At 39.5% G+C, this 109,147-nt stretch overlaps 4 protein-coding genes, 1 long non-coding RNA gene and 1 pseudogene across 6 annotated transcripts; 1 reads left to right on the top strand and 5 right to left on the bottom strand.

Annotated features, from left to right (window-relative positions):
- Positions 1 to 28,923: 28,923 nt before the first annotated feature.
- Positions 28,924 to 30,445, bottom strand: LOC121992772 (anthocyanin 5-aromatic acyltransferase-like). Its single transcript, XM_042547335.1, has one exon. It carries the CDS (start codon positions 30,389 to 30,391, stop codon positions 29,069 to 29,071), a length of 1,323 nt encoding a protein of 440 aa, XP_042403269.1. The 5' UTR covers positions 30,392 to 30,445; the 3' UTR covers positions 28,924 to 29,068.
- Positions 30,446 to 42,000: 11,555 nt separating this feature from the next.
- Positions 42,001 to 43,939, bottom strand: LOC121990320. The gene is made up of 6 exons (XR_006114547.1): positions 43,710 to 43,939; positions 43,278 to 43,635; positions 42,706 to 43,186; positions 42,551 to 42,641; positions 42,385 to 42,456; positions 42,001 to 42,270 (listed from the first exon to the last, which is right to left on the bottom strand). It is a non-coding gene; the product is annotated as an uncharacterized LOC121990320 (long non-coding RNA).
- A 1,457-nt stretch (positions 43,940 to 45,396) lies between these two features.
- On the bottom strand, positions 45,397 to 46,583 carry LOC121990319 (myb-related protein 2-like). Of its 2 annotated transcripts, none has more exons than XM_042544475.1 (6): positions 46,334 to 46,583; positions 46,057 to 46,261; positions 45,897 to 45,973; positions 45,747 to 45,804; positions 45,594 to 45,684; positions 45,397 to 45,516 (listed from the first exon to the last, which is right to left on the bottom strand). In XM_042544475.1, the coding sequence occupies exons 1-6, from the start codon at positions 46,373 to 46,375 to the stop codon at positions 45,405 to 45,407; spliced, it is 585 nt and encodes a 194-aa protein (XP_042400409.1). In that variant the 5' UTR covers positions 46,376 to 46,583; the 3' UTR covers positions 45,397 to 45,404. The 2 variants fall into 2 exon arrangements, with proteins under 2 accessions (XP_042400409.1, XP_042400410.1); XM_042544476.1 differs by having other exon boundaries at positions 45,397 to 45,506.
- Positions 46,584 to 46,631: 48 nt separating this feature from the next.
- LOC121990318 (uncharacterized protein At4g15970-like) lies at positions 46,632 to 47,497 on the bottom strand. The gene is made up of 2 exons (XM_042544474.1): positions 46,919 to 47,497; positions 46,632 to 46,773 (listed from the first exon to the last, which is right to left on the bottom strand). The coding sequence occupies exons 1-2, from the start codon at positions 47,288 to 47,290 to the stop codon at positions 46,708 to 46,710; spliced, it is 438 nt and encodes a 145-aa protein (XP_042400408.1). The 5' UTR covers positions 47,291 to 47,497; the 3' UTR covers positions 46,632 to 46,707.
- Positions 47,498 to 78,893: 31,396 nt separating this feature from the next.
- On the bottom strand, positions 78,894 to 78,965 carry LOC121993363 (annotated as a pseudogene).
- Positions 78,966 to 80,056: 1,091 nt separating this feature from the next.
- LOC121991140 lies at positions 80,057 to 80,683 on the top strand. The gene is made up of 2 exons (XM_042545160.1): positions 80,057 to 80,288; positions 80,376 to 80,683. The coding sequence occupies exons 1-2, from the start codon at positions 80,057 to 80,059 to the stop codon at positions 80,681 to 80,683; spliced, it is 540 nt and encodes a 179-aa protein (XP_042401094.1).
- The last annotated feature ends 28,464 nt before the right edge of the window (positions 80,684 to 109,147 follow it).

Raw genomic sequence — 109,147 nt, 5'->3', positions numbered from 1 at the left:
CAATTGATGGAGATAAAGTGATGAATGTTAACCATTAGGATAAGGAGAAATAATTGGATAGAAAGGAATGAAAAATTTAGTTAAAGAAGAAAAGAAAACAAAGAAAAAAGAGCAAGAGAAAACCAAGTTGTTTACCTTCCTTTCCCTCTTGGTTAAGAAAAGGAGCAAGCCAAAGAGGGATTGTCTACTTCCCTCCCTCTCTCTATTTTCGTGGGAATTAAAGGAGTGGGGGAAAAGAGGAGTTGAGGGAATGAATGAGGACATGTTTCATTTGGCAAAGGGATAAATAGGTTAGAGAAGAAAAACAAGGGATTAAATTCTTTTTCTTCTTCCTCCTTCTCCCTTCTTCATTCTTCACCGAACCAAGAAAACTTCCCTCTCCTCATTCCAATAGCTAAGTTAAGTTCTTCTCCAAGAAAGCTAATTCCCGAGAAGAAACCTTCAAGTTCTAGCCCTTACAAGCAAATTAAAGGAAACAAAAGGAGGTACAAGAAGAAGAAGCTTCCTCCTTCCTTGACACCTAGAACACTTTTCTCTCTAAGGAAAACCACAAGCAAAAGGAAGTAAGTTCCCCTCACCTGTGGTACAATAGCTCTTGTTGTTCTATGAAGATTCAGTTACATAAAAATCTAAGAAAACATCATGAAGAATTCCAACCAAGATAAAACCAAAGGAAGGACCTAAGGAATGAAAAGATCTAAATTTGATATGCTCGATATTCTTCTTGTGACATGTATTTTATGATAAGGATTTATATCATGTCTCTATGTTAAAATGTTTGGTAGAACTTAGATTCATGAGTATTCGGCCATGGTAGAACTAAGGGCCTAGGAGAGCTTTAATTTAAAACTAAGCATGCCATGATCTCCCTAAGATAAGATATGCAACTATTATGATATGCCCATGATTGTATGTTAAGTGGAACTCTATTTCATGTCCATGAAGGTTCGGCCATGTTTAGTTTTGAAGCTTAGGAGAATTTAAAACAAGTCTAAGATGCTCATGACCTCCTTAATGAAATGTTATGAAACTAACTTAATGTTCTTATGTTTGTTGTTGCATGGAAATTAAATTACATGCTCTATAACATTCGGCCACATCATGTTCAAGGGCTTAGGAAACTTAGAACCTAACTCAACTATGCTCATGTTATTCCTTGAAATATTTGCTATGAAAGTTGTTTAAGGTTCTCATGCTTTTAGGACACTTGAACCTTAGTTTTAAGTCCTATAACATTCGGCCACATCATGTTCAAGGGCTTAGGAAACTTAGAACCTAACTCAACTATGCTCATGTTGTTTCTTGAAATATTTGCTATGAAAGTTGTTTAAGGTTCTCATGATTTTAGGACACTTGAACCCTAGTTTTAAGCCCTACAAGTTTCGACCACTTCATGATTAAGGGTTTAGGAAACTTAGAACCTAACTCAACTATGCTCATGTTATTCCTTGAAATATTTGCTATGAAAGTTGTTTAAGGTTCTCATGCTTTTAGGACACTTGAACCTTAGTTTTAAGTCCTATAACATTCGGCCACATCATGTTCAAGGGCTTAGGAAACTTAGAACCTAACTCAACTATGCTCATGTTGTTTCTTGAAATATTTGCTATGAAAGTTGTTTAAGGTTCTCATGCTTTTAGGACACTTGAAGCCTAGTTTTAAGCCCTACAAGTTTCGGCCACTTCATGATTAAAGGCTTAGGAAACTTAGAACCTAACTCAACTATGCTCATGTTATTCCTTGAAATATTTGCTATGAAAGTTGTTTAAGGTTCTCATGCTTTTAGGACACTTGAACCTTAGTTTTAAGTCCTATAACTCTCGGCCACTTCATGTTTAAGGGTCTAGGAAACTTAGAACCTAACTCAACTATGCTCATGTTATTCCTTAATATATTTGCTATGGAAGTTGTTTAGGGTTCACAAGCTTGAATGATAGTTTTTAACCCAATGTATGTTTGACAAGTTTCGGTCATGATAAGTTGTAAGCTTAAGAATCCTAGAACTCTACCTAAACTTGCTCATGGTGTTTCTTATGGTATAAGAAATGATGCTTACTTAGGGTTCACATGTTGGTATGGAGTTTTTACCAAAAACCCAATCTATATGGTTCGGCCACTATAAGACATTAGGGTTAGAAACCTAATTATGTTTTCCATGTATATTATATGCCATGATTATGAGATTTCTATGCTTCTATGTTTAATTATGCACACTTATGATCTATACATGATGAAAACCCTTATGCTATGGTGTGTATTATTTATGATGAGTTATGTGCCAATTTATGCATGATATATGTGATGAGCAGTGTGCCCAATTTATGCATAAAATATATGATGTGCTGTGTGCCTAAATCTTTACATACATTATGATGAGCTGTGAGCCCAAAATTCTATATGGTATGATATGATAAGAGATACGATGTGCAAGAAATGATAAGAACCATGATATGTAAGACATGCTATTTTACTTTATGTATGGATTGTACCAAGGGTGGGCTCCATAAGCGCCCCGGGGTCGATGGACTAAGAAACGGGCCTCGTTAGGGATGTGCTCCTAAGTGCCCCTAGGTCGATGGACTAAGAAACGGGCCTAGTATGTATGCCTTGTAGGGTTCAAGACTTGCTACCTTGGACCTACATAAGATGCACGCATTTATGTAAGTGGTACAAGCCGGGGCCCTAACCATGTTATAATTATGTTTAAGTACGTATGAAATAAGTTTTCAAAGGACATGTTGCATACATATATTATTGCATGAATCATGTTTTTTAAAAATCATCTTGCATAACACATTATGATTATGTTACGATATACCATGATGCTTATGATTATGTTATGTTATGTTAGGATGAACCTTATGATTATGTTTTGATATGTTATGATCATGATCATGTTATGCTAGAATGCACTTTATGACTTTATGAGGATATGCCATGATACCATATGATTTTGTTATGATATGATACTTCTATACATGATATGATGAGTTGTCTTTATGCTTTATGCATTGAAGCTTTATTTATGCTATACGGTTTTTGTGAGTAGGAAAGGATCTTACTGAGCCTTGAGTGCTCACAGCTTACTTTCCTTGTACCACAGATAAGGGCAAAGAATGGATGTACTAAGGGAGCAGCAGGAGGGGGCAAGAAGGACGTGTGTAGTAGTGACTTGGCTAAAGAGGAAAAACCTGCTTTTAATTAATAAAGAATTATGTTCATGTTGTTTTCCTTTATAACTCTATGACACTTCATCATGCACTTTAGTATCATGGTCTAAGTTTATGTTAAGCATGTTATGTGACTCATATGATAGGTAGTTGATGATGATGTGTTAAAGAAAAAGAAAGGTTTAAAGAAAAGAAAAAAATAATAAATAAATTTATATGCTATAGATAAGACTTCCGCTGTGTTTTTAGAAGTAAGGATAGGTAACCCCCGTCAGCTAGAGCAGGAAGGGGCGGGGCGGTACAGGCTGAGCCAGGCTGGTCAGCGGGGAAAGGGGAGTGAAATAGACCAGGGTAAGGAAGTGAGTCTCGACCGGGGTCAGTGAAATAGGTCGGGGTAAGGGAGTGAGTCCCGATCAGGGGCAGATAACACTTGAATCAGAAGGTCGAAGTACACCCCCATACCGCCACGATTTATACCGGTCGGGAAATATACAAGACAAGGGATAAGAAACTAATGAGCTAAGAAAAGATCAAAAACAAGCAGTCACATCATAGCATAAGAAAGTTAAATAGGCTAAGGCAAAGACAAATATGAAATTACAAGCAAATAGTTTAAGAAACAGTTTGACAGTTTCATTTTTACACTATAGTTCAGCATCAGTACTAGGCTCTGGAAGAAGGAAGAGGTCGTCATCATCCTTAAAGGTAGGATATGACTCGGCGGGGAGCTCGTTCATCAAGCGAGCAGTGTCCAGGAAGTTTTTTGAAGGGGCGGAGTGAAGTAGACCCTGCTCAAACATTTGATGAGCCCCACCGGCCGCTCGGCTACATAGCATGAGGTTCATCAAACCTCCAATCTTCCTCAAGAAGAAAGGAGAGGTGGCGTACGATATTTTGTATGCTCTTAAACGACTGGCCTCCCCTGCCTGATAATTTACCAGCTCTGCCCGGGCCTTCTCAGCATCAGCTCGGGTCAAAGTCAAATCTTTTTGACTTTGGGAAGCATTCTCTTGAGCTTTCAAAAGATCGGCCTGCATTGATTGGAGGGTTGCTTGGCTGGCCCCCCGGCGACTTTGAATGGCCTTCTCCCGGTCGGCACTAGAAGTTAGCTGACCCTGGACATCTGTTAAACTTTTCTGAAGAGTCTCTTGGGTTTCTTGTAGACTCTTCAGATAAGAGGATAGGGCGGTCAACCGGGCGTCCTTCTCATCCAACTCAACCACTAGCGAGTGACGTCGTTCTGTCTTGGAAGCTAGTTTGGACTCGCTGGTCTTCAAAGCCACCTCCAGGGTCTTTATTTTGTCAAAATCTGCGTGGGAGATGTTCCGGGTCGACTCTGCAGACTCCCTAATTAACCGAAGATACCCTGCTAGATCACCGGGCGTGGGGTTGAGTGGATCGCGGGGAGTAAGCGACAGCTCCAACACCTGAAGACGAGCCTTCAACACTTCATTCTCCCTCTGCAAGTGGGCGGCGTGTTGAAATGCACTTAGGCTGGCAGAACAAGCCTGTATGTATCATAGAAGGAAGGATTATAAGAAATTCCCGAGGAGGTGCCCTGATAAGAGAAAACTCACAGAAACTATCTGGCGGGAAGCTTGGTCCATCCCTTCCATCGGCGGATTGTTCCAAAATTTCCGATTGCCTACCCTCCAGGATGTGGCTAACTCGCCCAGTAACTGAATCAGGCCGACAGCAGAAGGAGCATCTTCCGCAGATTCGTCGGCGTCATCAGGCTCGATGGAGGAGGGTAGGCGCCAGGAGGCGGTGAAGGCATATTTTTGGGAAATCTTCCCCTGGTTCGAGAAGTAGAGGCCGAAACGGCCACAGGGAGGGAGGCGGATAAAGTTGTAGAACTCCCGGGCTGGTCAATTACAGAAAAAGGGATCTGCCCGGGGGAGAAGGCCTGAGCAGGAAGAGAGGCCTGCTCGGGAGATAGATCCCGACCGGGTGTTGGGGCTGATATTCGTGGCGACAAGACGGGAACCTCTGGTCCAAGAGCAATCTCCCGATCGGGAGTAACAGTCTTAACCTCTGAAGATTGAGAGGCCGCGGATGAACGCCGGCCTGAAGGAAGATGAGGAGGAGATCCTGAACCGCAGGAATAACCTTCTTCCTTTTGCGTTGAAGGCGTAATCGTTTGGCAGGAGGGGGAGAAACGACCCGCTCTTCCTTGGCCTACTCCAGGGTGACAACCTGCTCCAAGGTGGCAAGATCTTCCGTAGGAGCAGCATCCAGGGGAAGAGCCGGGGAAGCTTCCTCTCGGGCTGACACAAGTGGGGCAGAGTGCTAGGCGGAAGGAGCAGACTGTGAGGCAGAAGGGGCAGATTGTGAGGAAGCTGCCAAGCCCTGTTTAAGCTGCAAGCTTATGGCTCTCAAAACGGCAAGAGATTGATGTTTTATATTTGAGGAATAAGCCCGGAGCATGGTAGCTTCTGCAAAGTGAAAGAGAGATACCTCAGTTAGGGAAGAATAGCAAGAAGGAAAACGGGGTCTTACCTAACGGAGCCCCTATCTCCGCCTGAACTGGGCTGAGCCCGAAAGAATACAAAAAGTCTTCCAACAGTAATATAGACAAACGAACGCTCACGCCTTGAAGTTTTTCTAAAGCGGCGTCGCAGGAAGACTGATGTTGGTGCACAGGGAGGTTGGAAGGAATGTTAGAGCGCCATTGGGTCGGCTCGACCAAGGGTAAGGGTGCAGGTAATCTAATAAAGAAGAAACGAGATTTCCACCCTTTATTGGAAGAGGGCATGTCAGAAAAGAACTTATAACCAGGTCTAGCCTTTACCATGAATGCCCCCGGTTCAGAGCGTTTGAAGGAATAAAAATGATGAAATATCTGAACGGTCAAGGGGATTTGATATATGCGACACAGAATGACGGTGCCACACACAGCTCTGAAGAAGTTGGGAGCAAATTGAGAGGGACAGATACCAAAGTAGCGACTCAGTGAGGAGATGAATGGATGTATAGGAAAACGAAGGCCTCCTAAAAGCTGGTCCTTAAAAATAGTCATGAAGCCTTCAGGAGGGTTTGCGGGATGTTCAGTGGGTGTGGGAACTCGAAATTCGTAAGCCTCACTAAGTCTCATGTCAGACCGAATCACGGACAGGTCATGGTCATCTATATCAGAAATGTAACATGAATACCAAAAGGAGGCCTTACCGTCCGCCATTATCAAGGTGAGGAAGGTTGAAGAAGAGGTCAGTTGAAAGGAGGGAGAGCACCAGGCGTAAGGAGTTGAGAAGGGGAAGGGCTGAAACACCAGAGACAGCAAAGCGACGAGGGGACGAAGGTAGTCGAAACGCTCAAGGCAACGACGACGGACTGCCTTTAGGGCTTATAAAGGGGGTTTTCCTAGGGAATATCGAAAGCTGAGTCGAGTATATTTTTGGGTAAAGCGCCCAAGGCCGTCCGATCACAGAACGACATGCTCTTATGGGAAGTCGTGTACAAAAAGGAGTGGAATCGGCGGCGTCATATGGCGTAAGCAATAAAAGCGTGGGACAGGTGTCGCCCCCCTAGGAAGCGTCTTAATGATGGACGTGATAAGGAAATCATGAGATGAAGCGAGGATACGGAAACATCCACCACGCGATTTTCTCAGGAGCGGCGAAGAAAAGTGGCGGGAAATAAATTCGAATGTTGCAAAGTCACAAGACATCCTTTTCTCAAGGGCTGAGTAAGATTTTAATATTTTTATCTTCACAATACATCTAATATTGTATATCTCTTGACTGCAGACAAGGTCAAAATGGTCCCTTCAAGCAATCCTTGGTCGGGAACTCAACCCCAGGTCGGTAACATCTGTCTTGGTCGGGAAATCACCCCCAGGTCGGCAACATATGATCCCAAACGGGTTTTCAAAAGACTTCCCGGTCGGCGGTCCCAGACTCTCGCCTCACTGCGAGTTATAAGTGAGCATACTCTCACGCCCAACGACTGTCCAGGTCGGGTCCCAGACTCTCGCCTCAGTATGAGTTATAAGTGAGCATGCTCTCACGTCCAACGACCGTCCAGGTCGGGTCCCAGACTCTCGGCCCAGTGCGAGTTATACGTGAGCATGCTCTCACGCCCAACGACCATCCAGGTCGGGTCCCAGACTCTCGCCCCAGTGCGAGTTGTAAGTGAGCATGCTCTCACGCCCAACGACCGTCCAGGTCGGGTCCCAGACTCTCGCCTCAGTACGACTTATAAGTGAGCATGCTCTCACGCCCAACGACCGTCCAGGTCGGGTCCCAGACTCTCGCCTTAGTACGAGTTATAAGTGAGCATGCTCTCATGCCCAACGACCGTCCAGGTCGGGTCCCAGACTCTCGCCTCAGTGCGAGTTATAAGTGAGCATGCTCTTACGCCCAACGACCATCCAGGTCGGGTCCCAGACTCTCGCTCCAGTGCGAGTTATAAGTGAGCATGCTCTCACGCCCGACGACCGTCCAGGTCGAGTCCCAGACTCTCGCCCCAGGGCGAGTTATAAGTGAACATGCTCCGTCCAAGTCGTGTCCCAGACTCTTGCCTCAGTGCGAGTTATAAGTGAGCATGCTCTCACGCCCAACGACTATCCAGGTCGGGTCCCAGACTCTCGCCCCACTGCGAGTTGTAAGTGAGCATGCTCTCACACCCAATGACCGTTCAGGTCGGGTCCCAGACTCTCGCCCCAGTGCGAGTTATAAGTGAGCATGCTCTCACGCCCAACGACCGTCCAGGTCGCGACCCAGACTCTCACCCTAGTGCGAGTTATAAGTGAGCATGCTCTCACACCCAATGACCGTCCAGGTCGGGTCCCAGACTCTCGTCTCAGTGCGAGTTATAAGTGAGCATGCTCTCACGCCTAATGACCGTTCCGGTCGGGTCCTAGACTCTCGCCTTAGTGCGAGTTAAAAGTGAGCATGCTCTCACGCTTAACGATCGTCCAGGTCGGGTCCCAGACTCTCTCCCCAGTGCCAGTTATAAGTGAGCATGCTCTCACGCCCAAAGACCGTCCAGGTCGGGTCCCAAGCTCTCGCTCCAGTGCAAGTTATAAGTGAGCATGCCCTCACGCCCAACGACCGTCCACGTCGGGTCCCAGACTCTCGCCCCAGTGCGAGTTATAAGTGAGCATACTCTCAGGCCCAACGACCGTCCAGGTCGGGTCCCAGACTCTCGCCCCAGTGCGAGTTATAAGTGAGCATGCTCTCACGCCCAACGACCTTTCTGGTCGGTGCAATGATTGTCTCGGCCAATACTCCTTATATTCGCCGAAGCAAAATGCAACAAACCAAGTCCTCGGGCCGGACTAGTTAGTAAGCCATATTTCAAGGGTTTTTTGCTAAATATGAAATTTCGCAGACACATTCTCAAGTCGTAGGCACATCCTCAAATGTCTCAATTGCCTTGGCCGGGGGCTCATACGTTATGAGGTAAAAAGAAGATGGGGTAAGCAAGTTAGCTTTGTTATTTTTACTAGAAATATTAGAGAAATGCAGGTGTTTTATAGAAATATAATGATACCCGAGCGATAGGGTGTGGGGATACACCAGGAGTGGCGCGCAAGAAATAGGTTTTATTCCGTTAATCAGGGGTACATTTTTTAAGGGTTTACATGGCTGTCAGATCCAGAGGCTTGATCCTTTCTAGCCAGATGAGCTTGAGCTTTAGTCAATCTTCCTTGATAAGATCGATGGCACACTTCAGTTGCCCAATAGTCTCGTCTTTGATCCGTCCTTCCTCTTTCAGGAGAGCCACCTCATCCTCATGTTTCATCTTCAAGTAAATAATATAGTGGACCTGGCTCTGGAAGTCCGATTGAGCTTTAAGCTTGAGAGCAATTTCGGCCCGGGTTCTGGATTTGGCGGCCAGCCAGAGGTTTTCCATTTCATGAATAAGGGACGCTTGAAGATCTTTGCTCGTAGTCATCTCTAGCAGGACTTCTTCTTTTTGAGCCAACAACTCTGTCAGGTGGGCTATTTGCTAAAGCGAGGTTTCCTCTTTCTGAGCCAATAACTCCATCAGATGGATAATTTGCTTAAGCAAAGGAGCAGGTTCGCTAGGTTCTGTTGTAGGTTCTATGGAGATGAGATACTTTATTAACAAGAGGATAGCTTGAGACATCAGATGCTCGGACCTTTTATAAGGAAGAAGAAGGTGAAGGGATTTCCTCAGAATTTGAGTTGATGCTTGGAGAATCGTGTGACATTTATGTGAAAAGAGTACGCTCGGAAGTTGAAGAGTCAACATAAGCATAGAAGGAGCCCGTTCATCTCCTAGGACGGCGGGAAATTCTGCAGAAGACAGATGGAAGACAGGTCGGCGAAGGACGCGAGAACCAGGTCAGGTAACAAAAGGACTTTGCTTTAGTCAGTCGGACTAGAGCCTCCTTCGACTGGACTTGAGGGGGAGGCTTGTGGTACAACGCATGTTCGTGGGGTCAGTAAGATGATGTGTTTAGGAGTCAAGATCACAAGATGATCAGAAGTCAAGATTGCGTGGAGGTCAGGATGGTCAGAAGTCAAGCTTACGTAGAGGTCAGGAGGGTCAGAAGTCAAGCTTACATGGAGGTCAGGGAGGTCAGAAGTCCAGCCTCCGTGGCTGGTCAGGTCAGAAGTCAAGCTTACGTGGAGGTCCGAAGTCAAGTTTGCATGGCCAGGGTCAAAGTCTCAGCTGACGAGGCGAGTCGGACAATAGCCAGCCTCGATAGCGATCAAGAATTAGGCCCATGGGCCAGGTACAGCTAAAAACTGAACCCACAGGCCGGGTACAGCTGAGAGCTGGACCCAAAGGCCAGGTATAGCTGAGGAGTGGGCCCACAGGCCAGATAAATGCGCAGAAGGAAAGGCCTCGGGCGAAACACAAAAGGTCGGGAAATAGACCTAGTGTACAGGTCGGGAAGTATAAATCAAGGATAACAACAGATATAGGTTAGGATACAGACCGGGCATACACAGGTCGGGACGTACAAGCCATGAATAACAATTGACAGATGCAGGTCGGGATACGGCTCTAACGTACAGGTCGAGACGTACAAGCCATGGATAATAGTTGACCGACGTAGGTCGGGAAACAGACCTGGCGTACAGGTCAAGAAGTATAAATCAAGGATAACGACAGATGTAGGTCGGGATATAGGGATAACGTACAGGTCGGAACGTACAGGCCATGAATAACAGCTGACAAAAGCAGGTCAGGATACAAGCCTGACGCACAGGTGCTCGTCTGAGTGTGCGCAGAGCCGTATTGTCATCACCCTAGTCAATTCGTCATCCGCCCGTGCAAACCTTTCCGAAGGGGTGCCAGGTAGATTAGATACCGCGGCGACTTTCCGTCAACTTCCAGTACATCGAGGCCCGCCTTCATTCGACTCAACTTCCGAATAGGATTATATATATATATATATATATATATATATATATATATATATATATAATCCAACTTATATCATTTAAATTAACCCACGTAATAATATTATTAATTCTCTATTTTAATCGACTGAAACTACTCTATACTACCTCATGCACGTTTAATGAAGCAAAAGTGATTTCTCTCACCCGAACATTCATGCCATTTAAATAAACCCACGTAATAATATTATTAATTCTCTATTTTAATCGATTGAAACTACTTATACTGCCTAATACATATGTTTAATGAAGCAAAAGTGATTTCTCTCACCCCGAACATTCCTCATCGCCGGCCCTACATACACATGTTTAACCTTTGATGGGAGGTGAATAAAGAGTTTCCTACATCTAGCTTTGTCAAGAATTGCTCCAGGTAAGAAAAGATGTGTCAGACCCATAAAGAGCTCGGCAGCATTTATATTGAGCTTGGCTATATTCAATAAAGAACTCGGTAACATTTATCGACAGCTTGACTATATACAATAAAGAGCTCGACAACATTTATGAAGGTCCTATATTTTTTATGAGGCCATCAAAATTCTTCTTTTTTTTTTTTAAATTTCTAGAATGTTTTAGTTTTCCTGCTTTGTCTCATCAAGGCATTTTCCAATTGGCTTCATTTGCTCACATTTTAGAATTGAAAGATACTAGAACAGACTGTGTTTTATCTGTTTGCCCTAGTAATCTTTGTCTTTACCAGTAATTCATTATATAGTTTGACTTGTACCCTCAATACCTTAATACTTAGAATATAGACTTCGTATATCATGGTGGTTCTTTTACTAGGCGCTGTAGGAGATTGATGTATAATTCAGTGCTCCAATATTTATGTTTATTGGATTCAATTATTGATGCTTCTCTAGGTTTTCTTTTTTAACCTTTTATTTATTCCTTTATTGCAGTTAAGTTTATTCCCATTTTTCTTGGTTTATCATATTTTTGCAGTTTACTGATAGGTTGTTCCGAGCTGCTCTGATTTTTTAGTTGAGTTTAAAGAAGATTAAACTTTATATTTTGGTTGCAATTGAAGTCCTTGAATACAAAGTTCCATTCAGGTAAAAGAGACCATGATAAAAGGGTACAAATTCACAACTTTTGCAGCTGAATCTAAACCCACAGATTAGTCTGAATTGCGAGACGATGCATCAGAAAACTGGAACATGAGAATTAGACATTTAAAATGTGGGTTTAGAAGGAAGAAGCACAATAAGATTTGGACACTCACAGAGGTGATGAAACTTATTGAAGGTGTTTCTCATTGCGGAGTCAGCAGATGGATTGAAATCAAGAAGTATTCATTTCCAGCATTTGCTTTCCGCAATTCTATTGATCTCAAGGTTCTTGATGCTTCTCATTTCAGCATGCTCAGTCAAATTTGACGCCTAAATTTATGTTGGTGTGCGCGTCTTTACAGGATAAATGGAGAAATCTGGTGAAAGCCAGCAAAGCTTGGCTACATGACAGGAGGCAGGTCAGGGTAGTTTGTCAACCATGATTGATAGTGCTTTGAGACTATTCGTTTCGTGATGCAAACTTGTGCAACACGATGCATGGATTTTTGTTGAAGCAAAATCGTTTTCGATGTCTAATTGCAGGTTGGGAGATGCAAGAGTTAGAAGGGGGACCACCAGTGGATCAAATAAAAAAAAAAATCTATTTGCCTATGTGATCAAATAATATTTCTCTATTTTATTTCTTTTCTTCCTCTATTATTTTCTATGTTTTCTTCTTCTATTATTTTCTACGTGATACCAGATTCATCTTCTCTTCCTTCTAATTTTTCTTTTCTAATTTTTATTGCAACAGCTACAAAAATTTATACATCTAAATTTGATAGCATTGTCGATAATGACAACTTCAACCGCTATAATTTTTGTTCTCCTTTTATTAATAACTCTTTTTCATTCACCATAACGTCAATCCTATTAAGATAAAATTATTATTTATTATATTATTTTTCTTTCCCTATTTCTTATTCTTTTCTTTTTTGTTCGGTTAAAAAAACAAGAGCATTCCGTTGGGAAAAACAATAAAGAAAAATAAAAACAAAAAAAACCAGAGAAAAAAAACGAGCAGGGAAAAAACAAGCAAAAAGATAAATAAAAATATAGAAAAATAAAAAATGAAAAATAAATGGTCGTCTATCAATTTTACTAAGATCCTTGTGTCATAACAAAATATATATTTTCCTTTTCATATAGTTCCTTCTTTTTTCGTTAAATTTGACTATGATAATTATTTACTTTGGAAATTATAATTTCTTCGTATTCATGACTTACTTGATTATGTTGATGGTATTTTATCCTCACCTCAAAAAAATGATCCATCTTATGCTATTTAGTTTAAGAAGGATCAATTAGTCTTGTCTTACTTAATCTCATCAATTACTGAGCATATACTTCCTATGCTCGTTGGCCTCAACACCTCTTGTCAAATTTGGGAAGCTCTTGATCATTCTTTTGCATCCCACTCTCAAACACGGGTTCTCCAACTTCGTATATAATTACAGTCTGTGCAACGAGGAGATGCCTCTATCAGTGACTATATGCAATCAGTCAAGACTATTGCCAACAACCTAGCTGCAATTGGATATTCGATCTCTGATCCAGAACTATTAATGTATATTCTTACAAGTTTGGGTCCTCAATATGATAGCTTTGTTCCTAGAGTGACGACTCGCATGGATCAAGTATCAATCGAAACTCTTCATGGTATGTTATCCTTTCATGAAAGACTTCTACAAATACAATCTCAAAAGATGTCAGATTTTATGTCTTTATCAACACACATGATTAGCAAAGCTCTACAACCTTATCAACATAATCAGTCTCCTCCCCAACATGATCATCAAAATTAGATTGGAAGTTTCAAAGGTCGGGGTCGAGGCTGAGGCCGCTATCAGATTTGCTTCAACTATGGTCATTATGCTCAAAATTATTATAATAGACATTATTCAAATTTTAGAGGAGGACCTGCATCATCAAATCGACCCCCTCCCTCATCTTGGCAATCTAGTACTCAATCATCTTATTCTAGAGCATTCTCACTCTCCATCCCTCCTAATGTAACGTCATCGGTTCTTGAAACCCCAGGATGACATCCGGATTTCGGAGCAACTTATCATGTTACACCGGAGTATGATATTCTTGCAGAAGCTTCGCCTTATCATGGACCTGACATGGTACAAATAAGCAATGACTCAGGTTTGCAAATTGTTCACATTGGAAATGCATCCTTTCATTCATGTGGTCGTACTTTTCACATGCACAACACTCTTCATATTCCTTCTATCACTAAAAATTTACTTTTCGTACGTCAATTTGCTCTTGATAATAATGTGTTTTTTGAATTTCATTCTCATCATTGTCTTGTGAAAGATCCCATGACAGGAATTATTCTACTCCAAGGGGACACTAAAAATGGTCTTTATCATCTTCAACCCACCTCTCTCAAAACCTTTGTTGGAGAACGCACGGGCAAATTCTCTTGGCATGCATGTCTTGATCATTCGTCTCTACGCCTTGTTCAGGACATTATTAATCGTTTTGGTTTACCAACTTCTTTAGTGTTATCATCTCATTTATGTGAACCTTGTATGAAAGTAAAATCTCATAAACTACCTTTCGTATCCTCTACTTGCAACTCTAGCTTTCCTTTGGAAATTATTCACTCTGATGTATAGAGTCCTCAGGGTTTTCTTTACTATGTTATTTTTATTGATAATTTTGGCAAGTTCAGTTATATTTTTCCTATGAAAAGAAAATATAATCTCTTTAATATTTTTTGTCATTTTCAAAGGCATGTTGAGCGTTATTTTGATCGTAAAATACTCTCCTTTCATTCTGATTGGGGTGAAGAGTATCAAGCGTTTCATAGTCATCTTACTTTCTCTGGCATCCTCCATCGAGTCTCTTGTCCCCACACTCCTGAACAAGATGGATCGGTCGAGAGAAAATATCGTCATGTAGTTGAAACTGCCTTAGTTCTTCTTAATCATGCCTCAGTTCCACTTAAATTTTGGGATGATATTGTCCAAACCGTAGTCTACCTTATCATTCGTCTACCTACTCCACTGCTTAAAAATATGTGTCCATTGGAAAGATTTTATAATCATCTTCCAGATTACTCTTTCTTTCATATCTTTGGTTGCGCATGTTATCCTTGGCTACGACCTTACTCTAAAACAAGGTAAACCGTCGCTCTCTACAATGCATTTTCCTTAGTTATAGTAATTTACATCATAGGTACCGTTGCCTCCATATTTCGACCGGATAGATATATATTTCTCAACATGTTACTTTTGATGAATCTCTTTTTTCGTTTATCGTTGCTACCTCGGATCCTCCTTCAGATAATCAAGGCACCTATCTAATGTCACCAAGTGTTATACTAGAATCTCCACATATTGATTCATTAAGATATATTGAAAGTACAAGGGAGATGGTATCTTGGGTCCTACTCCATCTCCACATATTCCTATAGACTCAGGGGCTAGTGGTGATCCACTCTCCAGTTTTGATTCTCATCTGTCTGACCACTCATCTCCGAGTAGCTCTGATGATGATACTCCTCAACGAATGCTTCCTTTAAGTGATATTTATGCACGATGTCAATCAGTTTCCACTCGTTATCCTCTTCCATGTGCTCTAATTGCTTCTTTAAATTTTGTTGAACCTTCTAGCTTTAAACAGGCAGTTAAATATCCAAATTGGCGTGCTGCAATGACTATAGAATTTGATGCTCTTCTTGGCAATGCAACCTAGATCTTAGTTCCTCGTACTCCATTTATGAATATTGTGGGCTCTAAATGTGTTTACCGAATTACGTATCATGCAGATGGATCTATTGAAAGTTACAAAGCTCGCCTTGTTGCTAAAGGGTTTAATCAACAAGCAAGTATTGACTTCAATGATACTTTTAGTCCAGTCATCAAAATTACAACTATCAGATTGCTACTATCTATAGCTGTTAGCTCTAATTGGCCGATATGACTATTAGATGTTTCCAATGCTTTACTTCATGGACACCTTGAAGAAACTGTTTATATGAAGCAACCACCTGGATTCATACACCCGCAACTTCCAACGTATGTGTGTCAACTTCGGAAATCTATATATGGTACTCGGTGTTGGGCAATTTCCCTAGGTCAAGTTTGACCAGTTTGACTAAGCTTGAGTTGAGTCAAGCTTGAGTTGAGATTTGAGTTTTGATGTTTGACAATATATGGAGATTGCTAGGGCAATCGTCCGGTTGTGGAGATGGTCAAAGGGTTGACTAGGGTGATGAGAATACAAGTCAAGTAGGTCAAGGTTGACAAGAGACTTGACTGGGAAAGTCCTAGCTGGATGTTAGGCGTATGGAAGTCCTAAATGGAGTTTAGGCAGTGGTGGAGGTCCTAACTAGAGTTTAGGCAGTGGTGGAAGTCCTAACTGGAGTTTAGGCAGTATGGAAGTCCTAACTGGAGTTTAGACAATGGTGGAAGTCCTAACTGGAGGTTAGGCAAATTGGAAAGTTCTAGTGAAGCTAGGTAGGAGAAAGTCCTGGTGAGGAGCCAAACAACGGGAAAGTCCAAGTGTGATCTTGGTAAAGGAGAAAGTCCTGGTGAGGAGGCAGGCAATTGGAAAGTCCAAGTGTGATCTTGGCAAAGGAGAAAGTCCTGGTGAGGAGCCAGGCAACAGGAAAGTCCAAGTGTGATCTTGGCAAAGGAGAAAGTCCTGCTGAGGAGCCAGGCAAGTGGAAAGTCCAAGTGTGATCTTAGCAAAGGTTGTAAGTCCAAGCATGTGGTCTTGGCAAGGTAAGTCCTAGTGTGACTTGGCAAGGAGAACTCGACAACTAGGATGAGGTCGAAGGAAGCTCCTGAAGGCAAGGCGTGAAGGATGGGAGATATCCGAGGGACGCAAGGCTGATGGAGGAGGCTAGAAGGCTAGTTCGATGTTGGTCGGGTGTGGCCAAATGCTAGGCATGGAGACCCAACAGGTCACGGTTGACCGGGAGTTGGGTTTGGGAATTTTGACTTGAGTTGAATCAAGTCTAGGCTGGTCAATCAATCGGGTGATCGATTGAACCAGAGTCCAATGGATCAGTGGATCGATTGGAGTGTGCTACGATTGTGGGAAGGCCCAATCGATCAATCGATTGATTGAGATGTGAAATCATGAGCACAGAAGCTTTCCTAATCGATCGTGCGATCGATTGGGAGCTGCCAATCGATCGGTCGATCGATTGGGCAGCAGGAGTTCTCGCGCGATCGCGAGAACACAGAAAGGCTCTGAATCGATCGGGCGATTGATTCAAGCAATCCCAATCGATCGGTCGATCGATTGGTAAGTGACCGTTGTGCAGGAAATGAGCGATGGACGGTTGGGATGGAGCGGTGTTGACGTGGCAATCGATTAAGGTTGATTTGGATCGATTGGGAGCATAGGATATAGCCGTTACGGAGTGTTTTCTCTGTAGTTCTTTGCGAGCTTTCTTCCTGCGATTTTGCTGCGATCTTCAACGACTTTCTCTGATCTTCACCGCCAGTTCTTGAAGGCTCTTGAGAGTGTTCTCTCAAGGTTCAAGAGGCAACAACAAGTACAAGTAAGCAAGAAGAGAGTGTATTCATTTGTATTTGTATTTCTCTTTCTTGTGTGAGTCTTGTACATTATTTTTGCTGCATATCATCATCAAGATGAAGCAAACCGACGCAAGTGCGACGAACCGCTATTCACCCCCCCTCTAACCGGCACAAATGTCTCAACACTCGGCAAGTACCTCATGCATGGTTTCATCGTCTATCTATCTGGCTTCATACTCAGGGATTTTCTGGCTCAAAAACTGACTCTTCACTATTCTACAAATATAATGAGGAGTTTTCAATATTTGTTTTAATTTATGTGGATGATATATTAATAACTGGTAGTGATCAAAATAACATTACTACTTTACTCCATCTTCTTGGTTAGGAGTTTCCTATTCGGGATTTTGGCAATGCTCAGTTTTTTCTTGGCATAGAGTTTCTCTCACATTCTAAAGATTATCTTCTCTCTCAGAGCAAATATATTACTGGACTTCTACAAAGAGCTAAAATAGATGGTGCACGTCCTATCTCCACACCGATCATTAAAGGTGGATCCACTGCACCTTCATCCTCCTCTTCAATGTCTGACCCCCAGATCTATCAAAGCATTATTGGTGTCCTACAATATGTCACCATTACACGATCCGATATTGCTTTCACTGTGAATCATGTCTGTTAATTTATTCATGCTCCTACTGAACATCATTGGAAAGGTGTTAAGAGAATTCTTTAATATCTCAAAGGCACTATTCTACATCCCCTTATTTTGTATTGTCAATCCTCACAAGAGTTGATTGCGTACAGTGACGTAGATTGGGCTGGATCTCCCGAAGATAGACATTGTATTAGTGGATATGCCATATTTTTTGGGTGAAATCTTATTTCTTGGCTTTCAAAGAAGCAACCTACAGTCTCTCGCTCAAGTATTGAAGCTGAATATAAAGTTATAGCTAACGCGGCATCAGAAATTATTTAGCTACAATCTCTTCTTTCGAAATTACACTTTTCCCCAACTGCTACGCCTAAAATCTGGTGTGATAATCTCGGAGCAACTTATCTTGGGGTAAATCTTATTTTTCATGCTCGTACCAAACATGTAGAACTTGATTTTCCTTTTGTTCGTGAGCGTATAACAACTCGACAACTTTCAATTTTTTACATTTCTACTGAAGATCATATTGCTGATATATTTACCAAGCCATTATCCAGACAACGATTCACCAAATTAGCACTCAAACTCGATGTTCAGGTATTCCCGTTGAGTTTGTCGGGAAGTAATGACAATAATGGAAAATGATCTCAAATTGATTTCAATCAATTGAGATTTATTATTGATACGGATATGAGAGGGGGGTAGAGAAGAAATAAGGGGAAAGAAGGAGGGTATTTAGGTCTTTTCGCTAACTAGGGCTTTAAGTGAGGATGCACTGTAGCATGCGAAGGGGGTTTGGGGGGTTTTTCCGCTTTAGCCGCTAGGAACTTCTCCTTCCTCTCACACTCCTCGCCGGCGCCGACACCGGCCGTCGGCCTCCACCTCGCCCCTTTCGTCTCCTCCTTGTAGAGCCGCCGCCGGACCGGATACCGCTCTTCTTCTCCTCCCCACTCTCCTCGCCGGAGCCGAGGTCGGCTGCCAACCCTCTTCCTTTCCTTCTCCTCTTTGCGACACCCCAGCTTCTCTCCCTCACGCTCACCTTCTCGCTGGCACTGAGGACAGCCAGCAACTGTTCTCCTCCTCATCAACCTCTGGCCACAGTATGACCTCTTCTTCTTCCTCATCACGACGCCGCCAGCCACGACTCTTTCTCTTCTCCTCGCGACGTTGACGCCGGCCACAGCCTTGCCTCATTTTCTCCTCCTTCTCCCTGCCCTGCTCCTCGCTACACCCCCGCTAGACTCTTCTCCTCGCGACGCCGCCAGTCTCCTCGCCGGCAGCAACCGCCAGCCGCCCCACCCCCTCTTTTCCACGCTGCCATGACCAAAGAGGTGGCCAACAACCTTCTCTCCTGGACTCGCGCCGCTACCGGAACAGGGCACACCCGCCCATATCCCCCTTCGCCGTGCCGGCACTATCGACCTATTCGTGTCGTAGCTGCTGCCCCCTCTACACGATGGATGAGTGTTGCCACCTTTGAGAATCCTCGTTGTCGTATGCTTCTGATCTGCGTGTCACTATGGTGTTCCCAACTTTCGTGTCGCTTGGTGTCCTGGTCTTCGTGCCGTTATTGTGCTCCGACTTAGTGCTGATCTGGCTTGTTCACCGTGTTCCGACCTATGTGCTACTCTTGTTGGTGTGTTGTTATCCCGGCCTGCGTGCCGATCTCGTTTCCCAGCCTGCGTGCCGGTCTTATTTCCCGGCCTGTGTGTCGCTCTCGTGTCCAGGCCTGCGTGCCTTAGTACCTCCCAGTCCGGTGCCGGTGCTTCATCTCGGCCTACGTACCGAGCTCGTTTCCCGGCCTGCGTGCCGGTCTCATTTCCCGGTGTGTGTGCTGATTTCATGTCCCGGCCTGCGTGCCGCTAGTACCTCCTGGCCTGCGTGCTGGTGTTTTTATCCCGACCTGCAACTCGTCTCCCGGTTCCGTGCCGCGTCCAGCTCCGCGTCGTCAGATCCAGCTCTACGGCCTGATCAGAGTCAGCTACTCTTCCGGGTCACGACAATTCTATCCGCGTCCCATCCGAGGGCGCCCCCCTGGGCCAGAGTACGTTCCTCGTTCATATTTCATATGCATTTTCATTATTTCATGACTTAGTCTTGTACTCATATATTCGTTGGATCTGCCTCGAGCATCGGGGTACCGGGGGCCGGGTTAACCCGGTCGCTGGCTGCAGGTAGCGTTGACCAGAGGACTTTTGAAGACTTGGTCAACACGGGAGCCATCTCAGCACACCCCCCTCCGGGACGCCGCGACTTCATCAACATCTCATCCACCTCATCCGACGGTCCGTCTGACTCAGCTTCCGGACCGGATCAATTTGGCGCCGTCTGTGGGAACACAACAGCCTGTTCTGGAACGTGAAGATGGACGACGTCGGGAGGTTCTCTGCTATTATCATAATCCCGGAGGATCTCGATGCACATATTATTTTCTATCCTCACTCCACCGGTATTCGGGAGTCGAGGGATCGAGTGGAGCTTCAGCTGGCTGACAGGTTAGTTTTTCCGTTATATTTTTTCCCTGACTCCATGGGTATTCGGGGGTTAAGGGACTGAGACCAACCCTTAGCCAGTTGGCATGGCTTCCCGATCAGGTACGATTACAAGCTCTGCTCTCTTTTTACGATTATAGGAACTGCTATATTTCCCTGATAAAAGAGTAAGAGCCTAGTTCCTTGATCAAAGACTAGAGCCTTCAATTTCTGATCGGACACTAGGGGTCCAGCTCCCCGCTCATACTCTAGGGGCACAGCTCCCCACTCATACACTTGGGACACAGCTCCTCGATCATAGACTTGCAGTACCACTTCCCAATCTGGATCTAGGGGCCATGCTCTTTGATTACAGGCTAGGGACCTTACTCTCCTATCAGGGGCCAGGGGCCCAGTTCCTCGATCATGTGTGCTACAGGCTCTGCACCCTTCACCACGAGGCTCTGCATCCTCTTACTGCTACAGGCTCTGCACCCTTTACCATGAGGCTCTGCATCCTCTTATTACTACAGGCTTTGCACCCTTCGCTAGGAGGCTCTGCATTCTCTTACTGCTATAGACACTCTATTATTATTATATGATCTGCATCCTTCACCTGTTTTGCAGTCTCTTACATCTACAGGGGCTACTACCTGCATCCACAGTGCTCTGCTTCTTTCTGTGGTTATTGTTAGCTAGAGCCCTAGAGCCAATCATTTGATGATTGTATTTTGGACTTATTGTATCATATTCTATATAAATAAAGGCATTTGGATTTTTGGTTATTATACTTACTTGTATTTGTGCCAAATAAACTAAGTATAATAATGTCTTTGAGTAGACGGTTCTCACCTATATCAATCGGTTAGTTGAACCGATAGTGAGATGATATAGGGAACACTACTCTTAATCATTCCTAGTCGAGTATTAGCATTCAGGGACAATGTTAATGCAATAAGACTAGCATGTAGGTCAACTCGATGACTTGATCCCACAAGTCATGGATATAGAGATATCAAGTTGACACATGGGTATGCATTAGAGAATGTATACTGAATGACCCGCCATGAGAAAGTATCATGGATCGTTATATGAGTGTCATATACTTTCTCATGTGGCTATTAGTATGACTACTAGTCCTTAGACCTGAAGTCACCATAGATCCCTACATAAGGAGTTATGTACTTTGGTTTAATCAAACGTCACCCGTAACTGGGTGGACTATAAAGGCGATTACTGGGTATATAACAAATTAGGCAGAGGGATGTGAGTGATGTAGATGGGATCTATCCCTCCTATATGACGGGAGAGACATCGATATTCTTGATAGAGTGAGACCACGAAGTGCATGGCCATGCCCAAATGAGTCAATATGGGATATTGAGCTCGTTTGATTTAGTGAGTCTACTTGGATTTCAAGATTTAGATTGATTAGAGGATGACACGGTCTATGCCTCATATTGATCAATCTAGATGTCTAGGATAGAAGGACACTTGTCATATATTGTGAGGAGTCACAATTAGTGGTCACAAGGTGATGTTGGATCTCAACATTCTTGTAACTTGGGTAGTAATGATGTGTTGCTAGATACCGCTCATTACTTATGCTCCTAAATGAGTTTAGGGCATTGCCAACGTTACAAGAACCTATAGGGTCACACACTAAGGACAATTAGATGGAGATTAGGTTCATATGATGAACCAAGAGGATTAGATTCATTTGATGAATCAAATTGGATTAAGAGTAATCCTAATTGGGCTAACTTGAGTTGGACTCAAGTGGATTCATGTATTCAATGAGTCTAATTTAGATTATGACTCATTGAATCAACTTTATTTAATGAATTAGATTCATTATATTAAGTTGGCTTGAATCAAATGGTTAGATTAGATCAACCATGGAAGAGATTTGGTCAAGTTTGACTTGACTTGAGAGGAAGATTAAAAGTCAAGTTTGACTTGACTTTATGCCACCTCATTGGTGAGTTGGCATTGATGTGGACCAATGATGTTACTCCACATCATCATGGGTGCCACCTCATGAAAGTTACAAAGTCATTCTCTTTAATGACTTCACATTAATTGCAATTAATGCAATTAATTTGGGGTTACACATGGAGAAGTGGCCGGCCACATTTTTGAATGAAATGAATTCATTTTTCATTCAAGTGGTATTATTCCATCTTCTTCCTCAAGAGCTCTCCATCTCCCCTCTCCTCCTCCTTGGCCGAATACCACATAGGTGCTAGCACACCTTGGTTTTGGTCTTCTCCATCTAGAGTTGTTTGTGTGGATACTTCTAGAGGAGTATCTATTTTGATACTCTAGAGATCCGGCATTTTGGACGAGCGGGATTCACGTCGGGCACGCATCAAGGGTATAAACATCTTAACCTTTGTAGATTTAGTGTAAATCGAAGTTTTCTAACTCGTACTCGAAATTTTCCGAATTTTTCCTTTGCACGGATCCGGTGGCATGGGTGATTCGGGGTTTCCGCGACGCGAAAAGCGGTTTTCGTGGCCCGAAAAACCCAACAGTTATGGACTCTACTCCCTTATATTGGCTTTACGCTCTTTATCTTTTCCCCTCGCTCCACGGGTATTTGAGAGTTGAGGGACCGAGATAGATCCTCAGTCGGCTGACACCAATCCACAATCAGGTATGATACGCAATCAGGTATGACAAAGGCTTTATTCCCTCATGTTGCTACAGGCTTCGCTTCTAGGGGCTTCAAGGCTTATCCTCCCCCGTTCGGGGTCGAGATATCACCACTGGTCTAGGATCGGAGTATCTCTAACGATCTCTTGGTCGGGCGGTCAGACCAATTCTAGGTCGGGCTTCTAGACCAATTCCCGGTCAGGCCTCTAGAGCAATTCCGGGTCAGGCCTTCAGATTGATTTTTTGTCAGGCCTTGAGATTATTTCCCGAGCAGGTCTCCAGATCGAGTTTGGGTCAGATCTCCCGATCAATTCCGGGTCGGGCCTTCAGATTACTTTTTTGTCAGGCCTTCTAGATCAATTCCGGGTCAGGCCTCTGGATTTCTTCTTTGTTAGGCATTCAGAATGTTTCCCGGTTGTCTCCAGATCAGATCTGGTCAGACCTTCAGATCAATTCTTGGCCAGGTCTCCAGATCACTTTGTTAGGCATTCAGAATGTTTCCCGGTTAGGTCTCCAGATTAGATCTGGTCAGACCTTCATATCAATTCTTGGCCAGGTCTCCAGATCAAGTACTGGTCAAGCCTCCATATCACCTCCCAGTCGGGATTCTAGACTCTTGCCCCAGTGCGAGTTATAAGTGAGCATTGCTCTCACGCGTAACCCCCCAACGACCGAGCTGCTCGGTCGGCTATCCCAGACTCTCGCCCTAGTGCGAGTTATAAGTGAGCTCTGCTCTCACGCCCAACGGCCGAGCTGCTCGGTCGGCTGTCCCAGACTCTCGCCCTAGTGCGAGTTATAAGTGAGCATGCTCTCACGCCCAACGACCGAGCTGCTCGGTCGGCTGTTCCAGACTCTCGCCCCAGTGCGAGTTATAAGTGAGCATGCTCTCACGCCCAACGACCGAGCTGCTCGGTCGGCTGTCCCAGACTCTCGCCCCAGTGCGAGTTATAAGTGAACATGCTCTCACGCCTAACGACCGAGCTGCTCGGTCGGCTGTCCCAGACTCTCGCCCCAGTGCGAGTTATAAGTGAGCTCTGCTTTCACGCCCAACGACCGAGCTGCTCGGTCGGTTGTCCCAGACTCTCGCCCCAGTGCGAGTTACAAGTGAGCATGCTCACACGCCCAACGACCTCTCGGTCGGCGCTCATCACTCACTCGCAGCTCTGCATGATACTCGTCATACTCGCTTTACTCGCCGCTCTGCCCGACACTCAGCTCCCACGTTCCGCTCACTGCTGTTGCTCGGTCGGCATTCATCATCCGCGTTTCACTCATCGCTATTGCCCGATCGGCGCTCACCGGTTCACTCGTCGCTCTGCTTAGCACTTATCATCCACGTTTCGCTCATCGCTATAGCCCGATCGGTGCTCACTGGTTCACTCGCCGCTCTGCTTAGCACTTATCATCCGCGATTCGCTCATTGCTATGGCCCGATCGGCGCTCACCGCTTCACTCGCCGCTCTGCTCGGCGCTTATTACTTGTGTTTCGCTGTTGCTCGGTCGGCATTCATCGCTTCATTCGCTGCTCTGCTCGACACTCATCGTGGACGCTTCGCCTCTCTGCTTGGCACTCATCGTGCACGCTTCGCCGCTCTGCCCGACACTCAGCTCCCACGTTCCGCTCACTGCTGTTGCTTGGTCGGCATTCATCGCTTCACTTGCCGCTCTGCTCGACACTCATCGTGCACGCTTCGCCGCTCTGCTTGGCACTCATCGTGCATGTTTCACCGCTCTGCTCGGCACTCGCTCGGTCGCGCGCTCGAATTTGCGCGTCTATCCTTCTCTTCATTGCCAGACCGCGATTTATTGTCGCTTGGTCGGCGCTCGCTCGGTCGGCACTAGCTCGGTCGGCACTAGCTCGGTCGACACTCGCTCGGTCGACACTCGCTCGGTCGGCACTCGCTCAGTCGACACTCGCTCATTCGGCGCTCGCTCGGTCGGCACTCACTCGATCGACACTTTCCCGGTCGCACTTACGATTTTTACTCGTCCTGGTCACGATTTATTTGGACGACATTTTCTCGGTCGTGCATTCAACATCGCTCGTCCATCGCCTCTCGCCTCGCTCAGTAATCGCTCGATCGCTCTGCTCGGCCTCGTCCGAGCATCTTCGCGATATCACTCGGTCTCCCTCAGCATTTGATCGATCGTTTGCTTGTCGTGCATTTCGAATTATTTCTCGTCGCTCGCTTGATTCTGTTTGAGTCACATGCTTAACATTGGCACAGCTACTCGTTCGACGTTATATGACAGACCTGCGATATGACTCTGCATTCAGTAGCGATTCTGTTTTTTGTTCGGATGGGTCTAGTCAGTCGGAATTGCGCCTCCTTCGACTAGACTTGAGGGGGAGGCTTGTGATACGGATATGAGAGGGGGGGGGGGGGGGGTAGAGAAGAAATAAGGGGAAAGAAGGAGGATATTTAGGTCTTTTCGCTAACTAGGGCTTTAAGCGAGGATGCACTGTAGCATGTGAAGGGGGTTCGGGGGTTTTTCCGCTTCAGCCGCTAGGAACATCTCCTTCCTCTCACACTCCTCGCCGGCGCCGACACCGGCCGTCGGTCTCCACCTCGCCCCTTTCGTCTCCTCCTTGTAGAGCCGTCGCCGGACTGGATACCGCTCTTCTTCTTCTCCCCACGCTCCTCGTCGGAGCCGAGGCCGGCTGCCAACCCTCTTCCTTTCCTTCTCCTCTTTACGACACCCCAGCTTCTCTCCCTCACGCTCACCTTCTCGCCGATGCTGAGGACAGCCAGCAGCTGTTCTCCTCCTCATCAACCTCTGGCCACAGTACGACCTCTTCTTCTTCCTCATCACGACGCCGCCAGCCACGACTCTTCCTCTTCTCCTCGTGACGTTGACGCCGGCCACAGCCTCGCCTCATTTTCTCCTCCTTCTCCCTGCCCTACTCCTCGCTACACCGCCGCTAGACTCTTCTCCTCGCGACGCCGCCAGTCTCCTCGCCGGCAGCAACTGCTAGCCGCCCCCACCCCCTCTTTTCCACGCTGCCATGACCAAAGAGGTGGCCAACAGTCTTCTCTCCTCTCCCCGGCCAACGACGCGGGACTCGCGCCACTACCGGCACAGGGCACGCCGGTCCATGTCCCCCTTCGCCGTGCCGGCACTATCGACCTGTTCGCGTCGTAGCCGCTGCCCCCTCTACACGATGGATGAGTGTTGCCACCTTTGAGAATCCTCGTCGTCGTATGCTTCTGATATGCGTGTCACTATGGTGTTCCCGACTTTCGTGCCGCTTGGTGTCCCGGTCTTCGTGCCGTTATTGTGCTCCGACTTAGTGCTGATCTGGCTTGTTCACCGCGTTCCGACCTATGTGCTACTCTTGTTGGTGTGTTGTTATCCCGGCCCGCGTGCCAATATCGTTTCCCAGCCTGCGTGCCGGTCTTATTTCCCGGCCTGTGTGTCGCTCTCGTGTCCAGGCCTGCATGCCTTAGTACCTCCCGGTCTGCGTGCCGGTGCTTCATCTCGGCCTACGTGCCGAGCTCGTTTCTCGGCCTACGTGCCGGTCTCATTTCCCAGTCTGTGTGCTGATTTCATGTCCCGGTCTGCGTGTCGCTAGTACCTCCCGACCTACGTGCTGGTGTTTTTATCCCGACCTGCAACTCGTCTCCTGGTTCCGTGCCGCGTCCAGCTCCGCGTCGTCAGATCCAGCTCTACGGCCTGATCAGAATCAGCTACTCTTCCGGGTCGTGACAATTCTATCCGCGTCCCATCCGAGGGCTCCCCCCTGGGCCAGGGTACATTCCTCGTTCATATTTCATATGCATTTTCATTATTTCATGACTTAGTCTTGTACTCATATATTCGTTGGATCTGTCTCGAGTATCGGGGTACCGGGGGCCGGGTTAACCCGGTCGCTGGCTGCAGGTAGCGTTGACCAGAGGACTTTTGAAGACTTGGTCAACACGGGAGCCATCTCAGCACACCCCCTCCGGGACACCGCGACTTCGTCAACATCTCATCCACCTCATCCGACGGTCCGTCTGACTCAGCTTCCGGACCGGATCAATTATATTTGATATTACAATCAAGATCGACATCACAATCTTCCAAATCTATTATATTTATTACTATACTTATAAATATGTCATATTTAATTTTTTTCTATTATTATTTAGATAATTTATATAAATAAATCTATTAAATAAAGATTAAATCATTATTTTTTATCTTATTTTTTTCTTCATCTAATGATTTTTACATGAATATTAGAGACAGGTGTCACAGACGGTGCCGGAGTGCCTCTTGCAACGTGTAAAGGAATTATCAATGATTCCGGCCAAGTCAGGGACCTCCGAGACTCGTTCTGATGCCCAACTCAGGAGCTCTAGATGATGGTAGATTGAAAAATTCTACTCTTTCAGATAATATAGTTTCTACTTTTCTTGTGGGGTTTGAAACTAATGCTGTTTCTGGCTAAGGCGGAAAAATAATGCATTGTCATCTTTTCTAACTTGAAAGATTGCATGTCCTCTCCACAGAGTTACCAACTTGTACAGATTTTGCCCCAGGTGTAGGCTGTAGAGCTAAAATAGCAACAGCCACTTGAGGCCTGGTAGCGATTCGGAAATAATTAGTTGTAATTTTTTTGTTTTGATTCATCTCCTTTTAAATTATAGTTTATATTAGGATAGGTGATTGAAAGTCGTCCGAAGGCTGATTCTACTCGGTACTTGACAATTTACCCACTTATCTACTGTCGATGGCTTTTGACCATCTATCCTGAGTCAAATTATAATCTTCAATAAACCTAGAAGAGGATCATAATCAAGTGGTTTATGGACACTTTGGTGTGTGTTGTTGTTCATGAGTAGTTAATAAAAAACATTTGAAAAGATGAAAATTACATAAAACTTTATCATTTCTTTTCTATAAAATACTTAGTGGTTGTCTTATTCCTATCCCCATCACTTCTTCTCTTGAATAGGCAAAACAACCAATTCTCTTCTACCAACTTTTTTAGTCGATCAATCAATATTTTAGTTTAAAAATGAATCATATCTTAGAGGATGACGTGGACGGTGGCCCGTTTTAGTTTTTAGAATTTGTAATAATCTCTTGCGTTGTTGGAAGATTACATGCTTGCTAATACAAATGATATTTAATATTTATTATTAATAATTTATATTAAAAATATCCGAACGGTACAGAGACGTGCGACGGTGAGGCTCGTCCTACAACCGTGCTGCATCTGCCTTCCTTTGTTTAATATATCTATGAGGAACAGAATTCGACTCGACTAATTATCCGCCTTTGTTTAATAATTTCGGAAGTATTTGATGCATGGATTGTTTTTTAGGGCATCTATAGTGGTAAGAATACATTGAAAACCTTTTTATTATCATATCTATATCATATCAAAAGTTAAAAATTTCATATATCTTTCCATTATCAAAAAACCTCTCAATAACTCCTTAATAGATCTTACACTTTTCACTATATATAATTTTTATTTCTCTTCCATATTTTATATTATACATCATTAAATTTTTATAAAATTTAAATTTATAAATTACTAACATGAAATTTCATGATCCCATATTTTTTAAATCTTCAAATCATATATATTTTTTTCCTAATTTAAAACTAAGTTCTAATTGAAAGAAAAAAAAAAAAATTGATGAAGAAGTGGTTCCATTATGGGACCACTTCTTGGCAATGGGGAAAAAGCTTCCTCCCAATTATTTAAAGAAGTCACTATATTTTTTCTTGTTCAAGCGAATTGCTTGTCAAAAAATATTAATGCCTAATGCATGTGTATGATGTATATTTGCCAGTTAAATTTGAACTCCAATTGTCAAGGAAATCAGTCCCACTTTTTACCATCATATTATAACTCTGACATTAAAACTGCTATTATTAAATTTTATTATTATAGTTTTAATGAAAATTACTACAGTTAAAATAATTTTGCCGTCAAAAAGTTATCTCTAAACTATCAAGTTCGAGAGAGTAATATCAAATATGAGAATAACTAAAAATTAGGTGGGCGCTGGGCAAAATTGCTAAGGTTCCATGGCACAAAGTACGATCCAGATAATAGACTATTTCAATAGAATTTTATTATATAGGTAGGATCTTAACGGAGAATTCGACGATACCTTTCAGACATCAAATCTGATAATTATTCCAGAATGTAGTTCGTTTTTTATATTGGAAGCTTAGAATTGACAGTTGAATTGCGTCTCGAACTGTTCCATGTTAGGCTTCGGCAGTACGACTCCGATCTCCACTCCGCCGTCCTCATCCCTGCTCTCCGCCACCGATACGGCTCCCGTCCTCGCGATCGAAGTTATCTCCACCTTCTTTGGCCGCCCCCAACCGAAGTCCGTGCCGTAGACATGAAACTTGGGTGACCCAGCGACGGAGAGGGGTTGCTCGTTTACTATAGATTCGACACTCGCCAGCCATGTCTCTGCTTCTCGCAGAGGATCTTCCACGAATACTTTTATGGCATCGGCGATCGCTCTCGCCGCCACCACCACTCCTTCTTCTCCGATGAGCTCGCTGACCTTCAGGTCCACGAAGCAGGGGGCGAGGCAGTTCCCGAAGTACGTCTCCGGCAGCGGCGGACGCAGCCTCGCCTTACAGTCGGCGGCGAACAATAAGTGGGCCACTCTGTCGCCGTCGGCGCCGCCTTTGTGGATTTCTAGTGATTTGGTGAGGCAGGACCAAATATAAGCGTAGGTCACCACGATCGTGGAGCAACGCGAGATGGAAACCAATTCCTTCAGGCGTTGGATTTGATCCTTTTTGAGCGTGAAGGAGGCGAGGACGGTGTCTGATAGAACAGGGTAATCCATCCACTTGTCGCTCTCGTCGTAGTTCCCGTAGAAAATTGAGTACAAGCCCCGGGGATCGGAGACCAAGCTCCGGTCAATGACCGGAGGCTCTCCGACCACCGTGTCCTCCGACAGCGCGTACGTGGAAGCCCACGACAACATGAATTGGGTGGAGCTGGATCCGCCGCAGGCGGCGTGGTGAATCGAGACACCGATGGCCACGCCTCTGTCCGGGAAGATGGTCACCTGCAGGGCCATAGCGGCGAATCCTTCGCCGGGGCCTCTGTTACGGAGCTGCGGAAGCAATGGAAGGATCCTGTTGAGGTCGCGTGCATGGTTGCCGGATACTTGGTCGAAGTCGTCGTCGGACTCCGCGACGTTGAGCGTGACACCGTCTCCCTCCGCGTAGTGGATCTCGTATTGGTTGCCGTCGGGATCTCTAGGGGACCGGCGGATATTTCCGGCGAGGGGGTAGAAGTGTCGGAGAACGAGGGAGAGGGAGGACTTGAGGTCGGGGAGGATGGAGGTGACGAAGTGGGAGGTGGAGTGGGGGAGGCAGTAGAAGAAGACTCGTTCCACGGATCCTCCGCGCAACCAGATGGAGTCGAAGAACGTGAGGGGTAGAGTGGTTTCGCCGACCGATCCCGGCGGCGGAGCGACGCGGGATCGCTCGAGAACTCGGAGCTCTGGTAGTTTGGCCATGGGTGGCGTTGCCTTGGGGCTGGCCGTTGGCGTGTGTGGACGGTCAGGTCTGGTCTGGTTATATATCATTTAATTTATCAATTAAAAAAATCGCATGGTCCTTAAAAAAATATCAAATTTAATTAATCTAAATGCCTTTTTCTCTTGTACAAATATCCACTTATAAATTTTAAATGGAAAAATCCCCAAAGATTTTTCTCTTATAACGATGGTTTGGTTAAAATTTCTTGATGGGCTAAAACCTTCTGGATTGATAATGTGAGGTCACAAATGAAGAATCTAGAATACTCACCAACTAGCTAATTTGGAGGCTTTTGAGTCATCAATATATTTTTGCCCAAAATACTTTAATGAGCTTAAATTGTCCATAGTGTTAATCAAAATCATCAATGAGTTAAAATATTACAAATAAAGCGTCCTTGGTTTTTTAGATGATCAATTTAGAATATTTTTAGAGCATTTAGGTGTTTTGCAACCTTGGTGGGCTGAAACTATCTAAAATGATTATGAAAGATGACTATTAAATTCAAAATACTTTAACATTTCATTCGTGAACTTAGATTCTCAATTTGGAGAGTTTTAGGTTTAAAATACTTTGTTAGGGTGAAAATTTTCAAATTTATGAAGTAAGGTAATTTTAAAATACTTTTAGGGTGTGTTAGATCAAAGATTATCGTTGATAACTTTGGTTATCCATCCAAGATTATCCATAAAATCTTAGTTGGTTCATGTGATGAATGATTCCCGAGAACTCTTCCATGTTCGACATCGTTAGCAAACATCATCAATCAGGGAGTTCAACCCGGAATTAGATTGTAACGTCCTTAGTTTTTCCTTTGTTTTTTTTTTCAATTCATAAATGTAACTACGGATGCCACTTGCTCATATTTCCATAGCGATTTCTTAGTTCAAATAAAATTACATAGACGGTTCAAAAAATAACATAGCTAAATGCGAAAATTAAACTAGAAGGTCTTCGGATTGTACTGCCATTGTTTCGAGCTGACTCACTGGTCAATGTCTCTTGTCTTATTTGTTTCATTATTCGAAAAAGAAAGGTTAAAATCTATGAGTCAAGAGATTAAGCATATTCAAAATCATGTCATGCAACAGTTAGCCCCTATAATCTAATGTACTAAGGGAAACCATGTTCTAGGTAACTAGGGACCTTCCTACTAACATACCACGAACGTATGCATAGGCATTGACATAAGTATGAGGCCATAAATATAAGCATACGAGCAGACATAATCATGAGCATATACATCAACATAACATAAGCATATGAACAGACATAATCATTAGTATGTATATAAGCATAAACATAAGCATATGAATAAATATAATTATGAGCATGTATATAAGAATAACATAAGCATAAACATAAGCATACGAACAGATATAATCATGAGCATATATATAAGCATAACATAAGCATAAACATAAGTATATGAATAACCATAATCATGAACATGTACATAAGTATAAACATAAGCATACGAACAGACATAATCATGAGCATATATATAAGCATAACATAAGCATAAACATAAGTATATGAATAACCATAATCATGAGCATGTACATAAGCATAAACATAAGCATACGAACAGACATAATCATGAGCATGTACATAAGCATAATTTATCATAAAATCTTTTTAAGGTAAGGATCGTTGAAAGTGACTAATTATCATCTTATGGTCAATTGATCAATCTCAGCTGTAAAATCATGATACCAGGCGACGGGACATCAACAACCACTTTTCTGTTACTGTGTCTTGGCCTATAGTTGGCGGGGTCTCTAGCAACCCTTTTGTTACTAGGTCATGACCTATAGAAATCTGGTGTTGGGCTCCCTCTGGGGCCTTGGCTCGTAAACAGGGTCCCTCTGGGGCCTTCTCCCTCACAGTATTCCCATAAATCATTATCATAATCATTTTGTCACAGTCAACTTACTCGATATTGGGCTCCCTTTGGAGCCTTATCTTATAAACGGGGTCCCTCTAGAGCATTTTCCCTCACAATATCCTTATTAAATCTTTATCATTATCACTTTAAGGTATGATAATCATACATACGAAGAACATGAACATAAACTTACGTGCAAATTCATAACATAAGCTTAAGCATAGACTTGTATATCAACATAGCATGAGCAGGCATAACAACTTAGACATGGCATCATCATAACATAAGCTTTATATGGATGCTTTCTTCAAGACTTCCATTAAGGAAAGCTGTCTTGACATCCACTTGCCAAATCTCATAATAGATAAAAGAATCTGGATTGACTTAAGCATGACTACCGGTGAAAAAGTTTCCTTTTTCAACAAGCCTTGCTTTGAAAGTTTCCACCTTCCCGTCTATCCTCTTTTCCTATTGTAGACCTATTTTCACTCAATGGCTTTTACACCATTTGGTGATTCTACAAGCTCCCAGACTTTATTAGAATACATATATTCTAATTCTGTATTCATTGCACTTTGCAAAGATGCTGCATCTTTATCTTGGAGTGCTTCGTCATATGTCCGGGAATCAGGTTCATGTTTACCCGGGATCAATACTCTCCCAAAAACATGAATCTCTCAGGTTGCCTCACAACCCTCCCACTATGACGAGGCACTGTCTGTGGTTGTGTATCATTTGTGATACGTGTTGCAGTTTCTTGTGATATTTCATCTTGTACAGTTGGTACTAGATTAGACGTGTCCTTTATTATTTTCTTAAGAACAAATTTACTTATGGGTTTGTAGTTTATTACATAGTCTGTTTCTAAAAAACGGGCATTGGTGCTTACAATGACCTTCTGATTTTTAAGGACTACAAACCGACTTTCGTTTCTCTAGGACAACCCACAAACAAGTGAACTCTTGTCCAACTTCTCAGTGTCTCCCTTCAGCACATGTGCTGGCCTATCCCAAATCTGAATATGCTTTAGATTAGGCTTTCGCCTATTCTGCAATTCTATGGGAGTAGAGAGTTTTGACTTAGAAGGTACTATGTTCACTCCCGTTTCCAGAGTATATCCTTAAAACGAATTTGGTAATTTTCTGAATAACTCATCATCGATCTACTCATTTCCATAAGAGTCCTATACCTTCTTTCTACTACACCATTCTGTTGGGGTGTACCAGGCGCAGTTAGTTGGGATTGAATCCTAACTTTTGATAAATGACTCCTAAACTCTCCTAAGAGGTGCTCGTTACTACGATCTCACCATAGTATCTTGATATTTTCACTTTTGACGTTTCACTGCATCAACCTCATACTCTTTGTACTAATCAAAGCACTTAGACTTGCGGCGTGTCAAGTAAATATATCCTTATCTCGAATAGTCATCTATAAAAGAAACGAAATATTCGAAACAACCTCTTGCCTGGATAGTCAAAGGTCTGCATAAATTAGAATGAACCAATTCCAACATATCTTTGGCTCCATACCCCTTAGACTTAAAATCTTCTTGGTTATTTTTCCTTCCAAGTAAGACTCGCAAGTTGGAAAGATTTTCACTACCAATGGACCCAAGAGTTCATTAGTTATAATCCTTTGAATCCTACTCAAGTTAATATAACCTAGCCTTAGATCCCAAAAATATGATTGGTTCATTTCCGAAGGTTGTTTTCTCTTAAAGTTAGAAGATGCGTTATTAATTTTCATTTATTGCATTGTGGGAGTTATTGGATTATAAATTGTCAACCAACATACCAGAACAGATAACTTCTCTATTTTTCTTGATAACAAGTTTGTTATCAAAATAGACAGAATATCTATTCTTTGATAGTTTAGAAATTGAAATCAAGTTCTTTCTAAACTTGGTATGTAAAGACAATTTTTCTCAAAATCCACTTTTTATTCCTATCATAGGATAAACATCTCCCACTGCAACAGCTGCTACTTTTGCAGTAGTGCCCATATAGACGGTGATTTCCCCTTCATATAGTTGTCGGGTTTCCTGGAACCCCTGCAATAAATTGCAGACATGATCAGTGGTTCCTGTATCTACACACCAGGTACTAGTAGATAACTCCACTAAACATGTAATAACTAATGAATAAAATACACCTTTATTGTTCTTAGTTCTAAGAAGACAATCCACCTTAATGTCCAAGTCTTATTTCTAATTATTATAATTGGGACCACTAAGTCTATCCTATAGTATAACAGCTAGGGGATTGACCAACATTTTAAATCCTAAGAATCATAAAAATATTTGGTCAAGACTAACACCTTAAAATCCCCATGAATTTTGTATGTCACGATAGTGTGGGCGTATACAAAATCAAAGAGGAGATTTTATCCATTAATTTTATTATCTCGTCAACTTGACTTTATGACAAATAAAATTAATAGTTGGTTTATCTCTGATCAAATATTTGGTCAAAACTTTGAATTTAAACTAATATTGATTCCTCAAAACAATATCATTTAAATTCACCAACAACTCAAACACCGTGAATTTTGCATGCCACGATAGTGTGGACGTATACAAAATTGAACATTTGTAAGAGGAGGGTTATACCCATTAATAACCTTGTCATCCTATCTTTATGACAAATAAAATTACCTCAAACACCATGAATATTGTATGTCACGATAGTGTGGACGTATACAAAATCTCAACATTTGTAAGAGGGGGGGTTTAATTTTATTATCTTGTCAACCTATCTTTATGACAAATTAATAGTTGGTTTTCCTTTGGTCATACAAATAATAGCAGTGACTCCGATGGGGAGGATACTATTAGACGTGCCTAAGTGTATACCATTACTTGACACTTAGTCCATTAATAAGATTGTGCCCCTTCCGATGGGGAAGATCACACGCTCTTGATTAATTTCCTATAGTCATCCAAAATGGAAGTTTGATCTAGTGATCCTCAAACAAACTCTTCCGATATGGAGGGAGGCACTCAGAGCCAACGCGTAAGTTAGTTTGCATCACTTACAAACCAGTAATGGAAACCGTGGGATTTATTTACTAATCCCTCTCCCACTTAGTTATTTAAGGTGATGAATTTTTAACCTATGCTAGCATACATCACATGCATATAAACATCCCAGTAAATAAAAGCAATAAATTTGGAAATTAATTTTCCAACTATTATGGCATTTTCTATTACTGTCTTCAGTATGCTTCAACCCTAGCTGCTGCCATCTTTAGTCACCACCATCGGGTCGAGTTGTCGCATCTATCTTGCTTCTTATTCCGCTGGTCCTCCAATAGCACCACGCCTCATAAAGATACGATCCGCGATAAATATAGAATTTTACATATATCGATCCTATATTCTATAAAGGAATGTACATATATTCTAGATCGAACAAAAAAGTAAAACTCTAAAAATAATACAGCTCCTGCTGTATTTAATACATACAATCATGCACACAAAATAATACCCTTGACATGTCCAAGGGTCCAATCACACACAATATCTAAATATCATAATAGTTAGAGTCTGCAACCACAAAGTTAGCACATCCTACTATTATCCTGCCTAAATTATGTATGATATGTACATAATTAATTTGAAAACCAAAACACACAGAGGCAAACCCTAGCTTTGATACCAATTATTGGTTAGTCCTAGGAAAATTATACTGGTTCCACTGTACAAAAATTTTGTACAAGTGTCGAACCTTTCCTTAAATAACCTATTGTGTTCTTTAGAAGTTAAATTCGGAATCACAGACGGAACTTAATATCATTGATTCCAATTTTAACTTATCTATTCTTAATGGTTTAGATTTGAATCGCAAGTGGAACTTAACAATGTTGATTCAAATCCACCTATGTTATTAATTCCATTAAATATTAATTTCCAAAATTGGCTTCTAGGACTGCATGACGAGACACATGGCCTTCTTGGATATTGGAGCAACCACCACCGCCTAGACAAAGCCTTTTAAGGAAAGCTAATATTTAATTTCCTTAAATAACTCTAGGTTAACCAAAAAGAACAATCGAATCACAAATTCAAAAAACAAAGAAAACACAAACTCGAAAAATAAATTCGAAAAACTAGATCTAATGTCTCTTGTGTTTGGAATTCTTACAAAAAGAAATAACTAGCATGATGCGGAAAATAATTGCTAATTATACCTTCTCTTTATATGCTAATGACCTCGAGATCTTCTGCCGTATTCCTCGCCTCGCCTTGGACGTCGTGTGAGCGACGATCCTCCAAGATGAACACCACCCAAAAGCTTTCTTCCTCTTCCTCTAAAATCCGGCCACCACCACCACCAAGGAGAAGAGAGCAAAGGGAAAGGGAGAAAAGAGAGGGTCGGCCACACCAAGAGAACCACCAAGCTAGAGAATAAGAATTGTGTCTCATGAGGCCTCCTCACCCCTTCTTTTATATTACTTGCCCAAGGCAAATAAGGGAAGAATTTTTACAAAAATTAAAATCTTCCTCTAGTTTTTCCTTTTTCCTTTTTATTTTTCATTTTCTTTCCTCTTGATCACAATCACCAAATCAATGGTTGATTTGATTTAATCTTGGCCGACCCCTTGCTTGGGCACCAAGCAAGGGTGGCCGACCACTTATAGGAAGAAATACTTTTTTTTTTATAAAATTTTACAAGAAGAAATTCTCTTATAAAATTTTACAAGCTCTCTTTCCTAAAGTGGATGTTAAAAAGGAAAGTTTTAAAAATTAAAACCATATTTTAAAATTTAAAATTTCTCTTCAAAAATTTTCTTTTTTAACATGAATAGAAAATTTTAATTTTTAAAACTTCTCTTCCTTTTTTTTTTCTAAAAACCATGAGGATGGTTAAAAAAGGAAGTTTTAAAACTTTTAAAACTCTCTATTAAACCATGTGACCTAATTCAAATAAGGAAAGTTTTTAAAATTAAAATCTCTCTTTTAAAATTTATAGTTTTCTATAAAGAGAAGATTTTAAAAAATTCAAAAACACCCCTCCTTGTTTGAATTATTGTGGCCGGCCCTTTAAGAGGAGATGTGGTCGGCCATTGCTTGGTCACCAAGCAATGGACCGGCCCCCTTCTTTGACACCAAGATGGGCCTTACATTTGGATGGACTTGAGGCTTTAATAAGGCTACGACAGGGACCTAGAGGAGAAATTGGTTTTGGCCTTCCGATGAGCTTAAGTATCTCGTGTTCGCCCCAAACACACAACTCAAGCTCATCGATAATAACTCATTCCACTAGAGAGTTATTATCGCACTACCGCACCAATCCCAAATTACATTATGGGCTCCTTCTTATCATGAGTGTGTTAGTCTCCCTGTGTTTAAGATAACGAATGCCCACTAATTAAGTAAGTTACTGACAACTCACTTAATTAATATGTAGCTCCAAGAGTAGTACCACTCAACTTCATTGTCATGTCGGACTAAGTCCACCTGCAGGGTTTAACATGACAATCCTTAAGAGGTCCTCTTGGGGACATTCTCAACTTAGATAACTAGGACACAGATTCCTTCTATAAACAACAACACACACTATAAGTAATATCATTTCCCAACTTATCGGGCCTATTGATTTATCGAGCTAAATCTCACCCTTTGATAAGTTAAAGAAATAAATATTAAATATATGTGCTTGTCTTTATATTAGGATTAAGAGCACACACTTCCATAATAACTAAGGTCTGGTTCTTTTATTTAGTCAGTACAAAAAGAACTTACCTAAAATGGTCCTACTCAATACACTTAGAGTGTACCAGTGAAATTTATTAGTCAAGATAAACTAATACTTAATTACACTACGACTATTCTAATGGTTTGTTCCTTTCCATCTTACGCGAACAACTGTTTATAATTTATAAAGAGCCGATGACATGATCTTCTGTGTGTGACACCACACACCATGTTATCTACTTTATAAATTAATTGAACAACTATATTTAACAAATAAATATAGACATTTGACCAATGTGATTCTTTTATTTCAAAAATAAATGTTTATAAAAGCTAGGATTTTAGTATACACTCTAACACTTATAGTAACCCTAGGTTTAACCATTAAGAACAATCGAATCACAAGATCAAAAAAAACAAAAGAAACACAAACTCGAATCATAAATTCGAAAACCTAGAATCATTAGCCTCTTGTATTTGGTATTTCAAGATCTAAACAAAAAGATGAACTAGTTGTGATACGGAAACTAATAACTAGTTATACCTTTTGTAGCTTATAGACCTCACGATCTTCTGTTGTATTCCTCTTCCTATCTCGGATGTCGTGTGGGCGATGATCTACCGAGACGAGAATCCACCCAAGCTTCCTTCTTCTCCAAGCAAGTTTTGGCCACCACCAATCTTCAAGAGATGAAGAACTTTTGGCCACCAACCAAGCTCCAAGGGATGTTAAGAAACAAAGTCTCCTTTCTCTACTTCTTCTTCAAGCAAAGTCCGGCCACCAACAAGCTCCTTGAGAGTTGATGACGTCGGCCACCGAAGAAGAAGAAAAGGAGGAGAGGAAGAAGATGAGGGTCGGCCACCACAAGGAAGAGAATAGTGGAATACTAAATCATATATTGTTATGAGGTGAGACACCTCTACCCTCTCTTTTATATTCCTTGGTCTTGGCAAATAAGGAAAGTTTTAATAAAAACTTCCTTATTTTCCTTGCCAATGGAAGGAAAATTTAATTGATAAAAATTTCCTTTTCTTCTATGGATGTGGCCGGCCATATCAAATTCTCCAAGGAAGGAAAGTTTTAAACACAAAATTAAAACTTTCTAATTTGTTTTCAAAAATTTTAAAATAAAAATTTCTCTTTTTAAAACTTCTCTTCATGGTTGGTTATAAAAGGAAACTTTTATAAATTAAAATATCTCTATTAAAACATGTGGATAATTTAAAAAAGGAATGTTTTATCTAAAATTAAAATCTTCCTTTTAACTACAAATAAGGAAAGATATCAAAGCTTTCTCTTAATCTTTTGGAGAAAGCTATAAAAGGAAAGATTTAATTTTAAAACTCTCTTTTAAAATCATGAGGATGGTTATAAAAAAAGAAAGTTTTATAAAAAATTAAAATCTTCCTTTTAACTACAAATAAGGAAAGATATCAAACATTTCTCTTAATCTTTTGTAGAAAACTATAAAAGGAAAGATTTAAATTTTAAACTCATTTTTAAAACCATGGCTTCCACATAAGAAAAGATTTTTAAAAAATAAAATCCTTTTAATTTATTGTGGTCGACCACCTAAGCTTGTGTTAAAGCTAGGCCGGCCACACTTTAACCCATCCAAGCCATGTCTTGGCCTGCCCTTGCTTGGGCTCCAAGCTTGGCTTGGCCGCCCACCTAAGGATGGGTAAGAAGGTGGGTATAGGTGGGTATAAGACTTTATAAATAAGAGGCTATGACAGGGACCGAGAGGAGAAATTGGTTTTGGTCTCCCGATGAACTTAAGTTTCCCGTGTTCGCCCCAAATACCCAACTCGAGTTCATCAATAATATCTCATTCCACTAAAGAGTTATTATTAAACTACCGCGCCAATCCCATATTACTATATGGGCTCCTTCTTATCATGAGTGTGTTAGTCTCCCTGTGTTTAAGATATAGAATGCCCACTAATTAAATGAGTTACTGACAACTCACTTAATTAATATCTAGCTTCAAGAGTAGTACCACTCATCTTCATTGTCATGTTGGACTAAGTCCACCTGCAGGGTTTACATGACAATCCTTATGAGCTCCTCAAGGGGACATCATCAACCTAGATTACTAGGGCACAATTTCATTCTATAATCAACAACACACCATATAAATAATATCATTTCCCAACTTATCGGGCATATTGATTTATCGAACTAAATCACACCCTTTGATAAATTAAAGAAATGAATATTGAGTATATATGCTTGTTATTATATCATGATTAAGAGCACACGCTTCCATAATAACAAAGGTATAAAAAGAACTTACCTTAAATGGTCCTACTCAATACACTCATAGTGTACTAGTATAATTTTATAGTCAAGATAAATTAATACCAAATTACACTATGACTATTCCAATGGTTTGTTTCTATCTATCTTAGTCGTGAGCTATTGTTTATAATTTATAAAGAATTGATAACATGATCTTCTATGTGTGACACCACACACCATGTTATCTACAATATAAATTAATTGAACAACTACACTTAGCATATAAATGTAGACATTAGACCAATGTGATTCTTTATTTCATAATAAAAGTTTACAAAAAGTTAGGCTTTTAGTATACACTCTAACAATCTCCCACTTATACTAAAAGACTATGCTGCCATAAATGCTGCCATACATCTGATTCTCATTCCTTCATCATGTCCATCAAAAGCTCTTGCCTTAAGGGCCTTAGTGAAAGAATCTTCCGGTTATCATTTGATAATCTAGGCGACAACAACTTCTCCTTGTTATACGATGTCTCGTATTGGGTGATACTTGCGCTCTATGTCTTTACTTGCCTTATGTGCTCGTGGTTCCTTCGAGTTTGCTACTGCACCACTTATTATTACAATACATTGTAATAATTTTGGGCAAACCAGGAATCACATCTAAGTCTATCATGAAGTCTCTGAGCCATACAACTTCTATGACTGCCTCAGAGGCTGCCGCATACTTAGCTTCCATGGTGGAGTCCGAAAAGCATCTATGTTTATCACTCCTCTATTGTAATGACTTTACCTCCTAAAGTAAACACAAAACCCGAGGTCAACTTACTATTGTTCCTATCAGATTGGAAGTCAGAATCCGTGTAACCCACAGGGAGCAGATCATCTGCTTGGTATACCAGCATATAATCTCTAGTCCTTCTCAGGTACTTTAATATATGTTTTACGACAGTTCAATGTCCCTCTCCTGGATTACTTTGATATCTGCTAACCATGCCCACGGTAAAACAAATATCTGGTCTCGTGCACATCATAGCATACATTAGGCTTCCTATAGCTGAAACATAAGGAACTGCCTTCATCTCTTCTATCTCTTTTGATGTCTTCGGTGACATCTCCTTAGATAAAGATACTCCATGCCTTAAGGGTACAAAACCTTTCTTGGAGTCTTGCATGCACTACAACAAAAATATTAAAAGACAACGGTTAAAAACCGTTGTTGTAGGCCTTTAAAACTGTTGTAATTGGCAGTGTTGTTAAAAGTGGGGGGCTGCGACAACGGTTTTAAACCATTGTCTTTGAATGAAAAGACAACAGTTTTGCAACGGTTTTAAACCGTTGTCTTTTAATGAAAAGACAACGGTTTAAAATCGTTGTAATTTAGAGCATTTTTATGCCAGTTACAACCGTTTTTGGGGCTACGACACGGTTTTTAACCGTTGTCTTTGAGGGTGATAGACAACAATAACGATTTTAAACCATTGTCTTTTAAATTATTATCTTTTAATACCAATATATCATATTTCAATTTAAAATATAATAAAGAATCATAATCAAGAAAGAATATTCCCCACATCAATATCATTCAAAATGTTAGTTATACAAGAATTACAATCACAAAAGAAGAAACATATCTCATCAAATAAAATTTATCCCAATACAAATAAATAAATAAACTTTATTTACAACTAATGAACAATAGCCAAAAGACTATTTCATGATGATTCAGTCACTGCCTATTTCATGATCTGAACTGCTGCAACAAAGTTCTTCTAGTTGAGCTGGATCTCTACCCTGCTGGCTACTGCAGCTACAGGATGCTGATCCCTTATCAAGTGCTACCTCAGTTTGAGTACGACTCATGGTAGCCTGGCTCGAAGATTCCTCTAATCTGAGAGTCTGCATGGGGTGAATGACTGAATCATCATGGTTCAATGTCAAGTGAGGCGTGGAACCATGACCATTTGGATTTTCCATCGAGGGCAGTAACCATCTCATCCAATCCTCTCGTCTTCTAATTTTCTCTGCTTGTAGATGATTGCAAGAACAGGTTTTGAAGAAAAATACCAAGATGAATTATTTAAGAAACATAACTGATAAGAGTAGAATCAAGAGGGGAAAAGATGGGGGTGAAGTACATGTATTTCAAGTTCTGTCGAATCTCTTAGAGCATTCAATATCACCGCTATGCTCGTTGTCACCCTTTTGACCTACATATTATTGTGATGTGTTAGGAAGTAGAGGCAGTTAAATTTTTTGAACATGGAATTACTCCTGATATCCATAATCACATGGATTACTCACCATGTTAAAGGTAGCAATCAATGAGATAGGAACCCAACCTTGATCATCCATCTTGCCACGAAGAAAAATGTCCTTACAGAGATTATCCATGCTACAGCAGAAACAATTTAAATTATTAACTACCTAAAAAAATTACCATACAGATATTAAGGTACCTAAAATAGTATTCAATATCTGCTGCTTCAATCTCAGTTTCTGATTGTCAACCAGAGAATGAATCTTGATTGTGGAAGGATAAAATCCGTTGTCTTTTAACAGTTTTTAACAGTGGGGAAATTAATAATACCTTAATCCAATGATAGGATTGCTGAACTAGTTTTTCACTTTTGTTCTAAACACCAAGAAAAGCTGGAGACTATAAATGCAAGAAGAATGAAGTTTTAAAATGAAAGATTTCATTTTGGTATTTTGTTTCTCTTCTTCCAAAATCATCGGATAGCATGAGCTGCTCCAATAGAAAAATCAAGCAGAAAACATTATGCCATGCAAGAGAAATCAAAAATAAAAACAAGAAATAAATTTCATACTTAAAACTAGAAGGCATTGTTTCCTTTATTACTTTCTACCAAAAATAAAAACAAGAAATAAAAGTCCAATCTTTCTACCCTTTTGATAAGGTACTAGGAGATCAACAACCTGTTGATATCAAAAGAAAGACACTATTATATATATGAAAAAACTTATTCTGAAAGAATAATAAACACATATATATTTTTACAACAATTACCTGAATAAGTACATCATACAAAAGGTATTAGTTGTGAGATGAGTTACTTGAATGTTGCATGGCTGCAAGTAGAAGTCAAATTCAGTAGGATGACATATCTTAGAATTGACAACAGTCCTTGGAATTTCAAGGATGGAAAGCTCCATTGAAAAAACAAGGTTTGAAAAAAATATAATAGAATTGTCCTAAAAATGATGCATTCATGCTATCAACTAAACTAACCAGACAATATGTTTCCACTCTTATCAACAAATTGGTGGTCACCGTGATTGTTAGCAAACAGTCTAGTGTGATGCCATTTTTGGACCACCATAAAAGTCACTGGAGGTTGATAGTTTGGTTCTAGAGAGGCACAGGTCTGAAACACAAATGGAGTGTTGAGTACAAAAACACTGAAACAAGAATCGTAGTACAAATGATTGAAAAATTTACTTTTCTGATCGCATCTAATTCATATAGTAGAACTTGATGGAATTGACCCTCGCTCACTCCATCCCTGAATGTATAACTTGCTATATTAATCTAAACAATCAAGTATTTTTTAAGTTTTCCAAAGATTCATAGCTGTAGAATATAATCCGTTGAGATTGGACGGTATGACTCTTTCAAATCTGACAGTTTCCTTATAGAACTGTTTCTTCCTAATGGCATTAGCTAGCAGTGACCTGTCAATAAAAACAAACATAAAATTACAAACAAAGCATAACAAACACATAAGATGAGTGAGAACTCCAATAGTTCAGAAACACGATTGATAAACCTATAATTTAGAATGTAGAATGCAATCAGAATAACAATCCATCAGAAAAAGGTTATATCTACTATATGATGAATGAAAGAAAAAAAAAATACAATGTGCACACACACATGGGAAAATGTCATGTTAGCATGTAATAAAATATAAGTTATCCAACAAGGAAACAAAGAAGATTTACTACACCTTTGCATATGAAAATGAAAAAAATATAGTCTACGCTGCAAATGAAAAAATATGAGAGTTATCAGAATTGAATCTGGCCAAAACTTTGAATCATTTCAAGCTCAGATAAGTAATGCTGATGCACTTACAGCACCTGAATAGCAAGCTTGATAGATGGAATCTTCAAACAAAAAGGTAGCTTTTGGGAGAAGTCCAATGCGATTATATCAACCTATTATAGAGTAATCAGGTAAAAAGGTAACCAACAACAATTTCACTGCATTATTTATTAGATTTCAATGTAAAAGGTATATATAAAAAGTCACAAACACAAAAATTATGAATTGGATTAAAAGAAGAGAAAAAAAGCTTTGTCAAGTTAAGAAAAAAAGGTATTTATTTAGATCTAAAGTTGCAGCAAATAATTCTTCATGTTAGGAGCTATTGTTGATCATAAATAACGCTCTAACTTATGTGCATGATGTTCCTTGAATTATGCACAAAGAGATCCAACCTGGTGTATCCTTTATAGATAAAGTGATTACTTGTCCTCTAATGTACATTATGTGGATTCATTCATAATGGACATTCCAATGGTGACAACTAAATTTCTCATCGAAAACAACTTTTGTAGCTCATTCCTACAAAGGAAAGGAATATTTTTTTTCTTCTAAAAGATAATGTGACATTATCAATAAGATGCTACTTTACATGCAAGGACAACTTTTGTAGCTCAGTCCTATGAGGCAAAGGATTTTTTTTTTCTTCTAAAAGACAATATGATATTATCTATAAGATGCAACTTTACATGCATGTTTTATAGTGGCTCTCCTACATGGAGATATCCATGTAAGACTACAGCTTGGAGCTAGATCCTCTTACAAATATTCACTAAAAAACAAGGTAACTAAGCTCAACCATTTATCATCCCAATTGCATCCCTGTTTCAAATCTAGAGTGCGCTCTAGGTAAGATTAAAAGGTAGCAAAGTCTAAGATCTGGTTCACTCTCCACTTGTCAATGAAAACTTAACGCATAAAAATGTTTTAACTTTAAAAAACACCTGAGTAACCACATAGTATATCAATTCTAAGATGCAAACCCAGTTTAATTCTTTTTTCTTTTTATTTTATAGAACATGAGTGAGACTCCATTTGTAATAGAACATTTCTTTTTTCTGTTAAATTCTTATCAACTCAAATAAGGTATCATGGATCTAATCTTAACACTACGTGTTGACTAAAATTTACCTCCAGTTGTTCTTGTAGCTGTCTTTGTACCTCAATTTGCATTTGAAGTGCTTCATTTATCTGAATAGGCTTGAAATGGCGCTCTTTTAGTTGTAGATTTTTTATTATTATTATGATCAGATTAAATGAGTGTTGATGTTCTCTTACTTGGGCTGGGGAACAATATTTGTATTGGTAACGGCTGATATATTATTATTACCTTCATCTGTCATTTCTGCTGCTAGCTGACAACCTACAACTGCAGCATTATGTATTAGCTTGCAAGCTCATTATGTTTGATAAATTTGGATTTGCTCTTACCACTCTTAGTACTTCCCATGTTTGCTTGAGGTTGAAGATTTTTGCTGAGTCTGTACTTCTGCAATTCAACAAGAGAAGCATAGTCTTCAAATATAAAAATGAATAAAGAAAAGTTAAGGAAGAAGAATTAAGGAATTAGTTAGTCAGGACCTGAAGATGGCTTTTTAGGTGATACACTGTCAGTCCAGGAACGCCCATGAGTCTCATGACTGCTTTTGGTGTTGCCTCTGCATTACACTTAAGCAAGTTAGTTTGCTATCATGCAAAGTATGTTGCCTTGGCTCTATATATATTTTTCTTGTATACTTACTGTCTGCTCCGCCAAGTTGATTAACTGCTTCTATGAATTTATCATGGAGTTCAGGTGTCCACTTCAACCTTGGCTTTGCATCAGTTGATAGCACTAGTCCCGATTCGTCTGGAATGCTCCCCCATTGTTGCAATAACAAATGCCTCTCTGGAGGAAATGCTTCCCTAGAAGAAACGACGTTGTTGTGGCCTTGATGATACACCTTCTGCTTGGTAAGAAATAGTATGCACATCAATCATCAAATAGAAGCAAAGATTTCCCTTTTCCTTTTTCTTACCTTATCTATTGTTGCCTTTGTTTCAGGTAATCCTATGCACATCAGATCTTTGAGTAGTTGAAACTTGTCGCTTTAGATTCATCTACTTCTTATTTCTGGAATGCCAGGACATGCACATCTATGATCTATCATTTTCCCAAAGGCTCATCTACTTCTCTTGCAGCTGAAGGATGGTACAAAACTCTTTATAAGCCAGCTGCAAAAGAGAATTTGGAATTATTTGAATAAAGCAGTTAAGTCGATCCGATCTTCAGAGAACAAAAAGAGATATTGTCCTTCCTTTAATATGGACCGTGTGCTGGAGCTTTAGTTTTCAATTCATGAAGTGAAAGTTTGCACTCATTCTGCAGAAGAAACTTTTTCATGGAACAACTTTAACTAGTTGCATCACATGTGCAGGAGAATAGATCCATAAATATCCATTCGCTTTCATAAAAGGCCTACTAAAGAAAAAAGAAGCATATACTTGTGAAGAGAATTTTTAAACTTGAAGAGAAAAATAATGGCCTTAGTAATCCATCAAATAATGTCTTCTTTTTTTGTTTCTTTGTTTTTGTTGTTTAATGGAGAGGTCGTCGAACTCACCGAGAAGACGAAGTCGAAGCCTTTCTCCAGCACCAGGCGCAGGAAATCAAGCCGCGCCCACATCATGTCTAAGTATTTGGGCGAGTTGAACACCTTCTCAGCGGAGAAGTCTACCCTCTCGACCTTGAAGTCTAAGCAGTGTCGGTGCACGACGACGCACCGCTCGTATGCCTTGTCGTCCATGGCGACGATGACCAGGTGGTTCAGCAGCTCTCTTGTCCCGTCCCGATGCGGAAGCTCTCCAGGAACACGTCCAGTACAGATCCGGGCGTGGACCAGAACACATTCAAGGAGGTTATTATCATCGCATTGTCCGCGGTAGCAGCTGCTTTCAGGACCCTCTCCAACCTCATTTCCTGGCTTTTCTGTCATCGCAGTATCACCATTTCGTCGGAACCCTAAAAAAGTATCTTTCTTTTCTGGGAGGGAAAAAAATAGAGGCAACACTCACTGTCACATCCCGCAGAACAGCAGGAGCAGAGCTCGCCGGTTCATACTGCAGCTCCGACGGGGGATATAAACTCGGAGGCGGAACGGAAGCCGCCAGCTGCTGCTTCGGGATGACAGGATAAGCATGGATGAAATAGACTCGGCGGGAGGTCGAGGAAATGAAAACCACAGGCGCGGTGGCACTGTAGAGGAGGGTGATCGAAAGGGCGACAACCCCCACAAAGAGCAAGGGAAAGAAATATGGCTAGGGTTCGGGAACGTGAAGGGGAAAACAGGGCGCCGAAAAGATATTCAAGGAGGGAAAGTAAAACTGCGCGCGAGGAGAAAAAAAGACCAAAGTCAAATTACAACAGTTTTATTTAAACTGTTGTCGTATCCCTTAAAAATGCGCATAAAGACAACGGTTTAGAAAACCGTTGTAAAAAGTGTTGTTGATTTAAAATGAAGCCGCTTAATGACAACAGTTTTCACAAAACCGTTGTCTTTTATATTTAATGGGGAGTTCAAAGACAACGGTTTTGTCAAAAACCGTTATCTTTGATCAAATTCGCAACAGTTTCTTTTAAAACCGTTGTCTTTCGGGTGTTGTCTTTTAACATTTTTGTTATAGTGATGCTAAAATGAGCTAGCATTGTATCAATATATGAAGCTCGGGATAAGCACAACATTCTTTTCTTGTGATCCTTTATTACTTTGATCCCGAGAATATGTGCGCATTCACCCAAGTCCTTCATATCAAATTGCTTAGACAACCATACCCTTGCTTCCGACAACACTTTGATATTGTTTCCAACTATCAAAAATGTCATCTACGTATAGTACAAGAAATACCACCACGTTTCCATCACACTTCTTGTATACATAAGACTCATCCGGACACTGAATAAATCCATATGACTGAATTACTTCATTAAACCGGATGTTCCAAGACCTTAAAGCTTGCTTCAGTGCATAAATAGACCGATTGAGCTTACATACTAGATGCTCTTTGCCCTTTGCAATAAACCCCTCTGGTTGCTTCATATGGATGTTTTCTTCAAGACTTCCGTTAAGGAAAGCTGTCTTGACATCCATTTTTCAAACCTCATAATCCATATGAGCAGCAATGGATAAGAGTATCCGGATAGACTTAAGCATAACTACCGGTGAAAAGGTCTCCTTATAATCGATTCCATCTTTCTGAGTGTACCCTTTCGCAACAAGCCTAGCTTTGAAGGTTTCCACCTTCCTGTCTATCCCTCTTATCCATTTACATCCAATAACTTTTACACTATTTGATGGTTCTACAAGCTCCCAGACCTTGTTAGAATACATAGATTCTATTTCAAAGTTCATCGCTCTTTGCCAAGATACTGCATCTTTATCTAGGAGTGCTTCGTCATATGTCCGGGGATCAGGTTCATGTTCACCAGGGACCAAGTCCGAAGACTCTCCCAAAAACATGAATCTCTCAGGTTGTCTAACAACCCTCCCACTACGATGAGGCACTGTCTATTATTGTGTATTATTTGTGATACGTGTTGCAGTTTCTTGTGATATTTCATCTTGCACTATTGGTACTAAAGTAGGCATGTCCTCTCGCATTTCTTCTAGAACAATTTCACTCATGGGCTTATGGTTCATTACATAATCTTCCTCTAAAAATTGAGCATTAGTGTTAACAATGATCTTTTGATTTTTATGATTATAAAACAAACCACCTTTCGTTCCCTTAGATATCCTACAAACAGACAAACTTCTGTACGTGATTCCAACTTGTCAGTATCTCCCTTCAGCACATGTGCTGGACTACCCCATATCCGAATATGACTCAGATTAGGCGTACGTCCATTCCATAATTCCATGGGAGTAAAGGGTACTGATTTAGAAGGTACCATTTTCAGAATGTACACTGTTATTTCCAGAGCATATCCCCAAAATGAATCTGGTAATTCTGAATAACTCATCATTGATCTAACCATTTTCATAAGAGTTCTATTCCTTCTTTCTGCCACACCATTCTGTTGGGGTGTACCAGGTGCAGACAATTGGGATTGAATCCCGACCTCTGATAAGTAATTCCTAAACTCTCCAAAGAGGTATTCACCACCATGATCAGATCGTAGTGTCTTGATACTTTTACCATGATGTTTCTCCACATCAGCCTTGTACTCTTTGAACTTATCAAAGCATTCAGACTTGCGGCGCATCAAGTAAATGTACTCATATCTCGAATAGTCATCTATAAAAGAGACAAAATATTCGAAATCACCTCTTGCCTGGATAGACATAGGACCACACAAATCAGAATGAATCAGTTCCAACACATCTTTGGCTCTATACCCCTTGGCCTTAAAAGGTTTCTTGGTCATTTTACCTTCCAAGCAAGATTCGCAAGTTGGAAAGTTTTCCAACACTAATAAACCCAAGAGTCCATTGACTATTAGCCTTTGAATCCTACTCAAATTAATATGACCAAGCCTTAGATGCCAAAGATATATTTGATTCATTTCTGAAGGTTCCTTTCTATTATTAGAATTAGAAGATGTGTTTTTAATTTCCATTTGTTGCTTTATGGGAGTTATTGGATTTAGAGTATACAAATTGTCAACAAATGTACCAGAATAGATAACTTCCCTATTTTCTTTGATAACACCTTTGCTATCATAAATAGACAGAATATCTATCCTTGTATTATTTAGAAACTGAAATCAAGTTCTTTCTAAAACTTGGTATGTAAAGATAATTTCTTAAAACCAATATTTTATTCCTATAAATATCTCCCACTGCAACAGCTGCTACTTCTGTAGCATTGGCCATGTAAACAGTGATTTCTCCTTCGTGTAGTTGTCAGGTTTCCTGGAACCCCTGCAATGATTTGTAGAGATGATCAATGGTTATCATATCTACACATCAGGTACCGGTAGATAACACCACTAAATATGTTTCAACTACTAGAGAATAAGATATACCTATATTGTTCTCTTCCTACGAGGACAGTCCACCTACAAATGTTCAGACTGCTTACAAATGAAGCACTTGTCTTTCGACTTCTTCATTCCTGCTTTTAGTCCAGTACCTAGAGGTCATATAGTCTTGCCTATCAACCCGATTCTAGTGTCCGAAGAGTTCCTTGAGATTGTACATCATGTCATAAGCAGTTGGTAAGTCCTGATGCTGATGTTGCAACACATTTGATATTGAAACCAAAATGTAACACCATGCCATCTCATCTGCCTTTACCCATTTCTTATGATACTCAATCTCCTCTTCACTAGAATCACTATTAAGCACATTAGGGCAGACCTCTAACAGTACAAACTTATAGCCTTCAGCAGTTATGACAATGTCCAGGTTTCTTTTCCAATCTATGTAGTTGGGACCAGTAAGTTTGTTCTCTTTCAGTATAATAGTCAATGGGTTGAAAGTCATCCTAAGAATCACAAAATAAACTATTGGTCAAGACTCTAAATTTAGAATAATATTGATTCCTCAAATAATACTATTTAAATTTACCAACACCTCAAAACACCATGAATTTTGTATGCCACGTTAGTGTGGACATATACAAATTCAAACATTTGTAAGAGGAGGTTTTACCCATAAATTTTATTCTTGTCATCCTAACTTTATGACAAATAAAATTAATAGTTGGTATTTCTTTGGTCACACAAATAATAGCAGTGACTCCGTTGGGGAGGATACTATTAAATGTGCCTAAGTGTGTACCATTACTTGATACTTAGTCCATTAAATAGGATTGTGCCCCTTCAGTTGGAGAAGATCACACGCTCCTAAATAATTTCCTATAACCATCCATAAAGGAAGTTTGATCTAGTGATCCGCAAATAAACTCATCCGTTGTGGAGGGAGGCACTCAGAGCCAACACGCAAGTTTGTTGCATCACTTACAAACCAGTAATGGAGACTGTGGAATTTATTTACTAATCCCTCTCCCACTTAGTTATTTAAGATGAGGATTTTATCATGCACACACACATCACAGTAAATAAAGTAATAAATATGGAAAAATAATTTTCCAACTATTATGACCTTTTTCATCACTGTCCTCTGTGTGTTGGCAACCCTAGCTGCTGTCATCTTTAGCCACAGCAATCGGGTCTATTCGCCGCATCTATCTTGCTTCTATTTCCGCTATGCCTCTGGTCCACAAATAGTACCACGTCTCGCAAGGATACGATCCGCGATAAAAATAGAATTTTACATATATCGATCCTATATTCTACAAAGGAATGTACATGTAATCTAGATCGAAATAAAAATGTAAAATCCTAAAACTAATACAGCACCTGCTGTATTTAATACATACAATCATGCACACACATAAAATGCCCTTGACATGTCCAAGGGTCCAATCACACACAATCACTATAAGCCATAATAGTTGGAGTCTGCAACCACAGAGTTAGCATATCCTACTATTATCCTGCCTAAATTATGTATGACATGTGGATAATTAAACTGAAAATCAAACACACAAAGGCAAACCCTAGCTCTGATACCAATTGTTGGTTGCTACTCAGAATATCGTACTGCTTCCCCTGTACAAAAATTTTGTACAAGTCCTGAACCATTCCTAACAACCTATTGTGTTCTTTAGAAATTAAATTTGGAATCGCAAACAGAACTTAACATTATTGATTCCAAATTCAATTTATCTGTTCTTAGAGGTTTAGACTTGGATCGCAAATGATGCTTAACATTATTAATCCAAATCCACCTATGTTATAAATTTGATTAAATATTTATTTTAGAGATCGGCTTCCAGGTTAAACATGGCGAGGCACTAGGCCTTCTTGGTTATGGGAGCATCCACAACTTCCAAGACAAAGTCTTTCTACGAAATTCAATATATAATCTCCTTATAGTAACCCTAGGTTTAACCATTAAGAACAATCGAATCACAAGATAAAAAAAAAACAAAAGAAACACAAACTCGAATCATAAATTCGAAAACCTAGAATCACAAGCCTCTTGTGTTTGGTATTTCAAGATCTAAAAAAAAAGATGAACTAGTTATGATGTGGAAACTAATAACTAGTTATACCTTTTGTAGCTTATAGACCTCACGATCTTCTGTCGTATTCCTCTTCTTATCTCGGACGTCGTGTGGGTGATGATCTACCGAGACGAGAATCCACCCAAGCTTCCTTCTTCTCCAAGCAAGTTTCGGCCACCACCAATCTTCAAGAGATGAAGAACTTTTGGCCACCAACCAAGCTCCAAGGGATGTTAAGAAACAAAGTCTCCTTTCTCTACTTCTTCTCCAAGCAAAGTCCGGCCACCAACAAGCTCCTTGAGAGTTGATGCCTCCGGCCACCAAAGAAGAAGAAAAGGAGGAGAGGAAGAAGATAAGGACCAACCACCACAAGGAAGAGAAGAGAGGAATACTAGATCATATATTGTTATGAGGTGAGACACCTCTACCCTCTCTTTTATATTCCTTAGTCTTGGCAAATTAGGAAAGTTTTAATAAAAACTTCCTTATTTTCCTTGCCAATGAAAGAAAAATTTAATTGATAAAAAATTTCCTTTTCTTCTATGGATGTGGCCGGCCATATTAAATCCTCCAAGGAAGGAAAGTTTTAAACACAAAATTAAAACTTCCTAATTTGTTTCCGAAAATTTTAAAATAAAATTTTCTCTTTTTAAAAATTCCCTTCATGGTTGGTTATAAAAGGAAACTTTTATAAATTAAAATATCTCTATTAAAACATGTGGATAATTTACAAAAAGAAAAATTTTCTCTAAAATTAAAATCTTTCTTTTAACTACAAATAAGGAAAGATATCAAAGCTTTCTCTTAATCTTTTGTAGAAAGCTATAAAAGGCATGATTTAATTTTAAAACTCTCTTTTAAAATCATGAGGATGGTTAAAAAGGAAAGTTTTATCAAAAATTAAAATCTTCTTTTTAACTACAAATAAGGAAAGATATCAAACTTTCTCTTAATTTTTGTAGAAAACTATAAAAGGAAAGATTTAAATTTTAAACTCTCTTTTAAAACCATGACTTCCACATAAGGAAAGATTTTTAAAAAATAAAATCCTTTTAATTTATTGTGGCCGGCCACCTAAGCTTGGGTTCAAGCTAGGCCGGCCACACTTCAACCCATCCAAGTTATGTCTTGGCCGGCCCTTGCTTGGGCTCCAAGCTTGGCTTGGCCGTCCACCTAAGGATGGGTAAGAAGGTGGGTATAGGTGGGTATAAGACTTTATAAATAAGAGACTACGACAAGGACCGAGAGGAGGAATTGGTTTTGGTCTCACATTGAACTTGAGCTTCCCGTGTTCGCCCTGAACACCCAACTCGAGTTCATCAATAATATCTCATTCCACTAAAGAGTTATTATTAAACTACTGCACCAATCCCATATTACTATATGTGCTCCTTCTTATCATGAGTGTGTTAGTCTCCCTTTGTTTAAGATATAGAATGCCCACTAATTAAATAAGTTACTGATAACTCACTTTATTAATATCTAGCTCCAAGAGTAGTACCACTCATCTTCATTGTCATGTCGGACTAAGTCCACCTGCAGGGTTTACATGACAATCCTTATGAGCTCCTTAAGGGGACATCATCAACCTAGATTCCTAGGGCACAGTTTCATTCTATAATCAACAACACACCATATAAATAATACTATTTCCCAACTTATCGGGCCTATTGATTTATCGAACTAAATCACACTCTTTGATAAATTAAAGAAATGAATATTGAGTATATGTGCTTGTTATTATATCATGATTAAGAGCACACACTTCCATAATAACAAAGGTCTTGTTCTTTTATGTAGTCAGTATAAAAAGAACTTATCTTAAATGTGTAGGACCGTTAGATTCGATAGAGGGGAGGTGAATATCGATTCGAAAACTTAGAGTATAAACACAGCGAAAAAGTAAAATAGACACAAATGTTTTTTACTTCGTTCGGAGCCTGTGATGACTCCTACTCGAAGGCCCGTGGTCCTTGACCACTTTCATTGGGCAATCACTAACAAGTCGAAATATGATTACAGAATGAATACAGGAAATGCTAGTGAAAATAAAGCAATACCGACAAGGAAATTAAATAAAAAATCGAAGGAGCACTTTGTCGGAGCGTTGTTGGCGTCGCACTGAACGTCGAGCAGCAAGACCAGCAGTAGAAGAGTTCTCAGATGAATTTTTTTTGAAGCTCCTGCCTGGGGCTTCTTTTCTATGCTGTTCCGGGCGCCTGGAATGCGACGTAGCTGCACAAACCGTGATGCTCCACGTGGCGACGACTCGGCTGGATATAATTTGCCTTTCGGGCGCCCGGATCCCTTCCAGGCGCCCGGACCACCTTGTTCCAGAAAACTCCCTTTTCCTGCAAAACAAAGTTAGTCCGAGGCAATATATACCCTGCAACATAGATTATTAGCACATTTATAATAGTATGAATTAGCATAAGTTAGTATGACTTAGATTCCGTCTTTCCGAGACCGGAATCTAGTCACGATCTCGACTTAGACATCCGAAATGGATCTAAGTCGGATCGACGCCTAATGTTCCCTTCCCGGGAACGCGTCCTCGCAGTCACTCCCCTCCAGTGACTTACCTCACTTACCTGCCAGACGTCCGGTCAGCCCGTCGACCCGTCTGGACTTCTCGCCAAGCGTCCGGTCAGCCCGTCGACCCGCTTGGACTTCTCGCCAGCTATCCGGTCAGCCCGTCGACCTAGCTGGACTTCTCGCCAAGCGTCCGGTCAGCCCGTCGACCCGCTTGGACTTCTCGCCAGCTATCCGGTCAGCCTGTCGACCTAGCTGGACTTCGTGCCAGACATCCGGTCAAACCCGTCGACCTGTCTGGACTTCTCCTGCACACTCGATCAAAGTGTCAGACAACAAGAAAACTAACTTAACTTATTTGTCATTCATCAAAACCTGGGTTAAATCGTTAGTGCTAACCGCACCAACAATCTCCCCCTTTTTGATGGAATGACAACCTGGTTAAGTTAGTGAAAACATATGCAAGAAAAAACATGCATTTATGTGGTTTTAAAGTTAGTTTGTATTTTCAAATTGGTTTAGCTAACTTAACCACCCAACCCTCCCCCTTTGGCATTCATCAAAAATAAGCAAGGGTAAACAATCATAGTGTAGAGTTACTGTAAAAAGTAATCAAATTATGAAACATATCTAAGTTTGGTTTAAAATTGAAAGATAAAAGTACAATTTTTAACACCAAGTTAAAAAAATAGTCAAGTTGACTTGGGGGAGACAAGTTGAATTTTGAAAAGTATAAATTTAAAGTTAATCAAGTTTAACTTTTCAAGCGTGTAAAAATTTTCAAATCAGGTTTTTCAAATTTACTTTTCATGTTTAAGTAACATTTACTTTTCAAAAAGGTAAATTTTCAACTTCGATTTTTCAAAACAAAGCAAAAATTAAACAAGTAAGAATAATTTTTCAAGAAGTAAAATTTTTAAGGCTAATTTGATAAAAGCTAAGTTTGGAAAGTTGAATTTTCAAGCATATGTTACAAAACTGAATAAGTTTAAATTTGCAATATTCAACTTTTAAAATCAGGTTTAATAATTAGGTGGGATTAAACTTAGTTAAATTTAACTTTTTGAAAACTGGTGTTTTAAAAATATGTTAGTTTTAGAATAGATGTAAAAAAGCATTTTTCAAACACACAAAATTTTAATTAATTTCTCTCCCTGAACTTGATACTTAAAATTTTGAAAATATTTGCTAAAAATATTCAAAGTAATTTTTTTTTTTTAAATGAGGTAGAATTTTCTAGAGAGATTTTAAAGAGAAGATTAAAAAATAACGCTTAAGGAGATAATTAAAAAATAAACCTCCCCCTGAATTTGATATTCCTTTAATTTATTAATCCTCCTTATTTATTAATTTTTCTAGGGGATTTAAAAGAAATTGAACCTCCCCCTGAATTGGTTACTCCCCTTAATTTAATATCTCCCCTTTAATACTAAGGTTTGGTTGTGTTAAATTTCAAAGCCCTAACACATTTGTCTAATTTAGTAATACATATATTATTATCTCTATATCCTTGGTATAACTGTTTATTTGAATTTGATTAATCAATTATTAATTAATTTTAGATTCAGGTGCTTAACTTTAGTTTAAGGTTAAATAAGATAAGATTTTATTAATTCAACAACAGTTAAGCATTATCAATAATTTATTGATTAGTTTTTACTTGATTTAATAATTTAATACTTAGTGAAATAATTTAAATTTCATATTACTTGATTGAGTTGGTCAATGAAAGTGTTAGTTATAATTATTATTATTATTAAAAAAAATTTAAAGGGATTTCTAAAACAGCATTTAAAAGGAATTTAAAATGATTTTTATAATATGTTTTATGTCAATTAACATATGTTTGATTCAGTTTTGATTTTAGATTTAAATTAATATTAGTGGTTAATTTAAGTTTAAGTTTAATTTTAAGTTTAAGTTAAAAATTTTAATTTTAATTGTAATTTCAATATTAAGTTTTAATTTATAATTTAATTTTTAGTTAAGTCAAATTAAAAATTAATTTTAAGGTTAAAATGATGTTTAAGATTAAAAATGAGTTTAAAGTCAAAATAATAATTTTTAAAGTGAAAATAAGCTATAGAAATAACAAAATTTCATTATAGTGAAAAAATAAGAAGAATTTTTCAAAATGATACAAAATTTTTAGATAGTTTTAAAATGATTTTTAAAATATTTTTTAAATGATTTTTAAAAGTTTTTTTTTTAAATAATTTTTAAAATAACAATAATTTTTAAAAGGTTTTAAAAGAATTTTTAAAGTTTTTAAAATGATTTTTAAAAGAGTTTTTAAAATAATTTTTAAAAATGTTTTAAAATAATTTAAAAGAATTTTTTAAAGTTTTTTTAAAAATGATTTTTAAAAGTGTTTTTAAAATAATTTTTAAAATGTTTTAAAATAAATTTTAAAAGAATTTTTTAAAGTTTAAAATGATTTTTAAAAGAGTTTTTAAAATGTTTTAAAATAATTTTTAAAAGAATTTTTTAAAGTTTTTAAAATGATTTTTTAAAAGAGTTTTTAAAATAATTTTTAAAATGTTAAAATAATTTTTAAAAGAATTTTTTAAAGTTTTTAAAATGATTTTTAAAAGAGTTTTTAAAATGTTTTAAAACAATTTTTAAAAGAATTTTTTAAAGTTTTTAAAATGATTTTTAAAAGAGTTTTTAAAATAATTTTTAAAATGTTTTAAAATAATTTTTAAAAGAATTTTTTAAAGTTTTTAAAATGATTTTTAAAAGAGTTTTTAAAACAATTTTTAAAATGTTTTAAAAGAATTTTTTAAAGTTTTGAAAATGATTTTTAAAAGAGTTTTTAAAATAATTTTTAAAATGTTTTAAAAAATTTTTAAAAGAATTTTTTAAAGTTTTTAAAATGATTTTTAAAAGAGTTTTTAAAGAATTTTTTTAAAAAGTTTTTAAAGAATTTTAAAAAATAGTTTTTAAAGAATTTTAAAAATAGTTTTTAAAGAATTTTAAAAATAGTTTTTAAAGAATTTTTCAAATAATTTTTAAAGAATTTTAAAAATAGTTTTTAAAGAATTTTTAATATAGTTTTTAACGAATTTTTAAAATAGTTTTTAAAGAATTTTTAAAATAGTTTTTAAAGAATTTTTAAAATTGTTTTTAAAGAATTTTAAAAAATTGTTTTTAAAGAATTTTTTTTTTAAAAAAATAGTTTTTAAAGAATTTTAAAATATAGTTTTTAAAGAATTTTTAAAAATAGTTTTTAAAGAATTTTAAAAATAGTTTTTTAAAGAATTTAAAAAAATAGTTTTTAAAGAATTTAAAAAATAGTTTTCAAAGAATTTTAAAAATGGTTTTTAAAGAATTTTAAAAATAGTTTTTAAAGAATTTTTCAAATAATTTTTAAAGAATTTTAAAAATAGTTTTTAAAGAATTTTTCAAATAATTTTTAAAGAATTTTAAAATAGTTTTTAAAGGATTTTTAAAATAGTTTTTAAAGAATTTTAAAAAATTGTTTTTAAATAATTTTTAAAATAGTTTTTAAAGAATTTTTAAAAAATATTTTTTAAAGAATTTTAAAATAGTTTTTTTTTAAATAATTAAGTTAAAATAATTTTTAGGGTAAAATAAATTTTTTAATTTAAAATAATTTTTAGGTTAAAATAAAATTTTTATTTTAAAATAATAAATTTTTAAGTTAAAAAAAAATTAGTTTTAAAATAAATTTTTAAGTTAAAAAAAAAAGTTTTAGAATAAATTTTTAAGTTAAAAAAAATTAATTTTAATCTTTAAAATAGATTTTTTTTTTAAAAAAAAATTAATTTTAATTAATTTTAATTTAATTTGAATTTGAAATTCCAAATTTAATTTTAATTTCGTTTGAAAATTAATTAATTTTAATTTCGTTTGAAAATTAATTAATTTAATCCTTATTCATCTCACCCGATCTAGATTATCAATCAGGGAATCTTATAATTTACTGAGATGAATTAGATTTAATTACAGAGTTTGGTTTAACTTGTGTTAGATTCAGGTTTAGCTTTGGTCTCAACAAATAGGCATTTTTCGGATAAACTTCTAAGCTTGGTGAGTCACTTGGACGTCATTAGAAGTAACCAACCTTTCGAGGTTTTCCGAATAGTCCTATCCACGGAGCTTAGTATTAAACCTTGGTCTAACTAGTTAGGATCCATTTAAAGGTAGCTTCGGTCGGTTCCACTTGGCCAAATGCACCAGATTGAAGCCATATCTTTCTAGACATGCGATGCCCAAGCTTCCCCAACGTACTATCATCAAAAAACTTCACCAGTACCATGATTCAAGTTTAACTTGAACCCTCTTTAACTAGTCCTAATTACCCTGTCGGGTAGGTTGGTTGGGGTTACCCTTTTCGGGTAGGTTGGTTAGGGTTACCCTGTCGGGTAAGTTAGTTTTGGAGGTGCCGGCTATTCTGGAGCCTCCCCCTGAATTATTGGCCATTAATTTAGTTTTTAGTTCTGGGTTTATTATAGTTAAGTTTTGGTTAAAATTTAATGTTTAATTTATAATTTAGATTCAAGTTTTTAATTTTGAATTAATTAAATTAGTCAAATTATCTTTCTTTAAGAGAGTGTATTTAATATTTGAATTTTCTTTCAATTTCAATTTTATTGGGTTAATTGAATTATCTTTCTTTAATAGCTTATTTTTAAAATTTAAGTTTTTATTTATTTTTAAATTTGAATTAACTAAACTGTTTGAATTATATTTTCTTAACGGTTTATCTTTTAGCTTTTTATTAATTGTTAATTTTGAAGTTTCTAGATTATTTTTGTTTAATATGTTATCTTTAACATTTAATTTTAAGTTTGTTAAATTCCGTTTTGATTTTATCAAAGTGTTTGATTTTATCCTTATATTTTCTTTGCCTTTTAAATTGATATGGTTAATTGAATTTATTAGATTAGTTTTATCTTTAAAGTTTAATTTCTTATTAATTAAATTATCTTGGTTTTGGATAGCATTTTCTAGATTAATATTGTCTAGATTAAATAATTTATTAATTTTATCTAGATCAATATTGACCTTGTTATCTTTTTTGTTTGAATTTTCAAATTTGTTTAGGTTTAAATTCAAATTTTTTGATTTATTAATTATTTTCAGATTTTCTGTATTTTCTAAATTAATTATATTTGTTTTATCAGAAAATATCCTAGAGGTATTTTTGCAAGTACTGTCATGTACACTATTTTCACATATACTTTCAGACATATCCAAATTAACAGGCGCATATTTTAAACTATTACTAGCAAGGGTATTTTGGTAAATATTACTAACCTTGAGCGCAACCCTTAATTCAGCAGGCTTCTCCGTTGGATCTGACTCGAGTCCGGATTCGACTTTAACTTGATCTTCTAGCTCTATCGGCATCTCGTGAAGCTTGATCAACTGGGTCCACAGCTCATATGCATTCTTGTACTTTTCTAATCTGCATAAAATATTGTTAGGTAAAACATTACAAATAATGTTACTTACCTTTTTGTTCAGTTCCGAGTTCTGAGAAGGTTTTCTCAATATCAGCCAATAATCAATGTTTACGCTTCCTAAGAAGCATTCCATTAAGCGCTTCCAGTAGTTGAAGTCTTCATGATCGTATGGTGGTGGTTCGCAGGGGTTCCGTCCTTCTTGAAGAGTCATTATTCTTGCACACAGAGAAACAGAAAAAAATCCCAAGACTTGGTCTTGGATTAGCAGTGCTGAAAAAAATAATATTTCACTATTTTCGGGAAAAATAATAAAATATTATTAAAATATTAATAAAATATTTGAAAAAATATTATTTCAAAATTTTGAAAATGTAATATTTTTTAAATACTAAATAATGGTGAAAAGATGGCGATGTATTTTTCAAAAACCGTTTTGGAGGGAAAAAACGAAAGGCGTAAGGTTTTATTTTAAAGACAAACGATATCTACTTTTTCTTTAAAAAAAGTCCCCCCTTTGCCTGATTGGTGGTTGCACCAAATCAGAGCGGTACCTGCTCTGATACCACTTGTAGGACCGTTAGATTCGATAGAGGGGGGGGTGAATATCGATTCGAAAACTTAGAGTATAAACGCAACGGAAAAGTAAAATAGACACAAATGTTTTTTACTTCGTTCGGAGCCTGTGACGACTCCTACTCGAAGGCCCGTGGTCCTTGACCACTTTCGTTGGGCAATCACTAACAAGTCGAAATATGATTACAAAATGAATACAGGAAATGCTAGTGAAAATAAAGCAATACCGACAAGGAAATTAAATAAAAAATCGAAGGAGCACTTTGTCGGAGCGTTGTTGGCGTCGTACTGAACGTCGAGCAGCAAGACCAGCAGTAGAAGAGTTCTCAGATGAATTTTTTTTGAAGCTCCTGCCTGGGGCTTCTTTTATATGCTATTCCGGGCGCCTGGATTCCTTTCGGGCGCCTGGATTCCTTCCGGGCACCTGGAATGCGACGTAGCTGCACAAACCGTGATGCTCCACGTGGCGACGACTCGGCTGGATATAATTTGCCTTCCGGGCGCCCGGACCACCTTGTTCCAGAAAAATCCCTTTTCCTGCAAAACAAAGTTAGTCCGAGGCAATATATACCCTGCAACATAGATTATTAGCACATTTATAATAGTATGAATTAGCATAAGTTAGTATGACTTAAATTCCGTCTTTCCGAGACCGGAATCTAGTCACGATCTCGACTTAGACATCTGAAATGGATCTAAGTCGGATCGACGCCTAATGTTCCCTTCCCGGGAATGCGTCCTCGCAGTCACTCCCCTCCAGTGACTTACCTCACTTACCTGCCAGACGTCCGGTCAGCCTGTCGACCCATCTGGACTTCTCTCCAAGCGTCCGGTCAGCCCGTCGACCCGCTTGGACTTCTCGCCAGCTATCCGGTCAGCCCGTCGACCTAGCTGGACTTCTCGCCAAGCGTCCGGTCAGCCCGTCGACCCGCTTGGACTTCTCACCAGCTATCCGGTCAGCCCGTCGACCTAGCTGGACTTCGTGCCAGACATCCGGTCAACCCGTCGACCTGTCTGGACTTCTCCTGCACACTCGATCAAAGTGTCAGACAACAACAAAACTAACTTAACTTATTTGTCATTCATCAAAACCTGGGTTAAATCGTTAGTGCTAACCGCACCAACAAAATGGTCCTGCTCAATACACTCAGAGTGTACTAGTGTAATTTTATAGTCAAGATAAACTAATACCAAATTATACTACGACTATTCCAATGGTTTGTTCCTATCCATATTAGTCATGAGCTATTGTTTATAATTTATAAGGAATTGATAACATGATCTTCTGTGTGTGACACCACACACCATGTTATCTATAATATAAATTAATTGAATAACTACACTTAGCATATAAATGTAGACATTTGACCAATGTGATTCTTTATTTCATAATAAATTTTTACAAAAAACTAGACTTTTAGTATACACTCTAACAATTATAGGGCAACATCATGATGAATAAACTCCTAAAAACAGCGATTAAAACTAAACCTATAGAATCTACAACTTACTAGGCCTACAAATCCACATGAGCATGAAAAAATTCGTAACTTCTAAGGGTAAACCAATGGCAAAACATGAGGCAAATTCTTGTACATCATCCAAATAAATAGCTCCTAAAAACAGTGGTTAAACCCCTCCTATAAATCTGAAATCCTCAAACTTTATAATTCGAATTGAGCATAAAAAGGGGCTTCTATCTTCCAAGAAAAATAACTAGAAGTATAGAACAAACATGAAGTGCAACATCAAACTATATAACTTCTAAAATAGAATTTTAATCTACTCCTATAAATCTTAATTTTATAAGTTTTACAATTCGAGTTGAGTATCATATGGTCTTCTATCCTCTAAAGAAAAACAAATAGAAGCATGGAACAAACATGAAGTACAACATCAAATTATATAACTTCTAAAACAGAATTTTAGAACTACCCTTATGGATCCAAAACCTACAAGTTCTAAATGTAATGGGAACATAAATCGTTCTCTAGATTCCATGTAGAGGTGAGGAAGGAACTTAAATCATGGTATCATCTTCTTAAAAACACAAAAGAACATAGAGTTCCATAAACATCAAATCCATTAGAAGCATAAACAATTTTCTAATTTCCAAATAGAGATGGAGAAGGAACATATACCATCAACTTGTTAAAACTGAAAAGAACATAAAAATCTATAGAATCCAAAATCCTCCATTTATACAAACCTTTAAAAACGTAAGGAAAGAACTTAAACTAAAGCATCACACATCAATTTACGGTACCCGAAATTCACAAGACTATAGAAACTAACTAGAGCATTGCAAGTTAAGGAACATGCGTTAAGTACTTAGCTACTAACTCCTTGTCTTCTCTTGAAGAAGCTCTAGCACCGGTGAAGAAACAAAGGGAGAGGAAAATCTTCTTAGGGCCGGCGGCAACATCCAAAAGGAGGGTTTTGAAGGTAAGGTTTAAATAAGAGAGGGAACTTAGGACTTGTTCTCAATTTCTAATTCCTATAAATTTTATAAATGCTAAGTCCTATATATTATTTTTTATAAAACTTAATACTAAGTCTAAATAGAAACCTATATCCATGGTTATATAATTCCATATCTATCCACATATACAAAAATTCGTAACTTATAGATTTTATAAATGCTAAGTCATTTATTTTATTTTTATAAAACTTAATACTAACTCTAAATAAAAACTTATATTCATGGTTATACAATTTTTTTCTACATACTAAGTCTTATAACTTTTATAAGGCTAAGTCATGTATATAGATATATATATATATATATTATAATGCTAAGTCATGTATATATATATATATATATATATATATTTTTATATACACACTAAGTCTTTATAACTTTTATTAATAATAAAAATTTATATCTATAGTTATATATATTCACATGGGTTATATAAATTTTTTTATATTTTTACCAAGTCATATAAATTTTATTCATATTGATCTTGTCCGAAAGCGAGAAGGCGAAAAATTGGGGATGTGGCGGCTTTGCTGACCGACTGCGGACCTCACTCCGCTCTGTAAAACAAATAACGTCAGTGTCAATCCAAGGAAGGGGTCCCTAGCATTGGTCCTCCGACGCTCAAGTCAGTCACCAGAACTGTAGAAGAAGTGGAGCAACAGTAGAACTAGCACCAAACAGTAATAATGCGTACCTCCGCCGGTGATGGACCCCCCTTTATATAGAGCCCTGGTAGACGACGAGCATGCTTCTCGAGGCGTGGGTGTGTTCTCCAATACATCCTATGAAAGGACCTATCAAGAAAGTACCTTTAACATCATACCTTAGCAGGGCATGCATATCCCTGACAAGACAGTAGAAGCTTCCGTCGTAAGATCCGCCTGTCGACCATGCCTCGTGTCAACGACACTATCTCCTAAAAAGATATCAAGAGATACTACAGTGGTCCCGTTGCTTGGCCGAGTGGGATAGCCGCTCAGCCGAGACTCCGTTCCATCCTTGACCAGGTCTCATTGCTTGGTCAAGCGGGGTAGTCGCTCGGCCAGGACCCCTCCGCTCTGTCGACCTTAATTGCTCTTCCGTGCCAGGTGGGCCTCCCTCTATCGCCAGATCACAAGTCTCCCCCTTAAGTCTAGTCGAAGGAGGCTACAAGTCCAATCGACTGGACCAGTAGAGTCTTTGGCAACTTCCACGGTTTCACCGTTCGACTACGTATCGCCAGGCTAGGCCCGTAATTATTGCTCGGACCATGCCTTTCGAAGCAAATTGTGCCTCGGCCTCTCGGCTGTATGATAATCCCTTATCTGTGCCCGGTCGGGACGATAAGCGACAACGCTTGGTGATTTTTCTCTTTTCCTCGCGCCTTCTCGGCTGAACGTCCTGATGTCATCTAGATTTCTTGAAGATCGTACAAATCTCTGATCATTATGGCTGAGCACGCGACCATACCTTTTAATCAAGTCTCATTAATGCCTTCCGCTAGCTGAACGTCATGTGTCTCACTTTCTATCGCCACACGTTTGACATGACAGGCGGATAACTACTAGCAACGTGATAGGAGCCTTTCAAATTCAATGGCTAGATCTTCTCTTAGGTTTTCGCAACCCTGGATCAAACGACTCAAGTCGATCAGTCGCGAGGCTTATAACCCACGTGTGTCGCCGTCTTCTTCCTTCCTCATGCTTTCATCTTCGAGCTTTTTCCGCGGCGCATCGCTTCTTCTTCTTCTCAAACGATCTTTCCCGTAAGCTCCTTTACTTTTTATTATTTGAATATGTTCATTGTTCTTCCTCATCTCTATTTTCAATGGCCAGTTCCTCACAACCTCCTGTCCCTGTCCTTGGGCTTTGGTATACTTTCACTGAGTCCAAGTTCGACGGGGACGATATTGAAAGCCTGAAATCCATCTATGAGTTTCCATCCGACTACGAAGTTGCCATTCCTTCCGCGTACGATCGGTTGCACGCACCTCGACTTAGTTTTTTGTGTTTCTTTAAGGATCAGTTCACCATTGGTATGCAGTTCCCTGTCCACCCTTTCTTCTCTGCAGTCTGTAAATATTTTTGTATTTCTCTTAATCAATTAGTGCCAAACTCCTTTCAGCTGCTATGTGGGATCGTAGTTTTGTTCCGCGTGCACGACATTCCTTTGACTCCTCAGCTCTTCTATTACTTTTATTATACTAAATTGTCCGAGCCAGAGACTTTTTTGTTCCATGCCCGAGTGGGCTTGGTCTTTTTTGATAAAATGTCGTCCTCCAACAAGCATTGGAAGGACCACTACTTCTTCGTTTGCTTTCCCGAGCGATCAGATTTCCTGACCAGCTAGCAGCTAGAAGTGACAAGATTACCAGCGCTCAAGAAGTACAAAAGCCGATTGGACAATCACCAGGCAGCTTCTAGCTTAGCCGGTCAAAAGTACCACATTTATAAGTTGCTGTTGGAGGGTGTCCTTTACATGTTTAGCTTGAGTCTGATCCGTACAAAGCTTTCGTTCAGCCTAGGTATGCTCTTTCTTTCCCCAATCTTTGAATCTAACTAATTTTTCCTCCTCTTTTGTAGCTCGAATCATGTTGCGAGCACGTCTGACCAGCAAGTACAAGCTCACGGACGTAGAGATCAACGCTACGACGATGGCCGAGTTGGAGAGTCATGGCCTGCGGCAGGTAGGCTCTCATGAGGATCCTCTCGGTGAAGCTGAGGGAAAGCAATCACTGGCCAGCAGTGGGTGAAGCCCAACCGCGCCGAGTAATGCAACGGTTGACACAGTGGACCTTCCTCCAGAACGACCATCAATGCTTCTGATCGTGGTGGCTTCAGAGTCAACTACTTCTAGCGAACCGCTGCGACATTGCAAGAGACACCACGCAGAAGTGTCCTCCCGCTCTGCCACTTCCACATTACAGATGCCAGCACGGGGTGGTTCATGACCATCCTCCGAGCGAGGTGAGACATTTACTCCCGCTCCCTTCGAATAAGCAAAAGCAGCACTCCACACCTCCCTTTCATTCGGCTGGACACCGTCCTTGTCCTAGCTACCGCAAGGGACCATTTGTGCACCGCCGGTCGCCTTTATGCCGCCGTAAACTTTACCGGCGGTCCAAGTATCTCATATCTGACTAGTTCCCACTTCTCGGTCTACAGGCAGGGCGACTTTAGACCCCTCTGGCTTGAGCAGCTAGAGGCAAATAATGATGATTATCCATTTTTCGATCGATGAGTATCGTAATGCGGACGACCTGACGTCCCTCACCCTCAAGCACCAAATAAGGATCCAAGGGTCACTCGCACAGATATGGCCCAATGCATGAGCCCGTGCGATGGTCATCTCTCTAGGGGAGCTTGCCAACAATCACACCTAGATGCCCAGTGGGGTATGCACGCTGCTTTTGTATTTACCTTTTATCCATTCGGCACTTTATAATTTTCCTGTTGCTGCAGTTCTAGGTGGAGAGCCTGGCCATGTACCACAAGGTCACCTATTTGGAGCACGAAGTCCAGCAGCTGCATGCTCTGAGCGGCCAATCGTCTGCTTCACAGACGCACTTGGAGCAAATGAGCGCCGAAATGGCCCAATTAAAGGCCAACTTGCAGAGGAGCTTTGAGCTGCTAGAGGCAGAAAAGGGAAAGAGTTCCTAACAGCCAACGCAGCTGGCGAGGCTCAACAAGAAGGCCACCTCCTTCGAAGCGAAGATCCACTTGGCCAATACTAGGAAGCTCCCAGCTATTGAGAATTTGGAAATCAAGAACAAAGAGTTTTGGGTATTGGCTCAGAGTCTGAAGGAGGCGGAGGCCTCCCTGAATGCCAAGCGAGAGGGTCGGTCGGCCGAACGCTCCATCACGAAGACCTAGCTTGCCACAAAGGATAAGGAGCTGGCCAAGTTGAAGGCGGACCTGGAAGCATCCCAAGCGGCCCTCGAGGTTTATCAGGGTGCTGAGTCTAGGCGGTTTGAGCTCATGAAGTGGGACTACCTCCGCTCGAACGCCTTCAATGACCAGCTCAATGATCGAGCGCTCCGTTTCTTCAACCTTGCCATCGATGGGGCGCTTGACCAGTTGAAGGGCGGCGGCTATATCCCGATTGCTCTGAATAAAAAGGTCATCAGCCGAGACAAGATGAACGAGTCGTTGTCCGACAATGTGCTAGATTACCTCGAGTGAACCCGCTCTTGCAATGTCAGCCTCTTTTTTGTGTTGGCTTATACAAACTTTTCAAGTGTTAATGTAGAGTAGCCCGTTCGGCGTACCCTTTCATTTAGTGCTATTCCATCATGTTGCGCCATTTGGCGCTTCTTTGTTCAGCTTTTGTTGCAACCACCCATGCAATCATCGCTACTCTGTTGGAATAGGGCTTTGAGTCACTTATTGTTTTATGGAAAATTTCCAAGTGTGGCCCCATAGACTACCGATTAGCAATGTTATATTCGTCGATCATCTTTATTCGTACTAGGCTTAGCTTTAGAGCAGTCGATCAACCATTTTTCATCATAGCCTCGGGTTTAGAGTCGCTGCTCGCCTGTTGACGAAGACCGGGGTTTAAAGTGGTCACTCGCCAGTTGAAGTGTGTAGACACGAGTTTAAGGTCGGCACTTAACCGCTGATGTAGACGAGGATTTAAGGTCACCACTCGACCGTTGACATAGACGAGGGCTTAAAGTTGCCGCTCAACCACTGACATAGATGAGGCTTTAAGGTCGCCACTCGACCGTTGACGTAGATGAGGGTTTAAGGTCATCGCTCAACCATTGGTGAAGACTAGGGTTTATAGTCACCACTCGACTGTTGCAATATGTAGATGAGGGTTTAAGGTCACCGCTCGACTGTTGCAATATGTAGATGAGGGTTTAAGGTCACCGCTCGACTGTTGGCATAGACGAGGGGTTAAGGTCGTCACTCGACCACTGACGTAGATGAGGGTTTAAGGTCATTGCTCGACCGCTGATATAGATGAGGGTTTAAGGTCGCCGCTCAACCAGTGACGTAGATAAAGGTTTAAAGTCACCGCTCGACCCTTGACGTAGTAGAGCGTTTAAGTTTGCCGCTCAACTGTTGACGTAGATGAGGGTTTAAGGTCGCCGCTCAACCATTGACGTAGATGAGGGTTTAAGGTCGCCACTCAACTGTTGAAATACGTAAACAAGGATTTAAGGTGGTCATTCGACCGTTGAAATGCGTAGACTTTTAACTTAGCTGATTGGTTCAAGAGTCTGGAACACTTATGACTTTATTCATATTTGTCCTGTATTCAGAAGACATGCATGCACTTATACAGGTACATCTATATTTATTCACGCACCTCTCACCCGACCCTATAGGGTTTGAGATGGTTCACGCTCCACGGCCGCTCGAGATGTCTTCCGTCTTCATCCTCTAAGTAGTAGGCTCTCAAGTGGAGCTTTTGCATGACCTTATAGGGTCCCACCCATGGCGCTTCGAGTTTGGTAACATCGTCGATCGGCTTTATTCTCTTCCACACCAGATCGCCGACTTAGAAGGCCCTCGGAACACCCTACGATTGTAATTCTACTTCATCCACTTCCGGTATGCCATCAACTGAACGACTGCTTTATCCCATGCCTCGCCCACCAAATCGGGCTCCATAAGTTTTTGCTCAACGTTCCCCTCATCGCAAAGCTGCACCCAATCAGATTATACTCCGACTTCCACCAGGACTAACACTTCATCGCCATACACCAGATGAAATGGTGTTACGCCAGTCGCCTCCTTTGGAGTTGTGCGAAGAGCCCATAGGACGCTGACCCAGCTACCTCCCGCGTGGTCGAGCCAAGCTCGTAAACCTCTGAGGATGTCTCGGTTGGTGACTTGCGCTTGGCCGTTGCTCTGGGGGTAAGCCACTGAGGTGAAGGCTTGCTGAATGTCATAGCCTTCACACCACTCCCTGAGCCTCCGACCGTCAAACTGCCTCCCGTTGTTCGAGACAATTCGGCGGGGGATGCTGAACCGACACAAGATGTTCTGCCAAAAGAATTTTACTACCATTTGTTCAGTTATCTTTGCTAATGGATCGACTTCCATCCATTTTAAAAAATAATCCATGGTGATGAACAGGAATCTTCACTGAGCGATCACCATTGGAAACGACCCAGCGATGTTCATTCTCTATTGGTCGAACGGGCAAGACACCGTGGACGCCTTCATCTCCTCAGTCGATTGGTATGAAATACTATGATATTTTTGGCAGGACAGGTAAGTAGCTACTGTCCGAGCGGCGTCCTCTTAAAGTGTGTGCCAAAAATATCCGGCTAGAAGGATTTTCCGGGCTAATGATCAACTGCCCAGATGACTTTCACAGGAGCCCTGATGAACTTCTTGGAGGATGTACTCTATGTCTTCTGATCCAACGCACTTGAGCAGTGGTCTCGAGAAAACTCACTTATAAAGTTGGTCCCCGATCAGTGTAAATCATCCGACCCTCTTTTTCAATAAACGAACTGCTTCCTGATCGAACGGTGTGCTTCTTGAACGAAGGAATTCAATCAACGATGTCCTCTAATCGCTTGGGAAGGAGAATCCTTCCATCCGATCGTTGTGCGCCACCAGTGAGACCTACTCGATCAGGTGGTTTATCACAATCGGGGATAATGAATTAGCTAACTTAGCCAGTTCATCTGCTACCTGATTGTCTGATCGGGGGGATCTTTTGTATAATGACTTCTTGGAAATTTACCTTCAACTTCTTGAAAGCTTCTGCGTACAGCTTGAGTCAGGAGCTACTTATTTAGAACATCCACGATAGCTACTAAGCGGCTAACTAGGAGTCCGAATGGATAAGGATTTTTGTAGCTCTGACGTGCCGAGCTGCTTGTAGGCCGACTATCAAGGCTTTCTATTCAGCTTCATTATTCGTCACCCGATAATTCAACCGAATGGACAGCTGCATCCGGTCCTCCCGGGGTGAAATCAACAGAATGTCGATCTCGCTACCTTACCGAGTGGATCTGGATCGGTGTTCTGGACCTCTCTGATGAAATTGGCTAAGGCTTGGGATTTAATCACCGTTTGAGAATTGTTGGTCATCATGACGATTGGGTTCTCCAGGAATTATGGACGAAGTCTCTGAGTGGCTAGCACAAATGTGTATGCTAATTTTTCAAGACAAGTGTAGCGAGACTCTGTATCTTTTAAAATATGACTCAAAAAATATACAAATTATTGTTCGTGGTTGTTCTGCTTTACCAATATCGAGCCAACCGCATACTCGATGAATGACAGGTAGATCCAGAGTGGCTTGCTAGTGCTCGGCTTGGCCAATACAGGCAAGGAGTTGAGATATTCCTTAAGCTCTTCCAGCACCTTGTCGCATTCGGCATCCCATTGGAATTTCATCGCTCGACGCAGCACTTTGAAGAACAGATGGCTTCAGTTGGATGACTTGGAGATGAACCTTGACAGTGCGGTGATCCGTCTGGTTAGTCGTTGGGTCTCCCTTAAGTTGTGAGGCGGGGGTATATCTTGTAGCGCCTTTACCTTGCTCAGATTTGCCTTGATGCCCTGTTCGGTGACGATGTATCTGAGGAAGCGGCCACTCTTCGCGCTGAATAGACATTTGTTGGGTTCAGCTATATCCCATATGCCCTTAAGGTTTGGCATGTTTCCTTGATATCTAAACAAAGTTTAGCAATTCAGAGGGATTTTATTAATATGTCATCGATATATACCTCTATGTTCCGGCTGATCTACCGACATAACACTTTATTCATAAGCCTCTGGTAGATGGCGCAAGCATTCTTCAATCTGAATGGCATCACATTGTAGCAATATGTTCCGTCGATCGTGCTGAAGCTGACCTTCTCCTGATCCTCTCGGGTGAGTGGCACTTGGTGGTATCCTTTGTACGCGTCGAGCATGCAGATCAGCTTGTAGCCTGTCGTCGAGTCCACCATCTGATCGATCCTTGGCAACGGGTAGAAATCCTTCGGGTACGCCTTATTTAAGTTGTGGAAGTCGATGCAGACCCTCCACTTGTTGCCCGGCTTGGAGACCAGCACGACATTAGTGAGCCAACTCGGGAATTAGACTTCCCGGATATGTCCGGCATCTAGCAATTTTCCGATCTCCGCCCGAATGATCAGGTTCTACTCTACGCTGAAGTCTCTCTTTTTTTGCTTCACGGGCCTAGCGTCCGGTCGGACATGAAGCTCATGCTGAGCCACGCTCAACGAAATCCCAAGGAGCTCATGTGTCGACCAGGCGAACACATCATGATTTTGTCTGAGGCAAGCGACCAACTCTTCCTTCTTCTCGCTCTCCAAGTAGGCGGCGACAAGGTAGTTGCCTCCGATTAGCTTGGGTGAATTTGCACCTCTTCCTTTTCGTCATATACCAGCGTAGAAGGTTTCTATGTGATAGCGTTCACCTCCAAGCACGGGTTCTTCCGACCGGCCCTTGCTTCAGATTTAACCATCTCGACGTATCATCGTCGAGCAGCCAACTGGTCGCCTTTGACTTCACCTACCTTATCGTCTACCAGGAATTTGATCTTCTAGCAAAAGTTGGACACCACGGCTCGAAACTCATTGAGTGTCGGTCCGCCCAATATGACATTGTAGGCCGACGACACATCCACCACAATAAAATTTGTGGTCCTTATCCTCTTTAGCGGCTCCTCCCTGAGCGAGACGGCCAGGCGGACTTGGCCGATCGACAACACTTCGTTGCCTGTGAATCCATAGAGTGTAGTCATCATGGGCAGCAAATCACTCCATTCGATTTGTAGCTGATCGAACGCCTTCTTGAATATGATATTCACCGAGCTTCTTGTGTTAATAAAGGTTCAATGAATAATGTAGCTAGCGATTACCGCTCGAATGATCAGCATGTCGTCATGAGGGATCTCCACTCCCTCTAAGTCCCTCAGACCGAAACTGATCTTGAGTCCTTCGGCCCTCTCCTTGCTACAACCCACGACATGGATCTCGAGTCGCTAAGTATGCGACTTCCTCACCCAGTTGGAATCATTGCCAGTCGACCCCCCAACGATCATTCCTTTTTCTCCCAGAGTGGTGTTACTCATGTTCTCTTCCTCTAGAGCTGAAGGTCTGCTCCGCTCAACCAAAGCTTTGTTAGGACTCCGATTGTTCCCCCTCTGAGATTGATGAGGTCGTGGTTTGGCCACCGTCCTTTCTTCGTCCCTTCACCTGACTGATCAGTGTCTATGTAGTCGATCAAGATATGGGGATTGGCGGTGATATCCCCATGGAGCCGACCTACTAGCTATTGGTGTCAGGTCGTAGTAGCCCCGTATATTGTGTGTCGCCGACTGGTGGAAAGAACAAAACATTGGCATCAACACTTTCCCTTTGGAAGTTTTTGGGTGACTAACCGCCACATGCTGCACGACATGCGTCCTTGGCTCATTATGTGGTTACGCCCCCCTGATCGAGGCCCCTTGGGAGGCTAATAGCTGCTCGACGAAAATGACTCAGGCGCTACTGCGGGTTCGGCTGGCACCTCCCTTCTTCTGGCCACTTGAGCTTCTTCCACATTTATGTACTTTGTGGCCTTCCTTTGCATGTGGTCTAAGTCCCTCGGTGGCTTCCTAATCAGCGATTGGAAGAACTCCTCATCGGTGAGCCCCTAAGTGAAGGCGTTCACTAATACATCTGATGAAACCACTAGGATGTCCATGGTCACCTGATTGAAGCACTGGATGTAGGCCCTCAATACTTCCCTGGGCCCTTGTTTCAGTAAGAACAAGTTCATGCTCGTCTTTTGGTGGCGATGGCTGCTGGTAAAATGGTGTAGGAACGCCGCCCGAAAACCTTTGAAGTTGTGGATAGAACCAATCGGCAGTCTCTTGAACTAATGTTGCGCTGATCCAGAGAGGGTGGTGAGGAAGACCTAACATTTCACCCCGTCGGTGTACTAGTGAAGTGTGGTCACATTATCAAATTTGGCCAGATGGCCATCCAGGTCGGTAGATCCGTTGTATTCTCCGATTGCCAGCAGAGTATAATGTCAGGGCAGGGGATCGTTCAGAATCCCTTGTGAAAATTGTTGATTGATCCGCTCGAGCGAATCATCGTTCCTCGGTGCCTTCCCTTTCCTTGCGCCCCGAACGGGCACATCATCCGATGAGGATCCCTGCTCCTTGTCCGCTCGGCCCCATTCCTCCAATGGTGTCCTAAACAATGCTCAATAGAAGGGAATAGGCGCATTAGGTGCTTCTCCATATGTGTTGGTCGGCTTCTTGTTATTCCCTTGAGTGGATATTTGGTCCGCTCAATCACCATGTTTAGCCAGTCGACCAGTGACTAATGCTGTGGGGTTCCTACACTTGGCGTTCGGCTATCGCCTGTTGTTGTTGCTGCTCCTCTATCTTGAATGTTCGGGCTTGTACCAGCATGTCAAGCTCCTCTTGTGTCACCATCACCATGGTGAATCTTCCAGCATCCTCCATCTGTTGGAACCCAAGGTTGTTTTTGGTGTGATCAACCAAGTTAGGTTAGGTCCTGTTATGTTTTGATACATGTGTCTAAGTGGCAAGAGCTTAGGAGCACAGGAAGTCGAGCAAAAGATGCGACTAGCGAAAAGGACAACATGGGAGAGAGCCAACGAGCTCGGTGCATTCGAGGGAAGAGATTCTGCGGAAGAGTACACCGGTGGACGAGAAGGACGTGTGCGATGTTCGAGAGATGAGAAGTTGGAGCGGAAGTCTGCTCGAGGAGAAGGCCAGAAAATGGATTCGGGTGAGCCCTATTTCGGTTAACCGAAATCACCCAGGCGATCGGAACAGCGGAAGAGCTAAAGTGGAGCTATGGAGTTGCTAGAGGCGCCTTCAACAGGAGTTGAAGGTGCCTCCGCGACCTTCAGGCAAAAGGCGCCTTCAATGGCTGAAGGTGCCTTCAACCAGCCATGGAAGGAACCTTCCATGGCCATGGAAGGTGCCTTCGACCAGGCAATTTTATCCGTTACGGAAAGGATAAAGTTTTATCCTTTGGCCTCGCTGGAGGCGCCTTCCAGTCCTATGGAAGGCACCTTCAGCCTGCGGATAAGTTTTTCTAGGATCTATAAAATGACCCCTAGACCTAGAAAAATATAACAACTTCTGTATTCAGTTTCCTAGTCATTTCTGAGTTTTCACTATGTGTAAAAGGCTTATTCGCCTTCAGCAAAGGATATTCTTAGTGAGCTTTCATCTTCCTTGGATTAACAACCATATAGGTTGTAACCAAGTAAATAATGGTCTTTTACTTATTTCTTTTAAGTTGTTAATTCTATTTTAATTACTTTATTAATCTGAGTTAAAAGTCAAGAAAGATGTTTTATTTTAGTGTTTCAGGCAACTCAACCCTCTCCAGTTAGCCTACCCAGACCAACAAGTGTATCAGAGCCTAACAACTTCAAGAGGACTAACCGCCGAATGAAGCACACGAGATGGCAGGATCAAACATTCACCCACCAAAGTTCGAGGGAGATTTCGCCAACTGGAAAAATAATATGGAGGTATTTTTCAAAACTGATTCTAATTTATTTTTAATAATGGAGTCTGGTTTTGTAGCACCCGAAGGTAAAGAAAAATATCACTGGACCAAAAAGGAGCAGGCTGATTTTATGGCAAACAACAAAGTAGAGTTCCATCTACTAAGCGTGCTACTGCCACAAGAAGTCAATCAGATCGGAGCCTACGAGTCTGTGAAGGAGCTCTGGGAGAAGTTCCTGGAACTACACAAAGGAACCTCGGAGGTGAAACTCGCAAGACTGGATCTGCTTAGAAACTAGATCAACAACATCAAACTAGAACAAGGCGAAACCGCTGCACACCTTTGATGTGCGTAGATATTATGATCGTTTATGCATGCTTTAACGCACATTCACTTGCTTTATTTGTATATATTCTTTGCACAATCATCTCTCTTATCGTTTATTCAGTGTTTATTACTCTTTTGTAGGAGATCTGCTCTTTGTTTGGTTTTGTGTTGACAGGAACAACTTTTGGAGCGAAAATGACGATTGTCGATGCACCCAAGCAAAGCAGAGCACGGTCGTGCACCCTTGCACGGTCGTGTGGCGATTCCAGACATAGAGTAGAGTACGGTTGTGCAACCCTACACGACCGTGTGGCCATTCACTGAGAGAGAGCAAAGCAAGACTGTGCAACCTTGCACGACCGTGGCTCACAACCAGCAGCCAAGATCCACACGACCGTGTGAACCTCACACGACCATGCAGTGCAGCTCGAGCCAAAGCAAGACACGGCCATGTAGACGTGGCACGACCATGCCACTTTACCCGAAGACAACAAGAGCTTGGCCGTGCGAATTTCGCGCGGGCGTGGCACGGGTCGTGCGGCGCCCCGTGCCCTAGCCTATATAAAGGCGTTTAGCTCTTCTTCTCGGGAGGGGAGGAGGCGAGCCGTCAGAGAGGATTTACCTTGGTGCCGTTCCACACTATCCCGGACTTCCGAGATCACCATCATCATCGCATCAACTCCAGAAGCAAATGTTGGTTGGTCCTAGGAAGATTGTACCGGCTCCACTGTACAAAAATTTTGTACAAGTGTCGAACATTTCCTAAACAACCTATTGTGTTCTTTAGAAATTAAATTAGGAATCGCAAATGGAACTTAACATTATTGATTCCAAATTTAACTTATCTGTTCTTAATGGTTTAGATTTCGATCGCAAACGATGCTTAACATTATTGATCTAAATCCACCTATGTTATAAATTCAATTAAATATTAATTTCCAAAATTGGTTTCCAGGACTGCATGGCGAGGCACTAGTCCTTCTTGGATATGAGATCATCCACCACCGCCTAGACAAAGCCTTTCAAGGAAAGCTAATATTTAATTTCCTTATATAACTCTAGCTTTAACCAAAAAGAACAATCGAATCACAAATTCAAAAAACAAAAAAACAAACTCGAATCACAAATTCGAAACTCTAGAATCATGTGCCTCTTATATTTGGAATTCATACAAAGAAAAACTAGCATGATGCGGAAAATAATTACTAGTTATACCTTTTCTTTGTATGCTAATAACCTCAAGATCTTCTGCCGTATTCTTCCCCTCCTCTTGGACGTCGTGTGGGTGATGATCCTCCAAGATGAACACCACCCAAAAGCTCCTTCTTCTTCTCTAATATTTGGCCACCACCACCACCAAGGAAAAAGAGAGCAAGGGGAAAGGAAAAGAGAGGGGCCGACCACAAGAGAGAGCACAAGCAATAGAATAAGAATTGATACCTCATGAGGCCTCTCCTCCCCTTCTTTTATAATACTTGCCCAAGGCAAATAAAGAAATAATTTTTACAAAAATTAAAATCTTCCTCTTGTTTTCCTTTTCTCCTTTTTAATTTCCTTTTCTCCTTTTAAGTGATTGAATGGCCGACCCCCTTGCTTGGGCACCAAGCAAGGGTGGCCGACCCTTAAAATAAGAAAGAAATATTTTGTAAAAAATTATAAGTAAAGAAAGAAAGATCTTATAAAATTTTACAAGCTCTCTTTTAATTTCCTAATGTGATGTTTAAAAAAGGAAAGTTCTAAAAATTAAAACCAAGTTTTAAAATTTAAAACATCTCTTCTAAAATTTCCTTTTTTATCATGGTTCCATAAAAGGAAAGTTTCAAATTTAAAACTCTCTTTTTTTTAAAAAACCATGTGGACGGTTAAAAAGAAAAGTTTTAAAACTTTTAAAACTTTCTTTTAAACCATGTGGCCTAATTCAAATAAGGGAAGTTTTATAATTTTAAAATCTCTCTTTTAAAACTTGTAGATATCTACAAAGAGAAGATTTTAAAAATTCAAAACACCCCTCTTAATTTGAATTATGTGGTCGGCCCCTTCATGAAGCATATGGTCATATTGAATTATGTGGTCACCTTAAGGAGAATTATATGGTCACATTGAATTATGTGGCTTGGTGACCAATGTGATTCTTTATTTTAAAATAAATGTTTACAAAAGATAGGCTTTTAGTATATACTCTAATAGCAAAGGATTGGATCCGAATATCACTCGACGCTATTGGATAAGCATCTTTTCTCTTTCTCTCTTCTTGTTTGAGGATTGTATGCTTACTTTTATTATGTCTTTGGGTTTTTCCCGCGTCTATGGAGTAGATCCCTTGTTCTAGGATCATAGAGTAGTTGTGGATAGGGTTTGATGTAAGACTCATGTTTATGCCTTTACTTATTGGATGATTTTGCTTGCTTTGTTTCTATTTGATGTGCATGAGACTCACTGAGATTATCTAGTCATATTAGTCGATTGTATAGGAATTGCTAATTTCGTAAAGAGAGGATCTTAGATCGTATACCCGAGGGACCCTAATGACAAGGGTAACCCATTCACGGACATCTAGGATACTTCCTTGAAAGGAGAGGCAACTTCTCCACAAGGAAGTAAGAGACCCAACCAAACTCCTATCTCTATCCTTAATGATATCGATTAGATTTGTATTATTGTGATCTACTGAGGCGCCCTACTGACAGGGGTTAACCGTAACAGGATTTCACAGGGAACTTCTCTGTTTAGTGCTTAAGGATAGCAGCTTTAACTTCCGGTGAATGCATGTTGATTGACAATGAGGAAAAGATAGAACATGATACATCAGGTTCCACCACAATGAAACCAAACTCCTAGAACTCTTCCCAAGCCAAGTTAACCTTTCTCTCTTTAGCTAGTTCTCACGTCTACTTCCCCATTACCTTTCCCCTTAGGAAATAGTTAACTTACAACCATCGGTAGTTTAGCTAATTCTACGTGAACAATTGCTAGTGTTTATAACCAGTCCTCGTGGAATCGATAATCTTTTATTACTGACGACGTATTCGTGCACTTACGGAAGCTAACAAGTTTTTGGCGCCGTTATCGGGGACTGCGTCTATAACATTAGTTAAAATCATATTGGATTAAACTAGACTTTGTTTTTCTTTATTTCACTTTACTTTCTGCATTTTTATTAAAAATATATTTTAACTCTTTATTTTGCATTTGGATTATTCATTATCTTTTTCTTGCATGCAAAGAGCTAATCTTTTAGGAGAACTTCTGTCGTTCAATCCATAAATTGATAGAACTTTCCTGACAAGAAGAAACTTGCAGAAACACCAAGTAGAACAAGAAACTTCTGAAATGGCTAACAAACTTTTGAAGGATTACGCAGCACCTTATGCATGAGGGCTTCAGTCTAGCATCACTCGACCACCGATTGAAACCAACAATTTTGAAATCAAGCCTGTAGTAATCCACATGGTCCAACAAAATCAATTTGGAGGAGGACTGCACGATGATCCAAATCATCACTTAGAGCTTTTCTATAAGATCTACAGTACTATGAAAGTAAATGGGGTCCCTCCAGAAATAGTAAGATTGCTCCTTTTTAGATTTTCCCTGAAAGACAGAGCCAAGCAGTGGCTTAATTCTCTATCGACAAACAACATAACGTCTTGGGATCAGTGTGAGCAGAAATTTTTGGACAAATTTTACTCACCGAGTAAAACTGCACACATGAGGAATTTAATTGCAAGCTTCAAACAGATAGACTCAGAATTGCTATTCGAAGCATGGGACAGATTCAAGAGTATGCTGAGATAGTGCCCCCATCATGGCCTCGAGAAGTGGTTGGTGCTACACACGTTCTACAATGGAATCAACTATCACATGAAGGTGTCCCTCGATTTTGCAGCAAGAGGGGTGTTAATGAACAAGAGCCTTGATGAAGCTGAAGAGATCATAGAAAATGTGGCACAGAATCACCATCAGTAGGCAGCTGAACGATCTGGAGGTTCTTTCTCTGGAATCCAATAAAGGCATCAGGAAAATTCGACGTAAATGCAGTCATGCTCATGTCTGCAAAGCTGGATGCTTTGATCAAGAAGTTTGAGACCATGAGGAACAACACAGGCAATGCAATAGTGTGTGTTTGCGAAATTTACGGAAGTTCGGATCATGCTCAAGATACTTGCCCCTAGGACCAATACAAGCACAAATAAACCAACTTGAGCAATGCGATGTGATAGTCAGTTATAACCAAAAGCAAAACAATCCCTACTCCAACACATACAACCCTGGGTGGAGGAACCGCCCAAATTTTTCTTACCGGGGCAATCAGGATCAAGGACCAGCAAATTAAAGTTATCAACCTGGGCAACAAAGCTACCCACCTGGACAACAGATTTATCAACAACATCAACCTTTACAACTGTCCAGAATCGAAAAGATGCTTGAAAAAGATCTCTTGGAGCAAAAAGAGATGAAGAATGAAATTAAGCAGTTGAATCAAAGATTGGAGAATTCTGAAAAGCAGCAAAAGATGCAGGACAGCCAAATCGCCCAGATAGCCCAGTTCTTTTCAAGAGCACCGGAAGCATTTCCTGGAAAGCCCGACATAAACCCGATGGAACATTGCAGCCGCATTGAGCTGAGGAGCGGACGAACTTTGGGAGACTATTAAATGACTGCTCAAAAAGGAATTGACTCAGAAGAAGAGCCCTCTCCTCTTATGCCTAATTTGGTCCAGAACAAGGATAGAGAGGAGATCACCAAGAAGGTCGAACGGACTCTTCCACTTCCCCCACAAAGTCAGACAATTCCTTTCCCCCAAAAACTAATTACATCTCAAAAGGATGAAGAGTTCCACCGATTCCTTAAGAAGATTAAAGAAATCTGCATTGAAGTACCTCTGATAGACGCACTGCACCAAATGTCGAAATTCGTGAAATTTTTAAAAGGTATTCTATCTAACAAAAGACAGAAGGACGACTTCGAGACTGTAGCATTGACAGAGAAGTGCAACGCTCTACTCATGGCAGATATTCCCCCAAAGCTCCAGGATCCAGGAAGCTTTTCTATATCATGTAAAATTGGCCCTGAGCTCATACAAAAGGCTTTCTGTGACTTGGGAACGAGTGTTAGCCTACTTCCATACTCATTATGTAAGAAGTTATGACTCCAAAACATCAAACTTACTACTATGGCACTACAATTGGCTGACCATTCATGTAGATACCCAATGGGTATAGTGGAAGACGTGCCAGTAGAGGTAGGTGGATGCATCATTCCCACAGATTTTATTGTCCTGGACATGGAGGAGGATCCCAAGATCCCAATAATCCTTGGAAGATCATTCCTCACCACCGCTGGAGCCCTCATCTATGTGAAAAATCACAAGTTATCCATGGAGATCGGCAAAGAAAGGTTGGAATTCGATTTATCTGATTCTCCTAATTGTGTCTCCTCTTCTCAGGGAAATTCTAGCAAGATGAATATACACAAAGTTGAGGAATGCAGTTTCCAAGAGATGTCGCCTCCAACAAGAAAAGAGAAGTGATAGATCGGATGAGTGCGATAGAGGGGGGGGGGTGAATATCGCGCTCTTTTAAAAACTTTTTCTCTTACTTTGAAATTAGAATCGTGCAGCGGAAAGTAAAAAAGAAATTCATTCGGTTACTGTTGGTGCGGTTAGCACTAACGATTTAACCCAGGTTTTTGATGAATGACAAATAGGTTAAGTTAGTTTTGTTGTTGTCTGACACTTTGATCGAGTGTGCAGGAGAAGTCCAGACAGGTCGACGAGCTGACCGGATGTCTGGCACGAAGTCCAGCTAGGTCGACGGGCTGACCGGATAGCTGGCGAGAAGTCCAAGCGGGTCGACGGGCTGACCAGACGCTTGGCGAGAAGTCCAGCTAGGTCGACGGGCTGACCGGATAGCTGGCGAGAAGTCCAAGCGGGTCGACGGGCTGACCGGACGCTTGGCAAGAACTCCAGACGGGTCGACGGGCTGACCGAACGTTTGGCAGGTAAGTGAGGTAAGTCACTGGAGGGGAGTGACTGTGAGGACGCGTTCACGGGAAGGTGACATTAGGCGTCGATCCGGCTTAGATCCATTTCGGATGTCTAAGTCGAGATCGTGACTAGATTCCGGTCTCGGAAAGACGGAATCTAAGTCATACTCTTTTTATCCACCTGTTGAACTTTAACTGTGCTAACAATCTGTTTTACAGGATGTATATTTGCCTCGGACTAACTTTGTTTTGTAGGAAAATGGAGTTTTCTGAAACAAGGTGGTCCGGGCGCCCGGAGGGGATCCGGGCGCCCGGAAGGCGAATTCTATCCAGCCAAGTCGTCGCCACGTGGAGCATCTCGGTTTGAGCAGTTACGTCACATTCCAGGCGCCCGGAAGGAATCCAGGCGCCCGGAACAGCATATAAAAGAAGCACCAGGCAGGAGCTTCAGAATCAACAATCAAGCTGAGAACTCTTCTACTGCTGGTCTTGCTGCTCGACGTTCAGTGCGACGCCAACAAAGCTCCGACACTACGCTCCGTTCTTTTCCCTTTTTGTCGGTATTTGTTTTCAGTTTTCATTAGCATTCCCTGTACGGTTCTTTTGTAATCATCATTTCGAATTGCTAGTGATTGCCCAACGAAAGTGGTCAAGGACCACGGGCCTTCGAGTAGGAGTCGTCACAGGCTCCGAACGAAGTAAAAAACATTTGTGTCTATTTTACTTTTCCGCTGCGTTTATACTCGATATTTTCGAATCGATATTCACCCCCCCCTCTATCGAATCTAACGGTCTTACAGTTACTTGGTTCGGAGCCTAGGTCGACTCCTACTCCAAGGCCCGTGATCCTTAATCGCACCGATGGACAATCCACTAAGATTCTTCTTCCCGAAAACCTCGGAAAGAAGCAATGCGTACAGTATGCAATAATATAAGATAGTAACAAGCCTACTATCTTATATGAGTTTAAGTGCAATAAAAAAATAAAGTATACTGACAGTATGTGAAAGTTGAAGCTCGGTCGGCACTTGCTTGCGTGTAGAAGAGTTGTAGAGCAGTAGCATGAACAGCAGCAGCTAGCACAGAGATTGACTTTGAACCCGAACAGTGTTCCTCAACCCTGGACCTCGAGCTCTCTTTTATAAGAACCGTCCACATTCGGTCGACCGATCCCTAGGTTCGGTCGACCGAACTCGCTCCATTCCTTCTGTTCTAGATTCGCTGAGATCTGATCTTCGAGCATTAACTGATCTTTAATGGTTCGGTAGACCGATAACCTTGTTCGGCCGACCGAACAGTAGCCTCCCATGTTCGTCGAGATCTTGAATTAATGCGCCATTAATGTCTTCATTGTTCGGTCAACCGATCATGCTGCGATACTATGTTTGCAAGCCTGATCTGTTTTGTCATTTTTACCTATTTAGTCAATTGATAAAATGCCTTTTTCGATTGACTGAACCTCCTATTCAGTCGACTGAACCCTTGGTCAAATGAAGCTTTCTGAGTGTTGGTCGCGTGGCCACTGACAGAGCCTGATTTTGAGTTCTGAGTCAAAAGTTATGACCATTTGAAGTTCAAGGGGTCATATGATTCTGCAACATAAAGTTAGTTTGATATAACAATAATATTCCTGCAAAACAAAGTTAGCACAGTTATAATACATGAGTAGTAATATGCATGAGTATAACAGTTAGGACTGTCTTGATCTCAACTTGGAAACCTTCCCGGTTTCTTCAGTTGGATCAGCGACCTTAGGTTGTTCCCTTCAAGAACCTGACCTCACTGTCGCTCCTTTAGTTATTTACCTCAACCTACCTGCCAAACATTGGGTGCTCCAAACCTGTTTGGACTTTACTGTCTGGCCGTGACTAGGGCTTTCCCGATTGAGTAAATAGCCTACACACTTAGCCAAATCATCAGATCATAACAAGACTTAACTTGAACCTTTGACAATATCAAAACTCATGTTTGATTCTGGTGCACATTGCACCAACAATTTTCCCCTTTTTGATGTTTGGCAACTAAGGTTCATAGTTGAGTTAAAAATATGCAGAGTTAAGTAAAAAAGATTTTAACTCTCCTCCTGAGTTCAATAACTCCCCCTAAATTTACTATCTCTCCCCCTTTGACACACATCAAAAATAGGGGTAATACCAACCAACATATTTGAAGCAGTTCAAGAGAAAAATTAAGAGTTTGAGTTAGAAATATCATTTGAATTTTTTTTAAATCAAGGTTCTCTGAGTATAAGTTAGAAGTTATGTGATTGAAAATAATAGTACAAAAAAGTTATATAAAATAAAATATCTAAGCTTTGAATTATTTTAATAGAATTTAGTTAAAAAAATTTAAAATGTTTTTAGAACAACTTAAAAATTTTCATGAATACGTGTTTAAAAAAACATAAATTGTATGATTTGTTAGAAATATTTTCAAAGGAAAACTTTGGAAGTTAAAAAAGTTTCTAAATAGTGAATTAAGTTTTGAAATTAGTCTTTAGAAATTTTAGAGAGAAGAAAAAAAAATCTAAGTCAAAATTTTGAAGAAGAAACTTTGATGCAATGTTTAAGTTTTGAAAGGCTGAAGCAAATTTTTTTAAATAAGAACATTTATACTTTTGAGAAAATAAGTGTATAATTTTTGAAATATTTTGGAAAGAAAATTTTGAAATATATTTTAAAATCCATAAGTCTAAAAGAAATATTTAACAAATAAGATTTGAAAACATGAATTTTGAAAAATTCTAGAAAAGATTGGTTTTGAAATGATATTGATGCTCCCCCTTAATTAAATAATAACCTAAAGTCCAAGCGAAAGATGAAAAATATATGTTAGACCAACCTTTTAGAATAATTTAATTAATTAATCTCAATTTCTAAGTTATGAAACTAAATAATCCTATAGTTTTGTAGGATGATTCAAATTATTTTAGTAATTATGTTAAGTTAATATTTGATTAAAGTATAATTTACGGTTAAAGTTTAAAGTGAATAATTAAGTTTGATTTAGTTAATCAAATATTATTTGCTAAATTTGATTATTGAATTATTTAAGTTAAACTTAATTAAGGTTAGTTTTGAATTGATTAAGATTAATTAATTTAGGATTAAATTTAAATTAATAAAATACGGTAAATAGTTTAAGTTGTTGATCAAATTTAGATTAATTAAAGCAAGTTAATAATCAATTGATTAATTTTAAATTAATGTTAATTTTGAATTAAGATCATTTAAACTTGAATTAATTTACGTATTAAATTAAATAATTAATTTATTAAGTTGAGAATTCAATTTTGATTAGTTTGAATTTTGTGTTAATTAGATTTGTAAAGTTAAATTAATTAATTTCAAATTAATTAATGATTTAATTATTGTTTGAATTAAATTAAATAAATTATGTTTGAGATTAAAACTTTATTGACTTATTTAGTTTCTAATTTATTGTATAATTTAAAAGTATTTAATTTAGAATTAATTAATTAAGGATTAATTTAAAGTTAATTTTTAAGTTAATTATTTAAACCAATTTAATTAGTATTGATTAACTTAAACATAATTAATTTAGGATTAGTAATTAATTACAAATTTATTAATTAAGAATAATTGATCATTTATTTATTAAATTAGATTAATTAATCAAGTTGATTAACTTATTTTAATTTTTATTATTAATTTCAGTTTTAAATAATTTGATTAATTAAGAGGTAATTAATTGAATTAGTTTTGAGTTTGATTGGTTTTGTTTACATTATTATAATTGTTAGATTAGTTATTACTTATTCCAATGATTATCATTTTAAGTTAGAGTTTAACTTTGAGATAATTAAGTGTTAATTTAATTTGAATTAAGTTTTAAACTTTAGTATTGAAATTAGGTCTAGATTAATTAAATTTTATGTTGTGTAAGTTGTTTTTATTTTTTTTTATTTTTTTGACTTTAAGTTTTAAGTTTATATTTTTACATTTTAGTTTAAGTTTTATTTAATTAATTTATTAACCTTGAATTTAGTTAAGTTTTAATTTATGTTTTAATTAATTTTAAGTTTATTATTATTATAGATTTATTTTATTTGTTTATTAATTTATGTTTTTGTTTAGAAATCTCAAGATTAATTGTTAAAGAAAATTAACTAATTAATTAGTGAATTCAAGTTCAATTAATTGATTAATCATTTAGTTTTGAATTTAGAGTTAATTTAGTTTTCCTTTAAGTTTGCGATTTTAAGTTTTAATCATAATTTTAAAAATTAAGTTTGAGGTTAATTGAGCGTTAATTTAATTTTTAGTTTTAATTAGAATTATGTTTTAAACTTTTACTTGGGGTTAAAATTAAGTTTTAGTATTTCATTTAGGTTTATTAAAATTTACATTTTATTTATAATGTTTAATTACTTTAAGTTTTAGTTTAAATTTATTTTTAAGTTTTAAGTTAAGTTAAGTTTTAATTAAATATTTTAAAAAAGATTATTGAACCCATGTTAGATTCAAACTTAGCTTTGGGTTAATCAAGCAGGTTTCCTAAGGATAAGTTTTCAATTCAGTGGCGAGGCATATGACCTTCTTGTGTATCAACGGTGGATCACTTGCTGAAGACTTTCCAAACTGTTCGCGCTCAAAAAACTTAATACTAAATTTTGATCTAACTAGCCCATGTTTGACTGGGGTAGCTTCAGTTAGATCTACTAAGTCTAGTGCACCAAGTAGAATACACAAGATTCAGCCTAGACATGCCTTTGACAAAGTTTCCTTGACGTACTATCATCCCAATCCATTCCGATGCTATGTTGTAGGGTTTGGTAAAACCTTTTTGATCTAACCATTCTAAGCAGAAAGTAAACCTAATCCTAGGTGTATGAGTTTGATTAATCATGTTGGTTGAATTATCTTTCTACTTGCTCCCCCTGAGTCATAGCTGTTGGGTTCGGAGCGCAGCGGAAGACATATAATGAATCATGGATCTTTCATGGTACATATAGTTTTACATAAAATTATATAAAAACATACCACGAATCCTCGATAGGTGTGAATAATATCACAGACAAATAAGATAGATAAGAGCCCCACGTGTGACTCCTCTAGCGGTATCCACGCGCACTAGATCATGAACTTGACACGATCCGTTAGATACTAGCCTCTTGGATCGACAAAGCCTTGGAAGCACTACGATCTCTTTCGAACGAAGAAGAAGTTGACGAGGGAAACTCGGAGAGAATCAATTCTTCTCTGCATCTTTCCGAGGATGGCTACTTATAGCCTCCAAGGAATACGAAGAGTTAAGTTCTCAATAAATTCATCATTTATAATCTTCATTAATTAGGAAGATAAAGAGTTATAGGCTCCATAAATTCTTCATTTATAACCTTCATTATGATAACTCTTCAAATTCTTCATTAATTATCATTATGATGACTCTTCGAATTCTCCATTAATCATCATGATTATGGCTATTCGAATTCTCTCTTCTTTGTATCAAATAAATTCATATTTGATCTTGATCTCGACTAGCTTCTGATACCATTGTTCATGTCTACGTGCTATGCGTGCGACCCTCTAGGTTTTATACACGAAGGCAGTGTAAATCCATACACAGACTAATGTAACCGTCTAGCAACAGTTTTTAGCCACCCAACGCGATAAAATTAATATCAGTCATAAACTGTAAACCACTATGAACCGATTACTGTGTAATTCAATCTCTTCATCTAAAGCCTACATCCTAATTAATTCGATACATTATGCATCATTACTAAATTAATTATTTTACTTGATTTCCAATATATAATAGACTCCTCTTGAATGATAAATCATTTCTCCCATGGCCATGGATTTTGAGTCACTAATATCACTATCAAGCGGCCAGGATGTTAACTCCTAATCCAAGAGAGCGATGAATCCTCTATTGACTCAACACTATTCTCTCTACGTTTTGTCATACACCCAACTACCGTATTAATCACAATCCGATTAAAGAATACTTTTAACGGCGTCAAAGCACATAACTCCACGCATAGAATAAATGAAGGTCTCAAGTCAAAAGATCAGTTACACTCGTTAATAAGAGGAATAACCAATGATGCTTAATATGTGGTCTCCTCTTGAGCGGGTCGTGTCTAGTGTACCTCTAAACTCAAGGCACCCCCAAGTACAACTTGGATATCCATCCCGCCGGTCTATCTTGACCTAGTCATACTCAGCGTTGATCTAGATATCCATGTCCCCTCTGGATATCTTATCCGATCAAGGACTATTTTCAGATTAATATACCGATTAATCTGTGGGACTTTATCATTAATCATATACGTATAGAAAAGTAAATAATTAATGATAAATTCTTGTCTTTATTAAATAATTATCCACAAAATACATAAGGAGTGTCTTGGCACATAAGTGCACACACTAACAATCTCCCACTTGCACTATTGTCAAACACTACGGACTCTCAGTCCTAGGCTCCTCACATGGGTCTCATGTTTCTGTAGAGGTAAGGCCTTTGTGAGTGGGTCTGCGAAATTCTCGCTGGTATCTATTCTGCTAACCAACACATCACCCCTCTAAACAATCTCCCTAAGGAGGTGATACTTCCTTAGTACATGCTTGGATCGTTGGTGAGACCTTGGCTCCTTTGCCTGCGCTATGGCCGCATTATTGTCACAGTATAGCACAACTGGATCAACAATGCTAGAAACCACTTCAAGCTCCGCTATGAAGTTCTTGATCCACACAGCTTCCTTTGCTGCCTCTGAAGCTGCTATGTACTCGGACTCAGCTGTTGAATTTGCAACTGTCTCCTGCTTGGAACTCCTCCAGCAAATAGTTGCACCATTCAAACGAAACACATATCCTTGTTGCGACTTCAGATCATCCCGATCTGTCTGAAAACTTGCGTCAGTATATCCTCTGACGACTAATTCTTCGTCTCCTCCAAAAACTAAGAACATGTTCTTTGTTCTTCTAAGATACTTGAGGATAGTCTTTACCGCAGTCCAATGACCCTCTCCAGGATCTGACTGATATCTACTTGTCATGCTTAATGCATACGAGACATCTGGTCGAGTGCATATCTTAGCATACATTATGGACCCTATAGCCGAAGCATAAGGTATCTTGTCCATTCTACTTCTTTCCTCTTGTGTTCCTGGACACATAGCCTTGGAAAGATGCACACCATGTGACACTGGTAAATATCTTCTTTTGGAGTCCTGCATACCAAATCTATTCAGTATTTTATCAATGTATACACCTTGACTCAACCCTAGTAACCTGCTTTGTCTATCTCGGTATATTCTAATACCTAAGACTTAGGTTGCATCTCCAAGATCTTTTATTGAGAAACACTCTCCCAACCAAGTCTTGGTAGATTCTAGGCTAGGGATGTCATTGCCTATAAGAAGTATATCATCAACATACAACACTAGGAACGTAATCTTGCTCCCACTAATCTTCTTGTAAACACAAGGTTCTTCTGGATTTTTGACAAAAGAAAAATCTTTAATGGCTTCGTCAAATCGCAGATTCTAACTCCGAGATGCTTGCTTTAGTCCATGAATGGACTTCTTGAGCCTACATAACTTATTAGCATTCTCAGATTTTATAAAACTGGGAGGTTGTACCATATATACTTCCTCCTGTAACCTTCCATTTAGGAAAGCAGTTTTAACATCCATTTGCCAAATCTCGTAGTCCTTGTAAGCCGCTATAGCTAGCAAAATTCTAATGGACTTAAGCATTGCAACGGGCGAAAATGTTTCATCATAGTCAATTCCATGACGTTGATTGAAACCCTTTGCCACAAGCCTAGCTTTATAGGTATTGATGTTCCCATCCATGTCAATCTTTTTCTTGAAGATCCATTTGCACCCTATGGGTTTTACCCCAACTGGCACCTTAACCAACTCCCAAACTTGGTTGGTGTACATGGAGTCCATTTCAGATTTCATGACTTCCAGCCATTTCTCAGAATCATTTGAAGCAACTGCTTCTTCGTAAGTCGACAGTTCATCATCTTTGATGAGTAACACTTCCTCATCTTGGGTTACCAGCCAACCATATCTGTTTGGCTCTCGGTGTATTCTTGTAGACTTACGTTGATCTCGCGTTTCTTGAGCAGTTTCGGATGAAGGAGACACTTGTACTTGTGGCACTGACTCATTATCCAACTGTTCATCTTCCAACCTATTTGTAGGGTCTATAATTTCTTCAAGACTTACTTTACTCCCACTACTTTCTTTAGAAATAAATTCCTTTTCCAAGAAAGTAGCATATCGAGCAACAATAACGTTGTGCTCACTTGGGAGATAAAAATAATATCCCATTGTAGCTTTGGGATAACCTACAAATGTACATTTTATGGATCTTGCTGCAAGCTTATTAGAATTTTCATTCTTCACATAAGCATCACAACCTCATATCTTAAGATAAGACAAATTTGGTTTCTTTCGAAACGATAATTAATAAGGAGTCTTATCTACAATCTTGGTTGGAACTCGGTTAAGTGTGTGTGCCGCTGTTTCTAAGGCATAACCCCAAAATGACATTGGAAGATTTGCATGACTCATCATTGATCTAACCATATCCATGAGTGTATGATTTCTCCTTTCTGAAACACCATTCCACTCTGGCGTTCTAGGAGGTGTAAGTTGGGAAATTATCTCACACTCCTTTAGGTAATCAATGAACTCTTGGCTTAGATACTCGCCACCTCGATCACTCTGAAGGGCCTTAATCTTCTTGTCATGTTGATTTTCTACCTCATTCTTGAACTCCTTAAACTTGTCTAGAGTTTCAGACTTATGTCTCTTTAAGTAGACATATCCATATCTACTTAAATCGTCAGTAAAAGTCACGAAGTAGGTATACGCTCCTCTAGCCTGAACTTGCAATGGCCCACAAACATCACTATGGATGAGTTCTAGTGGTTCCTTTGCCCGTTCACCTATCTTGGTGAATGGCTTCTTGGTCATTTTGCCTTGTAAACATGCTTCACATGTATCTATGGGCTCTAATTCAAAAAGAGTCCAAATACCCATTACTGAGTAATCTAGCGATGCGCTTCTAGGTTATATGACCAAGTTTACTGTGCCAGAGATATATTAAGTTTGAGTCATGTAATTTTTATTTCTTACTTTCAATACAATAGATCGGTTCATCTAAGTTAAGAACATAAAGACCATTATTCAATGAACCATTCCCATAGAATATATTATTCAAATAAAAGGAACATAACTTGTCTTTGAATTGAAATACAAATCCCTTGGTGTCTAAACTTGACACCGAAATGATATTCTTTGAGAAACTAGGAACAAAATAACAGTTTTCTAAATTCAAAACAAGTCCACTAGGCAAATTTATTGAATAGGTTCCTACAGCTAACGCAGCAACTCTCGCTCCATTAGCTACTCGTAGGTCCATTTCGCCCTTGGACAACCGCCTGAAGTCACTTAGACCCTGCATGTTCACATAAATGTGAGAACTACTTCTAGAATCTATGACCCATGATGAAGAAATAAAAAGATTGCACTCTATCATAAAGATACCTGAAGCATTAGCTCCACTGGCATTATTCTTCATGAAAATATAGCAATTTTTCTTCCAGTGACCTTTCTTGCCACAATGGAAACACATGGCTTCCTTCTCATCAGATTGGGGTATGTGCATCCCTTTCTTAAGTTTCTTCTGAGCTTGATATTTAGGATTCTTCACTGCATTAGCCTTGGGATTGAAGTTCCCGGTGCTTGGGCGCTTGTTGGTCTTTCTGACCATCATTGCATGCAGTGAAGGATTTACCTTCATATCCTTCTCAGTAGTTTTCAGCATTACCATCAAATCAGTCAAACTCTTGTCCATGTTATTCATGTTGAAGTTCAACACAAACTGAGAAAATGATGGAGGTAGTGATGATAGGATTAGGTCAACAGCCAAGTCCTGGTCTAACTTGGAACCTAAGCTCTCGAGCCTCTCTATGTACCCGATCATCTTGAGTACATGAGACCTAACTTGATTTCCTTCCTCCAGCATGGTACGAAATAGTGCTCGAGAGGTTTCATACCTCTCTACTCTCGCACTCTCTTGGAAGAACTCACGCAAGTGCTGATCAATCTCCCTAGCACTCATGTTCTCATGTTGTCTCTGCAACTCGGGAGACATAGAAGATAACATGATGCATTGCACATCCAGTGCATCTTCCATATATTGAGAATAATATGATTGATCTTCGTCTGAAGCATTGGGTGTAGACTCTTTCAGTGGTTCATCTTCGAGCACGTAAATTTTTCTCTCGTGTCTCAAGATGATTTTCAATTTCCTATACCAATCCAGGTAGTTAGAACCGAGGAGGATATTCTCTTTCTCGAGAATGCTTCACAGTGATAAGGTACTTGTGTTTGCCATCTAAAATTTAAAGCAGAGTTTTAGTATTTGTGGAATATATTTAATAAAGATCTTTTATAACTCCTATTATTTTATTCAAGTCCAACAACCCTCACTGTTAGAATCGGGAATTGGTTGGTAACAATTCCTAATAGGACCGAAACCTTGAATCATATAGAATGCACACAGCTGAGCTGTATCTACATGCTATATTCATCAAGTATGCCTTAACTTGTCAATCACAAATCTATGCGACTTTCGGCATGTTCTTGTTGAGCCTTATATTCTCAACACTTGCCCCTCAAATCAGTTAACCTTAGCTGAACTAAACAAGTCAACGAATTTGAGTTAAGTCGACCCACTAATAATTATGATAAACTAAAGATGTTTTGACACAAGCCCACAACTGAGCTGTACCGACTTTATGTAAAAACTCTAACTATTATCATAGTTATTAGTGGAGAGCTTTTAACAGATCTTGACTTTAATATATTTAAGGGATTTTATAATTATTAAAATGTTTCACCATAATTAACTTCTTGTGTATTTGCACAATCTCATTATGAGATTTATCTCCATTAATCCTCTTAGTCTTTTAAGACAAATAGGTCTCGAAGATTTTAACATGTTAATCTACTTATGCCACAAGGAATTTATATCTAAATTACAACATGTATTACTTCACATGTTTTTAGATAAAATTAATTTCTATCATGAAATGTTACGACATATAACTTGCAATAAAGAAATTAAGATTTCTTTGAAATATCTTGAAACACTGATTCTTCAAATAAATTTCGAAGAATCGGCTTTGTACTATATGATCCAACCACGAATTTGGCTCTAATACCACTGTTGGGTTCAGAGCGCAGCGGAAGACATTTAATGAATCATGGATCTTTCGTGGTACATATAGTTTTACATAAAATTATATAAAAATATACCTCGAGTCCTCGATAGGTGTGAATAATATCACATACAAATAAGACAGATAAGAGCCCCATGTGTGACTCCTCTAGCGGTATCCACGCGCACTAGATCATGAACTTGACACGATCCGTTAGGTGCTAGACTCTTGGATCGACAAAGCCTTGAAAGCACTACGATCTTTTTCGAACGAAGAAGAAGTTGACGAGGGAAACTCGGAGAGAATCAATTCTTCTTTGCATCTTTCCAAGGATGGCTACTTATAGCCTCCAAGGAATACGAAGAGTTAAGCTATCAATAAATTCATCATTTATGATCTTCATTAATTAGGAAGATAAAGAGTTATAGGCTCCATAAATTCTTCATTTATAACCTTCATTATGATAACTCTTCAAATTCTTCATTAATTATCATTATGATGACTCTTCGAATTCTCCATTAATCATCATGATTATGGCTATTCAAATTCTCTCTTCTTTGTATCAAATAAATCCATATTTGATCTTGATCTCGACTAGCTTCCGATACCATTGTTCATGTCTACGTGCTATGCGTGCGACCCTCTAGGTTTTATACACGAAGGCAGTGTAATCCATACACAGACTAAGGTAACCGTCTAACAACAATTTTTAGCCACCCAACGTGATAAAATTAATATCAGTCATAAACTGTAAACCACTATGAACTGATTACTGTGTAATTTAATCTCTTCATCTAAAGCCTACATCCCAATTAATTTGATACATTATGCATCATTACCAAATTAATTATTTTACTTGATTTCCAAGATATAATAGACTCCTCTTGAATGATAAATCATTCCTCCTATGGCCATGGATTTTGAGTCACTAATATCTCTATCAAGTGGCTAGGATGTTAACTCCTAATCCAAGAGAGTGATGAATCCTCTATTGACTCAACACTATTCTCTCTACGTTTTGTCATACACCCAACTACCGTATTAATCACAATCCGATTAAAGAATGCTTTTAACGACGTCAAAGCACATAACTCCACGCATAGAATAAATGAAGGTCTCAAGTCAAAAGATCAGTTACACTCGTTAATAAGAGGAATAACCAATGATGCTTAATATGTGGTCTCCTCTTGAGCGGGTCGTGTCTAGTGTACCTCTAAACTCAAGGCACGCCCAAGTACAACTTGGATATCCATCCCTCCGGTCTATCTTGACCTAGTCATACTCAGCGTTGATCTAGATATCCATGTCCCCTCTAGATATCTTATCCGATCAAGGACTGTTTTCAGATTAATATACCGATTAATCTGTGGGACTTTATCATTAATCATATACGTATAGAAAAGTAAATAATTAATGATAAATTCTTATCTTTATTAAATAATTATCCATAAAATACATAAGGAGTGTCTTGGCACATAAGTGCACACACTAACAATCTCCCACTTGCACTATTGTCAAACACTACGGACTCGTTGCGACTCGTTGTCAAACACTACTTGACTTCTAACATTTTGACTGATTAAAGACAAGTATGGTTTGTTTGTTTTATTTGATTTATAGTCGAGCCCCGATTTGTTGTACACCACTCGTTGCGACTCAAGTAACATATTTAAACAGTTGGATCCCAGTTCGAACTTTTCCAACATTTTCTTGAGTCGCTCGACTTGTCCTTTCAAGTTGGAATTTTCTTCCTCAAGTTTTGTAACTTGAGTCGAAGTTCCAACTTGAACATGATTAGTCGAGTCATTCAAGTTAACTTTCTCCTTAAGGTGATCTATTTCCTTAAGTAGCAAGTTATTTTATTTTTGGGATTTTGTTAATTTTTTAAACAAGCATTTAATTACTTTCAACATTTCAGACTTCGAATTGAAAGTTACCTTATCGGGTCCTTCGGAAATGGATGCAAATCCATGGCTTGTCTTAGACTCATCGTCAGACTCTGACTCGTACTCATCTTCAGACTCGGATTCAGACTCTTTTGTCCTTGCCATAAATGCTATATGACTCAAGTGCTTTGGTTCTGGTTTTGTTCGGGGCTTAGCTTCCTTGTTTGGTCCTGCATACAAAGCTAACCCTTTCTTGGTTTGACTCAAGTTAGTCTACTCATGTAATGTTAATTCATAAAATAATTCATCTAATTTAATAGTAGAAGGATCCTTCGCAACTTTATAGACATTTATAATAGATGCCCATAAGGAGTTTCGAGGGAATGAGTTAAGTGTATACCTGATGATATCACGATTCTCGAGTTGATGGCCGATGATATGTAGTCCATTGAGGATGCCCTTAATCCTCATGTGTAGTTGACTTGCCAACTCACCATCTAGCATTTTAATATTTAGTAATGAATTTAATAAAATATCACGCTTTATTACCTTTGTCTCGTTTGTTCCTTCATGTAGTTTGACTAACTTATCCCATAACTCTTTTGCATTTTCGAAGGGGCCAACTCGTTTTAATTCCTCTTTTGATAATCCACATTGTAAAGTATTGAGTGCCTTTGAATCAATTTGTACTTTCTTCTTTATTTTTCTGTCCATTCCTCTAGGTTATTGACTGGTGATGTGTAGCCGCATCGGATAATGAACCATTGATCAATGTCTATTTTGAGAAAAACTTCCATCCTCTTTTTCCAGTATGGGAAATCGCTTCCATCGAATAGCAGAGGACGCACGGTTGAATATCCCTCAAATTGTGTCATTTGTTCTTGCACCAAAAGTTGAGAAACAAAAAGAATTTCCAAGACTCTCGTCTTGGGATTAGTAGTGCTGGAAACAGAAATAAGAAAAAGAAAGAAAAATATAAAAGAAAAGGAATAAGTGAAAATAAAATTTTTTTAAAAGTGCTTTGAAAAACGGTTAAGTAATTTCAGAGCTACGAGGCTCTGATACCAATTGATAGATCGGATGAGTGCGATAGAGGGGGGGGGGGGGGGGGAAATATCGCGCTCTTTTAAAAACTTTTTCTCTTACTTTGAAATCAGAATCGTGCAGCGGAAAGTAAAAAAGAAACTCATTCGGTTACTTGGTTCGGAGCTTAGGTCGACTCCTACTCCAAGGCCCGCGATCCTTGATTGCACCGATCGGCAATCCACTAAGATTCTTCTTCCCGAAAACCTCGAAAAGAAGCAATGCGTACAATATGTAATAATATAAGATAGTAACAAGCCAACTATCGTATATGAGTTTGCGTGCAATACAAAAGTAAAGTGTACCGACATTATGTGAAAGTTGAAGCTCGGTCGGCACTTGCTTGCGTGTAGAAGAGTTGTAGAGCAGTAGCACGAACAGCAGCAGCTAGCACAAAGATTGACTTCGAACCCGAACAGTGCTCCTCAACCCTGGACCTTGAGCTCTCTTTTATAAGAACCGTCCACGTTCGGTCGACCGATCCCTAGGTTCGGTCGACCGAACCCGCTCCATTCCTTCTGTGCTGAGATTCACTGAGATCTGATCTTCGAGCATTAACTGATCTTTAATGGTTCAGTCGACCGATAACCTTATTCAGTCGACCGAACAGTAGTCTTCCCTGTTCGTCGAGATCTTGAATTAATGCGCCATTAATGTCTTCATTGTTCGGTCAACCGAACCTCATTTTTGGTCGACCGATCATGCTGTGATACCATGTTTGCAAGCCTGATCTGTTTTACCATTTTTACCTATTCAATCGACTGATAAAATGCCTTTTTCGGTCGACTGAACCTCCTGTTCAGTCGACTGAACCCTTGGTCAAATGAAGCTTTCTGAGTGCTGGTCACGTGGCCGCTGACAGATCCTGATTCTGAGTTCTGAGTCAAAAGTTATGACCATTTGAAGTTTAAGGGGTCATATGATTCTACAACACAAAGTTAGTTCGATATAACAATAATATTCCTACAAAACAAAGTTAGCACAGTTATAATACATGAGTAGTAATATGCAAGAGTATAACAGTTAGGACTGTCTTGATCTCAACTTGGAAACCTTCTCAGTTTCTTCAGTTGGATCAGCGACCTTAGGTTGTTCCCTTCAAGAACTCGACCTCACTGTCACTCTTCTAGTTATTTACCTCAACCTACCTGTCAAACGTTGGGTCCTCCAGACCTGTTTGGACTTTACTGTCTGGCCGTGACTAGGGCTTTCCCGATTGAGTAAATAGCCTACACACTTAGCCAAATCATCAGATCATAACAAGACTTAACTTGAACCTTTGATAACATCAAAACTCAGGTTTGATCAGCAAAGAAAGGTTGGAATTTGATTTATCTAATTCTCCTAACTACGTCTCCTCTTCTCAGGTAAATACTAGCAAGATGAATATACACAAAGCTGAGGAATGCAGTTTCCAAGAGAGGTCGCCTCCAACAAGAAAAGAGAAGTACATATTTCTTGCACGTGCGAAACTGAAGGAGTAGAGTAGAGCATTAACCCTAGGAGGAGAGCCATGCTTCCATGGGTTTAGTCCACACTAATTGATATGGTGTCGAGCTAAAGACCTAAAACAAGCACTTCTTGGGAGGCAACCCAAGGGTTTTCGTTTTAATTTGTTATCAATTTGTCGTTCTATTTTTTTTAATTAGTTTAAATTGTCGGATCTTTGTTTTCAGGATGTGCATAACCTTCACGAGTTGGTCGTGATCGTTTCATGGGCGTGGAGGCGTCAGAGGAGTCAAAAAAGTGAAGGGTGAGACACTATGCGCGTAAGAGAGTCAGCTGTGTGACCCCACACGGTCGTGTGAAGCTAATGGAGGAAGAAATGTCACTGGTCGTGCGACGCCGCACGATCGTGTGGCTTGTGCAAAGAAAGAACAATACACGGTCGTGCCGAATTGCACGATCGTGCATAGTCACCAGAGGGGAAGAGGGCACGGGTCGTGCAGATTTGGCACAGCCATGCGATCGCGACCGAGAGGAGGAATGAACCGACCGTGCCAAGCTATCAAGAGGAGGGCATGCAGATTCTTACACAGCCCGACCCAAATTCCACTCCTATTAGGGCACGAGTGAGCAGAGGCTTACACGGTCGTGCCGCCACCATCATCTCCTTCCGCATACCCCCCTTCTTTTTCCTTCCTCCCAAAAGTGCTACCACCCATCTCCCACATTCATCTCATTCAAATCTACCTCTCCCGTCATCCGTGATGTTGAATATCATCGAAGGGAGTCCTCATCAAAGGAAAGGAAAAGAGTTGTTGGTTGTCTCAAACAAGGGGAATGCATGCTTCAAAGGTATATCTAACAACTTCGGCATTACTTTCTCTAGTGATGAACAATTGCATCGTTATCACTCTTTATCCAAACGTTCTATTTTGAGCACAAGGTTTATGGACCAAGAAACCTTGGAAGTGCTGGGGGTTTAAGAATGATATTGATTGGTTGCTTGATAGAATAGTTTGGACTAACGTAATGACCATGAAGTATCCAACTTATTCTCATATCGTTTTGGAAATTTTAAGCTCCATCACTGTTGATAATGTTCAAGGAGGAGGAAAATTAAAATTTCGTTTATTTAATGATGACTATGAATGGAGTCTTGAGGATTTTAATGAATGTTATGATTTGCCTAGGGATGGAGCTTACATAATCCTACCTACTTTTGAAAATTCAAATTTATGGGAGCAAATTAGTGGACGGTCTTGCTTTAATCCACATATTTCTAATGGTACTAGTATCATTAACCCAATTTTTCGATATGTCCACATGATGATGAGGAACACGATATTTGGAAGGGGCGGTAATGAAGGAATTATAAGACTTTCAGACTTGTATTGTTTATGGGAAATGATAGAAAATGTGTCTATTAATTCTGGATATTTCTTTTTAAGGCACTTGATAACATTAGGGAAGGTTTCTTCCTCTGCCCCCATTATTTTAGGAGGATTGTTTACTCATATTACTGTAGTACTAGGTTATGATCTAAGTAGTCTTGAAATGATTGAAGATGTTTATCGAATGAATTTAAATTTTTATTTAACCACTCATTTGATTCGCCGAGAGGAGTATGGGTATAGTCTTGTGATTTAGGATAGTTTTCCTCTCAGATTGCCCAACCCAACTTTGACCACGATCCATGTTAAGGAGAATTGACGTTTGACTTTAGCAAAGCAACAGATTAACCCACCTCCAACCTCCCTTCCTAGAAATATGCCTTCAGTTAGTCGAGATATTTTACGATTCGATTTCCAAGAATTTCGTCCTATTATTAACTCTCTTCATCATGACTTGGAGCAAACTAATAGATTGTTTACTAGAAATTTTTGCATGAAGGGCGAGCAATTTAAGCACTTGTAGGACTGTTTTAGGAGTGAAAGAGATTTATGCACATGAATGCTTGAATTCATGGATGCTCATAGATAGAGAATGGCTTGAAATGAGGATTTTAGGTGGTATATGAGGAATTTTCAGAGTAATATGACGAGTTGTTCTCGTATCATAAACAAGTAAGGGACTTGAGATGGGTAGTTGAGTCTTATCCTGAGCTTCCCGACCTCCCCGACCTTCAGCCTCATCGGCCATTTTGATTTCATCGGGGCGATGAAAAGTCTAAGTCTGGGGGGTGTTGTGTCTACACAACTTGAGTCATGTCGAGTCTTTTTCTTTTCTTTCTGTAAATTTATTTAGTTTGCTTGCATTTCATTTTTATTTCTTTTAGTTTCATATTTTTACTTGCATCTCATTTGCACTTTCTTTTCCCACTTATAGTTTTGAGACATATTTGAGAACATCAAATCCTCTACTTCCTCTGCTAACTTGTCCAATAGTAAAATGACTAGTACGTGTATTTTCTTAGTTCATGTGTTGTAGAATAGTGTTAGTATGTTTGGTGTACCTCCTTTCTCTATCTTTAGTAGCATAAAATAAGCCAAGCATTGTACGGAGTCTAGTATAAGTCTTTGCCTAACCTTAAAGATTTTACTTTCACTTCACTTAAGTACTTAAGCTTGAATAGTAGAAATATTTTGAAATAGTTATGATTCATCCTATTTGCTTAGTACTTTTGTTCCCATGGGGATTCCTTAGTTACATTTTGATTACTGGATGACCTCGGATAATGGAAGCTCATTTGGAAAAATCTAAATCCCAATATATGCATCTGTCATTTGTGATTAGTGCTACACCTCTATAGCACCAAAAAAAATAACAAAAAAAAAACTGAATAAGGGATAAAAAAAAATTATCGTGAGTAGAAACTAACAATTTACCCCTTTGAGACCGAGTTAGGTTACTGGGGAAATAAATATTATGTTTCTCTTGATTCCGAGTAGTATCCTTTGAGACCTTGTGTGATTTAAGGAAAACGAACCAAGTGTTTGACAGGTAAGTGTCTATCACCGGGAACATTAGGAATTCAATTGTATGACGACTTAACTAGGACAGAAAATTGAAACTTGAAGAGTTTGAGTTACTTATTGCACCGAGCATAAAGAACTTATGATTAGGCCATACTTAGGTTACTCCATAACCATGTTTATCAATGAAACTAGTTGATAGAGTTAGGCGAGTACACTAGGAATTATGATACACTATAGGAACTCATGAATATAGATTGCAGCGTTTTGCTTGAGGGCAAGCAAAGGTTCAAGTATGGGGGTGTGATGTGCGTAGATATTATGATCGTTTATGCATGCTTTAACGCACATTCACTTGCTTTATTTGTATATATTCTTTGCATGATCATCTCTCTTGTCGTTTATTCAATATTTATTACTCTTTTGTTGAAGATCTGCTCTTTGTTTAGTTTTGTGTTGACAGGAACAACTTTTGGAGCGAAAACGGCGATTGTCGATGCACCCGAGCAAAGCAGAGTACGGTCGTGCACCCTTACACGACCATGTGGTGATTCCAGACAGAGAGCAGAGCACAGCCGTGCAACCCTGCACGGCCATGTGGTCATTCACCGAGAGAGAGCAGAGCACGGTCGTGCAACCTTACACGGTCATGCCTCACAACCAGCAGCCAAGATCCACACGGCCATGTGAACCTCACACGATTGTACAGTGCAACCCGAGCCAAAGCAAGACACGACCGTGCAGATGTGGCACGACCGTGCCACTTTACCCGAAGACAAGAAGAGCATGGTCGTGCGAATTTCGTACGGCCGTGGCACGGGTCGTGCGGCGCCCGTGCCCTAGCCTGTATGAAGGCTTTTAACTCTTCTTCTCGGGAGGGGAGGAGGTGAGCCATTAGAGAGGATTTACCTTGGTGTCGTTCCATGCTATCCCAAACTTCCGAGATCACCGTCATCATCGCATCAACTCCAGAAGAAAAGGATTGGACCCGAAGATCACTCGACGTTATTGGATAAGCATCTTTTCTCTTTCTCTCTTCTCGTTTGAGGATTGTATGCTTACTTTTACTATGTCTTTGGGTTTTTCTCCGGCGTCTATGGAGTAGATCCCTTATTCTAGGATCAGGGAGTAGTTGTGGATAGTGTTTGATGTAAGACTCATGTTTATGCCTTTACTTATTGGATGATTTCGCTTGCTTTGTTTCTATTTGATATGCTTGAGACTCGCTGAGATTATCTCATCATATTAGTCGATTGTGTAGGAATTGCTAATTTCGTAAAGAGATGATCTTAGATCGTATACCTGAGGGGCCCTAGTAACAGGGGTAACCCATTCACGAATATCTAGGATACTCCCTTGAAAGGAGAGCCAACTTCTCTACAAGGAAGTAAGAGACCGAACCAACCCCTTATCTCTATCCTTAATGATACCGATTAGATTTGTATTCTTATAATCTACCGAGGTTCCCTAGTGACAGGGGTTAATCGTAATAGGATTTCACAGGGATCTTCTCTGTTTAATACTTAAGGATAGCAGCTTTAACTTTCGACGAATGCATGTTGATTGACAATGAGGAAAAGATAGAACATGATACATCAGGTTCCACCACAACGAAACCGAACTCCTAGAACTCTTCCCAAGCCAAGTTAATGTTGGTGCAGGAAGCATCCGACGATCAAACTCGTATTTTGATAATGGCAAAGGATTCAAAGTTAAGATGTTTAGTGATCTAACAAATCTGTTAAGCGTTTCAGGAAAAGACCTAACTTTGGTTAGGCAAGGTAAAAACCCTAGGGGGTGGTAACCCTAGGTCATAGGGGGTGGTAACCCTATGCGGAAAGTCTTGGCAGGTCGAAGGCTTCAGGAAAAAGTCCTAGGGGGTGGTAACCCTAGATGGAAAGTCCTGGTGTCGCGAACCAGGTGAAAGACTGGACTAGCCGGGAAGTGGAAATCCAGCAGAAAGTCCGGAAGCTTCGAGTGCTGAGCAAAAGTCCAGTCGATCTGGAGGATCGCATTGGCAGCAGGTAAATCTCCTGAGTGGAGTAGGTGAGGACGCGTTCCCCGCAAAGGGAACAGTAGGAGTCGGGTCGACTTAGGATTTCCGGTAAGAAACCTGAAGTCAGACTCGGACAGTCCGGAGACTGTCAAACTTTCACTTTTATACTATCACTTATGTGTTATGAGCTAACTTTGTGCTGCAGGGTATTTTGTGTTTAACATATCTTGCAGGGACCAAAGTGCAAAATTGGCCTCGGATTAACAGTACCGAGGCGCCTCCATGGAGCTTGGAGGCACCTCGGGTGCAAAACCTGAGCTGGCTGTGAAGCAAGCTTGGAGGCGCCTTGAAGGAAGCCAAGGCGCCTTGGACAGCTTGATGAAGGCGCCTTAGAGAGGCTGAAGGCGCTTTGAACCTGATAAGGTTCGACCAGTTCAGCCCTTATCTCCGTGGCTGACTCGGCTCATTCAAGGCGCCTTGGTGAATAGTGGAAGACGCCTTGAACACCCTTTATAAGGGGTCTCGACCAGCAGCTCATCCCAACAATTCCAAGCGATCTCTATACGCGATTAGCTACTAACGAAAGGTTCCCGAAGTGCTGCGACTAGTTTCCGACGACCCTGAGCTCCAGAATTCATATTCTCTAAGTGTTGTCGGTATTTTTAATTACTGTTTTAATTTATACGTAGATTGTAATAATTCTCGTACTTATAGTTGTTGCCCACGGAAAGCGATCAAGGATCGCGGGCCTTCGAGTAGGAGTCGTCACAGGCTCCGAACGAAGTAAATCCACTATGTTCATCTGCTTGTTATTTAATTCCACTGCGTTTGTTTTTACTCGTACGAATTCGAAAAGTGTGAAAGCCGCGAGCGCTATTCACCCCCCCCTCTAGCGCTTCTCGATCCAACAATTGGTATCAGAGCGGGGTAGCGTTGATCTGGTGCAACCACCAATCACGCAGTTTTTCGCGGTGTTTTAAATTTTTTGAAGTCAACTGAAATTAGTATTATTACTATATTCCAGTTTTTTTCGTTCATTCGTATCAATTTCGCTCGAGATTGGTGAAACACCACTCGAGTTAGTTCTCTTTTCAAGTCTTTACTCCCGCACTGCTAATCCAAGACGTAGTCTTGGGACATATTTTTTTTTCTATTCCTTTTTGCATATTCTCTCAATGGCCCAACAAGAGGGTTTCAGCACTGTCCGTCCCCCGCTCTTCTCCAGAGAAGATTTCGGGTACTGGAAGGGATGGATGGAGACGTTTCTAAAGATCCAGTTCGAGATGTGGATGATCATCCGAACTGGATTCCAACTACCGACTGGCACTGATGGCAAACCTACTCCCTGCGAAGACTGGGAACCCTCCCTCATCAAGAAAGTGGAAGCCAACGCCAGAGCTACCTGCACCCTCCAGTGTGGACTGACCAAAGAGGAGCTCAACAGAGTTGGCCCATTCTCATCAGCAAAGGAGCTTTGGGAAAAGCTGATTGAACTTCACGAGGGAACCTCTGACACAAAGGTGAGTAAACGTGATTTACTACTTAATAAAATATACAATCTGAAAATGCAGGAAGGTGAGACGGCGAGTTCACTACACGCAAGAATTCAAGACATCCTCAACTCTCTCCACGAAATCGGGCAAAAGATAGAGAATCGGGACGTCATAAGGTACGCACTAAACTAGTTTCCGAGGAGCACATTGTGGGCATCAATGGTAGATGCTTACAAAGTCTCTAAGGATTTATCTTCAATAAAGTTAGATGAATTATTCTGTGAATTTGAATTACATGAGCAGACTAATGCACAGCCGACCGAGAAGGGGGTTGCTTTGATTGCAGTTGCTAGTCGAACACGCGAACCGAGAGCACGATGAAGAACTGAACTTGAATCGGAAGAAGATCCCGACTCAGACGATGAAGACGACGAACTAACCACCGAGCTTGTGAACCTCGTAAAGAAGCTCTACAAGAAGAAGAAGGGCTTCAACAAGAAAGATCTAAAGAAGGTGGTACAAACTAAGGAGGTTCAACCAAGTTCGAAAGGTAAGTTCGAAGTTATCTGCTACGGGTGCAACCAGAAGGGGCACATCAAGGCCAACTGCCCAAATCAAAAGGAAGCTAAGAAGCAGAGAAGGAAGAAGGCCCTGAAGGCGACGTGGGACGAATCTTCTTCGGAAGACGATGACGACGAACTTGATCAGACAAGCCTTTCTCTGATGGCCAGGGACCAGATTGACGGATCCGAGAGCGAGAGTGAGCCGGAGGCCGAGTCCGAGCGAAGCCACGGATCCGTATCCAATTCCGAAGGGCCAGATCCCGCTGTAAGTATCCCTTGTCTAAATAATCTAGTTAATTATTTGTTGCGCAAACTAGCTAAGTCGAACCTTAAGGTCAAGTCACTTCTAAAGGAAATAGTAGTCCTTAAAGAAGTGACTAACTCTAAATCATTACCTGACCAAGTTCAGACTGGAAATTCAACTCAAGTTCAAAAACTTGAGAAAGAAAACTCTGGTCTGAAAAATCAGGTCAATAACTTAAAAAATACTTTAGAACGGTTTTCTTTAGGTTCCAAGAATCTTGACTTAATTCTTGGGACACAAAGAGCTGTTTATAATAGAACTGGGCTAGGATACAAAACCAAAAAGAAATATAAATCTTATTTATCCTTAATAAACAAACCAAATAGTACGATAATCCAAGCATGGGTCCCCAAGTCCAAATTGATCAATCAAGTTGGACTTGGTCAATATTGGGTCCCGAAGGATCAAATACACTACCTCGATAGGCCATATCGAGGCTATGATCCAGGGGGGGTTAACAGAAAAACCATTAAAATTAAAATTTAAAATTCAAAGTCAAATTCAAAATCAAATTAAAATTTAAAATTCAAAGTCAAATTCAAAATTAAAATTAAAATTTAAAATTTAAAATTCAAAATTCAAAATTCAAAATCAAATTAAATTATAAATTCAAAATTCAAAATTCAAAATCAAATTTAATTATAATTTCAAAATTCAAAATTCAAAATTCAAAATTAAATTTAAAATTCGAAATCAAGTTAAAATTCAAAATTCAAAATTAAATTAAAAATTTGAAATTAAATTAAAATTCAAAATTCAAAATTAAAAATTCAATTTAAATCAAATAAAAACTTAGAAGGAGGATCCAGAATAGCTGGCACCCCTAACTAAACTACCCGACTGGGTAACCGAACTTAATCTACCCGAAATGGGTAAACAAGAGTAGACTACCCGGCAGGGTAATTAAGGTTAGAAAAAATGGGCTAGGTTTAACTTGACCCACGGTACTGGTGAAGTTTTTGGATGATAGTACGTCAGGGAAGCTTGGGCATCGCATGTCTAGGAAGATATGGCTTCGACCTGGTGCATTTGGCCAAGTGGAACTGACCGAAGCTACCCTTAAATGGATCCTAACCAGTTAGACCAAGGTTTAGTATTAAGTTCAATGGGTAAGACTATTTGGGAAACCTCGAAGGCATGGTTACTTTAATGAGTTCCTTGTGACTCACCATAGCCCAGAAGTTTATCCAAAGAATGCTTACTTGTTGAACCCAAAGCTAAACCTGAATCTAACACAAAGTTAAACCAAACTCTTAAATGAACCTCAATTCATCTCACGAAAATTATAGGATTCCCTGATTGAAAGGTTAGATCGGGTGAGATGACTAAGGAATTTAAAATTCAAATTCAAAATTAAACTCAAAACTATAATTAATTCACATTCTATAATCAAATTAATTAACTTAAAATTAATAAACTTAAAATTATTTTCAAATTAATAAACTTAAAATTATTTTCAAATTAATTAACTTAAAATTATTTAACTTAAAATTATCTTTAAAATTAATTAACTTAAAATTATTTTCAAATTTAATTAACTTAAAATTATTTTCAAAATTAATTAACTTAAAATTATTTTCAAATTTAATTAACTTAAAATTATTTTCAAATTAATTAACTTAAAATTATCTTCAAAATTAATAAACTTAAAATTATTTTCAAGATCGATTAACTTAAAATTATTTTCAAGATTGATTAACTTAAAATTATTTTCAAATTTAATAAACTTAAAATATTTTCAAAATTAATAAACTTAAAATTATTTTCAAGATTGATTAACTTAAAATTATTTTCAAAACCTAATTGGCTTAAAATTATTTGTTAGAAATCATTAACTTAAAACATTTTCCAAAACTTTTCAAAACATTAATTTAATCACCCATAGGATTAATTGATTGCTAACTTAGATTGGGTGAGATAGAAAAACTAAGGAGTCTACTTCAATTAAGCTATCTTTGAATCCATTAAAAGGAAACCAATTCAACTACTTCATGTGTAGGAATTGGATCAATGGATGTTGGATAGTGGATGCTCCAGACACATGACTGGAGATAAGTTGAATTTTACTAAACTCAAATACAAGAATTTAGGATCGGTTACATTCGGCAATGACGGTAAACTGAAAGTAATCGGAAAAGGTAATATTGAACTTAGTTCTGACTTCATTATTCGAAATATTTTATTGGTTGAAAATTTTAACTTTAATTTACTAAGTATAAGTCAATTGTGTGATAGTGGATACTTAGTCAATTTTGAAAAATCTGGATGTTTAGTTAAAAACATCAAAAACCCTGAAATCAGACTTAAGGGACTTAGAAAAAATAACATCTACACAATTGACCTATCAATATCCTTAATAAAGTGTCTCATGACACAACAAGAAGAAACCCAACTGTGGCACAGAAGACTGGGTCACACTCACACTAGACTCATTTGTAAAATGAGTCAAAATGGTCTAGTTAGAGGTTTGTCAAAATTAAAATTCATTGAAAACTCAATCTGTAATGCTTGTCAACAAGGAAAACAAACCAAATCAACACACAAGTCAACGAATCTAGAAAGAACTAACTCTGTGCTTGAGCTCCTTCACCTTGACCTATTTGATTCACATGGAGCCAAGTCACTAAGCAAGAACCAGTATTGCTTAGTTATAATTGATGACTACTCTAGATTCACATGGGTAAATTTTTTAAAAACAAAAGATGAAACCTTTGAAATATTTAGTAATTTCTGTAAATTAACAGAAAATGAAAAAGATACTAAAATTAAACGTATCAGAAGTGATCACAGGGGGGAATTTGAAAATCATAGGTTTACCCAATTTTGTAAAATAAATGGATACCAACATGAATTTTCATGTCCTAGAACCCCCCAACAAAATGGTCTAGTGGAACGTAAAAATAGAACCCTATAAGAAGCAGTTAGAACCATGCTAAATGAGTATAACTTAAATCATCAATTTTGGGCCGAAGCCATAAATACAGCAAATTATATTCAAAACAGAATTCTAATTAACAAACCTCACAATAAAACACCTTATGAGCTATATTACCATAAAATTTCCAACCTAAACTATTTAAAAGTATTTGGTTGTAAAGTTCACATTTTAAATACTAAAGATTACTTAGAAAAATTTACACTCAAATCTAACCAAGGAATATTTTTAGGATACTCCTCAACTAGTAGGACCTTTAGAGTATATAATCAAAATACCTTAAAAATTGAAGAAACAACTAATGTAATCTTTGATGAAGAAAACAACCTACCTAATATAAATGAAAATATTGACATCAATCCAAGAACTATAGAATATGATGAAATACAACCTAACCTTAATAAACTAGAAAAACCAGTTTCTGACCCACACATAAGACCAACTAGAGTAAGTACCTCTCACCCACCTGACCAAATTTTGGGTGACCCAAACCTAGGAGTCAGAACTAGATCCTCCTATAGAAACCTGAGTCAGATTGCCCTTATTTCTAAAATTGAACCTAAAACTATAGAAGAAGCCCTACCTGACCCAGACTGGGTTATTGCTATGCAAGAAGAACTAGCCCAATTTGATAGAAACCAAGTCTGGGAACTTGTACCTAAACCAGTAGATAAGTCCATAATTAACACCAAATGAGTATTTAGGAACAAATTGGATGATCAGGGTGATATAGTACGAAATAAGGCAAGACTAGTGGCCAAAGGGTTCAGTCAGGTTGAAGGTTTGGACTATGATGAAACCTATGCACCAGTAGCTAGACTTGAATCCATTAGGATGCTACTGGCTTATGCAACCCATAAAGGATTTAGACTATACCAAATGGATGTCAAGTCAGCCTTTTTAAATGAGTTTATTAAAGAAGAGGTCTATGTAAGCCAACCCCCAGGATTTGAGGGCTTAGACTATCCTAGTCATGTATTTAAATTGAAAAAGGCTTTATATGGACTTAAACAAGCCCCTAGAGCATGGTATGAACGGTTATCCAATTATTTAATATCCAAAGGCTTTAAACAGGGTAACATCGATCCGACCCTATTTGTAAAAATCATAGAAAAAGACGTCTTCATAGCTCAAATCTATGTTGATGATATAATCTTTGGCTCAACTAACTCTAAATTTCTAAAAGAATTTGTTAAATTAATGGAAAATGAATTTGAAATGAGTATGATTGGAGAACTAAATTTTTTCTTGGGTTTACAAATTAAGCAAACTAAAGATGGTATTTATATTTATGAAACTAAATATGCTAAAGAATTAATTAAAAAATTTGGCATGGAGAATTCAAAGATAATTAATACAACAATGGCTACTAATGCTAAAATTGACTCAGACTTAGAAGGTAAACCAGTAGATTTGAAATACTATCAAAGTGCGATAGGAAGTCTACTGTACCTTACTGCGAGTCGACCAGACATAATTTTCGCAGTAGTATGTGTGCACGATATCAATCTAGTGCAAAAGAGTCTCACTTAACCCTTGTCAAAAGAATCCTTAGGTACGTTAAAGGAATTCTAAATATAGGACTATGGTACCCTAGATCTGGCACTCTTGACCTAATCGGCTATTCTGACTCAGACTATGCCGGATGCAAGCTAGATAGAAAAAGCACAAGCGGTAGTTGTCAATTTCTAGGACAATGCCTAGTAAGTTGGTCAAGTAGAAAGCAACACTGTGTTGCTTTATCTACCACTGAAGCTGAATGTATAGCCTTAGGTGAATGCGCATCTCAATTGCTATGGATGATGCATACTCTTAAAGACGACTATCAACTGGAATATCATAAAACAAAAATCTCAATTGATAATATAAGTTCAATAAATCTAACGAAAAACCCAATTCATCACTCAAGAACTAAGCATATAGAAGTGAAGCACCATTTTGTAAGGGATCATGTAGCTAAGGGTGATATTGCACTCAACTATGTTCAGTCAAAATCAAACCTAGCTGATATCTTCACAAAGCCCTTACCTGAACTTGAGTTCAGCTCACTTAGAAGACAAATAGGAATGTGTTGGGTAGAATAAAAATTGCTTTTCAAACTCATTGCCCTATTTCAAAACTGTTATCATTTTAAAAAATTCTAGGAAAATATTTATTTCAAAATCCCAATTTATTAGATT

Source organism: Zingiber officinale, chromosome 6B (assembly GCF_018446385.1).
Source record: "Zingiber officinale cultivar Zhangliang chromosome 6B, Zo_v1.1, whole genome shotgun sequence".
Classification (NCBI taxonomy): Eukaryota; Viridiplantae; Streptophyta; class Magnoliopsida; order Zingiberales; family Zingiberaceae; genus Zingiber; species Zingiber officinale.
Note: the sequence above shows the minus strand (reverse complement) of the source record. Positions and strands in the feature narration are given on the sequence as shown.

What these genes read in the sequence shown, in the direction of transcription:
- LOC121991140 (XM_042545160.1), top strand. Translation starts at nt 80,057, where the DNA reads ATGTCGAAATTCGTGAAATTTTTAAAAGGTATTCTATCTAACAAAAGA. An exon ending in CCTACTTCCATACTCATTAT is followed by an intron (nt 80,289 to 80,375) that starts GTAAGAAGTTAT and finishes CAATGGGTATAG; the next exon opens with TGGAAGACGTGCCAGTAGAG.
- LOC121990319 (XM_042544475.1), bottom strand. Translation starts at nt 46,375, where the DNA reads ATGTGCATAGGATTACCTGAAACAAAGGCAACAATAGATAAG. An exon ending in CAAAGGCAACAATAGATAAG is followed by an intron (nt 46,262 to 46,333) that starts GTAAGAAAAAGG and finishes CTTACCAAGCAG; the next exon opens with AAGGTGTATCATCAAGGCCA. An exon ending in AATATTGTTCCCCAGCCCAA is followed by an intron (nt 45,517 to 45,593) that starts GTAAGAGAACAT and finishes GCGCCATTTCAA; the next exon opens with GCCTATTCAGATAAATGAAG.
- LOC121992772 (XM_042547335.1), bottom strand. Translation starts at nt 30,391, where the DNA reads ATGGCCAAACTACCAGAGCTCCGAGTTCTCGAGCGATCCCGCGTCGCT.
- LOC121990318 (XM_042544474.1), bottom strand. Translation starts at nt 47,290, where the DNA reads ATGACAGAAAAGCCAGGAAATGAGGTTGGAGAGGGTCCTGAAAGCAGC. An exon ending in GCTTCGACTTCGTCTTCTCG is followed by an intron (nt 46,774 to 46,918) that starts GTGAGTTCGACG and finishes TTTCTTTAGTAG; the next exon opens with GCCTTTTATGAAAGCGAATG.